This window comes from Euprymna scolopes, chromosome 6 (genome assembly GCF_053919585.1).
Source record: "Euprymna scolopes isolate OS-2025 chromosome 6, ASM5391958v1, whole genome shotgun sequence".
Classification (NCBI taxonomy): domain Eukaryota; kingdom Metazoa; phylum Mollusca; class Cephalopoda; order Sepiida; family Sepiolidae; genus Euprymna; species Euprymna scolopes.
In genome coordinates, this window is record NC_136487.1 from 84,793,297 (window position 1) to 84,937,475 (window position 144,179).

The 144,179-nt window shown below is 32.7% G+C and overlaps 2 protein-coding genes and 1 long non-coding RNA gene across 8 annotated transcripts in view; 1 reads left to right on the forward strand and 2 right to left on the reverse strand.

The window, feature by feature from the left end:
- Positions 1 to 7,676: 7,676 nt before the first annotated feature.
- On the reverse strand, positions 7,677 to 76,871 carry LOC145277756 (signal recognition particle receptor subunit alpha-like). Of its 2 annotated transcripts, none has more exons than XM_080129473.1 (14): positions 76,650 to 76,871; positions 61,661 to 61,744; positions 57,034 to 57,227; positions 54,764 to 54,870; positions 51,847 to 52,021; positions 50,159 to 50,324; positions 47,360 to 47,469; positions 46,799 to 46,953; positions 44,212 to 44,298; positions 41,374 to 41,546; positions 38,639 to 38,852; positions 36,001 to 36,086; positions 35,303 to 35,479; positions 7,677 to 7,831 (listed from the first exon to the last, which is right to left on the reverse strand). In XM_080129473.1, the coding sequence occupies exons 1-14, from the start codon at positions 76,764 to 76,766 to the stop codon at positions 7,799 to 7,801; spliced, it is 1,878 nt and encodes a 625-aa protein (XP_079985599.1). In that variant the 5' UTR covers positions 76,767 to 76,871; the 3' UTR covers positions 7,677 to 7,798. The 2 variants fall into 2 exon arrangements, with proteins under 2 accessions (XP_079985599.1, XP_079985598.1); XM_080129472.1 differs by lacking the exon at positions 7,677 to 7,831 and adding an exon at positions 33,262 to 33,873.
- An 8,683-nt stretch (positions 76,872 to 85,554) lies between these two features.
- On the reverse strand, positions 85,555 to 138,042 carry LOC145277759 (uncharacterized). Its single transcript, XR_013868203.1, has 4 exons — positions 137,907 to 138,042; positions 95,889 to 95,979; positions 93,477 to 93,558; positions 85,555 to 88,148 (listed from the first exon to the last, which is right to left on the reverse strand). It is a non-coding gene; the product is annotated as an uncharacterized LOC145277759 (long non-coding RNA).
- Positions 138,043 to 138,176: 134 nt separating this feature from the next.
- Positions 138,177 to 144,179, forward strand: part of LOC145277757 (upstream stimulatory factor 2-like) — an 82,071-nt gene continuing 76,068 nt past the window's right edge. For 4 of the 5 annotated variants that reach the window (XM_080129479.1, XM_080129475.1, XM_080129476.1 and 1 more), the window contains exon 1: positions 138,177 to 138,315. Coding sequence is in view for 3 of the 5 variants with exons in the window: in XM_080129475.1 (XP_079985601.1) it covers positions 138,284 to 138,315 (32 nt within the window). In the remaining 2 variants the exon portion in view is untranslated. The remainder of the gene's footprint in view (positions 138,316 to 144,179) is intronic. The other variant, XM_080129478.1, reaches the window with a different exon arrangement.

A 144,179-nucleotide genomic window follows, 5' to 3' on the forward strand; every position in this document is an offset into this window, starting at 1 on the left:
GTGATGTTCTGAGTGTGTTGACTTTGGTGAACATCAGATTGTCCCTGTTATTTCAATTATCGATACTTATCAAAGATATTCCAATACAAAACCTATCTTAAGAAAACTGCCAGGTACATAAAGTACATTTGTGTGAAATTTCAAAATATTCACCCCAACCGTTTCGGAATCAATAGAGAACAGACTAACACACAAAGTGGCTTTATATATATATATATATATATATATATATATATATAAAATATAAAATATATTTTAGTCATCGACATACAGACCTGTTTCATTGTTTCACAACTCATCAGTGCCGCTAGACTAACACCTCTCCCAAGCCGAGGATCGAACCTAGAACCGTCGTGATGACAGTCGGCAGTTCTACCCCCTGACTACGGAATCGGTGGCCGAAATAAAACTGTCCAAATGTCTATTTAAATAAACATCCGTCCGCCACTCGTAGAGGGCTCAAGCGTTTGTTTGTAAACAAACCGCGAGCTTCGCATTTTTTCAGCTAAATTAAGTAGCGAGTAAGATAATTTACGATAGTGCTCTACCCAAGAGGGGGGCTTTATAAAATATATTTTAGTCATCGACATACAGACCTGTTTCGTTGTTTCACAACTCATCAGTGCCGCTAGACTAACACCTCTCCCAAGCCGAGGATCGAACCTAGAACCGTCGTGATGACAGTCGGCAGTTCTACCCCCTGACTACGGAATCGGTGGCCGAAATTAAACTGTCCAAATGTCTATTTAAATAAACATCCGTCCGCCACTCGTAGAGGGCTCAAACGTTTGTTTGTAAACAAACCGCGAGCTTCGCATTTTTTTTTTCAGCTAAATTAAGTAGCGAGTAAGATAATTTACGATAGTGCTCTACCCAAGAGGGGGGCTTTATAAAATATATTTTAGTCATCTATGCTTAAAATGTATATATATATATATATATATATATATATACATTTTAAGCATAAATAAAGACTGTAAATCAGAAATTTACATGTAAAAAATTTATTTTTCAACAGAATACCTCCAATAAAGAAAGACAATAAAATATCTTTCTTTATTGGAAGTATTTTGTCGAAAAATAAATTTTTTTTACATGTAAATTTCCGATTTACAGATTTTATTTAAGCTCTACTGTGTACTGTCATATCAAGCTTTTTTATTTGGTTGGGATAAATATAAATATTAATGCTTATATTAGACTTACTTTTACATTTGTCTATTTAGTTTCTTCTATTAATTACTTGATTTTAGTTTCTTCTATTAATTACTTGATTGTTATATATATCTATATATATATATATTCTGGGACCACACTAGAAAATACCACTTGAGATAACCAGCTGCTAATCTTTGAATATAAAACCCACTGTCTAAGGGGTCCTGTATCTAGCTGACTATTATTTTGTGAAAAACTTAAGTTTATTCATTTTTATTTATTGCGGACTATTATTCTCATCTTTATTAGTTGCTGTTTCACGGTGTTTAGGCCAACTATTCCTCTGGCCTTCATCAAGTGGTAACCGTGACGGATAGGAACTTCAAATCTCCTAACTGCATTCTCAGCAATCACTGCCATCTCAATAGTGAATTCCAATGAAAATAATATATATACAATTCGGTATGGATCCGATCATGGAAGATCAGATAATAAATAAACGTGGATTTATAAGATCAAAAAAAAAAAAAAAAATCTAACCAGAGGCTTACTTGGCGAAAACGTGGTGAGACGACAACAACTATGGATGGCAGTGATTGCTGAGAATGCAGTTAGGAGATTCGAAGTTCCTATCCGTCGCGGTTACCACCTGATGAAGGCCAGAGGAATAGTTGGCCGAAACGTTGTGAAACAACAACTAATAAAGATGAGAATAATAGTCCGCAATAAATAAAAATTAATATAAATAATACTCATCTCAATAATGAATTCCAATTAAAAAATATATATGCAATTCGGTACAGACCCGACCATGGAAGATCAGATAATAAATAAACGTGGATTTATAAGATCAAAAAAAAAAAAAAAATCCAACCTTGATCGCCTTTCCGGGGCCCATGGCGCAGTTGATAGAGACATTGAATCTCTACGGTTCCAGATGAGCATTGTCTAAAGATAGCAGTTTCAATCCTACCCAAAGCCGGCCACCTATTATTTATAATTGTTAATTGACATAGAATAGTTTTCATCCAATTTATTTGTTTATATTTGTGCCTTTTTAGTTACACAACCCACTTCACAACAGTGCAACTGAACATCTAAATTTATTGCGTTGCATATAGTTATGATCTAAGAGGGTCAATATCTTATACATCACAATCAACTTTTTATTACCAAATACAAACCAACAAACACAGCAACACAATTAAATCATACCTTGTGTATGCCATCTTCTTCCCCAACCGAATCACTTCACCCACAATTGTCTCCATTGGGGGAACGAGTACTCTCATCTGAAATTAGTCCCACAAGAACCAAAGGAAAAAAGAATATTCCGAACTTGGAAAAGAATCATTTATTAAACTATTGATATTGTCTTCTTTTCTGTTAACAGCGGAAGGAGGTGGGTCCAGGGCCTTAGCACCTTAATTTATAATTCTTAAGTCATTTCTCGACGTGTACTGTGCACCTTAAAGTTTCACAATGAACTTTATTTCTCTCACACAATCTATTTTTGAGTCATGTGACATTATGTGAATTTAAATCACATTGTTTCATTTTACTTCAGTTGGAGTTCTCAGGGGATTCTTTCCATGAGCTAATGATTGATCTCTATATAAGCTAAATAGATATTTTGATATTCCACTAAAGTTCTTTTTTACTTTTCAAACACTGAGTTAGTAAAGAAGTTAATATTAATTTTCCTCTCCCCAATTGACTAGTTAAATATATTATAGTAAATCTTCCTTGTAGTCTTTTGGACTTACTGGATTCCAGGATAAGAATTCATCTAGTTGTCTGGTGGAGTATTCAGCTTAGTGCTGATGTTGTATATTGAAGGGACAGCTCCCGGTATTTAGAGAAATGAAGTAATTAGGATTGAAAATAATATTTATTTATATTTATTAAAGGAGAATGCTGGAATCAAATGTAGTGATCAAAAGTTGAAATGAATACATATTGCTAGTTAGATGTGATTTCAAGAATGTAATGAATTGTCCATTGTAGTTAGAAATATCTATACAACAAAGTTAGGTCAGAGCAGGTAGAATTGGACAATGTTCTTTGTGTGCCAGAACATGCGTTGGAAGCATATGCAATAATCCACGTGCAAAACAGGCACATGTTGGCCACATTCTGACGTCACAAAGAAATATAGAGCAATATATACAGTTAAGTTACAGTTCAAAGTTAGTTGGAGTTGAGAGAGTTAGGGTTGGCAAGTTGGCAGTTGAGGGAGGAGAGAGAGTTAGCCTGAGCTCCTTCAGCAAGTAAAGTGGGGGGAAAAGACAAAATGTAGAAATCTAACCAGCAGGAAATAAATGTCTTCATATTGTTGTAAGCCTTTGTGTTCGTCATCATTTCCGCAAGGCAATGTGGTTTTGGCTTCATTGTCTTGTATAATGAACATTATATGAAACCTCTTCCAAAGTGTTGATTGTATCCCCATACCAATAATATATCTCCCTTACATATTTCAAGGACTGTCTATTACACATCTCTCTTAGCCTTCTATTATAAATGTAAACTCCCCAGGTAATTGTCTCATCGTCGTCGCAGTGTACTCCATTATATTATATGTCTCGTCCCCGTTATGGACACACACCCCTATACAATACTATTACTATAGAAAACATCACTTGGAGAAGGTGCACTATTCCTTGTATAAGTCAGTGTGTTAGCCATACTGAGGTCTTATTTGCACTGCAAATACTATGTGATTTTTCATATTTAGTCAGGATTTACTTATAGGTAAAAGTATCCTCATGCCAGGTTGTCCTGACAAACGTCTGTACAGAGAGACCTTTATGTACCACCAGAGTTCAATACCTGAACAGCAAACAGACTAGCTAAAAGGTAAGTACTTAAAGACCACAATCTGGGATATTGTTTTATGGGATTTTCATTTTCGATGATATTGAAGAAAAAATACAAACATACTGCCCTATACAGTGATTGAACGCACAATCTTCAAATTATCACCCGTTACATCATTTTCAATCGTAATTGGATTGATTGAAACATGTACACACCATTTCATCATTATGGTTATTGATTGATGCATTTAGTCGGCAAAATAACTCTGTTCTGTTTTGATCACAGCTATTGATTTCAGTGATAGCACTTTTAAATAGTTGAGATAAAATGCTACCATGGTTCTGCAGAAGAATTCAGAATATGACTGTTTGGAAAGAATGCCTAATACTATTGTAGCATATAGGTATACATGATTATGGTTGCAGTGTCAAACCTCGTATAAAACAACTATGTCTACAAACACCAGATCGAGTAACCATATATAATAGATCTAGTACATGTGATGACCCAACAGATACACATAAAGAAAACATTTATTTTTAATAATGTCACTAATTATATATTTTTAAAATTTGCACATTAAATAGTTCTAGAAGAAAAAGGTAGAAGAAAGAGGATAAGTAAGAAAAAGAAAAGAAAGAGGGGAAGAAGTGAGAGAAGGAGAAGAAGAAAGATGGAGAAGGAGGAGAAAGAGATGAGGAAGAAGGAGGAGAAAGAGATGAGGAAGAAGGAGGAGAAAGAGATGAGGAAGAAGGAGGAGAAAGAGATGAGGAAGAAGGAGGAGAAAGAGATGAGGAAGAAGGAGAAAGAGATGAGGAAGAAGGAGAAAGAGATGAGGAAGAAGGAGAAAGAGATGAGGAAGAAGGAGGAGAAAGAGATGAGGAAGAAGGAGAAGAAAGAGATGAGGAAGAAGGAGAAGAAAGAGATAAGGAAGAAGGAGAAGAAAGAGATAAGGAAGAAGGAGAAGAAAGAGATAAGGAAGAAGGAGAAGAAAGAGGGAGAAGAAAGAGGGAGAAGAGGAGCAGAAAAAGAGAGGGGGGGGAAGAAAAGGAAGAAAAAGCAACAACAATTCAAGCAAAGGAGAAATTATAAAACTTATTTTTATTTTATGAATTTAAGTACAATATTTTTTATCAGCCAAGAACACTTTTTTGTCACGTAAGAGACTGAACAACTTGCGGAAGAGTCACAGATTGGGATGTTGGAGAGACTGGTTCAGGGGAAGCACTTGCAGTGGACAGAGTCCCAGACATTTGAGGGGGTAGGTGAAGAGCCACCTCATTAGATAAAGTGACAGGTTGATCAAGGTGTACAGTCTGATGCATAGAAGGGACAGGTAACGTGAATGTAACAGGTCCGATAGCTGAGGTGATCACAGATGGCTGCGGATCAGCTGCGACAACAGTTGCTGCAACCATAGCGTCATTAGTCAAGGGAATGGACGGTTGGGCAAGAGTTACATCATGCGTGAGCTGGACTTCATGACCTAACGGGATCTCATGAGCAACATCAGTAATATCCTGGGTAAGAGGCACCTCATGGGAAATGGTCACTTCTCTAGAGATAGACACATCCTGAGGTAAAGTGATCTCTTGGGGCAGAGAAATCTCTGTATTTGTTTGTACATGGTGAGTGGCATAGATTTCTTCAAATGCAGCTGAAGTAACATTGGGTGAGATTGAAACGGGTACCATGACTGACATTGGCGGTTCAGTCTGGATATTTGTGTCAGGTTTCGAAACATTTACTTCATTTTCAGCGATGCTCGCAGCCAATGATGATAGAACCATGAGACCCTTGTGAGTCTTCTTGTGACGGGATAGGTCTGTCGGAGTGCAAAACGATTTTTTGCAACAGTTGCATGCATAAGGGCGGTCAGCCAAGTGCTGGCGTCTTATGTGGATCTTTAAAGCCGACGACTCTCGGAAGGATTTTTCGCACTGGTCACACGCATAGGGCCTCTCATCTGTGTGAATACGCCGGTGGCGGACCAAGCTACTAGCAATGTGAAACCTCTTCTGGCAGAATTCACATTGGTACTGCTTCTCTTTATCCCCGCTGTGGGATGTCCGCATGTGGACACCGAGGCTGCTTGACTGCTTGTAGGATAAGCCGCAAAGTTCGCATATGTAAGGACTGTTTTCTGGGGCATGGGTCCTTTTATGGAGGGTCAGTGAACATTGCGTCACGTAGTGTTTTCCACACACGTCACAAGTGAAAGGTCGATCACCAGTGTGTGAACGCATATGGACACGCAGTTCTCCAGGGCTGCGGTACGCCTTCACACACAGTTCGCATTTGTGTGGCCGGAGGTTTACGTGCTTCAGTTTATGGTGAACGTTTAGGTGACTGGACACGGTGAATGACTTTTCGCAATGCAGACACTTGTATGGTCGATCGCCCGTGTGCAATCGTTCATGTGCAACCATTGCATAGTAACGGCTAAAGTCTTTGGTGCAATAGCTGCATTTGAATGGTCGGTCACCGGTGTGGATTCTTCGATGAGTAGTCAGCAGATGTTTTCGTTTAAATATCACATTGCAGTACTCGCATTGATGGGTTTTGCGAGGTTTACTGTCTGTAGGGATTGCAGGAGCAATGTCGTCCTTGCTACCATTGCTGACAGGGTCAGAGGTCAGCATTCTGTCCACAGTTAAAGCATCCGGCTTTAGAAACAAGTTAGCTTCAGCTGCTTTCTTTGTACGTGGGCTACTACCACCTTTAACCTTGAAGTGGCTGTGCAAATGCGTGGAGAGATCATCGAACAATTTAAAGCCCGCCGAGCACAGCCCACACCTGTACGTATTCTGCAGGTGTTCCTCGATGTGCACCAGCAATGCTGTAGACTCAGTGAACAGAGATTCGCAGAATCCGCACTTGAAGCAAGGAGAAATATCATGGATTTTTGTGTGTGCAGCAAACTGTACCTGTTTCGTGAAACTGCGTGAGCAGATCTGGCAGTTAAATGGTTTCTTGGAATGAGTTTTTAGATGTGTCGATAGAAGAGACTTGAACATGAATTCAGTAGAGCAGATTTCACAGGAAAACGTATGCAACTGTTTATGCAAGCTCAGCTCAGCGGCATTGTCAAACATTTTGTTGCAGTAGTTACAGAGAAGACTTTCATCCATTGGGCCTGAAATTTTTTTGTGAAGATTACGACTTGATTCTCCAAAAGAGCTTCTTGGTCTTAGTTTGGTATTAAAGAATAAACGTTTAAAAAAAAAAGAAAAAAAAAGAAAAAAGTTTTCTAAAACTTCATGCACTTTTTAAGTGCAATTTCCAAATATTTCAATGACAAAGAATTCTTTTCCCTTCATTTTTGATAGAGGGTATACATGATATAAGGCTAGAAAATATGATGCTAATGATGATAAAAAGCTCTCTAAAACATCAGTATAACTTGAAGGATATTTTCTGCACCATGTAAATTAGATCTCTCAATAGACAATCTAACAAACATCTACAAACTCTTCTTCCTTATTTCAAAAGAAAAGAGAATCCAGACAAAAGGCACCAGATTTTAGGTATCTATCTACCAAGTCACTTTTGATAGAGTGCCTTACGGACACAATCAGGAGTTTTAAAGAAAAAGAGAATTAGAATTAATCTTATTCCGCTTTCATTGTAAGGTTTCAAACCTTCTTCAGAGTATGAAGCATTTTCGTAGAATATTATATTGTAAATGTATCAGTGAAGAAAACTGCCGAGAAAAATATTCTTCACGGATATTGTATTTTGAATGAAATCCATCCCCTTCATGGTGGTTGCTGATTTATCGTCACAAGAAAACGTTAGGCAAAGACATCTTCGAAGATCTTGCTTATTGCTTTTTAAGGTTGGAATGTATTAGATTCTGAAAAAGAAAAGAAATGGAATAAATAAAATGGCAGAGAAAATTGATAAGGAAAACTTATAGAGTTTTTCTTTTTTAAAATATCGGATTAAAAACGTCTGAATGATTTTACTTTAATGCAGTTATATTAGTGATGGGACGATTCCAATACAATTGCTGATTCTGTATTAAATTATTAATTCCGGTTCTTTATAAATCTGTAAACATTTAACTATAAAATTGCTATTTTTTCTCCCAATTACCATAATCACATGTTAAATGTGCAGATATTTTCTCAAACTTAAAAACACACTTAATCTATAGCTTTTAGCTTTATTGGTAGTTTAAAAATAAATATTTATTATTACTACCAGAAGTAGAAGATTTTGTTTTAAACAAAAATAAAAAAAAACAAACAAAAAAAAAAAACAAGTGAAGCATGCATGGGCCCATGAATGCACAGTGGACGAAGCATAAAAAAAAAAAAAAAATGACTGTTCATCATTTGCCCCACCCCCACATTTAGCCCTCAGGGGATGTCAAGTTCTGGTGAAAATGAACAAATGGTGCGGTTTTAGGCCTTAACATGTGTAAATTTGAGTTCTGCACCATGCAAAAAAAGACATGACAGTCCATTATTTGCCTCCCCCTCCCATTTAGCCCCAAAAGTCCCCAAGGCCTTAACATATGTAAATTTGAGTTCAGCACCATGCAAAACTGATAAATAGACATACACAGAAAATTTGGGACAAATATGGTAAAATAGTTATAAAAATGGAGTGTTTTATTAGCCCCTAAAAAAGCTCCTGGAGCACACCCAAGAGTTATCACGGAGACAAAGAAAATTATATAGAAATCAGTTAGTTACAACTTTTCAGAAAGTTTTATAAAAATCCAAGGCATCAATTTTTTTAATGAGCACAAAAGTGTCAATTTTAGCCATTTTAACCTGAAAGGCACCCCTAAGGTGCAATCAGAGTTTTCCTGGAAAATCCATTGTTACTTTCTCACTTATATCATGTTTAATGTTTGTGCAAAATTTCAAAAAATTCCAAGGCGTAGTTATTGAGAAAAGTGCGGACAGATGAACGGATGAGGGTGAATTTACAGGTCCACCTTCCTTTTGTCAGGGGACCAAAAAAATGGATAATTAAAAGAATCGTTTTTGGCATCGGAAAATAGGCACAAATTTTTCCACTTCTGATACTCCAAAATGTTCTAATATTTTCAATTCTTGATTCCAATTAATTGTCCTAAAACTAGGAGTTATGTACTTAAAATATGGAGCTATTAAACTCATGAGTAGAAGGAGAAAGAAGCAACCTTAGCAGAAGTTAGTATCCCTAATGATGTTGAGTGAAACAGAGCTGAGAAGGAAAAGATAATGAAATACCAAGGTCTTACTATGACATTGGGAAGATATTCATCATTCCAGTAATTATAAGAGTAACCATACTCATAAAAAAAATTTCAAAAACGACCTGCACATATACCCAGTGAACCAAGTGCAAAAGAGATACTAACAATTGCGCTTAAAGGGATGCTTATAAGCTTTAAAAGAGCTTTTGGTTGGAATGTATAAGAGAGTGAATGAATGTTTGGTACCCGGTAGGATGCTCAATCCTCAATAAGAACAAAATGATAAAAAAAAGTATTTAAACATGCATGAAGTTGTCTAAAATAAAATTTAAGATAAAAAAAAAAAAAAAAAAAAAAATAGAAAAGACTCTGGAGTTGGTTAGCATGGACAAACTCCTAGAATATTTTGTAACATGGACGTCAAATGAACAGAAAACAAAGCCCTTTTATAAACAACAAAATGTATTTATTTGAGTGACCTACATTGTTGGATTTTTAGTCAAGATCAAAGTGTAGTATCTGTTCTTCAGATGCTGCACTTCCATTTCTTGTTCTCTTTCGGTGGAGGATCAGTCCTTCACGACTGAGACAATTTTTTATTTTTGTATCTTTTCTCCACGTTAAAAAACGACCCTGGTATCTAACTCTGTCCCGTCGGGAGGCATAGTAAATAGGTACATTGTTGGATATAGGTAGCCAAAAGGCAAGACAGTGTCAGAGTAAAGAAAGGAAGTAAGTTAGTGGGCTGTCATTTCTTTTCAAGCTAAGTTGGTATAGCCATGTTGAAAGAATGAATGAGCGTTATTAGCTTAGTAGATGTAGAACAGTTAAAATAGCAGGTTCGGTTCACAGGGGAAGGCCAAAGAAAGCATGTGAAAAAGTGATGAAAATGGACTTTAGATGAAGAGATAAATAAAGACCCGGACAGAGATAGGTTAGTGTGAAAGTCAATTTTTTAAAACCGTCCAATGCATCCCAGCATATAACAGATGTTAAGCCAAATATGATGATTTAACTTTTGCTGAAAGTCCCATCTATTTTTTTCTGCTAAAATTCTCTTTCCTACAATCTTTTCTTCACAGAAGAGACATTGCTAGTATTTCATTACTCTATCATTATTTTCATAGTAGGTGCTCAAATGAACTCCAATCTCTAGTATCCCCCCCCTAAAACATTCTCAGCAAGAACTCGTCTAGTTATAACCACTGTAAATAATTTTTCTTTTTTCTACTAATGTATCTGTAGTAGTAACGCTCACTTCAAAAAAGCAAAAGTTATGCTTTCTCTGCTGCCAACGCGATAAAACCAGAAGTTGCAAGAGATGTGGCGTGTTTTGTAGAGAAGGGCAAGATAAGTGATGTGAAGTGGTGAGAATTGCTGAACATAAATAGTCAAACTAGAGTGGAACCCTTTATTTACTTTATGGGGATAGCGTGCCCTTGTTCTGTCAGCCATGATTGAATAGAGGTCCTAAGTAATTCGCAAATATATATTTCGGACCCGTGGCACAATGGTTAGAGGACTGGGAAAAATCAATTGTAAAAGTGGTATTCTCCTGAAGGTTGAAGGTTCAATCCTCAGTGTAGGCGACCGAAATATACATTTGCGAATTACTTAGGACCTCTATCCAGTCATGGCTGACGGAACAAGAGCATGCTACCCCCGTGAAGTAGATAAAGGGTTCCGCTCGAAATTTCGTCCAAATTCCTGAGTTTGACAGAAACATTCCCAAGTTCGACAAGATACACCTGAAGAAGGTCAGAGGTTATATCGACCGAAACGTGAAAATCGCACTTAAGATGAGAACAGTAGTCCGATGAATAATGATAATACATATAACCAATCCTCATCTTAAAAATTCGCAAACGTAAATTTAATATTGTTTTTTGGGTTTGTATTACTGTACACATAGATTCGAAAAAGTTGTCAAAAAACAAATATATAACAAATAAATGTTATCAAAGGCAAGATAAGTTACTTTTCTACCAAACTGGATATATTTTTCGTGTTTTTATTCAATGTAACATGTTTATTTAGCTCGAAAACCATACAGTGTTTACCGATGTATTGGAACATTCAAGATGGTGTCTGATTCTCTCTTTAACACGGTAAGTTTGGGAAAAGATGTTATAAATAAAAAACCGGATAAAATACTGTTAAAAACTCGCTCAATATATGTTACCGTGACATAGGTTGACATATATTCGGCGGGTTTTTAATAGTATTTTGTATAGTTTTTTATTTATAACACCTTTTTTCCAAACTTACGGTGTTAACGAGGGTGTGAGACGCCATCTTGAATTTTCGAATACGTCGGTAAACACTGTATGTTTTTCGAGCTGAATAAATATGTTACATTGAATAAAAACACAAAAAATATATCCAGTTTGGCAGAAAAGTAACTTATCTTGCCTTTGATAACATTTATTTGTTATATATTTGTTTTTTGACAACTTTTTCGAATCTATGTGTACAGTAATACAAACCCCAGAAGTTTGCTTACGTAAAATTTAATTTAAATTAACCACGTTGTTTAACAAATAAAAAAAGAAGAAATACTGCAAGATGAAGTTTCAAAACGATTAAATGTGTTTTATTTTATAATTTAAAAGTAAAAATATTCAACAATAAAAATAAAATTTTGGTTTAATTTTGCGTCTACACAATAATTCAATCATATGCATCCTAAAATTACCTTTCGATCCCACCTTCCTCAGTTTATCCATAAACCTTCTACGGTTTGTGCCTGTGTCGTTGGATCTTGTGAATCCACAAAGTTTTTTCTTCGTGGATCACATACGCCATGATCGAAATGATCAAGGCCTTGATATGCTGCCCAGCCGTCTGAAATTATTCGCGCACTGGGACGAATGCACGTTTTAATTATTAGGAATAACGTATCCCGATCCCTACTGTAAACAAACTTCTGTTTATATTTAGCAAGTTTGGTTCTAAATGCACTTACTGATCCGCGCTATGTTTTACATCGTATTTTCAAGTTTAATTTAAGTTTTATGATATGCTTTTTTTATTATTATTCAATTGTAAGGTTAAAGTACGGAATAGGTACAAAACACCCTCCTCCCCATGTTAAGAATTTTTTTTTTTTTTTTTTTTTTAAATAATAACGTTATTGCAGCACGGATCAATAAGTGCATGACGAGTACTGCAAGTTTTACTTTTAAATTATAAAATAAAACACAGTTAATCGTTTTAAAACTTCATCTTGCATTATTTCTTTTTTTATTATTTGTTAAACAGCATTAAATTTTACGTAAACAAATATTACCGGTGTCGACCGAACAAGTCCCTTTTAGTGATTACATAGTTCGAGGCTATTTGTACAACTAAACGGCACATCTGTCGAACGTTGACATTTTGTTTTCGAACCTTAAAAAACTAAACACACAAACATCGAATATACAGTTCATTCAATTTTGTTCCTAGATCCAAAGAAAACCATTTTTGCACGCTCCTTTATATATATAATATATATATATATATATATATATATATATATATATATATATATATATAAACAAACCTATAAAGATATTTTAAAACCATAAAAATTAATGAAAAGGTTTTTAAATCGCGTAAAAGAAGTGCTGGAAGAACATGCGTTTAAACATAAACACGGCTTATAGCGTGTTTTGAAAACGCCGTTTTCAATATGTACGTCTTAAATTTGTTCAATTGAAGAATTAAAGTGTTGATAAAATAAACAAATACAAACCCGAATAGAAAAAAAATACAAATGTTACTTCTGTGTTCAAAGTCCAATCATTTGATGCTACCCCTTCACTTGATGTATTAAGTTTTTCTTCTAAAGTACTAAAATTCGGAAAATAATATAATGGCGGTTTTTATAAGGGGAAATAATTCTTGCGTAACCAAACATTAAAGAGCGTTACGGTTGTTCCACTCCCATCTAATGCCACCCGTGTGAAAAAAAAATAAAATAAAAAAATAAATAAATGAATAAATATTTGTTTATTGTCGCGATCAACATCCTCAAACAAATCATAGCCCCCATCTCCTCATATAATATTTTTTCAGGCGATTACGTGTGAATACTCTGAAAAAAAAAAAAAAAATCGTGTTGGAAATAATAAAAAAAATAAAAATAAAATAAAACAATTTTTTTTTTAAAATTTAGATTAGGGGATCAATTTCGTTTGTAAATTTAACATAAAACGATCCCCAATTTTCTAGCTCTTCTAGCGTTATAGGACAGTTAACCAATTCTTTTTTCTGTTTTGCTCTGGGAGATAAATTATGTACGCTTTGAAGGGTGGTAGAACGCCAGAACGGTCTCTTATGTTAGGCGATTCACGTGTGCCTCGCCCGTCGGACTTAGGATTAGGGATAAAATATATATACTCCAAAAGTTTGAATAGCCGGAAAATGGGAAGATCATTTTTACATAAAAATCATATACGAAACTAATCCATGACTGTAAATTATTAAATATTTGTGGTTATTCTGCGTATTTATTGAGGCAAACGAGTTCAGGTTTTGAAAGTGATCGAAAGTAACCGGTGTTACTTACCCTACAGAAAAATGTCCTTTATTTAATCTATTATGATCCGTATATATTATTTTATTACTATGAAAAGAGAATATTCTTTTCATTGTTTTGACTCGAGTATATATCCGACACAGTTAACCACAGTTAATAAATCAAGAACCACATTACTAAGTGTGTCAGAAATTTCGTAAAAATAGTGAATAATTCCACCCCATCTTTCCAAGCTTATAACTCCTCGAAAAATGTAATTCAAGCCCTAATTTTTTTTTCAATTAAAGGAGCAAGGACCAAGGTTTCATTAAAAAAAACAAAACAAAAAAAAAAAAAAAAAAACAACGTGTTTTTTTTGTTTAAAAAAGGTTTTAAACTTCGGACTTTATAGGTAAATTTCTAAAAAACAGTTTTTTTTTGTTTTTTTTTAATTTGAATATATTATTTATTGACCTTTTCTCTTCAATTTGTGATATATAAGACTTTGGTACATAAATTAATCATTTACTTTTTAATAGACATTTCAAAATGGGAGGCGTGAATTATTCGACCCCCTGTATTTCCAAGCTTATAACTCCTCGAAAAATGTAATCCAATCCCTAATTTTTTTTCAATTAAAGGAGCAAGGACCAAGGTTCCATTAATAATAAAAAAAGAAAAAACAAATAACGTGGTTTTAAAAAAAGGTTTTAAACTTCAAACTTTACAGGTAAAATTCTAAAAAACACTACGTTTTTTTTTTGTTTTAAATTTGAATATATTATTTATTGACCTTTTCTCTTCAATTTGTGGGTAAATTAATTATTTACTTTTTGGTGAGTAAATTAATTATTTACTTTTTAATAGAAACTTGAAAATGGGGGGGGGGGCGTGAATTAAAAAAAAACGTTTGTCTAAAATATTATATTCGGTTTATTGGAAAGAACATAAAATTTCACATTGACCCTGAAAATATCGTAAAAATAGAATCAATAGAAAAATTTTGATAGATTTTTAAAGTTTAAAAATTGAAAAATATTGAGTTCGGAAAATTCATTACTGTTTTAAAAAAAAAAATATTTCTATTACTTTTAAAACAACTTTAATAGTTTATTTTGGAAGTATAATCCATAAAGAAAATAAATAACCCACTTTAAACAGAGAAATTACGAGATTTTTATATTTTATTCGCAGTTTCGTGTTTGGGGTGTCAAAAATTCCTACAAAAATTCTGATACAACTACGACCATTACTCTATCTAAAAATATACAAGATATTAACTTATATATACTCGAGAGTCAAAATAATGAAAAGAATATTCTCTTGTCATAGCCCTAGTTATTACTACTGATTATGTAGTTTCTTCTTCTTGAGTTCGCCATGTAATTGCCTAAAAAGTAGAATCGCATTTTGTGAGTGGGTGGAGGGTAGCTGAAGGTGTTAATCTTTAAGTTTACCAAAGATATATACAGCATTTCAATATATATATCTATATATATATATATATATATATATATATGATGATGATGATTGCAACGTCTTGTCAGACGAGTGCCACTCCCTCAGACACTTAAAGTCCATGAGCCCGAAAATGACTTCTATCGCCACAGGACCATTTTTATAGACAAATGCCTGAGGGAGTATCTATACACAGATGATGTTACAGAGTCTTAGCTTTGTACGACAGCTAAGTCGCCCTCTCAGTTCAAAATGTTGAGATCCAGCAACAAGCGAGAGCAAGATAGCCAGCAACAATTAAACTGCAGACCAGCTTAATGCGGGTACTGGTCTCCCGCTTTATGGTTTTTTTAATCAGAGATTTGCTTCTCCTAGAAAGGTTGCCTTCACCACGGCTTACGGGAGCCCTCTCCACCCCAGCACACACATACATACACACAAACACACACGGTGCTAGTTGGCCATTGACCCCAAAAAAGGGTTCATTCGCCCTTTGGAAGGTCTTGTTTTTAATCCTTCAGGGAGACTAGCCACCCTCCTCACCAAACAAGTCTGGTGGGGAATCAGTTTAGTCGCCGGTGACCTGACCATGAGGCAGGTAGTACTGGGTTACATGGTACCAATAGCATATGACATGACCTGACTCTCTCTATATATATATATATAATTATTTTTTTACTATAATAATTAAATACCTACAGACACTAGTGTTTCATCCTTTCGGGATTCTTCAGTGCAGGGTGTCACGATTACTACCAGTCGAACGATTCGAACCCCGCGACACGAGACATCTCTGGCTCGATTAGCGGAGACCGTATCAATTCGGCTACTATTAACCATGTGAAATAGAGTTGAATTTTAAACATTTTAATTTAAATGTTCATTACGTCAGACAGACAGTGATCAAATCGTTATACGATGATCTATGCATAAGAGCTAAATTGACCGACTTTTAATTCAACGGAAAGTGCTCAACGATAAGAAACGAATTTCTTAAAGGGACTGTCATAATTATTTTTTTACTATAATAATTAAATACCTACAGACACTAGTGTTTCATCCTTTCGGGATTCTTCAGTGCAGCGTGTCACGATTACTACCAGTCGAACGATTCGAACCCCGCGACATGAGACATCTCTGGCTCGATTAGCGGAGACCGTATCAATTCGGCTACTATTAACCGTGTGAAATAGCGTTGAATTTTAAACATTTTAATTTAAATGTTCATCACGTCAGACAGACAGTGATCAAATCGTTATACGATGATCTATGCATATATATATATATATAGGTATCCACATACAGTACTGTTTCGTTGGTATCACAGCCCATCAGTGCGATTAGACTAGCACCTTTGCCTAGCCGAGGATTGAATTTACAACCATCACATTGATAGTCGGCAGTTTTACCCATTGGCCCATGGGATCGGTGCTCGCAAATGACCTCAACAAATGTCCATTTAAATAAACACTGGCCCACTGCTTTTACAGTGCTCGAGCTGCAAACAAACAGTGAGCCTCGCTTTATAGCCAAATAAATAACGGGTGAGATACATTTACGAGCATGCTCTACCCAAAGAGGGGGGCTTAAAATATAGTCATCCACATAGAGTACTGTTTCGTTGTATAGTCCAAGATATATATAACATTCCAATTTCAGGATCTGTCCCGGCTTCACTCTTATAATGAAGAATAAAAAATAATTTACAGTGATCCTCATTCGCGGTGGCTAAGGTTGTTTACAACATGGACTGCAAACCTGGTTGTTCCAAGTTCAGTTTGTTCCAGATAAACACTTTCACCAAACTACACATCTGACCTCATGTCTAACCTCCTAGCGAGGAAGAAAATAAAATAATTAAAGCTATATAGAACTATATATATAACAACATTTGCAGACATCATTAAATCCAAGTTTTGGGGGGTCTCCTCATGCAATAATGGATCTTCCTGCTATTTCATTTTGATTTCAATTTGAATTGGCAAAAAACAAATTTTGATAGTAAAACATTTATATCAAAACTTTTAACCTCCCCTCTTGCACTCACAAATATTATAAAAGCTTATTTTAAAACTTTTGAATCTCTGTTACATATTCACACCAAGAACTTGTCTAGTTAAAACCGCAGCAAGGAACTTTTCTCTCTTCCATTGCATACCTGAAATGAAACAGAACTTCCATGAACAGAGTTTCTTTTAAGAATTTTCCATCTACAGAATACATTAACATGAGACTGCTTCCCTGCTGACTACAACATAATCCTCTTCAAGTCTAGTGTTAACTTGTGTGTCTACTTTCTTAAAGCCAAGATTCAATTTTAAATAAAAAAAAAAAATGACATGGAAAACACCATTAAGAATTGGATTCTAAATCTACTTTCTACTGATGATAATGAAGCAGAACCAGGATACACTTCTTCAAACTCTGCTGAGGGTCAAGAAGCTCAAAGTGAAAGTAAAACTGTATTTTGTTCAAGCTTGTTTGATGAATTAGCTACAGGATAGAATGAGACTACAACAGAAATACAAGAAACACAATCTAAACTCAAAAGGAGTAAATACCATATTCATAAGTGCATAAAAGAACTTGATCGTTGTGTAGCTTTACCACTACTCTCAAGAGATGATGATCCATTTCAGTGGTGGAGAAATACCCAGGAGATCTTACCACTGCTGAGTAAACTGGCTTCAAAATATTTAATCGCATCACCTTCATTTGTGGAGTGATAATGTGTATATGCCTACAAGAAACAGACTGTGTCTTGAGAATAGAGAAACTCTAATGTTTCAGCATTACAACTTAAGAGTATTCAACTTTAAATACTGATGAGACTATGAGAGTAGAGGTGGCAGGCAACAAGTATAGAAGAAGAAGTAGAGCAGCATCTAGTAAATAGCAGAAGTAAAAATCACAGCATGCTCCAGTGGGAGCAAAACTTCAGCTTATAGTGACTCATGTGCTATGGATTACAAATTATAGGTACTCTGGCGTCACTAATTTGTAAGGGTGTGAATTGGCGTTCACAAATTCATAATTGAGATTTTTTTTTTTTTTTTTGTTACACAGTGATCACCACTTATCAAGGCCCGGAAGCCACTCAGGGATAAGGGTTATTGCAAGTACATTACGTTAGTGTGGAGATTTGATGAAGTGTTTACTTAAGGGGGCGGTTCATTAGGAATTTGTTAACATTGGACTTGAAGACATCCAAGTTGTAGTCCGGTGGGAAGCAGGCAGATGGAACAGAGTTCCACAGGCGTGCAGTTCCAAGAAAGAAGCTTTTTTCATGGAATCCGTGTTTTGATTTAGGCACAGATATAGAGTGGGGGAAATTTTTCAGTGGATGCAGCTAGACGGGTGTTTTTCGTGAAAGATTGGTGAGGGGGGACCAGAGATTGGAGTTCAGACGAGCACCTGCCATGAAAATAACGATAAAACAAGGATAGGCTCGCAACGTCTCTTCTGTGGGAGAGAGGTTGCAGGGTAGAGAAAAGGGCATCCCCCACTAAGCCATGAAGTCTATTTTGTACTCTGTCAAGGCAGGATAGGCTGTTTTTAGCAGCTCCTGCCCAGATATGGCAACAGTATTCCATCCTTGGACATACTTGGCTTTTATATAGATAGAAAATTGCATCAGTAGTGAGATATCTTCTGGAGCGGTAGAAGGATCCCATCATCTTTCCAGCGACCTTGGCAACAGACTTGATGTACATGTTCCATTTCAGATCAGGAGTAAAGGTCAAACCCAGAAGCTTGTCAAAACACGGGGCCTCACCCAGACGAGAGCCATCTATTTCAATTGATGCCAGATGGGGATCAGAGCGTTGATGATGTAAAGATAGAAGCTTGGTTTTGGATGCATTAAAAGTGACCAGCCACATCTTCCCCCATTGTACCACGTGCTCAAGATCAGAGGAGAGAGAATTAAAGAGAACTTTGTCATTTACGGCCTTTGATGTGTTGCCATAGATGGTCGTGTCATCAGCATAGATGTCAACGAATGATTTAAGTATGTGTTTAGGGAGGTCATTGATGTAGATCAGGAAGAGAGTTGGGCCCAGGATTGACCCCTGAGGGACTCCAGCATTTATATTGCAGGCCTCCGATTTTTGTCCATCTACCACTACTCTTATGAGCCTATCGGAGAGAAATGATTTAATGATTGAGAAAACATTTCCAGTTATACCGTAGCTGGAAATCTTGTGAAGTAGACCCTTATGCCATACCTTATCGAAGGCCTTTGATATGTCAAGAGCAATTGCCCTAGAAAGGAAGCCTTTGTCAAGAGATTCACTAATCCTGTGGGATATAACCGTCAGCACATCTGCGGTAGATCTTCCAGAGCGGAAACCATATTGTGTGTCACTAATGTTTAGGACCGAGGTCGCATGTGCAGAAATCTCTTGAAGTCGAAAGTAGTAGAGTATCCCCAGGACCATTAAAGGTAAATCTAATGAGATCGCTGATTGATAGAAAGATGTCACCAGATCATATCCTCACATACATAAAATAAAATATAGGAATATCTTTGGAAAATAGCGACACTTCGCAAAGAATTCGAAATCACTGTATTAATATGAAATAAACAATATTTATTTACATGTTAGGAATATTAATTCATATTGTTCCAACGTAAGTGTTTTCTTGTAATGAGTATTCATTATGCAGGACTAGCTAAATGAGGATTTCGTGAGAATAGCATGGAGTTTAAACATATTTACATATTTTTATGACCAGAGTGTCACATGTGGCTTGAAATTAATGTGATTATTTTCTGAGAGAAAAACAGTCATTAAAGCATGTAAGAGAAATGCGTGTGTGTGTGTGTGTGTGTGTGTTCATCACATAAAAAAACAGTAGTTCGAAATAACATTGTTTAAAAGAAGAATTAATTTATCATTTGATGTAGTAATTTTCCATGATGAGAATTAAGGGTTGTGTGTGTGGCATGCAAATTCATGACAGGGGATTTTAATGCCACCCAGTGACGGAGTTTCATTAACATCCAGTCTTGGGGAAGACAAGAGAAAAACTGGAAAAACTCATTTGATTTTCGCAGCAAATAAAATATATAACAATGTTCTTGAAAATCCCAGCCTGTTTACTGTATCACTACACATAGAAACGTAACATAGTTCCTTTGTTAATATGTGTGCGGGTGGTCAAATCGTAACCTTGTGGGCTTACGCGTTCTGATACTTGTGGGCGTTGAAACGATGATTCCTATGAAAATGTTCCTGTCAAAGATTTGTTCTGGCCATATGTAACGATCACTACAAGCTTATAGTTATTCACTTAAGAATTGGAATTAACTCAAAAACTAAAACGTTGAAATGTTACAAAGACAGGAATGGTACGATTAAAACGAACAACCTTTTGTGCTCCCAAATTTATTTTTCTACATAGTCATTACTAGAGCTATGACAACAGCATATTCTTTTCATTATTTTGACTCTCAAGTATATATCCGACACAGTTAGACACAGTTAATCAACTGAGAACCACATCACTCTATATAAAAGCAACTAAGAACGGCCAGCTGAAGATAAAGGTTGTGTGCCCAGAGTATCAGAGCAGTAGTTTCCAATAACCAGGAAGCGTCTGGTTACATTTTGAGGGGTCCACCACTAGACAGTTAAGAGTGTAGCCACTGGGACTTAGGGTTAGTGTGCATTTTCTTGCCCGTGTGTACGCCTTGCATTGCATCTATGGTACTGTGAGCCGGGATTCAACGATGCGACCAGAGGAGGAGTTTACAGGAGCACTCAATAAATAATGCCCCTGACCCATTTTCAGTTGTCTGATTTAGTTAAAATTTTACATGTGCAATGATTTTATATCTCCATGGGTTATGCGGCAAAGTACAGTTCTGAACTAATTGTGGTTTCTGATTTAAAAATGTTCGAACTAAATCATGCATGAAATGGAGCCTGCACAGTGATCCTGTTTTTGTAGTTGAAAAGACGCACATAGGAGATTTTTGATGAAATGAGAAAACGTGCAATAATAATGCCCCATCATACAGGGTGGAACGATAAAATTGTCGCCATAGAAAAGACGACCTGATTTCATTTCCATTTGCTGAAAACCATGGCAGAATATCTACTAGTTGGCCGGTTGTGTACAAATGTTAAGAGTGATAGGAGCCTTCTATCATGTCTGAAAGTGACACAATGTTCAAAGAGTGAGATCAGAGATACACCGCTGTACAATTCATGTTCTCTACCGATCCAAGTTATGACAACAGGACCATTGCCAACACCCTCAAAATGCATCGCTAGATTTGTGCCGAATAACAGGAACGTGCCTAGGCTGATGAAAACAAAGTTTTCGGCTATGGTTATGGTGTGGTTTCAAGTGAGGGCCAAATCATGCCACCTCACACCAAAGTGTACCTGGATATGCTGAAGAGTGTAGTGATCCTCTGGTGCAATCAGGTGGCTGCTGGAAAATCCTGGGTATAGCTGCAAGACTCAGCGCTGGCCCACAAGTCCAAAGAGACCCAGGCCTGGCTTTAGAAAGAGTGCTACGACTTTGTACCCTTCTCTCACTGCCCCCCCCCCACCTCCTTTTCCGACCTAAACCCGCTGGACTACTTCGTTTCGTCATATGTCGAAAACATCACCAGCATGACTTCCCACAACACCAAAGCTAGCCTGATCATCGCCATTAGCCGAATATTAGCCAAGCTCCTGTCGGTGCTTGTCGAAAAAGTATGCTCCCAGTTCCGGACCTGTATCGAGGCAGTGATTAAGGCTGAAGGTGGCTACATTGAATAGATGTCAGCTCTACTACATAATCAAGTTACCTGAATTGATTTTTTCAATAAAAGTTTTAAAATAAAACTGTAGTGTTGTTTTCTTTAGGGCGACAACTTTATCGTTCCACCCTGTATGACCTTGTAAAACACTGGCATCATAAATTCACACATGGCCGAAAATCTGTGAAAACAGCTCCCAGACCTGGTTAAGAGGTCAAGATTAATACAGGGTCTGTGGAAACTATAATTCATTACTATTTGCATATGTATAAGGTGTCTGCCAGATGAATTCTCAGGTTGCTAAAACCTTTCCAGAAGTGAGAGCACAGTGAATGCATAAGATAAATTTAGAGATGAAAAGAAGATGAGTCAAAGATTTTTCAAAAAGATGATTATGCAGGATGAAATCTGACTATCACCATGATCCAATCAATGCAGTGGAAAAATTTGGACTCACCACCTCCAAAGAAGGCAAGGGTGCAACCCTTTTTGGAAAAAGTCATGCTCACAGACTTCTGAGACCAGGATGAAGTAGTGATAGCAGATTTCCTGGCAAAGGGTACTACAATTACAGCTTCACTTTAGAGGAAATTAAGAGAAGCTATCCAAATCAAGAGGTGGAGCAAGATCAGTAAAGGTATCCTCTTCCTGCAAGACAACAAAAGCATGAGCATGTAGCTATGAAATCTTCCCCATCCTCACTACTCTCCTGACCTTGTACCTTCTGACTCTCACCGCTTCCCAGTCATTAGGTTGTTTTTGGAAGGAAAGAATTTTTCATATGATGCCACCTTGATTTCCAAAGTTACGTGGTTGGAGGATCAACTTGGGCTGTTCTACAAAAACAGTATACAGAGTTGCATGAAATGATCGGAGAAATGCATAATTCCGAGTAGTTACAATATAGAGAAAGACTAACAACTGTGCCAAGTTTGATTGCTCTTCTATATGAGAAGTGGGCATTACTTATTGAACAACCCTTGTATCTAACAGAAATGTGTGCAAGCCTGTTCTATTCTCACACAAAACACGCGTTCACATCTCAAGCCACTTTTCTTGTCATACACATACGCGCGCAAATACACACACGTAGATATATTCACGTTCACATACATACACGCGCAACGTCACTTCCCTTTAAAGGAAATCCACACATGTGCAAGAGACCACCAGATACAACTACAAAAGCAAGAGACCTGAGCTGTTTCCTTCTTTTCAATTCGGCTCCCGATCTGAGCGGTTGACGGACCAACTGTTTTCTTTCGCTTCACGTCCCCTGCTACTGTGTGGGGCAAGAGCCAACAGACAGTACGTACACCTTCCACACTTTCTCTCTCCATGGCCTTGATTGACTTTCTCTCTCTCTACAACAATAGACTTTCCCTCTCACCAGCTAACAGTGAGACACGCGCCAAACTGAATTGACTTTCTCACTCTCTCTCTACAACAAGACTTTCCTTCTCACCAGTTAACAGTGAGAGACACATGCCAAACTAAACACGTTCTGTACACTTTTCTTTCATTTGTTTCTTCATGAAATAAATTCTAGTTGAACTCCTAACACTTATGCCTCCCCTCCTCGATGTACATATTTCCAACTTACCTGACAAGCAGAAAGAAAAAAAAAAAAAAAAAAAAAAAAAAAAAATCGCACTGTTGAAATCCCTCTCAAATTTTTTTACTGCTTTGTACTGTTCAGAATGCTGGCCAACAACGAAGAGACAAAAACTTCAAACATGTATGAATTATTTTTATGAGGTGTTAACTTCTTTCATGCCTTTCATTATATATAATTTTAAGAAAAAAAATAAGATTGAACGAAAAAAAAAAAAGATTGAACGAAAAAAAAAAAGATTGAACGAAAAAAAAATTAAAAAAAAAAAAATGAAATAACACGTAGATTTTGTATAAATATCATTTATTTCTTACATAGAAATAATAACTTTTAAAGTTTTTTTTTTCTTTGTCCAACAACCAGTCAATATAAGGGTTTTAATTTTTTTTTTTTTTTTTATTTAAAAAAATTTTTTTTTAGTCAATAGACACAGTAGCAAAATTGGGGTGGGGTAGGGTGGGGTGGGGTGGGGGAATAGGTCTATTTTGTTGGATTTATCATGTTCACCCCAGGTATTGCTACTGAGCCTAATAATGTAAGATCCAATGATCCATTCCAAAACTGGAGAGGATAGCAAGTAGTTCTTGAGTTAGAAGGAAGCAGTCAAAAACAAAACACCCAGAGAAAAAAAAAAAAAAAAAACTTTCCATCAAACCCAAAGGTTGGTAAATCACTCGGTCAATGGGTGAAAGTGGAGCAAGTAGCAAGAATGGGGAGGGGCATCAGCCCATTCTCCAAATTTTGAAAAATATTTTTTTTTTTTTAAATCTTGGAAATGTCTTCCATATTCTTCTCTCTTTCACAAGATTCAAAATGTTATTGCATTAAAGGCAAAAAATTTTCATGTGATAAATAATGGTAATAACTGATAGATTTTAAAGGGGGTGAGTGGATTTTATTTTGTTTTTTTTCTTAAAAAAAAAACTTGTTTAAAATTGTTTTTTTTTTTGGTTGTTTTTTTTTTAAATAAAGAGGTAATATACATTTTGCATGCTTAGAGAATATAAAAACTATTGGTGTACATAAAACAAGCAGGATAACAAATTAGCCTGTGATAGAATTGAAACTACACCAAACTCAATTTAAACTTTGACTTTAAAATCCTAAACCATCAGATACATTTTTTTTTTAATGAGTGGTGGGGGTGAGAAACGTAGTTCAATAGTCAAACAAACTATCAAAGTAAAAACTATGTTGTGGTGAACAAGTTTGTTCTTGTGGTCTTTAAAAATGTAAGAGAGAAGAATAAAAGACGGGATTTTTTTTTTATAATTTTATTTTATTTATTTTTTTTTATAATTCTTAAACTCATTTTATATCTTTTTTTTTGTCAAAAATTATATACAGTATTTGTTTTTTTTATTAAAAAAAAAAAAAAAAAAAAAAGAAACATGGTGGGAAGGGAACTTTATATTAATGAACATAATGAGTTATAATAATCATAAAACCAACTACTGTGACAACTTTAATAAAATAAAAACAAATAAGTAAACGAATATACATGTGGTAAAGTCACTCATTCTTTCAAACACTCATTCTTTTCTTTTTCTCATCCATTTTAAACCACAATAACACTATTTTTGTACAATATGATAAAAAGGATATTTGAGCATGAATAAAAAAAAATCCAAATTGAAGGAAAACAACTCAAAATATCAATAATATAATAGATAAATAAGAATTAAAGTGCTTTTATATTATATATATATATATAAAAAAAAAAATTGGAGTAAAAACAATATTCTTTCTCGACCTTTGGTTAGATTTCCGAAAGAAAATTAAGGGATTGTAATGGGAAGGGGTGAATAAAATTAGAGACAAAACAGACAAATAAGAAAATTTGCAATTTCAGATGGTAAAAAAAAAAAAAAAAAAAAATCTTTACAAATTATCCACCTTTGCTAATAAAAATATTTTTTTAAATAATCTTTTCAATCTTCACTTTTTCAGCTATTATAAAGTTTTAAGATAGAATTTGAATGCCTACTAGACTGTCCTCGAGTGTCTAAGGTATCGAGGAACAGGAGTTTGTCAGAACAACCGAACATTAAGATACTTCCAACAAATAAACACTGACTAAATACTCAAAATACCAGTATTCAAAGCCCAAATAAGATCACTGTGGTAGGGTTACACCATGCTGGCTTATATGAGGAATGGTGCTGCTTCTCCCAAGTGATGTTACTTCTAGTAACATAATTAAGCTGGATACTCCACCAGACTAGATGAATTCTTGTTCTGGAATCCAGTAAGACCAAGAGACCATAAGAAAGATGATATATAGTTAACTGATCAATTGGAGAGAGGAAAATTAATGTTATTCAAGTTTTTACTAACTCACTGTTTGAGAAGTAAACAATTGAATTTAATAAAACACTCTGATATGTATGTATCTCATGTTGAGACAAGTGTAAGCCACAAACAGAGCATTTCTTTATTTGAGAACATTGAAGTAAAATAAAAAAGTTTACTAAAATATTATTTCACTCAAATTTAGTAGTATTTTATAAACTTTTGAAACTTAAAAAAAAAAAAAAAAAAAAAAAAAATTAGCAGTAGTTTCACACTGGGATTCATTTAGAAAAAATAAAAATGTTGAAAAGTCACAATATACAAAAATTCAGATTGTGTGTTAGTGTAACTAAAACCTATTTTTCCCCCTTGTATTTTACTTAGAATTCATCTAATAATAATTTAAAATTACCTAAAAAAAAAAAAGAAAAAAAAAAGATCATATTGCAACAGTTTGATTACAAGATAAGAAATGTTTGTATGTCTGCCAGAAAAAAAACATTTGACTCAAATAGCCATTGCAAGTTTTGAAGAGAACCATAAGTTCAATCATGTTTTAGAATTTTAGAGTTTTAGAACACAGGAGTTAAATATAATCCCCAAAACCATTACACTAATTTTGAAATTTTTGCGAGTAGATTTTATGCATAACAGCAGATAGTGTACACATATACTGATGGTTAGGGTTATATAAAAAATATATATTTGAAAATTAAAATATATGCAATCATTTATATTAATGAAGCACATGTAAAGATTTTTGTATTTTAAAACTATGAAGTTATTCTATTTACAGAAAAAAAAAAAAAAAAAAAAAAAAAAATTAATAGATCAGAATTATCTGAAGAAAATGGATTTGTCTTGGTTGGTTTGAAATTGTTTTATAATCCATTTCTTCAACTTTCTTTTAAAGTTTTCAACAACATTCTGCTTAAGTGTTATTCAAATGCAAAATGCATGCACAGTGTAAGTAATATTTATAAATTCTGGGCTAATATTGGAATTTCAACCAGTCAGCAATTTGGTTGTCGTCTGATAAAAATCTACACAAAAACAAACATGTGAGGTATGAAGAAAAGTTTTTTTAAAAAAGTTAGAATTATTTTTTTTTTTAATTTGTAGAAACGAGTTTATATAGATTAAATCACGGTGAAACCCAAATATCTCATGAAGAAAAAAGACTAAGATGTAGATTGATTGTATTATTATATTAGATAACTATAAGTTATAGAAGTTGAAATTAATTTAATAAATAATAAAGAAAAATCTATTAAAAAAAGCAAAAGAACATTTAAGCTAAGCTGCCATTTTGATAAAATTGGAATTTTGTATTAAATGAATGGTGACTTGAGCTCATCAGGTTGAAAAAAAAAAAAAAAAGAACTAAGTTTAAATTTGACATCTCAGACAATCGAAAATAAGAATTGGTTTCGTTTAAGAAAAGTGTTGCAGATTCAAGTGACGTCACATATAGTGTCATGTTAAACACATGCCTTACAGAAACCAGCACAACTACAATACTCAATTTACACTTGCTCAAAATTAAGTGTAAAATATGTACAATTTAAGGTGCTATTTTATAAAATAATTGTTTGTTATATCAGACTAAATTATAGATGTACAGCATGTTCACATTGACACACTGGCCCTCATTAATTTGCTGAAGTTAAACGATAAAATATGTCAGTACTAAACGGGTGATCATTTGGGAATACCAGGTGCTGTATATGTATACAGGTGGTGATAGGTCTCTGCAAAAACTAGCATAGTTAAAACTATCTCTCTTTATTGGAATATATATGCTACTGGAGATTGCTTGAGAATTTAATATTCACTAAAAACTTTCCCCTTGCATCAGGAAGCTTGAGCTAGTTAGTCTTACTTCATATATTATCTTGATCACTAGCAAGCTATTCAGTTGACACAAAGTCATCACTATTTTAATGAAAATCATAAAATTCAAAGGAGTTTAAATCACATGTTAGAGAAAGAGTGTTCTGAAGCATTTTTTGATCGTTTTCAAGATAGACTTGACAGGAAACTCTTACTCAACCCAGGTAGTCGGACAACTGAAGTAGTCAATAGACTAAATCTAACCTTATATACTTGTTACAATAAATTACACATTTCAATTAGCAACTTTCAGTTGTGTAAATAAAATTCAGATATATAATAAATGCAGTTGGGCTTGATTTTTATTTTATTTCGCTTACAACAGTGAGTTCTTGAGATTAACAGATATGAAGAAAAAACAATCTTGATTTTGTTTTTTCAAAGAATAATGAAAATTTATTGAAAAGTTGCAGTCAGGAGAAATTAATAATAAAAAGACTTCTATTTGGATACCCGCCGCCTCTCCAGCAGAGTTAGATAGGTTTAATTACCTCAAAAAGGAGTATTTTAGATTGATACAAAAATAAACATTACAGTCTAAAATTTCTTCATTTCCTGACTGGTAAGAGAACAAATACACCTTGATCTTAGGCAGACTTAAAGACATAAGGTCCGTTTTAATGCGGAGAAAACCCAGTTCCACAACAGGAACTCTGGATTGGGGTAAAAATAAAAATAGCCTCAGTCTAGAACTTCACTGACTGAAAACATAAGATGAAGTATATAACATCAGAACAAATACTACATTTTTCTCTAAGCCAATTGAGTTTTTCATTTTAAAAAAAAATTGCAAATTGCCAATTGAAAACTAAAACAATTAGTTTTATTTTTTGTTTTTAAAGAATACTTGAAAAGAAGGAATTTTTAATCTTAAAACAGAAAAAAAATTTTTTTTAGTGTTTCTTTTAGATAAAACTATAAAAGATAAATCTGTAAGAATGTGGAAATTGCATAAAAAAACCCCCCAAAAAACACACGCACAACACACATTTGTATTATTTAGTCTTCAGACTATAGTTCGCATCTTGAGTGTCATTTTCAAACAATGTAACCGCCGACCATCTCCACATGTATCTGGTCAAACTCTAGAATCGGCATGAAATTTTGAATGGAACTCTTTAATACACATAGGTAGTATGTTCTGGTTTTATCAGCCATGATTGGATAGAAGTTCCAAGTAATTCGCAAATGTATTTTCTAACTTAGGACTTCTATCCAGTCATGGTTGATAGAACGAGAGAATGCAACTCCTGTGAATTAAATAAAGTATTCCATTCAAAATTCTGTGCAAATTCCGGAGTTTAAGATACACCTAAAAAAGGTTGCAGATTATATGAACTAAAACATTATGAAAATGATGCAAAGTGAGAACAGTAGTCCAAATAACCTAATAAGATGAATAACCAATCCTCATCTCAAAAATTTAGAAACAAAACAAATATTTCAATAGATTTTTTTTAGAATGAATGTAAATATGAAACTTTCATATTTTTAGTTTGTCAAATTGGGTGTAAACAATAGATTTTATAATTTTTAAATTAAAAAAAACTAAAAAGAAATGAGAGAGAGAGAGAGGAAAAGAGAGCAAAGCCTCTTCCCAGTTAGCACCAATGCAGCAGAATAAATTTTTAAAAATGGGGGGGAAAAAAAAAAGATGAAATTATGATAAAGCTATGTGAATAATTAAAAATCAAAATAAAATAATTAATAAAGTTATAATTTTCGAAAACTGATGAATTATTAGGCACTCCAGTTGGGCTAAACTATATAAGCAGGAAATAAATATAAAAATCTACATGATTTTGATATTTAACTAAATACAGAAGTTTTTTTTTTTTTTTTTTAATTTTTAGAGAGATGTCCAAGCATTGTTTTAAATGGCTTGTCTGTTGGTCCATGACATTTGATACATAAATTGAATAAATACATCTAAAGATGGCTTGATTTTGTTTATGGCATGTCAACCATCTTTGGTTTATTTAATGCTAAATAAAGCTGTTAAATATAATTCTAGATTATTTATAATTAATTATTCTGCATAAGTAGAATAATTATTCATATTCCTAGAATACACTGCTCTCAAAAGACACTGAATTACTTTTAAAAGCAAATCTGACAGAGGCATCTAAAGAATATTTCTCCTTTTAAAATATTGAAATATAGATAAGCTTTTTATACTTTTTAAGATGTATTCCTTTAATAGCAGAAGGAGTTTTCAAAAGGAACCAACCCCAAAACAAATAAAAAGCAATATAAAGCAATGAAAAGCAAATGAAAGCATACTGCTCTGGTGAGAACAATGTTAAAATAGAACTTACATGAACAAAGTTATGGAATGAGAAAGACTTTAATTTAAGATGATGTTTAGACTATTAGAGGCTGAATGAAACAATCAAAGTTCGAAATCTAAGGAATCTAATATCTAATTGTGCATGTGACTAAATCTCATTAAAATCAGAAGTAAAAAATCTGTTGTGAGAAGATGCATATTCAGGGGGGAAAAAAGTATGACTTCCTTAAATTAATCTGTACAGAGGATCCTTCCTATCAAATTTAATATTTGTAGATCTAATAACCTAGAAGTAGTTAGACAATTTTTGTATTTGTATCTAACATGTAAAGTTATCTTGTAAAATTTTAAAAGTTGAACCTAAATAGCATTTAAGCCGAAATAACCACTTTTGCTCTTGATGAGCCAATTTTCATTTGTTATTGTTGCACCATGTTATTGACACTAATAACATATTTAGGAACTAATAACAATTCTTACTAGACAATTTCTTGGAAAATCTGTGGAAAGCCAAAACAGAATTATCCACAAACTAAGAGTTATAAGATACAAAAGGATTTAAAAAAAAAAAATATTGTGACCTGAATCAAGTGTATGTATGTGCATTATAAATATCTAACATTTTATTTCATGAAACATTTTCAAAGTAGCAACATTGAATTCAACAGAAAACCCATTTGTTAATGTGTAATATCTAACATTACAAATTATTTTGTTGGATTTTCGAAGTCAGACTCAAATAGCATTTAAGATGACAAACTTTCATTTTATCATTTTAAATAGCCAATTTTCATTTGTTATTGCTGTACAATGTTATTGGCAATATGATATTGTACTTAGGTAGAATAAATTTAAAAATTACCTAGTTTGGCCCAGATGACAACTAATATGAAACTCTTTCTAAATAATTACCAATAAGGATAACCATTACAAATATTATAAGAGTTGTATACCTTAAGTTTAAAAATGTGTAAATAAATAAAAATTAAAAACTAAAAGGTCTTCCTCACATCTTGGGTAAGGCAGGTAAATATAACTAGTATCATATAACTCAAAAACTAGACACAAGTAAATTAAACATTCAAAAATATGTCACAATTTAGCTATTAGTACAATCTGAATTTTTAAGCAGAACAGGGTTTCAAAATTTCCTTAATTTTAGTCCGATTTGTTTTCAAATATCCCTTTTTAATGAACAGGTTAGAATTGTAAGATCTAATCTATTTTGTTTGTCATCTATGTATAAATCAAAAATATTTGTATAGAAAGATTTTATCAACAGAGTTACATTTGTACAGGTGAATATCTTTGCAAATTAAGAAAAAAAAAATGATAACATTAAGAATAAATAAAATTTTATGGAAGCAGCACTCCAAAAGTTGCAGTAGACAAAAAAAATCTTAAATTTGTATATTGCTAATGTTATTTTGTGTATAATGAACTTTTTTTTTTTTTAATCTAAATAGTTAAATAAAGAATTTAAGTTGCAAAATAATTTACCCTGAATTATCCCATTTCTGGAGGAATAGAAATTGTTTATATTTTTTTCTGCTAATCTTTCTAATGTTAAGCATTTTTGAAACATTATTCATCACAGGTATTATTTAATATAGATAATACAATACATACACAACATGGTGTAACCATGTCAATATTCAATATGTATCCTTAGAGGTTTTAGAACAGCATTCACAGCACACTTTCACTGCAATTAGGATATTTGAAGATTATTATTATTTTTTTTTAAATCAAATAATTTTTTTTATGAAACTATCAAGATTTGTACATTTGCACTATAAAGAACTTCAACAGACACAAACAACGAATATTAGAGAATATCTTTGTTAGCTTTGATAGAATTATCTCCCTTCACTTACGTAAGGCAACACACATTCTGTTATAGACATGTATATTGATGTCAACACTTGCATCAGTATAATATGTCTATAGGACTTTGTTAGATGAAATCTAGTCACCGCAATGCATATAATAGAAAATGTCCTATAAAGTCTCTAGGAAAGAAGTTAACCGTGATGGCTTAATGAAAATATTAATGAAAAGATATCAAATTGTTCTCAAGTTAAACGTGCTTACTGATGTTTGGTATAATCCCTATGTTGAATCAAAAGTATATTTTTTTGTTTTGTTAGATAATTTTCATGAAAAAAAAACAAAAAACAAAAACAAACCTATTACAAACAATTCATCAACAGATTGCTATTTTATCTATACCTGGAGAGGGGGAGTTCATGTGGAAGTAATTGTAATAGACCTGAACTCTGCTTGAACGATTCAATAACTTGGTATATGTTACATCATACATTTTTGATTTATCAGCCATCTAAAACGTTAATAAATACATGCACCCTTTTCTTTTTTTAAATGTGATTTTCTTTAAAACATTAATCTATGTCAAAAATTATTCATGGTATAAGCAAATATTTAAAAAAAATATATATAAAAAAAATTGAATAAAAAGAAAAATCACCCATATTTGCATAGTGTATTTAAGCAGTTGTTGAATTGACATATCTCTTTTTCTACAATGATTCGAATAAATGTTGACAATACAAAATGTTTAAAGTAAAAAGGCAACAAAATATTCAGGTGCATTAAAGAGATCAATATATTCAATGTAATAGATCTACTAAAAATGAGTCTGCTTTTATTAACCATTTTAATATTTAAAACTCTTCAATATTTATTCAAAGATTTATGGCAGATTTAGACTAAAGATATATCATCCCAACAATTAGTTACGTAATAGTCATTTTTTCAGTGCTTGCATACTCTCTAAATCAAACACATTTTTGTCATCTGACTCCACCCCTACTCCAAAGAAAAATACTTCAGTTTATTCAATCCTTTTGATACAGGAATACCGAACAAACTATTAACAGGTTTGGCATTACTCAAAATCTCTGAAAGAGATTAAATATTGCCCAGCTCAATTTTTTTTTGCAAGAAAAATGGGTGAAAAATAAAATAAATAAAATAAAAATTGTCTTTATATTTTATGAAAAAACGGTTTTCCTTTTTGAAAAAAAATTTAAAACAAAACATAACTAGAATATTTTTTGCCCATCCACCAAAATAATATTTTTTTCTTTTTAAAAAATATTGACATTTGACTTTCATTTAATCACACACAGACACTTGCATAGAGTATTTTGAAAAAGGGGGAGTAGGTAGAGTTTTTTCCTTTAAAGAAAGGAAAGTAAGAGGGCTTAGAGAATGTAAGAGGGTTAAGAGAATGTAAGAGGGTTAAGAGAATGTAAGAGGGTTAAGAGAATGTAAGAGGGTTAAGAGAATGTAAGAGGGTTAAGAGAATGTAAGAGGGTTAAGAGAAAGAGGGTTAAGAGAAAGTAAGAGGGTTAAGAGAAAGTAAGAGGGTTAAGAGAAAGTAAGAGGGTAAAAATATTAGAGAAAGCAACAAAGAAAACAAGTTGAAAATGTGTCGGCTTGTAGAAGCATCTTGGAATGAACTGAAAATATAAAATAAACAGAAAAACTGTTTTGAAACATGCTAGGATGCAGAAAGAAGAATTTTTTTTTTCTTTTTTTTTTTTTAAAGTTGAAATACTTATAAATTTCAACTTAAAAGAAAATTCTTTTTTTTTTTTTGCATCTTAGCATGTTCTAAAAGTTTGTTTATAATACATTTTCAATACCGAAAATATTTAAAAGATTATCTTTGACTTTTCATTGGTTGAAAATTCAAAAGTCATTTTTGACAAGAGGAGGAGGATTATAAACCAAAAGCATCTCAGGCTTTCAAGAGGGCATGGACAACAGCTTTGGCATTCAAATTTTTTAGGTCAGTGTAAGTTTGGCCAGTACCAACGAAGACAATAGGTTGACCAGTTGTGTAAGTCATGGAAATAGCTGCACCAACCTGTTTAAGAAGAGAGAGAGAGAGAAAAGTAAAATTATATGAAAATAAAAATTAGCTGTTGACACTACAATGTCTGATTTAAAAAAAAAAAAAAAAAAAACTATAAGTGCATATTTATACAATACTTAGGCATCAGTTGTAACGTTGATAGAGATAAAGAGTTTACAGAAGGATAGTATCGTTTTGAGTTGGCCTCCAGAGATGTTATCGACTGTTTTCTATGTATTCCAGCACTACGTGATATGCAAAATATAGCCTTTCCATCGTGAATGACCATTTGTGCATGGCAAGGAGCCACATCTTTATCTGTGTTACCCTGTTAATGACACGACTGATCTAGAGGAGTAAACCGTGACCACAAATCTTTCTATTCCATGGATAGCAGTAGTTCCAGTTACACTCATTAACAGCCTGATCTGGTTCTGATAATAGCACGGCTTGGCAAATGATCATATATATTTGACAATAGAAAGGCATAACTATCTCAGTTAATGGAGTACCAGACTGTATACAAGCTTGGCATGCAACATATGCAATAAGCTTTAAGAAAAATACCTTTCACCATCAGTTGATCGAGGACACAAACCATGACAGATATTGTATATTTTGTCCATGTATTTTTGTTTTGTAATCAATTTCATTTTTTGGGAATAAAAATAGGTTTAATTCTGCAGATTAAACAAAATACAAATATTGCTCACATATCAAATGTCAACATGTTTGTCTATTTCGTGTCTTGTTATTTAGAATGATGCATGTATTTGAAATGTTTCAAATGATACATTTTTTTTCATGACAAGAAAATATGAATTGAATGAAACACTTGGTTATTAAGCCTTACAAGGTTGAAAAGGCATTTATTTTTATTTATTTATCCTCCATTTTATAATAAAAAAGACCAACGTATTTATTTGTATATTTTTTTATATAAATATAGCATATCCATCCCATCACAAAATAGATAGTAAAAAAAAAAAAAAAAAAAAAAAAAAAGATCTCATTTTCTAGCTTCTCAAATGGTGAAGGGAAGTTAGAAAGCAAATAGCAAGAAAGACAACCCCTGCTGCTATTTAAAATGACTTCAGAAAAGAATCCCCCACTAAATTAAAAAAGGAAAAAAAGTTAAAAGTAGGTGTTTTTTTTTTTTAAGTCATCAAAAATAATAAGCAATTTTTTCATATATGAATTAAGAATTACACTTAAAAAAAAAAAAAAAAAAAAAAAAAAAGAAATCTTCATGATGTATGTACTCACGGAATGAAGATGTCATATTTAAAAAATTGTGTAAATTGATGGAGTAGTCTTTATTTCTTTTTTAAGAAACTCAAATTTTAATACGGAATTTCACTAAAAAGATAACCTTCTTCCCTTGTACAACAATTAGTAACCTAGAAAAAAAAAAGAAAACACCATACAATATTTTGTTTACCTTGTCATCAATTGTATCGAATTTTGTGAGGATAATTCCATCAATAAGTCTTGGGTTCGTCATATTGGAGTTATCAGCTAAAGCTTGGTTGAATTTGGTAAGTTGGTCAACAGCCTCATTGCCTACAAGAGCTTCACCGACAAATAAAACCAGATCCGGTTGGTTGACTTTGATAAGCTGCAAATAAACGTGTTTTCCATAAATGTATATTTGATTAAAAGGAGCTTGGTCATATCTTTACATTACATTGAAACATTAATTTGAAAATTTTACAAAACCAAATGATGTTATAAAATATTTTATTACATGATTAAAATTATTTTTTTAATTTGCGCCAACCAGACAAGCACGTCAATTTCAGGCTTACATTAGGCATACACTTTTCCCTCTCCATGAGAGGCCAACTCAGAGGTTAATACCACCAGCAAAAAAAAAAAAAAAATTTTTTTTTAAATGTCTTTTCTGAAAAAGGTGTCTTACACAAAAAGTCTTGGGTAAAAAAAAAAAAAAAAAAAAAAGTTTTAATCATTTAATAAAATATTTTATAACATTTGGTTTTCTAAAATTTTCAAATTCATGTTTGTATTATTTTGTTTTTGACCAATCATCAACGACACTTGAAATAAATAGCCATTTAATACAGAAAATTCTAACCAGTTTTAAAATAGAAAAATACTTGGAAAAGAGAAAAAACTTACTTTAGCCAAAGCTTTCATTAAGGGTGCATTGTCCTGCATTCGGCCGGCAGTGTCAACAAGAACCACATCTATACGGCTGTCACGTGCTGTAAAATTTGAACAAAAATATTTTAATATTATTAATTATTGAATACTGAATCTCCAAGTACAGTGAATGAATCCTTCAAACTTTCTATGTGGAAAATAAATTGATTTCTTTTATTATTGTATCCTTAAAAGTTGATGTTTGTTGGACTGAGAGAGTGCAGATATTTGCCATCCAATCTGCTCTGTAGTTGATAAATTTTTTTTTTCTTTAGATGTCCATTCAACTTTCGTTTTCTTTTTTTAAGTCAGCTTAAAAAAAAAAAAAAAGTTCCCACTTCATTAAAAAAATTGGTAGCAGGCAGGCTCGAACCACAAAGGAGTAAAAGAACTAAGAAAAAAAAAAAAAGTTCCCACTTCATTAAAAAAAATTGGTAGCAGGCAGGCTCGAACCACAAAGGAGTAAAAGAACTAAGAAAAAAAAAAAAAAGTTCCCACTTCATTAAAAAAATTGGTAGCAGGCAGGCTCGAACCACAAAGGAGTAAAAGAACTAAGAAAAAAAAAAAAAAGTTCCCACTTCATTAAAAAAATTGGTAGCAGGCAGGCTCGAACCACAAAGGAGTAAAAGAACTAAGAAAAAAAAAAAAAAGTTCCTACTTCATTAAAAAAATTGGTAGCAGGCAGGCTCGAACCACAAAGGAGTAAAAGAACTAAGAAAAAAAAAAAAAGTTCCCACTTCATTAAAAAAAATTGGTAGCAGGCAGGCTCGAACCACAAAGGAGTAAAAGAACTAAGAAAAAAAAAAAAAGTTCCCACTTCATTAAAAAAATTGGTAGCAGGCAGGCTCGAACCACAAAGGAGTAAAAGAACTAAGAAAAAAAAAAAAAAAAAAAAAAAAAGTTCCCACTTCATTAAAAAAATTGGTAGCAGGCAGGCTCGAACCACAAAGGAGTAAAAAAAAAAAAAAAAAAAAAAAAGCAACGCCTTTGCTGTTATGCTCATCGCCAAACGGGAAGTGGCAAATGTTTAAATTAAGGCTAGTCAATCGAAAAGAGGAGATGACTTTCGAAAATATCGGCAAAAAGAGCAACCTCTCCCAGTAGAAAAGTGCCCAGTTGAGGGTGAAGGAATTAATGTTTGTAGCCAATTTTTCGATATTTATCGTCTGAAGGGTTGAGCTTCAAAATGATAACAATATCGTCAAAATCAGTCGCCTCTATCGAAAGTTTAAGGCAAACATACAAACATACATACATTTAAACAGATAGGTGAGATTTATATTATAATCAATGATTTTGGCAACATCTTTCAAGAGGAAGATTATTTCAAATTCAAACTTTTTTTGAGATTTTAAAAAGCCATTCTCAATATGGTAAGAGGGGGAGGCATGGAAAAAACTCAAATCGTTTAAAAATGATTTTCTTTATAAAAATAAAATTACTTTATCAATTCATATGATTTTGATGTACAGTATTTTCTTTCAGTCATGGGTACCTATGCCATAAAGATTTTTCTTTTTGTTTTTTCTCGGTGTGGTAGGGATTATAAACTAGCATTAACCTTTATTACATTTTATTTTAATTCTATGGAATCTTGGAAGCTAAAGATGCAGAAACGGTTACATAATAAATTAACTTTTGAAAGGAATTAAATAATTTAACTAATGATAACTAATATTATATGAAAAAAAAATTCTAGTTCTAGTTGAATAAGTTTTATGGAATGTCAACCCTTACTGGGTAATTTTATGTCCAAACTGCATTTTGTATAAGAATGGTTTGTAGAGGAATTTTGGAAATAAATAGTCCACAAATGTAATGGATTCTATTTATTCTGACAGGTACTACCACTTTGAATTAGAGTCGACCTGGGAATAGTGGCAAATATGAGGTGACTTGGTACTTATCAAAGCTCCTAAATTTATGACTTATTACTGGATACAGTTTCATATCATACCGAAGACAGATTTCATTTTACACAAATATGAGATCCTCACAGATCCTTCCACTCCAAATTCGAGTGGACTTTGGGGTTACTGAAGGAGGAGTTCACATTCAAAGCTTTTAAATTGTGGCCTTGTTGCTGGATACAGTTTCATGTCATAACTACGACAAATAATCTGGAAGCGATTGTAGAAAGATTATTGCAAAGCTAGAATCGTTACATCTCATTATGGAAATGTTTAATGAAACTGGATTGTTTTTTTTACAAAGAACATATATATATATATGTTGTAATATTTTTGCTATTTTTTTAGCAATAAATTTTAATGGTAAGAGTTAGCTTCCATGGAATGTTTTTGAGAGTTTTCCCCCTTTATACATTATCAGCTTACATTTAGAGATGCGTACAAATATATGTATACATACACACAAATCTATACCTTCGTTGTTTATAGATAAAATAGTTGCACATGAACACATGTTTAGTTACACTACAGCTCATCAGCATGGTGGCTAACTATATCAGGATTCAAACCCATAACCATAGAAGTTGGTTCTATGGTTGTGGCTTTGAATCTTGGCATAGTTAGCCACACTGATGAGCTGTAGTGCAACAAAACATATGCCCATGGATAACTATTTGATAAATAAATATAAAATATATCCTTACCATAATTTATGGCTTCTTGAGCAATTCCGGCAGCATCTTTTCCATAGCCTTTCTCGTAGAGTTGGACCATCTGCACACCGTTATGCATTTCAGGTGTGTGGAGGGCATTCAGTTTGCGGGTGTGAGTTCGCAGTTGCTCAACAGCACCTGCACGGAATGTGTCACATGCAGCAATCAGAACACGCAGACCATTTTCAACAAGCCAGAAACATACCTAGACAATATTAAGATAATACAGTGTTACAAGGGTGTCAAGGAGAAAAGTCAAATCACCATTTTATCAATGAGAAAAGGCAAAAAAAAAGAGGAAAGGAAACAAAGCAAGCAGTTTTCGGATAGTTAGCAAAAAAAGAAAAAAAACCACATCATTGATGAAGAAACAATGAAAGGACATAAGACAAAAAAATGAATTCTTTTTTCATCATGGAAGCAAAGTTTGCTGAAAAAAAAAAAAAAAAAAAAAAAAAAAAAAAAAAAATTACTAGAATAATAGACGAATGTTCTAGCATTAGTTCCAATAATGAAATCAGATATTCCAAATGGAATTTTACTATGTCTCTTGCAAGTAAAACTAGGAATAAGCATTTTGTGCTTGAAGATTGATTGATTGTTTTACGGCATATCAACCCTTTCTAGGTCATTTAATGCTGATCCAGTGATTTTGAAGGAAAAGTTTTTAATAGAATATTTGATTTTTTTTTCAAAAAAGTTTCTATTTAACCATAGTTGGGACCCTAACAGGTACTACCACTCTGGGTCAGAATGGACCTGGGAACAATGGCAATTAAGGGGTGGTTCCACACTCCCCAAAGCCCACAAGCTGGGGCCTCACCATCGGATATAGTTTAAGGTCATATCCAGGACCATGTGCTTGAAGAAGAAAGAAACATTTGGTAGTAATGGATGAAGAGTCAATAAAATTAAACATTGTAAGAATAAATAATGTGAATATGTGCGCACTTGTTGCCTACATATGAATTCGGTTCTCGATTCTGACACCAGTTACTGTCAATCATGTGGTCTCTGTCATTGTTGCAACAACTTGACAGAGTACAAAATAGACTTTGTGGCTTAGTGGGGAGATGCCCTTTTCTCTTCCCTGCAACCTCTCTCCCACAGAAGAGACGTAGCGAGCCTATCTTTGTTTTATCGTTACTTTCATGGCAAGTGCTCGTCTGAGCTCTAATCCCCCCCCCCGCCGATCTTTCAAGATAAACACCCATCTAGCTGAAACCACTGTCAAAAATTTTCCCCACTCTTTAACTGTGCCAAAACTAAAATGTAGATTCCATGAACAAAGCTTCTTTCTCAGAAGTGCATGCCAGTGGAACTCTTCCGTCTGCCTGTTTCCCACCTGACTACAACTTAGATGCCTTTAAGTCAAACATAAACAAATCCTGATGGACCTCCCCCCCCTTAAGTAAGACACTTTATCAAATCTCCAATACTAATGATTACTACGATACTATCCCATTGATTACTGTACGCGTAATAACCCTTATACCTGAGTGGCTTTGATAAGTGGTGACGTCCATAAAAAAAAAAAAAAAAAAAAAATGATTCTTCCTACAAACAAAACTCCAGTTTCAATCAAATGTTTTATTTTAACAGATTTTACAATGATACTCAATTTCCTCTAACTGAACTAGTACAAATCAAGATATATCTTCCAATTGAACACAAATAATCCATCCGCTTACGGTCTATCTGTTGCTGAGAAGCACACAAGCCTAACTAACCTTTCTCTGCTCTTTTGCTGAAATATACACAGACAACATCCAGACCATACTAGAAAGAGACTACCTGAAACTATCAGCTATCAATCTATGAACATAAAGTGACTGACCATGGTTCACCATCTGGTATGAATATCAATTGAAAAAATAAAATAATCTAAAGTGGGTCATAATCATAGCATGGAACCTCATAACTAAAAGGACTTTAGTCCTTCAAGAACTCGAATTTGATTCCTCAATATGAAACCTCATTTGAAGAGGCAACAACTTCAAGTGCAGTGATCAAACCATTTCTTACATAAATATTTATCCCATTTCAGACCTGCTATCTGTAACGTGCATCTATATGTATAACTAATTCTTATTTTAGATCTTGGATGTCATTCTCACATTTCGGCTGATATAACCTCCAACCTTTTTTCAGGTGGTGCATCTTTTTATTAAACTTTAGGATCTGTACAGAATTTTGAACAGGACCCTTTATTTAATCCACGTTATATCAGCCATGATTTGGTAGAAGTGTTAAGTAATTCTTAGTTGTGTTTTTTAGTATCACCCACACTGATGATTGAATCTACAATCTCCAGAACAGTGTCACTTAGAAATGATCATTACTCAACACTTATGTTATACTATATATATATATATATATTAGACATTACTCAACACTTATGTTATACTATATATATATATTAGACATTACTCACTTATGTTATACTATATATATATATATATATATATATATATATATATATATATTAGACATATGGTGTAACAGATAAGTGTTGAGTAATAAGTCTCCACTCTACAAAAAACCTGGTTAAGAGAAACTGCTTTACAGCTCTACTAGTAGATGGCAGACATTAAAAGCATAAACTTCTAATTGGTGAATGGAAAATTGTGATTTTAATCCTTGTGATGGTCATTTTATTTGCTCTTCAGCTACAATTGCAAAAGTCAACTCAATGAAAGGCAGAAAAATGCTTCAAATAGTCTCACCTTAGCCAAGTTAGTAGATTTACCTACTCCGTTCACACCGCAAAAAGTGATGCAATAAGGACGACGTTGTTGTTTGGCATCTAATGCATCACGCAATATATCGACACGACGCTGTGGAGACAGAATCTGGACACAGGATTTATTTAATGTATTCTTTACAGTTGTGGTAATACCTTGAAGAATAAGAAAAAAAGACAAAAATATATACAAAATTAAAACAGAAAAAACATTTGAGAAATACTTGGGTTTCTGGTGGAAAACGTCTGATTTAAAACCCGAAACGTGCATTGAAACCTTTACATCACTTACCTTTAAGCATCTACATTATAATCACAATACTATCAAATATTTGCCATACACATGTGTTGTAATTAATCCATCGCATCTTTACTTTTTTCCTTTAAATATTGAGAAAATGCTGAATTCAATATTTTTTTTCGTTATGATAAAACTATAGTAAAAAAAAAAAAAAAAAAAAAAAAAGTAAAGTGAGCGATTCAAAGATTCCGTTTTCATTAGCTAAGACACTAAAATGTAACAAGGTTCATAGAGATTTTTACTGTTCATTTTCAAGAACTTTTTAAGGCTTATTAAAGTTTTTCAAGGCCTTCTCCAGACAAAATTCAAGTTTTTTTTTAAATAAAATTTGTGATATGTTTTACAATCCAGAGATTTGAATGAAATATACAACAAATGTTACCATAGTCAATAAAAGTCACTTTGCAACTTACCTGCATCCATTTATTTTATTGTTTTAAATGCTTTTTCTTTTATCTCAAATATTAACTCTCTTTACAGTTTTTAAATTTCTAACCAAGATAGCTGCCATCTTGTTTATTTTTTCATTGGTCTGCCCAGCCTCATTTTAGGTTATCACTATGGGAGGAGGGGGAAGGGTATTCAACCTTGGAGAGTTCCGTCTGGGCAAGGAGAGTATTTTTTTTTAGAGAGGGGGGGGGGGGTCATTTATAGCAGCCACCACTGTCCCCCAAATTAAATTATTAAAGAGAACATTTAAAAGAGATTTTAATTCTGTCCCCCTAAAAAAGAGGGAGAAATAAAAATGACCATCCACTCTAAAAACAAACTTTTCTTGCATGGACAGGACTAATGGCGAGTACGATTTTCAAGGTCTTTTCAAGACATTTTTCTATACTTTCAAAGATAATAAAAATAAGACGTTTTCAAGGTAAAAGACAAAATTCAAAGACTTTTCAAGTCTGTACGAACCCTGTGTAAAGGAGGGCACAACTTCTTTCCATGGATTGCTCTGATTACTCTTTATTATCACCTAATACTTTTGTGTGTTTAGCAAAGAGGTATCAAATATTACTTTTAAAGAAATAAAATCATTTTAGCAAAACATACTAAATAAGTTCAGGTAAGTAGGGAGCTTCTCCAGATTAACCTCAATATCAAAATTGCACAAAAACTTTATGTAATTACTTACCCATTAGATAAACAAAAAACAAAGACTACACTAAAATTCATCTAGTATTTTTGTTAAAAAAATATAAATAAAATCACACCTGTGGAAATTTAAAAAGCCATTCTTAACATAATAGCTTTGTTAATTTTTCCCTTGCTTGAGTAATTATATTCCTTGACCTTAGTAAGACTGCACAAAAAAAAACAAACAAGTATATTGAATAAATTTGTGTAATTTTTAATGTACAATTTATTTATTTTTTTTTTAATTTTAAAAGGGTAACAACAATGTTTATGTGCTATTTTCTTTTTATGAGCAGTATTACATATAGGGCTTAATCTGGAGAATCAACCTTTATTCAAAAATAAAAGAAAAGACTAAGTCTACAAAGCATAAAGTGGAAAGTGTAGAAGTAATTGAATTGGATTATTAATAGTAAGAGTTGTAGGCAAAAGAGAGTGGGGACGGGAGGTATCTACTCTTAATACACTATTGTAAACAAATTTCTTTTTTAAATAGCAAAATGAACAGAGTTTATTCTTATTTTCCTGAAAAAGCTTTAATTTTTCTGATCTTGATCAGAGGAATAATGGCTGAAAAAAATTAAAATCTGTGTGGTCGGCTGGGTTAAGATCCAGAAGCACTTGCCTACGTGAGAAGCGATTAAAGCTAACTAGATTGGTTTAGTTATGTGTGGTATGGGTAACTGGATCGAAACCTGCTGGCTTAGTAATGAACAGTTTGTCTGTAGGTGAAGAGATAGAGTTTAACTAGAGTTGATCATTTCAAAAATAATTTTCTTAATGATCGGTATACTTTTATTCTTGCACTGATATTAAGTATTTAGAATATCAGTTTGAGATTTATTTATGAAGACAGAGTCACATGTCCCAGCATTCCTGGAAGAGCTGATCAAAAAAAAAAAAGAAAAAAAAAAAAAAAAAAAGAAAAAAAAAAGAAAAGGAGTATCCATTTGTTGTCTTCATACTGTCCTTGTTGATCCTTTTTTGGCTTTATCTCTGGTTGAGTGTACACCCAACCATGGAGGTTTCAACCAACTGATAAGCATGCTTGAGAAAAAAAAAAGTAGAATTGATAGCTCGTCCAGCAGGATGCGAGGGGTTAAAGAACACATTTGAAATCTTCAAATTAAAATTTGTTTCTATATGTGCAAGTTTAAAAAAAAATAAATTTAGTTTTATTTCTCAGGAAAATAAAATAAAAATGAACACTCCATTCTTACCTAAAAATTATTTGTAAAAAAGATTATACTAACCTTACCATACAAAAAAAATGCCAATCTAAGACTTATTTTGGTACTTGACTTTAAATTTTTCTTCTAATTTTGTGATAAGTATATTTTTTTTTTTTACAGCAAGGAAACAGGAATTACAAATAGTAATACTTACTACCGAACGTTCCCAGTACTTTGCCTTCTAACTTAGTGGCAACAGAATCGCACAGTTTTTGAGCAATGTCAGAAGCGACATTTTTGGCTACAAAAGAAAGTAATTAAGTATTTTTAGTCACAATAAAAATGCTTACTTTGTGTATCAACATATCACAATATCTTGTAAACCATTGACTGAATAAAGATCACTATTTAACATAGCAGGGGGGGGGGAGTAATTCATATTTTCCAAAATATTAGTGTATAAACGACAATAGATCCAAATGTTTTGATCTAGATGATTCCATCATTCAATCTAGAACTGATATTAATTAGGAAAAAAAAAGAGATTATTTATATCAAAATAAAATAGATAATATGTTCTGTCATTGCACTGAGATTTTGAATCTAAACACTAGATCATGACTTTAGGATTAATTAACAGCAAGGAAAATAATTCTTTAAACTATATAAAAGAAAATTTTTAAAAATATTTAACAAATAGTTGCTTTTTCAGATTAAATATAGCTCAATTCAATTACAAATAAGAATATATATATATATGTATATATATATATATTTTCAATGCATAAAAGTAATGCTTAACAACTGGAGGAATATCATAATCTGACTAAAACTTCTGAAAAAGTATGAAATACAGAATGATTTAGCCAATCTCCTATATCTGTACGAATGGCATCAGTTTAAATGATAAGAATAATCCATTATTGGAATTATTTGGACTACTGTTCTCATTGTAGATCTTATGTTCACAATATTTCAGATTTTGTAATTAATCCTTTGGTCTTCAGGCGCATCGTCTCGAATGGGAATCTATACAGCATTTCAAATCAAATCATTTATTTAATCATCCATTGACCTGGGTTGGCAGTGAAGAGGTGGTTGAATCCTCAGTATGATGATATTAAGAATATTGAAGATTAATCTACCTCTATGGTAGAAATAAATGGTTTGGTTCAAATTCCGTATATATTCCAGAGTTTGACAAAATACACCTGAAGGTTAGAAGTTACATCGGCTGAAATGTTCTTAGAACCAAATCCAAGATGATAACAGTAATCCAAATAATTTGGACTCCTCTGAAAAATTACAAAAAAACAAATTATTGCATTATAAATTAAATTAATTTGAAAATTAAAGGGTTTGATAAAAAATAAAAACAAACTTTAAACCTTTTCGCAAGTTCATAAATGAAATCTAGTGATACTAACACTTCCAATACAATAAAGACAAAATTATTTTTTTTTTAAATTTTAGTTACAGTTTTCAATTAAAAATAGTAGTTATCTACCTTTGATGATTTTCTTATTTTTAAGTAATTTAAAAAGGTTTCACATTAATAGTCATTTGGGTTGGATTAAATTTCCCTAAAAAACAATTCAAAATTATTATTTATAAATTTAACTTCCAGATTATGTCCCATCAGAGTCAGAAAAGTTAAACTCTCAGAATTTAATCAAGGTTTAGAAGATTTCCTCATTTGAGACATTACCACCCCTCACCCAGCTTGATTAAAAAAAAAAAAAAACAATACTTATATGCATAAGTAGATAGCTTAAATATGAACCAAAATTGAAGAGGTATCAAATATTTCAATTTTACACTAAAAATCTTTTTTATCCATAATGAATAGAATATTGTTGCAATATTTTGGATAGAAAAATAGGGTATGATCACCGAAAGTGAGAAGGATCTACTTATAGATACTGGCGATAGGAACTGACTGATCAAATGGAGCCACGTTCTGCTAGCAACCAATCAGAATCCAAAATTGCTCCATAAAAATACTGAACCATAACATTCCTTTTATAACAATGTCTCAACTTTGCCTCTAAAATTTATTATTTAAAATATGAACATTAAATATATATATTTTGGTGAAATTTAATAAAATCTATACATTTGACCATCTCATTTTTTTTATTGGGTAATTTAATGGAGTTCACTCCTGACAAGACATGAAGTCATTTGATGTAAGGAGCTATTATGAAGATGTCAAAAGTAAGCTCAAAGTCAACTTTATATATATGTGTAAGTAAACAATTGTATGTTAAATTCAAATGACCAAGTCTTTATGCATTTTTGCCGAATTTCAAAATAATTCAATTGAATTTAACGATTGTTTTGTAACAAACAATTAAGAATAAACATATTTACCAGGATTTTTCGTTTAGCTCGTTAGAAGAACAAATTAATTTTGGAAGAGAATCCACAAGCAAAAATATCAAAAAACCTTTTACATGCATTTGCCACAAAACCAAGGATTGCATTCATATGTATAATCCCATTTCCTCACTAAATTTTCACATTTAAAAATTTGTTTTTAAATTATGTTTGCTATAGTCTCCTTACTCACTCAATAATCATGTAAAAAAAATTGTTGAACCCCACCACCACCAATAGCAATTAAAATATTGTTATTACACTTCTGATGCAATATTTTTTAATGTTACTTTTCTACCAGCGCTCTGACATGTTGAGACATATTTTCAAGTACATTGGAGTTAACATGGAGAGATAGATTTAGAGGAATAAAATTTTTAAAAATTAAAATTTTAAAAAGGAATTAAATTATTTTTACTTACAAATCAAATGGTCTTTCATCTTTTCCACCACAGGTTGAATATCTTCCATAGTCAAGGATTTGGAACCAACTAAATTCTTAAACATACTGAAAACACCAAAACTGCTCTTCGAGGAAGAAGCTTTTGCACTGCTTTTGAAAGTAACATTATTGTTGCTGGAAATTGAAAAAGTATAAACAATAATCCATACTATAACAATAGCAATTTTATTTTTGCATGAATATATAAATTAAAATTTATAATCCAAATATTTTAACATAAGCAGAGTATACATGTATAATAGAATAATTTACCTATATTAAATATTGATAAGTTGAAATACAGACATAAATACTCCAAACACTGCAGCTGAATGGTTGATTATTAAGATCAGAGTTTTTATAACGTAGGTTGAGATAAATAAAATTAGCTAATTATTTAAATCAAAATTTATTAAAAATAAAAAATAAATAAATAAAACCATTTAAATTGAATTGGATATTTTTGTTGTTTTTCAAAAAGATTGGCATATGATAAGTCTAGTTGCTATCTTTTCTTGATAAATGCATTTTGAATACTTGCCTCTTTTTGTCATTTTTATTAACAACCGGTTGCTCTATTTCTTCCTCTTCCTCGCTGCTACTGTCTGGTTCCATATCTTTTAAACCACCTTTCATTTGACCCGTCATACTCTACAAAAAAATACAAAAATGATAAGAGGTAAAAATATATATCAGATTTATTCACATTTGTAATGGATTTATAGAAAATAAGACGATATTCCATTATTTTTATCACTAATCTTTAAAGGTGGCAGATGATATCTCATTCAAACAAGTTTGATTAAACAAAATCAACTTTTTTTTCTTATTGATTCTTTTATTCAATTTTTGAATTTTAACTCATTTTAACATAGGTTCCCTCAGAACATATACTTTTTATAGCTCTTAAGATGCATATTATGTACACTTTAAGCAGAGATAATGTGAACTGATTTTTATAGTGAGCCGTTTACATATGCCAAATTTGCTTTGTCTAGATCAAACACAGACACAGAACAAGCTGTGTGCAGTAGAACACGCACGCAAACATCACATAACTTTGATACACGTGCGTTTCCTGTGACCTCTTCTTTTCTCTCCTTTTCGCTTGGCACCAAGCAGTGCACACGTAAAAATGTGCACTCACCATAAACCTGCATCATCGTATGATGTAAGGCTTGCATATTTTTTTGCATAAACTTTGTTACCTTTAAAACGCTTACACAGAGCTAATACAGTATGAACAATCCAAGACTGCTATAATTAAGCTATATATTGCTCATGTAAAATATGAACAATAACTTTTATTTGTGCACAGAAGTCAACATGTACAAGACACGATCGCACGTCCTTACGTGACTACCAAATTATTGCACCAATGTATGAACTTTGCTTTGTTTTAAATAAATAATTTAGTTTTATATATATATATATATATATATATATATATATATACTGGCATAATGGTTTTCCTTATTACTAAGTCGTGAACATGCAGTATATGGCCTCGCAACACAGGTTTTTCTAAAACAAAACCATGAGATTCTTTCTGATAAATAAAAATTTTCAATTGAAAGTTATTTTATCAGAATTCTTGTTTTAGAAAATAACAAAAAAATGTCCATAAAATAATTTCCAGTTGAAAATTTTTATTTATGAGAGAATTAAGATTTTGCTTTTGAAAAACCTGTAATTTAAAAATCATTTCACATTATTATTTTCTCAGCTTAAAATGTATTTAATATGCATCTTAACAGTTAGAAAAAGAAAAGTGTTTTGGTATTAAATGAAATTAGAAGGCAGTACGCAGCTCCATTCGAAAATGGAGAGGAGTTCTTCTCTACAAACAACATTTTAATTGAGCATTAAATATAGTATTATAGTATAAAATAGTATAGTTTGAAGCTATAAAATAATTATCCATGGACACATCACGACAGCTCATTCAGCATAGCAGACTATGACAGTATTCTAACGCATGACTAAAGAGTATGCAGTCCATTATGCCATGAGGAGCCTCCTGAAATTATGTCCTAATTTATCGTTTTCAGATTTTAATTCTCTTAATTTTTAGCAATAACTGTACAAGTTAGAAAAGCATTTCATCCAAGGCACGAAAATTGTTCCTTGTTATTTATAAAAATAAAGGTACAAGATTTAATTTGAAATTTATTTATCTTCAAAGTCCACTTTTATAAATTTTACAAAGTAAGGTATAAAAATTTAATTTAAATTGAATCAAAAAATTACCTTCGATTTATTTTATGTAATGTACATTCTGTTGCACTTTTTAAAAAAAAATCATTGAAAATTTTATATCTATATCATTAATTGCTAGATGAAAGATAAGGTTTTTAAATTACAACAAAATGTACATTACATAAAATAAATCCAAGGTAATTTTTTTGATTCAATTTAAATTAAATTTTTATACCTTTGTAAAATTTATAAAAGTGCACTTTGAAGATAAATAAATTTAAAATTGAATCTTGTACCTTTATTATTGCCTACAGTAAAAACATTTTTGTTTAACAATTTTCATGCCTTGGATGAAATGCTTTTCTAACTTGTATCTTATCTTTTTTTAAGATTATATTTTAAAACTCTTCTTCTCTCTATTTCAGTTTGTATTTCTCCTCACACCACAACTCATTTTTTGCAAAACCCTCTTTGTAATACAGGTCTGAATAATAAGAAAATCTGAATTTTTTTTTAACAAAAACTTTAAAATAACTTTTTTAGATTAAATTTTTTTTAAACTTCTTTCATAATAGAAAATCTTTAAAATTTAATAAGGAACATATTTCATATAGGTTTCATTAACAAATATTCAGTACATAACGAGAAAAATAGAGATGAAAATTTCGAAAGGACTGTATACATGGTTACGATCAATAGTAGTCCTCGCCAGCGAAAGTCTTTGTTATTGTTATTCTATTATTATTTAAAACATTTTGTGTCCTGCTCTTTCGCGCGAGGACTAATTACGAGTATGAATTAGCCCCCCAGAGCGTTGAAAAGTTACTTCCCATTCCATGCATAGGAGTTTCATACATATGTATTATCACTATTTTTAGTAGTTTGGGTCGATAGTGCCCATGTAAGGGATGGAAACTTATGTATATGTAATGGGAAGCAACTCTCCAAGGCTCAGGGAAGCTAATTCGTACAGAATAACAAACATTACGACATGCATAATTTCACACATCAATTATTTGTGAAGAACATCACCAGCTAGTGATAAATATCCAAATGATGACAAATCCTTTTATTTGAACGACAAACTAATTTATTAAGTACTTGGAAGACAGGATTTATAAAAGTTTTTGAAAATGCTTACCAAATCATCTGCAGTAAGACTTTTTAGGATGTCGGCATCAGAGATTTCACCATTGGATACGCCATTGATACTGCTAAAATCCAAATTTTCCATGTCTTTTGCACTTCCAGAATTTTCCCACTTGCGGGCTTCTTTTCCTTTTTTCTTTTTATCCTGAGGACTTTTGCTGTAAAAAATTTAATCTTTTAGGTTCATAAAGTAACTAAAAAGTATTAGCACATAAAAAAAAGAACAAAAATGAAATCAATATTTTTCAAAATGGATTTTCATTGTTTTATAAAACAATACATATCTTGGTGAAAGATTTATTTAAAAAAAAAAAAAAAAAACAAAAAGAAAAAAAAAGAAAAGGGGTTTAAATATTTAGATATTTTATTAATAGTTCATAATTTTTTATTGTTTTATAAAAACAGTGTCGAAATTTTTTTTTTACTTGAAATTTTGATTATAGTCAGCTAACATACTTCCTAATTTCCGTCATAGGAATTAGAAAGTACATTAGCAAAATTATTTTATTTAAAAAAAAAAACAACACTACGCTAACAGTTTTGTTTTTTGTATTACTTGGTCTCATATTGTAAATGTTATTTTTAAATTTTCTTTTAAGGCAAAAATTGTAAACATAGCTAAATATGTTCAAAATTATTTTTAATCAGCAATATATCTCCACACGGGTAACCCTGGGTGAAATGCCATTTATTATACAGGGCGGCCCATTTAAAAATAGCCCAATCTCTCTGATTTTTCTCTTAATGACGAACTAACACCACAAGACAAAATGTAATTCTTTTTCCAACAAGATGGTGCCACATGCCACACGTCTCACAGATCACTGACATGAGTTCATGACATGTTTACTGAAGAGAGAACAATAAGCAAAGGGCTATGGCCACCATGTTCCCTAGACTTGTCATGTGATTTTTATGTTTGAGGGACTTTAAAACGAAAAGTTTATGCAATTAATCCTCACAATCTAGACCAACTAAAGAAGAACATTACCAACGCTATCAGGAAAATCAGAGATCTACAGGCAGTATCTGAAAACATTAATGCATAGATGTCAACAGGGAGAACTTCCAGCATCTTTTATAACACTACATTTAATTTAAACAATGCTACAGGTAATTTCAACAATAAAAGAATGTTTCTCCTTTCAACTACATTTTTCTGAGCCATTTTTAAATGGGACACCCTGTATATAATATATAGTATAGCTTACAAAAAATTCATATGAAAATGACATAGGTTTCCAAAAGACAGTGATTGATTATTCATATTATTTGGATTCTTCAAATAACTGTTCTCATCTTGAGTGTTATTTTCACAACATTTTGGTCAATGTAATTTCTGACCTTCTTCAAGTGCATCTTGTCAAACGCTGGAATTTTCATCCATACTAAGGATTGGAACTTCAACCTCCAGAAGAGGCCAACTTACAACTGAATTTTACCAAGTACTTTACCCACTATGCCATGGATTTTCAATCCAGTTGTTAGTTACCCTTTTTGATGTTTAAAGTTCACTCCTCAGTGTGGATAACACTCAAAATACAATTATGAATTACTTAGGACTTCAATCCAGTCATGGCTGACAGATCAAGAGCATGTTACCCTCATGTATTAAATAAACAGTTCTGTTTGAAAATTTGGGCAGATTCCTAAATACGAAAAAGAAATAATTTTACAAACCTGCTATCTGCTTTTGGGGTTGATTTCTTTTTCTTTGTTAATTTTAATAATTCAATATTCCTACGTATTGTCTCCTCATCCAACTCTCCATTTGTATTAGTAATGGGCGACATTTTTGGTTTAGGTGGTGTTGTTGCAGCTGGAGCCTTGACAGGAATTTCAACAGGACGGACTGCTGCAAAGAAAATATTAATGTTGATATTAATCATATTGATTTCACTTTTTAATTTGTATTTTTTATTTCAATGTGTTTTACTTAATGTAAAATAGTGTCTGGTCAAAGAATGAATTTAACTTGTCTGGCATGTTGATTTAAACTAGAGCATAAACAAATAATCCTACAATTCTATTCTCCACCCACCTATTTGCATCTCATATCCCTAAAAATGACACACCAGAGTCCGTAGCTGACCAAACAATAGCACGTTAGGGTTTTTTTTATTTAAATTTTTGTTGAATACAGTTGAATCAAGCCAAGACAATCCGTAATAGTTATGTATTGAAGATGGAAGCTTTTAGAAGATAAGTTGTGAAATTGCGATATATATTTTCTTTTTTTTATTAGATGCAAATGTTAATATTTGCCGCAGACGAGATGATGTAAGCTTATCTCTGCTCTATCATTATTTTCATGGCAAATGCTCAAATGAACTCCAATTTATGTCCCCCACCTTACCAAACTTTCACAAAAAACATTCGACTAGCTACAGCCACAATATACGATTTCCTCTACTCTATCTGTGCCTAAATCTAAACAGATTCCATAAACAAAGCTTCTTTCCCAGAACTGCCCACCTGTGGAACACCGTTCCGCTGGCCTGCTTCCTGGTTGAATACAATATAGTAGCCTTCAAATCCAATGTAAACAAGTTCTTGTTGAGCTGTTCCCATAAATAATCAAATTAAACCCAATTTACACCATTGACAATTACTATACTAACACCTTCCATCCATTAACCCTTATTCTCGAGTGACTCTCAAGTAAAAAAACAAAAAAATAAAAATAAAAAGCAGGTTCATTTCTTGTTTTGTAGAATTTGTTTTAGAGGAATGGACCGTAACAATGAATATAATGTTATTTTAATAAGTTTTAAATTGTTTTATATATAAAAGATAAAAACTGCGATAGTCAAAACTGTCTATTCTTTTTGACTTCTGCTTGGCTAGATAATTAGACATAGTCAAGGGATAAGAAAGCCATACATAACATGGGGAAGAAGGGAGGGCGGGGGGTCAGATTATCCAAGAGGAAGATGATCACTAATTAGAAAGGACCATATCTTACTGGACACCGTCGTCCTATTTGCAGAGCAGAAACTGTTAGTAAAAAAAAAAAAAAAAAAAAAAAAAAAAAGCAGACCATACTGACTTTAACCATAAAATCTGATCAATTTTAAATGTTATGCAATAAATAAAACCTCTTGGCAAGTTTTAGATCTTGAGATATAGAAAACTTATAAATAAATGTATTACAAAGAATAACAGTGAGGTGCTGTTTATTATTGCTGAGAACTACCACAAGTAATAAACTTAATATTAACTGACTTTTTTTTTTTTTAGCTAACTTAAAAGATTGGAGATTCTAATTTTTTAATGGAAATCACTCCAGACATGGCATAAGATCACTTGATGTAAGGAGCTAAAACAAAAATTACTACTTCAAGATTAAAAACTACCTAACGATAAGTGTTGGATCGCTAGATTTCAACCCAGAAAAACAGCAATACTTTCCCCACTGTAAGAAACATCTGACATGGAATGCAAGGACTAAATGACAAAATAAGGAAAGTGAGAGTTACAAGGCTGCAGATAGTTGAAGATAAAAGAAAATAAAGTTAAAAATTTTGGTCAATGTTGCCTGGTTGTCCCAGTGAAGACGTACATGTTGCTTTCAGGGTATTACCCCCAACCACCCCATGTTAAGAACAGCTTTTGGAATACCCCCACCCCCAACATGTTAAGAATGATTTTTGGAATAAACACCCTTTGCAGGTAAGTTTTCAGTGGGACAACCAGGCCACATTGACCGAAATTTTAAAAAGCAATTTAAGAAAATGAGCTAAACATTAGAATAATTAACAGTCAAGAACCTGCATATAAAAAAAAAAAAAAAATTATCAAAAGTATTAAAATTCTCTACCAAACTTGTATAATTTTAACAAGTGAAAATTAGGAACGCTTTTATCTTGATGAAAGCTGTCGTACCAACACCCAAAACCAATAATGGCAGTGAAGAGGATTACTTTAAATTTATAAAATGTAGAAAAAAAAAAATTGTAACTATATTAGTTCAGTAGAGAATTTTATTCTAATGTGTTTGCTATAAATTATTTGTGTGAATTATTTGGATTTTTCGAACTACTATTCTCATTTTGAATGAGATTTTCACATTTCAGCCAATGTAATCTCCAACCTTCTTTAGATGTATCTTGTCAAACTCTAGAATCATTCTGTCAAACTTTGGAAGTCACAAAATTTCGACAAAAAGATACACCTGAAGAAAGTTAGAGGTTACATCGACTGAAGTGCTGTAAAAATAACACTCAAGATGAGAGCAGTAGTCTGAAGAATCCAAATATGAATAACCTATCCTAATCTCAAAAGTTCAGAATAAAATGTTTTTTTATTAATTTTACTTATTGCGGACTCTTATCCTCATCTTTTCTTTATTGTTTCATGATGTTTCGACCAACTATTCCTCTGGCCTTTGTCAGGTGGTAACCGTGATGGGATAGGAACTCTGAATCTCCTAACTGCATCCACTGCACTGATGGAGGCCAGAGGAATAGTTGGTCAAAACGTTGTAAAACAACCAAGAAAAGATGAGGATAATAGTCCTTCCGCAATAAATAAAATTAATGAATAATACTCATCTCAATAATGAATTCCAATTAAATAATAAAAATGTTTTTGTTACCTTTACTCTGCTTTTCTTCTTTTTTCTTTTTCTCTTCTTTTTTGTTTTCTATCATAGAGGCTACAGTCTTTTTTGATTTTTGAGACTCTTCGTAAGTCTTCATTTTTCTAAAATTTTCAAACATTGAGAGAAAGAAGTCATTAATACGTAAAGAACAGACACAAAACTTAATTAAAATACTAAGATTTCAAACATTCTCTTAGCACACGATACACACACACACAAAATAAGAACAAACAAAATAGAAGTAAATCCACTAAGTTGGAAGTTAGAGATTTAGGAAGAATTCAAAGTTGACTTTTTCTCATTGACATGCTAATAAAAAATTCAATAATTACAGTCAACTAAACACTCCTTTAGCTTTCCCTAATGACTAGAAAAAAAAGTTTAAGGATTATTAAGAATTAAGTAAATTTTCAGATCATCAAAATTGATTACCTTATTTAATATCTATGTGGGAATGAAAAGAACATTTTGTTATGCAAGTTTGTTGTAAAATGATCATCCATTTCAGAAGTATTAACTTTTGGAAATTCCCTCCTTCCAATTGAGGAAGAAAAAAATATACATATTTGCATATTTTATGTCAAAAGCAACTAAAATAAAGAAAATCTCAACAATTTTTATATACATAATCATGTAAAATCCATAATAAAGATTTATTTGGGAGGAAGATGGGGAGTATATTAAGAAAAATAAAATATATAGAATATGCCGTAAGTAACTATAATTTCATTTTAATATAAATGTAACGTGGAAGAAATATGTAACTGCAATACAGAAACTAACAAAGGATACATTTGATTTTTTTTTTTTTTTTTGCAACAAAACATTGTTTATTAAATCTGTGCTCTCCATAATGCTCAATTAACTTTTCTAATCTTTCACAGCTCCAATAGCACTTGAGCAATCGTAGCTTGAATTTATTGCTTATATATAATGATGTATTATGTATAATGATGCCAAAAAAGATTTCCACTTTTGAATGATATATGAAAGAGAAATGCTTATGTATCGACAAAATTACAAAAACAAAATAAATTATACAAATATAGTTACTTATGGGGGACACTATATGTATACACCTTAATCGCAATATATAATAATCAGACTATCACCCATATCTTGACTACTGTCATTTTTACATTTCAGCCATACTTTTCAGTTTTCTTCAAATGTCGTCTATGAACCTCTGGGAATTTTTAGAATACTTTATTGAATTTAACAGATTTTCAGTTTTCCATGCTATTGGAGACATGGCAAAGTGGATATAGGTATTTGTTAAGAGATATTCTAGACTGAATTCTGCCTAAAGGTTAAGAGTTCTACCCTCAGCAAAATATTCTAGGAGAAAAAAAAAACCCAAAAAAACAAATAAAAGCTATTTTTTAAACTGTTTTGAAAGTGAAATGAGAGCCCTTACATAATAGATTCAATAAAAAAAACAAAAAAAAAAACTCCTAGGATATAGACTATGATAAACAGTACATAAAGAAAGCCTAAATTTTGTGCAGATGGCAACAACTAAGGCAATGAAAACAGCTGAAAACATGTAAATATCAAGTAACACTAAAATCAGATCCGCAAAGTCAAATATCACAAAAGGAATATGAACATGCATTGTGATACATGTTATGTTCTGCAATGGTAAAACGCATGCATGTTACATACAGCAGATCTGTGCTGGGAAAAATATATGGCTTGGGGTTTGATCAGCCTTAATTTGGTTTCTCCATTTGGAAAAGGAATTGTCTCTTTAAAACTAAGTTTCATGCTAAAACTGCAAGCCACTTGAGATTCTACAGATTTTATGTCCACTCTAGGTAATAGACACCCTGGTCAGCTAGCTTTCATGTCCATAGATTAACAGTTGATAAATCTTAGGTGGTCTTGCAGTGTGATCCAATTGACATAGTGTGTGTATAATTTTTAGAAAGATAGTGAAATAGGGTTTGGTTTACGTCGTTCTCAGAAGCAGATGAGTCTTTAGACCTTAAGCTGATGGACAGGTCTGTGTTGAGTTGGAACAGATGTCTGATTGGACTGCAAGCCTGTCATTCAGCAGAGAAACAGTTTCATTTTTAACTTCTCAAAAAAAAAAAAATTATTACTCATTTTAAACTGGAGTTATGACTGTAAGAAAAATTCTTTTGTTACAGTAGTGAATAATACCACAACTACAGGGACAATAAGGAAGATCTAAAATATTACGGTCAGATTTCCCTTCTGTAAAAAATAAAGTATGAAAAAAGGAAAATTAAAAATCTTACCTTGGCTTATGCGCCTGTTGAATGCTTTTATCCTCCGTTTCTTTAAGTAAGTGAGTAAAAGCTTCGTGAAAATCAAAATTTCGATATATATTCCCCCGATGCAAATCATCTTTGTATTTGTTTCGAAACTCCTCTTGTATAACTATGAGAAATTCATCTATATATGATAATTGTAATATTTTTTGATATGCAGCCTGAGAAATAGAGAAAAGAAAAGTGGAAAGGCATTTTTATTAGTAAGACCGACAGAGTTGCAATAAAATCATTTTAGTTTTTAATTTTATTATTTTTTTGGACATTTTTAAATTAAAGGCTTCATGATTTTGTTTTATAGCATATCAACCCCTTTTCAGGTTATTTAATGCTGAATCCAGTAATTGAATGTCTTTATGCTTCAAGTTTTTTTATATCTTCAAATATTTATTCATGACGTTTGATTTTATTGTTTTGTAGGAGGAAATTTGGTTTTAACTTTGCAGAACATGATTTGAGATTTGAGAGTAAATTTAAGGTAGATAACTTTTATATTCTTTAATTTAAAAGGAGATATCTCATTGGCGGACTTACTTTTTAAGTGATTAATTAAAAAGGTTTCTTATTAAAAGTCGGAGCAAGTAATTTTATAAATACATTGTACCAATGTTGTATTGCTAATAACATGGTACAACAGTAACAAATAAAAATTGGCGAGTTAGAAACAAAACTTGATTTATCAGCTTAAATGCTATTTAGGTCTAACTTTGAAAATCAGACAAGATAACTTTATATGATAGATTGAATGAACAAATGCTAGTCAGCAAGCATGATAGTTTTATGGCATATCAACCCTTTTGATATTTAATGCTTAACCACAATATCTTTATAAAATAATCACGGATTATTAACACAAGTTGTGATTTTTTCTTTGGCTGGAAGAAGATGTTTAAGGAGATGTTTGTATCACAATATCATCATCATATTTGGTTTAATGTCCGTTTTACATGCCAACATGTGGCAGATGACTATTAGAAATTGGTCCTGAACTTTATCCATATCATTTCTTCCCATGTTTCCTTAGTGAACTGGACCTGCTACCTCAACTGTTCTACATCTACTAATCTAAGATTTCTAGAACATTATCTTAACATGACTATACCAACAAAGTCATGTTCTGCACACATCTCTATATTGTCCAGATTTAATTTTTCTTCAAGGTCATCAAATATAAGCTTATCATAGACTCACATTACACATTCATCATATCATTTCTTTTCATGCAACATATGTCCTCAACTCTTACTGGCCAGGTTTCACTTCCATACATCATCACATTATGTACACTTCTTCCCTAATGGACTCTTCCGTTGATCAACAGCGATTAGACTACTGGTTAGTAAAGGCAGAAGTTCTCGGAATCAATTCCATCCCCTTTAATTCTTGCAATTGCTCTAGTATCTTTATTGCTGCACGTGAATGCAATAGATTTAACGGGATTATAACTTGGCTTAACAACCTCTATGAAACAATTACGGATTATAGTATTATTTTTGCTTACCTCTCGTGTGGAGATATATGTACACACACGCTTATTGAATCAATAAAGGTGAAACTGCATAGCTTGTTCCACCATGGTGCCTTAAGTTGCTTCAGTTGATATCTATTTGTAACATCTTTGCATCCTATAAACCTTTTCTTTTATATACACATTGTTATGATGTTATGATTTAGATCTCGTTTTGACTTGAGGACGCCGTCATACTGTCTGCCACGTGTCACCGTGACGACCACCACTCAAGTTTCATGATTCCTGACCGCTTTGGGGAGAAATTGACTACATAGGGATTCACGCTACGATCGCTACCATGGCACCAAAGTCGAGGCACATGATCATGGTTACCTCCACAAAATTACGGGCAGAACGCTTAGATGCCTTACACACCGTAGCGAAAATAACAACTCAAAAGAAACACAGTTTTCTCAACATGGGGGCAATTTCTTCATCACTAACCGTTTGTCTACAACTACGTCCGCGTGCTTGCTATATTTAGCGAAGCCAAGGAAAAGACAGCAGAAGGACCACCAGCCTCGCCATCACCACAACGCTACGGCTGTCGCGACCAATGCTACTACTACTACAACGAAGGCTTCGGCGCGCCTTCTAACAACAACAACTATCGCTATTGACACGGGATTATAACCATCACTGCTGCTACTACCATTACCAACGAAGGCTTCGTCGCACCTTCTAACAACAACAACTATCGCTATTGACACACGATTATAACCATCACTGCTGCTACTACCATTACCAACGAAGGCTTCGTCGCGCCTTCTAACAACAACAACTATCGCTATTGACACAGGATTATAACCATCACTGCTGCTACTACCATTACCAACGAAGGCTTCGTCGCGCCTTCTAACAACAACAACTATCGCTATTGACATAGGATTATAACCATCACTGCTGCTACTACCATTACCAACGAAGGCTTCGTCGCACCTTCTATCAACAACAACTATCGCTATTGACACACGATTATAACCATCACTGCTGCTACTACCATTACCAACGAAGGCTTCGTCGCGCCTTCTATCAACAACAACTATCGCTATTGACACACGATTATAACCATCACTGCTGCTACTACCATTACCAACGAAGGCTTCGTCGCGCCTTCTATCAACAACAACTATCGCTATTGACACACGATTATAACCAGCACTGCTGCTACTACTATAACAAACGAAGATTTCGTCGCGCCTTCTAACAACAACTATCGCCATTGACACAGGATTATAACCAGACCAGCACTGCTGCTACTACTATTACAAACGAAGGTTTCGTCGTGCCTTATAACAACAATAACAACAACTAACAACAATCTGCCATCTTCACCCCAAGGACAGCTCGTTATTATTCTGTGTTATTTATTCAAAAATAAATTGTTGAGTTCGTTCAAATCTTAATCCTGTGTTGTCTATTCTTTTTGCTTGTCACCATACGCTTCGTAACATAACAACATCAAACAATGCTTCAAGCAAACATTAACCTCATAGATACACAATAGATTTTGAAGGTGGTGAATCTAGCTCTTCAAAAAGAGACACTTTGGATTGGAGGCAAAAATAGCCATGTGGTCTAATTGATGTACTCCCTCAGTTGATAGTCAATGAATACACCGACCCAAGTCCAAAACGGAAAGACAATGCGTAAGGATGGCCTTGTGAGAATGAGGAAGAGTATCACTTAAATAAGTAATAAATTATCTCTTGTTGTTTGTTTACTTTAACAAATTAATCCCCCGTCAGTTTTGCTTTAGTTTATAGTTTGTGGTCCAATTATAAGGTCATAAAGGAAGTTCTGTTTTTAAAGGTCCAATAAAGACCCCCCCTCACACACAATATCAGATTTAGTTTCCATTAGTAATGGATCGATTCCAATATTTTTCCTCTAATTCTGATACAATTACCAATTCTATTCTAAATTACCCAATTCCTATGCAATTACAAATTTTGCTTCTTTTAAAATCTTTTGTTTTTTTTAATGTTTGGATTACCAGAAAACCTCATATAATATATGCATATATTTTCACAAATGGAAAAATGCACTTGTGAGGGTGATTTATGATTTTAGTTTTACTGGTAGTTTAAAATCAATCAATATTTAGCATTTGAACCAACAATGGAAAATTAACGATTCAAAGAATCATTTTTGAAATTAGAAATTAGGTACAAGTATTTCAATTCTGGTAGCGATTCTGATATACCAAAAACTCCCAATTTTAATGATTAAATTGCCCCAACACTAGTTTTTATGCAATCATTCTTCTCTATGACCACTTTAATTTCATATTCATTTTTTCACTTTTGAATTACAAAGGGGAGCTAACTCATCTTCAGCCTTTCATCAAGTCTTAATTGCCTCAAATGATATTCAAGATAGTTTTTGTTGAAATGTTTTGCAGTGTGAGGGAGGTTTAAAATTATGAAGGATGAGGATAGAATTTTCAGCTAAATATGCAAACATTCAACTTTTTATAGCCTTATGTGGGACAGTTTTTTTTTTACATGTTTTCAAGAAAAGGAGTACACATTTAGCAAATTTCAATTTAAAAAAGACAAAAAGACAAGTTAGTCACATCTATTAATAGCATTATTTCATAAGGTTAAAATTAGAAAACTTTAGAAAACCAAGTAATACTGTATAATTTTTTATTTTTTTTTACGTCAATCATGCAAAATACATCAGATCTTGCTACAACCGTCAACAAGATCGAATGTAGAGTTTTTCTCTTCTAATGACCACTAACACTGGATCTATCAACACTTACAAAATGAAGGAAAAACGGATAAAGAAGCAAGAAACAAAATAGCAACATCTTTGATAAGTATGGATGCCACAAAATGTCTCAGTAAAAAATAATTTTAAAAAGATTTTTCTAAAATCTTTGAAGACAAAACAATGACATAATACACACTGACTTAATTGCGAAAAAAAAAATCAAATTCTTTCAAGGATAACATCCACAATTGCAAAAAAGAACATTTTAAATTTTAAACATGATCATAAGTTTTAATTGCAGTAAAGTTCAATTAAGTGCCAATATAAAGTTATATCAATTATAATTAAAGCAAGAATAATTACCACAAACACCAATTCATGTTTATTGTCTAAACGGTACTGGAGTGTTAATGCTTCATGTGTATAAGAATTATTGCCAGTTCTTTCCTAGAAGACAAAAAGAGAAATAGTTAATCATACAATTTTAGTAGCCTAAAATATAACAAATACAATGTAAAAAAAAAACTACACATACAACAGGAGTAAATAGACATCTTGCAAAAAAATAATTCATACACATTTCAAGTTTGAAACCCTTATTTTACTGTTGGGTATCTAACCACTTGTTTTGGTCATTGTTCTAACATCTATATATATAAAAGCGAAAATGCATGTATGTATGTATGTATGTATGTGTGTTCGCTTTTTCTGTATGTCTACAAAAGGCTTTTTTTGCCGTGATTCTCGGTTGGCTCACTCCTTAAAACTTTTTATATGCTATCTAAATAATAATATCTATGACTAAGGAACTCTGGTCGCAGCTATCTTCAATTTACCCGACTTTTACAAGCTATTTTTAAGATATTTTTTGATCACCCATAGCGAGGACAACAGAAACTGGCTTCCAGCACAAAACTAGGTCAAACATCACGCGACTTAACGTTCTTGCACCTGTTAAGTTTGCTTTATAAACGTCAACTTAACACTTATCAATTCATCTATTCCCGTGGTTGAGATGGTTAGGTCGCAGGTTTGTTTTTTTTCCATTTTCTTTCCACCTCTGCGTCAAAGGTTCGGGGTTCAAGCCTACCTTTCTACTAAAACTGTTTTTTTTCTTTTACATCTCCAAACATCCGGCCAACGTGTTTTTTTTTAAAACACACACACCTCCAAACACCCGGGCAACGTTCAATCTCCACTGAGCAAAACATGGTGCGACCTTTACTTTTTTTTTTTTTTTACCCTGTGGTTTCTAAAGGATTCCCGCAAACTTGTCACCAACAAAATGTTTTTTCTGATGTATTGTAGTTGCTTATTTCATGTGCACATCATGATGTTTTCCATCTCTTTAAGTAGTCGGCCATTTTCAGCATCGTTGGTAGAAATATTGCCTTCCTTCTCTCTAAGAATAGGATTAAACAGTGATTATATTATTTTAACGTTTTGTTTACCTTTTCTCCCCACGTGTAAGAATTCATTTAGTCTCACGTAAATTGACTCATTTAGCATAATTTATATTTTTCACTTTCTATTGCTATTTCTTTATGTTCGAAATATCTCTAATTCTGCTATATTATTAAGCTTACAGCTCTCTTTAGGTTTCATGAACACCTCATCTCTGCAGCATTTTTTTTTTATGTGCTTGTGAAATTGTTTTTCTTTCTTTTTCAGTTTACCCTTTTTGACAATCAACAGACCTATGTCTAAAATAAACCATGCCTCAGAGTTTTGATTGTCAATAAGAGTTTATGTGACTATCAAGGTTTGTATATATTTCTATGAAACGTATGGATCCCAGAGACAGTACAGTCATCTTCTTGACCTCCATCTTGAATCTCATTTTTGCTATGGTGTTGTTTGTGTGCATAACATGTTTGTATCAGTGAAGATAATTTTCCCTCATTTTATCAGGGATCGTGACTTAAGACATGGTTAAACTGGAAGTCTAAAAAACATTTCCACAACTGAGTTTTTCTGCTTTGTCCGTTGATGACCAACACTCAGAGCGATACAAAACAGTGACACAAGTTTGAAACAATGATATTTTATACTAATTGACATTTTGTTTTTCAGATATCAATATACCATATTACCATTCGAGTATAACAACAAAGTACAGAAGCATTAAAATTGTCAGTTCCAGAAGCACCATATTAATGTTTCAGATACCAATATATCCATCATATATCGCCATTTAAAAAATTAGACTTTCAAAAGAACCATATTATAGATTAACCTGAAGATGGACTCAAATCAAAAATCGTTGCGAATCAAATTAACTAATGCTGATATTTTCATTAGTTGTTTCTAAAATTCTTTAGATGAGAATTGATCATTTTGATTACTATCCTGATTTAGAGTGTTATTTTCATGCTTCGTACAATGTAACTCTTTACCTTCTTTAGGTGTTTCTTGTCAGATCCAGGAATCTGCACAGAATTTCAAATGGAATCCTTTTATTTAATCCATGGGGGTAGCATGTTCTTGTCCTGTCAATCATGACCAGGTAGAAATCTTAATTCGCAATTGTATTCTTACTATTACTCACACTGAGGATTGAACCATCAACCTCCAGAAGAGTTGAATTTTACATCATACTTTATCCTTGTGGACAATTCTAGTTTGAATTTTTGGAGACTTAAACCTCATCTTGTATTTTAGATGCACAATCTTACTTTATATATTTTATACATTTATGAATGGACTGTTGTGATGGGTGAAAAACCAATTATTAATTTATATGTGCATTTTAAGGTGTTGTTCTGTTTGGTTAATCTAGTATAAACATTATGAAAGAAAAGTGAAATGAAAAAAAAATACTTTAAACTCTTAAATACTTTTAAACGGATTTGAAGAATGATTCCCTTTGGTTTTGAGTAAAAGAAAATGAATATAGATGCATTTTAAACCATTTCAGTCTGATATTGGGTATATATATATATAAAGTAAATGGTAGTTTGCTTGAAGCATTGCTGGTAAAGGAATATATGGAAGTTTTAAAAGACAAAAGCAATGCGGAAAGGACTGGAATCACGTAAAGTAAAGAAAAACAAACAAACAGACAGGTATGTTCGAGTAGAGAAATGTCTAACTGTTTATTCATCTATTCGCCTATTTGTTTGTTTTTTCTTTCTTGTGATTCCAGTTCTTTCCGCATTGCTTTTGGCTTTTAAAACATATATATATACACACCGTTAATTTATTATCCACTCACCATCAGCCATATAGCGTAATGGTGAGAAGCCTTGACTGTCATTTGGGCGGTCGGGTTTCGATCTTGGCTTGAGGCAGTTGCCTATCTAGCCACACTGATGAGCTGTAAAACAGCTAAATAGTACTGTATGTGGATGACTATATATATATATATATATATATATATATATATATATGCACTGATGAAGTCTTTTGTGAGTGATTATGATTTTATTTTGCATATCATAGAAAATTTTCAGATGAGCAGAAACAATAATATGCAACTAAAGTGATTTTAAAGGAAATTTGGAACATTTTCAGTTAACATACATAATCTATAGCATTAATGTTTAAACAACATTTTTGCTTGCAAAATTTATCAAAGGAAATAATTATTCTACAAGATTGGGAATATGAACAATTCACAAAAAGACACCATAGAAGATTGAAACCTTTGTGTATGAAATTACGTCCTTTCGCTGGAGTCAGTTTTCCTTGGTTTACTTCATTACAACTTCATTTTATAATAATTACTGGCACACATTGACCATATAGGATTAAATAATGTGAATAAACGCATTGTGCACATAGCAAAAAATTTGAATTATCTTTAAAAATTCAACTTTTAATTCATCATGGTCCCATTGGGCAAGTGGTAAAATAAACAACTAGAGGAGATCTCTTGACAGCGATTTTTCTCTAAATTTTCTAAATTCCAAATCTCATAGTATAATCAACTATTCTCTTTAATAATAGTATTATCTATGCAAACAGTTGTATAAACCAAAAACAGTGCTCTGCGCAACATTGGAAATATTTATTTACTAACAACTATTGATTTCATTTGAAAATGCACAAATTGTTGATTATTTTATGGCATATCAACCTTTTTTTTTTTTTTTTTTTTTACATTACTTAATGCCAAATCCAGTAATTTTGGAAAAAAAGTTTTTATGATTGAAGTTTTTTATATCTTCAATTATTTATTCAAGGAGTTTGGTTTGGTTGTTCTGTAGAAGAAATCTGGTTTTGGCTTTGCAGAAGATTATCAAGTTTTGCAAAATAAAAGGGAAAAAAACCCCCAATAATATCAATGTAAAAATATATATTTTTACTTTAATCATTATTCTTTATTATTTTTATATAGAAGTAAGGAGACATGATCAGTACATGCTAAAAACAAATTCCCTTTTCTCTAAATTCTCACATTAAAAAATATTAAAGAATGGTTGAATAAACAGTGAGAATAGGCATGAAAATACATAGCAAGGAGAAATGTGTGGCTTGTTCAGTTAATTATAAATTACGGACAATTAAAACAATTTATTTTCAGACATAATTCAATCCCAAAACTAGCATGTATTTCATATTGACTATTACATAAAAGGGAAAATGTCTGTTTATATATCCAGCTAAAACTAAAAAAAAGATTTATCTGGAGATCTAATGAGCATTTATATCATTTAATGCTATCAAGATGTTTAGACATCTTTTAATATTATAATGTAGTCTGTTTTCCAGCCACTAACTGAAAGGAAGTAACTGACTTTTTTTCAGTTATTTCCCTTATGTTGACTTAAGTTGTGTGTGTGTTTACACCCAGAGAGGATTGGGCTGGGCGAAAAAAATAAACAAATAAAAAATAAAGAAGGAAAGAAAGCGGGATAGAAATGTTACACTATTGCTCCAGGAAATGCTGGGTAATCCTGCTAGTGTAAACATGACAAAAACAGAAATAAACATTGAGGAACTTATCGTGTGTGTGTGTGTGTATATATATATGAGATGATGATTGCAATGCCTTGTCAGACGAGTGCCACTCCCTCAGGTACTGTAAGTCCATGAGCCGAAAATGACTAGTCCAGCCAGCAAAATTCACACGCTCAAATAGACATGACACTGAAGACAGTCACTAGTATACATAAATATATATACATGCACGCATACATACATACACACAATACACATACATAAACATACACAAGACAAGTCAATGGCATATATATATATATATATATATAAATGCAAATATTCATATATACACATACACACATACATATCTGTAAACATACACACATATACATACACATACGTACATATAAATACACACATATACATACATAAATATGCACTCATACACAAACATGCACACATGCAGATACACACACATGCATATATACACATACAAATATATATATATATATATATATATACGTATATACATATGTACATACATATACACATATACATACACCTATATATACATATAATGATGGCAGATCAATTATTACATGCTTCCAGCATTTCAGGCCTACACACGTTACAACTTTTCCATGGCTGAGGGAGTATCTATACACAGATGAGGTCACAGAGTTTTAGCTTTGTACGACAGCTAAATCTCTCTCTTGGTTCAAAATGTTGACATCCAGCAACAAGCAAGAGCAAGATAGCCAGCAAGAAGTCAAACTGCAGACCAGCTTAATGCGGGTACTGGTCTCCTGCTTTATTTTATTTATTTTTTTTTTTAAATCTAAGATTTGCTTCTCCTAGAAGGGTTGCCTTCACCACGGCTTACGGGAGCCCTCTCCACCCCAAATACACATGACAATAAACACATGCGTACATACAGATGTACCAAAACATATGTATGCATATGCACACACATGCAACCATAATCATGTAGAAGCACACACACACACACACACACACATACATGTAAAATATAAATGAAGGAACATTCCAAAAGTCATACATAGTAAGTGATCAGCGGCTGGATCGTTTTTGTCCGCTTCCTTTCCTGATCTTTTTCTTCCTTTTTTTTTTTTTTTTTTTTAAATAAAAAGTTTGTTTTAGACTCATAGATATACAGTACATGATAATGATTATGATCATGTTGACAAATTCACACATAATTTTCCAAATAACTCAACGTACGAAATCAACGAAAAAAAAAAACACACACACACACACACACACACACACACACACACACACACACCTTCAGTCCCATGAAAGGATGCCTACGCATGAAATTTTTATGGCAGGAGATGCAGTCTCCAACCACATCTCTCCTGAGTTGACATTGTTAAATACCAGTGACAAGTGAAGTGTATGTATAGGACGACTGGAAACAAATGCCGAGATAAGCAAAGAGCACATACAGTGCCTATAATTCCCAAATGGTCACCCATCTGGTACTAACCAGGCTAAACATTGCTTATCTTTGGTGAGCCGATGAGAACCAGTGTGTCAACACGATTATGCCATATATATATATAATATAAAGCTGAACGTGTGTGTGTGTGTTTTTGGTCACGAATAGGCTCCTATATGGTTGACTATTTTAAAAAAACTGATTACATATAATGATAGAAGATGTATCGAGCGAGACACAGGAATGGGTATGTTTGATCTGGCAGAACGGTGGTTCATTAAAATTGTGGGGTCTGCGTTCACGCCTGGTCCACAAAGTATGGAAATAAAAAATTAAAAAAAAAAAAACAAAAAAAAAACGTTTACAAGTGTTTTTGATATAGATGTACATAATACTTTGATAAGTATGTTTTAACTTAAATAGGGATGGTATAATAAAATTGTGGGTCTGCGTTCGCGCCTCGCCTCCATAGAATGGAAATAGGCACACACTTTAATAAAGACTTTTCATATCTATCTGCATAAGTATACTTTGATAATTATGTTTCTGTTTGAAGAAATATAGTATAATAAAATTGCACATGACCTCCATAGAATGAAAATATGTCACAAAGTTTAACAAGGTTTTTTAATATAGATCCACAGAATATTGTGATAAGTGTTTCAGTGTGAACATGTATGGTATAATAAATTATGGGGTTTATCTATTTTATTTTCATCATATTTTGCTTTGGTTTTGATACCTCCCAAATTCAACCATATATATATATATATATATATTATATATATGCACAATGTATTTAAATCTGTAGAAGAAAAATATCTAATAAAAACTGAAAATTTATAAGAAAAAATAAAAGGGAGAAATAATTCAAATGTGAAATGTGTTATCTTAGTTTTACTTGACATTCATTTAAAAATATATAAGGTCTCTCAGTTGGAATGTATGAGATGGTGGCTGAATATCTGTCATCCAGTAGGATGCCCCATCTCCAGTTTAAACAACATAAGAAAATTAAAAAACAAAAACAGAGACAAATTAGACATATCGATTTGTTGCTTCTTTATCACTTAGTAAATGCAGTGACAGCATTTATAGACAACCTTGATCACATACTTTCCCTGTGAATGACAATATAACCACATATTTCATTGGTATGTTAATTATTTTCCATTTTTAAAAAGGCACCCATACATTCCTGTGCGTGTCATTTATAGCTTCACTCAAAAGTGGATATAGTGTATGGCCTTTGCACAATGGAAAAGGCTCTTTCAAATATTTAACATGGATAAAAAATAAAGTAATGATCGCACACTATATAGAAAAAAACACTTTATCTGTAGATAAAAAGAAAATGTTTGTTTCTTAAAGAAAGCAATATAGTAGAAGTTACAAAATCCCCATCAGAATGAATGGATGAGATTTTATAAGGTATCCAATGCCATCATTAAAATTAACTTTATAAAAAAAAAAAAAAAATGAAAGTGCACATTCTGAAACACTAGTTCTTTAGGAATAAAATAAAATTCATATTTTAGTCCAATATGTCCATGTGAGGTTCAACCTTATTGCAAATAAATTTTTTTTTTTTTTTTTTTTTTACATAGGCGTCACCACTTATCAAGGCCGATTGGCCACTCAAGGATAAGGGTTAAAGAGTGTAGAGTAGTCAAAAAGACAATATAGTAATCAATAGTAATGGAAGTTCGGTAAATTTGTTAACTTAAGTGGAACGGCTCATCAGAAACTTGTTCACGTTGGACTTAAAGACAACCATATTATAGACAGCTGGAAAGCAGGAAAACGGAAGACAATTCCACAGGTATGCTGTTCTAAGAAAGAAGCTTTGATCATGGAATCTATGTTTAGGTTTAGGCACAGATAAAGAGTGGGGAAAATTATTGATAATGTTTTCAGCTAGTCTAGTGTTTCTTGTGAAAGTTTGGCGAGGGGGGGACCATAGACTGAAGCTCAGTTGAACACTTTCCATGAAAATAACGATAAAGCAGAGACAAACTCGCAACATCTCTTCTGTGAGATAGAGGTTGCAGCGAAGAGAAAAGGACATCTCCCACCAGGCCACGAAGTCTATTTTGAATCCTATCAAGGCAGGACAAGTCTTTTCTAGCAGCTCCTGCCCATATGTGACAACAGTATTCCATCCTTGGATGTATCTGGCTCTTATATAGATAGAGAATTGCATCAGCAGTGAGATATCTACTGGATCGATAGAAGGATCCGACCATTTTTCCAGCGGCCTTGGCAACAGATTTGATGTACATATTCCATTTAAGATCAGGAGTATAGGTCAAGCCCAGAAGCCTGTCAAAACTTGAGGCCTCCCCAAGACGAGAGCCATTCATTTTAATTGATGCCAGATGGGGATCAGAACGTTGATGATGTAAAGATAGAAGCTTGGTTTTAGATGCATTAAAAGTAACCAGCCACTCCTTTCCCCATTGTACAACGTGATCAAGATCAGAGGAGAGAGAATCGGAGAGAACTTGGTCATTTACTGTCTTAGATGTGCTACCATAGATGGTAGGTTCGTCAGCAAAAATGTCTACGAATGATGTAAGGATGTGATTTGGAAGATAATTAATGTAGATCAGGAAAAGAGTTGGGCTCAGGATGGACCCCTGAGGGACTCCAGCATTTATACTGTGAGCTTCTGATTTTTGCCCATCAACTACTACTCTTATGAACCTATTAGAGAGAAATGATTTAATAATTGAGAAGACATTTCCAGCTATACCATAGCTGGAGATCTTGTGAAGTAAACCTTTATGCCATACCCTATCAAAGGCCTTTGATATGTCAAGAGCAATTGCCCTAGAAAGGTTGCCTCTGTCGAGAGATTCGCTAATCCTATGAGATATAACTGTAAGCACATCTGCTGTAGATCTAGCAGAACGGAAACCATATTGTGTGTCACTAAGAAGGTTATTTTTGCTGAGATGGTTGATTACTTCTCTATTTAACACAGATTCCAGCAACTTACTCATGACGCACAGGAGACTTATTGGCCTGTACTGAGAGCGGGATGAACGATCACCTGAATTCTTAAATACAAGGCATACTGATGAGATTTTCCAGGGTGATGGGAAGAATATTAAGAAATATATGATATCAGAGTAACGCCAATTACATTAGCAATACACACACACTGATGTATAAAACCAATAAAAGCAATTTAGCATTAACATCAAGAGCAGCCGATTCAAAGTATTATACAGAAAGTGAGAATCATTCTTAGTCGCTTGATGTAAAGTAGAAATAAACAATTATTAATTAAAATTGCGTAACCGTTTTTTATTCCACAAATAACATGTCTTTTTTTTTCTTTTCTTTTTTTAATGGAAATTGCTCCAGACAAGGTGTGAAGCTACTTTATGTAAAATGCTACTCCAATAGTTTCTTCTCCAGAACTGCTAAACTTTGGAACTTCCTTCTGGATTCTGCTTTCCCAACTGTACTGACATGCAGAGGTGTAATGTAAACAGACATCTTGCTGCTTATCTCCCTTCATAATATCCCTGCAACTTATGCCCCCAATAGTAGCCCCCTACTTCAAAATGGCACTGTACCTTGTTCAGGGTGAAAATTGAATGAAAAAAAAAATGTTGAAGACCACTATACCAACAACTCTAATGAGCTGGAACAAAGGAAGCAAACAATAGTTCAGACAATTCTGAAAAACACATGCCATAATAGTATTTATAGAAAAAACTGAGACTTGCAAAATCATGTTTGTGAGAGGGCCCCCAATCAAATTATAAATACGTTTCTGCTCCTTATCAAGGATCCTCAAGTGATTCACTAGCTCAAATATAACAGCAGTAGTTTATACCTGCCAGATTTTTTTTTTACATAGGCATCACCACTTATCAAGGCCCATAGACCACTCGAGGATAAGGGGTTAAGAGTGTACAGTAGTCAATTGGACAATATAGTAATCGTTAGTAATGGATATTCGATAAATTTGTTAACTTAAGTGGAACGGCTTATCGAGAACTTGTTTACGTTGGACTGAACACAATCAGATTGCAGTCAGCAGGAAAGCAGGAAAACGGAAGACAGTTCCTTCTTGGTAATAAGGTGAAGCTACTAAACGCGGTAATCATCTCAATCAGGCTTTACATATGCGAGACATGAACACTTAATGTAGACCTACAGAGAAGGATCTAAGCGGTAGAAAGAAGATGCTTCAGAAGATTCTTTGGCATTTCATACAAGGATCATGTCACCAACAGTGAAGTCTGCAGAAAGGTCACTCAACAAGTGTATAACTATGAAGATCTATTGACAATGAAAAAGAGGAAACTTAGATGATATGGGCATGTAACAATCGCAAAAGGACCTGCAAAGACCACCCAGTAAGGAACAGTTCAGGTGAAAAGAAAATGGAAGGGGCTGCATGGATCTATAGAGAACCCTTGAACAATGTTGGTGCTACCAACAGTGCACACTCATTTACTTTTTGGATTTTGCTGCAGCATTTGACTGTGAACAGAGGTGTATTATGGGAGACAAGGTATGTAGATGGATTTCCATCCAACCAAGCTGCTTAACCTCATCAAAGCATACAACTGCTCCATGCATAAAAAAATTTGCTTCTATAGCCAGAAATTGTTTTTTTGACATCCACTCTGGAGTTAGACATGCTTGTATTTTTTTGCCCACACTGTTTAACTATGCTATCGACTTCATCTGCAATGCATTTGCAGAGTTTGCTGGGGTCTCTGTTGACCGCAACTTCATCCTAACTGACCTTAACTATGCTAACAATATAGCCATTCTCTGAGAAAACTTTGCTGAAATCCAATTAGCTATAGACAAAATGCACTACTTCTCATCTAAGATTGGTATGAAGGTAAATTCTATGAAAAAGATTCTCTCCACAAGATTCCTACCCTTTGACAAACACGATTTTTCTCAATGGGGAAACCTTATTCAAATACCTGGGCTTAATGGGTTAAGGGTATCGACGTCTAAATCAACAATGTCTGGTATACTTCCAGTTACCTACAATCTCATCTGTGGCGTTGTCTTGAGATTATAATAGGTACGAAAGTCGAAATTTTTTATCAGGTACTTGTTCGGCCGATCCTTTTTTATGGTTGCAAGACCTCGTTGTTGAGAACAGGGGGTCTCAAGTTTGGTAGTGTTTAAACTATACTGCCTCTGCCGAATTCTGCACATTCACTTGAACCATTTTATTTCCAAGACAAATCTGCACGTGATGCAGGATCATACCCCTTAACCAAGCACTTTTAAAATAGGAAATATTGTTGGTTTGGCCACGTTGCAACACAGAATTCAGCCACGAAGCAATAGCTTCAGAACTGCTCTAAGATTGGCAAAAATGCATAGAAAGCCAACATCAAAGCTGACGTCAAACCTACTTCCACTCCACAGCTCTAGGATGTTCGCCATTGATCCCATAACCATCTTGGCTGCTGTGGACTGCCGTGCATGGTCTGCATTCATTTGGGATGCTGTGTGTTCTATGGGAGGAGCCGGCTCAACCCATCCTGAGTGAAAGCAACTTCATGAAAGCCTCACGCTGAACATCAATGGCAATGTTCACGTTCGAAATGGGCAGTGAAGCTTAGAATAGATCAGGTGGATCACATGTGTGGCAGCTAGAAACAGAACTTTCTTGACTATACTTTACCTGACCTCTCAGTTTGCCTGATTGCAACCTTTTAACTCCTCTGTGTGAGGCACAGTGAAACAGGATATCAAGATTCAACTGTAACACAATAAATGAGCTAAAGGTCAGGGTTACCAGAGCCTTTAAGTTGATTCTTTGGCTGCCTCAAAACTGTCATCAAAGCCAAATGCAAGTTCATTGATAGAACAAGTCGCCAAAGTTTGATGAATGAATTTCAATGTTAATTTTGGGTTATTGTTCAGAATTTAACCTAATTTCAAAGAAAAAATAAATAAATAAATAATAATACAGAAAAATCTTTATAAATGTACGTACCCATCATGAAACGAAAATGTCATTAAAAAAAAAAAAAGCCCACGTAAATTGATCAAGTATTTTTTTGTTTTTAGAAAATACTTTTATTTTTACGATTTTTAGGGATTTTAATAAATTAGTCATTACAAAGCTGATTTTGATCTTAGTAACTTGAATGGAATTGTCTATTTATTAAAGATGGCGGAGTGAGACACACTATCCTTGCTTCTTCATAAAATTTCATTTTCTCCGTAAAAATTGTTATATTATAGAAATTATAGAAATATGACAAGCAAAAACCCGAAAAGTATTTCGGGTAAATGCTAAATATATTCTATATTTATTACCTGCCAACAACCACGTACACCGAATTTTTTTTTTTTTTTTAATATTAATATTTCACATGGATGATATTTTAATAAATACGCCACTCCGGACACCTGTTTAAAAACAACTTGCTTTACACGCACGCACGCACACACACGTGTGTGTGTGTGTGTGTGTGTGTGTTAAAGACGAATAATTTTATTTTCCTAACCTACTTAAATGTAAACAAAACTAAAGTTAAAATGTAATCAACTTAAAGTACGCAGATAACATGATTACTTTAAAATGAGCTTTGTAGAAAAATAAAAATAAATAAATTTAATATAAAATCTTATATAAGTCATGGGATCTTAAAAAAAAAAAATAAATAAATAAAGTAAATAGTTTAGTCATCTTTGCAGTTAGTTGACTATTTATTTGGGTGAGAAAAAAAAAAACGGTGCTGTCCGCGTTATTTTTAAAAATCGTATTTCCAAGTTTAATTAAAGTTTTATGTTATTTTTTTTTATTCAATTGTAAGGTTAAAGTACAGAATAGGTACAAAACACCCTCCCCTCCCCATGTTAAGAATGGCCTTTTAAATAATAACGTTATTATTTCAACACGGATCAATAAGTGCATGAGTACAAAAAATACAAACAAAACAGTATTACCCTTCCTTCACTCAATCCCTAAATATTTAACGTCACGCAAAAACCAAGACAGTCGAAATGAATAAACCTAAATTTAAATATTTGGTACTTCTGTAGTTTAAGCTAAATGCTGAAATAATAACGCTATTATTCAGAAACCCATTTTTAATATGGAGGAGGGAGCCTTTGTTAACTTCTGTACTTCTACCTAATGATTTAATAAACAAATGATGCCGTAGTAAATTCAATTGAAGCTGGAAAATCCGGTACTTATGCAGAATACGAACCGTGTATTTTTTTAAATATAGGATTTAAGTTAAATTCAATTTTTACGGTATTTGTTTTTAGTTAACAAAGCGGCAGATTTGCCGTTTAGTTGTACAAATATTCTCGAACCAGGTAATTACTAAAAGGGACTCTTAAGGTCGACACCGGTATCTTAGCAGAAGAAAATATATAAAAATGTATATTGGGTTTGTTTTACTGTACACATAGATTCGAAAAAGTTGTCACAAAACAAAACAAATAAATTTTATCAAAGGCAAGATAAGTTACTTTTCTACCTAACTGGATATGTTTTTAGTGTTTATATTTAATGTAACATGTTTATTCAGCTCGAAAAACATACAGTGTTTACCGATGTATTGGAAAATTTAAAATGGCAGTCGACTATCTTTGAGGCGGTAAGTTTGGGAAGATGAATTATAAATAAACCAGACAAAATACTGTTAGAAACTCGCTCAATATATGTTAACGTGACATAGGCTGACATATATTCGGCGGGTTTTTAACAGTATTTTGATAGGTTTTTTATTTATAACTCCTTTTCCCAAACTTACCGACTCCGAGAAAGAAGTCGGCCGCCATTTTGAATTTTCCAATACATCGGTAAATACTGTATGTTTTTCGAACTGAATAAACATGTTACATTAAATATAAACACTAAAAACATATTCAGTTGGGTAGAAAAGTAACTTACCTTGCCTTTGATAACATTTATTTGTTCTATATTTGTTTTGTGACAACTTTTTCGAATCTATGTGTACAGTAAAACAAACCCCACATTTTTTTTTTAAACATTAATAATTTTTATTTTTATTTTAAAACTAATAATTCGTAATATTCGTGATTTGACGGTGTACTAAAATACTGATGTGATCCTTCTAGAGTTGTCGAACTTTGCCGGGACTTAACTGCAAGGCAAGACTGCCATTATTTTAGTATGCCCCTTATTCTGTAGATAAAACCTTAAAAATAGCACGATTCGTAAACTGCAGAAGTACCAAATATTTTATTTGGAGATATATATAGAAATCGGTAGTTATGCAGAGATTAGAAATCAGACAATATGGTTAGCTTTCCTTCCGATAAAAGTGTAACATCTGTTTTGTCCTAGCTCGGAAAAAACTTTTATTTATTATTTGGGTTCCCAATGAAGAGTGGACCCATTTTGGAACCGACCTTGTGTTGAACTCGTGGGAAGATAAGAGAAAGGACAATATGTTTTGAAAAAAAAAAAAAAAAAAATTACATACGTCAGTTTGTTTTTATTATTATTTTATTTTTCAGTCAAAAGTCATACACATGGTTGAAGAATTTAAAAGAAATATTGGATATCGAACAAAGAATTAAAATGGATGAATGAATAATGTGTAACTATTCATATTCATTAAAAGGTATTTATTTTTTTATTTTTCTCATTTATCTGGTTTTATTTTTAAGCAATAGTACTTTCGAGTTACCTTATGGTAAAAATTTTTTTTCTACCAATACCTCATATAATAATAAAACTAATAATCAGCATCTATATTTTAAAGTATAGCGCAATACTTACACGCTAATAGGATGTAAATATACATTTTATCCCCCCCTCTCCTCCATTTCATCTCAAATCCCCCAAAAGGAACATCTGATGAGCTTGAGGGTTCTTAGATGTGCCACATCACAACGCATGTGTTTAGTGTCGTCTTTTCTTTTTGTCGCAATAAACTAGGCCACTGACTTTGTGACCACATGTTTCTTCGAAGCCCACTAAAAGAAGGTATTAAAATGCGAATTAACCTATATTTTACTTACTTGTAGGAGAACACTCTTAATCAGAGCATTAACGGAAGGTGTAAACAACTGGGTTGTTCCCTGAAAACACCAGAGGACGATGCCTCCCTTACTAAAAATACTGAAGAAGTCCAACATATTGCTCTGGCGATATTGGCGAATATGTGCGTGTTCTTCTAGGAAGTGATGACGACGTCTCTGGCGAGAGAGCGAAATAAACTCTGCCGCCGGAAGTGACGTTTCATTCTATTCTGTCGCGTTCGTTTTTGTTTTCTTCGCTTCCTTTTCCTACTTTTTCATTATTATTTCATAAATAAATAAAAAATAAACAAACAATGGAATTAAAGAATAAGACAATTCTCTGATTAGGAAATTTTGACAGTAGCTTTTTTATTTATTTTCAACGCAACACAACTTGATTTCTCTGAAGTTCCTCGTTCCGGAAAAATATCTCGTTTATCAAAACAATGTTTAATCTTTCTTTTTCGACCTGTTGCCAGGTGTGAACTCAATTCTGGTGATTTAGACGACTTTCTTTTCAAATTTAAAATTGTGAAAATTGATTCTGACGAGGGAAAGAAAAAGAAAACAAAAACGTACATTAATTTTTAAGAATTTTTATTGAAATTCCTTTCAGAATTGAAATTTATTATGATATTATTGTGGATGATCACGCACAACGTAAATGAGATTCTATGTATGTGATCAACATCCTACAGAACTCGAAAGAATATATATATATATATATATATATATATATATATATATATATATATATATATATATATATATATATATATATATATATATATTAGAATTTAGAATAGAATGAGGAATCACTTTCGCACATTAAATTAATGACAAATCATCATTTATTTCCGGGCCATTCTAGAACAGAATAGAGTTTTAGGGCAGTTAACCAGATTTTTAAGAGGAAACTTGCCACTTGAACCTAAGGTTAAGCGAGGTTTTTAGATAGGGACTCGCCACTCGGACTTAGGATTAGTAACAGAGTTAAGAGGAGAGCTTCGGGGTAAGGGATGTTTTATGACTTGCTACTAAGACTTAAGGTTAGTGATAGAGAGTTAAAGGAGTTTTCTTTTAGTTTCAAACTTTATTTTCAAATTGATCATATATCGTTTCAAATTAAAACGCTCAATGTAAACAAAAAGTGTGTAAAATTCATTTTTTAACGGATTCATATTTTATTGAATTTCGTTTGAAATATTTTGGACAGACGATTTTTTTATAAATTGAACAACTTTTCTTCGGATGAGAACATTCATCATTTTACTTTTTTCTTCTATTATGAGAATTATATTTACATTAAATTATTTTTCTCATTTTCAAGTAAACTCTATGCAATGATGTCGAGAAGAAATTTTAATATTCTTTTATTCCAATATAACTTTAAAAAATATTGAGAAATAAATATAAGAAGTTGATCTCTATGTAAATTTATTGGGTATTTTTACAATAGACAAATAGAACGAAAAAGTGGTCAAAAAGCAAATATATAACACATAAATGTTACCAAAGGCAAAATTATCTTCTGAATAAGTTTTTTGGTGTTTTAACTTATTTTAAAGCGTTTATTAAGTTTGAAATGTAACTAATGCTGAGTTGCTGCTAGAACAGAAACAAAGCTGGCAACATGAGCCTATCACCGTTGAAGCCCCAAGAATTGCTTAAAACTTGAAAATAAAGCAAATTACTGATAACAAAAATATCCCAATAGATCTCACAGTGATATTTATTTGATGGATTACTGTAATAGAGCGTGGACATGCAAATGCATATTAAATGCGAAATGATGTCACTGTAAGGAAAAAGACTATAAAAAGTAGAGAGAAAGCATGTCAGAGGGATGATTATATTAGAGACGTGGATGATGTTCGAGATTACGTTAGAGACGTCACAGTCATAATGAGAAGTCACACATGGTGGGAGAATGAAGAAATAAATGTAATTGTCATAGCACAAAAAAGTGAGTTCGGGTTATTCTTTGCCTTGGTCTCCTTTGCGACATAGACTGCATACAACGTGTGGGTCCCCGTATGTAAACACGTGTACTACATTACATTATTACTAGTATTTTTATTTAGTTTTGAATTTTGAGCAATTGTTCCAGTTCTCATACTGGGTTGGAAAAAGTGATACGGTAAAAAACCTAGCTAATGATGTTTGAAACTGATCTAGAACCCAACATGAGTCTTGAGATCACCCAATTGTTGACTTTAATTGTCACGCTTGATTGGCTTTCATGAGGGAAGCTGCATTGAGGATGAATGGAGTCGGCTCAACCTACACAGGGTGAATGATGTTTCGAGAACAAGTAGGAGTAATAATGTGATGTAGCTGGGTTGAACAAATAACAGTTTCTTATCAGGCAAGAAAAGAACTCACAACAAAAAAACGTTTGTTACAAAAATATAAAAACTAATGTATTTCTCATTCTGTGTTGAGCACTTCAGTCAGTAAACAGAAGAGGGGGCAGGAGGTGGGCAGATTTCAGTGACACAGCACAGTGATGAGACTTGTAGCTCACTGTCACTCTTTGATTCTCTTCTCTCTGCTGTTTCACTTGTTTATATCGACCTGTACTCTTGTAGGTTTTTAACCCCAGTAACTATGAGGTCAACTACTTGACCTTTTCACCTCCGGTGATGTTAGTTTTGACAGATTTGCACCCATCGGCCGGTTACTTTACTCTGCTGTATGTGCCTGTGTGCACAGTCTCAACAGGCAACAGAAGATTGTTCTTTTCATTTGTTTATTGGTGTTGATCGTTCATCCCGCAATGTTTATAGCTGAACAACCTAACAAGATTGCATGTTTAGATCACATTGGGGTTACCCGTTATTAAAATGAGATATAGTTCTATATATTAACACTATTCCCCCTCCCCCAATTTTCCAATTTTCTTATCAGTTTGTTCAAGTTGGGGATGGGATATTCTACCGGCTGCCAGACATTTACCCACTGTCTCATATAATCGTAATAAGAGAACCTTATAAGATTTTTACAGACCCTTTGAGTGCAATTGTTTCAATCTCTCTTGCATTTGGTTCACTGGATATATTTTCCAGGTAGTTTTTGAAATTCTTTTTCATGAGTCAAGTTGCTCCTATAATTACTGAAATGACAGAGATCTTCCTAAGATTTCAGTTTCTTTTCATGTTGTACATAAAACCTTGTTATTTCATTATCTTTTCCCTCTCAGCTCTGTTTATACCAGTGTTATTGGGCATGCTAACTTCTACTAAGGTTGCTTCTTTTTCCTTCTTGTCCTATATGTCAGGTTCAATAGCTTCGTTTTCAAGGTTCGTTGCTGTTGGAATTGCATAGTCATAGTGGATGGTGTATCATATATTTCCAACTGTTCTTTCTGGTATATGTTCCCAGGGCTTGCTTCTGTATTTGATATTCAACTTTTCACACAGTTCAGTGGAGATATTTACACACTCTGTTGTATCACGTTGTATAGTAGCCGTCCCCAGCAGAACCTTACAGCTGGATGTCAGGTGGCTCACACTCTTACGTATAGTAACTTTTTTGAGCTGTCGAAGGTCTGTTAGCAGTTATCTTAGGATGGAGATAGCCAATGCTTGGGTATCCAATGGACAGAGACAGGAGAGAGAGAGAGAGATGAGGAGAGAGCGCCTTTCGTTGTTGCTTTCACGGTTCTCTCTCTGCTAACCGACCATGCTCTCCAAAGAGGCTGAAGTACTTCTTTAGGGAAGAGATGAAATCAATGTGCTCTGCAAGTTGATTGGTAGTGTGTAACTAAATCGCCTAGCAGGGATATTTCTCCATGAAAGAAAATAAGTCAGTATATATGACTGTTATATATAACTGTTATAACAGGACAGGTGTCACAAATAATTTATTTCAATTCCAGGTGACACACTATGTAGTTCCCTCCTTTAAAATAATCCCCTTCAGGTCTAAGGCAATTTCCAATGCTTTTATTGTTTCTATGCACTACTGAAAGGATTCCTCTAGACTGTCCTTTGGCTCTGCCATTGCAGCCTCTTTGATGATCTCCAAACTTTCAAAACACACCTCTTTCATGATTCTTTTTGTCACATAATGAGTGTGCAAAAAAAAAAAAAATATTAAAGATGATATTTTGCCCATGAAGTTAGAGTAGTAGAAAATTCCAATTAGAAATCAACTTCAATTTTAGGCTGTATGTCAGAATATTGCATCACAGATGAGAAGTCAGCAGTGACATGAAGCAGATAAGCTGATGAAATCTTCCTTTTTTTTTTTTTTTTTTTTCTGAACCATAGAAAAGAGAGTGGTTGGTTTGAGGACAGTTTCTCTCATCCTCCACGTGAAGGATAATCTATGTATACTGTATGCTGGAGAAGGAAAATAAAAGCCACAAAAGCATTGTTAAACCACAAACGATTTTATGCTGTTAATATTTACAACTATTGCTATAAATTAACACACATCGCAACAAGAAAAGAAGAGGAGATAGGATGAACAACTGCTATGTGTTATCTATACAATGAGACTTTAGCTGCTTATGTGATGAGCTACTGCCTAGATAATTCACTGGGACCAAAGAATTACTCCCCATCCCCTTGTGCTTCACTCAAGGTACATGCAAGCAGGGAAGTGTAATGCCTGAAGGAGATTAATGTGCCTGCCTTTCACAGTTCCAGATGTTGCACCTGTTAGCCTCCTTCTGATATTCTGGAGGGGTCTATTATTTATGTATGACTAAATTAAACATGGAAAATGTACAACTAATTGCTGCTGCTGCTGCTGCTGATGATGATGATCTGGGCCCATCAATGCAAAATAGTGTAACCATTTCTTGCAGTATTATTGAAATAAAAACTAAAACGAATTTAGTCACAACTTTCAGACAAGAGTTTATTTTAGCAAATATCTTTTCAGATCTATACTTAAAAAAATATTTACAAAAAATAAACTCGATTTTATTTTAAATATTTCTTCTTAAGCAAGAAAAAAAATAAAAAATGTTCAGACTAAATCTTACAAGTGACTTTTCTTTTCAAATTTGAAAGTTTTTAACAAAATTACAAATCTACATAACAAAAAAGTAGAAATACTTCGTAAAAAAATAAAGTAAATTGAACTGTCACGATTTCTCCATTGTTTATGACCTAACTCAGATTGTTCATGAACCCACCTGTGTACCAGACACTCATGGTTAGTATGTAAGTCTCCTAGACCTTTATTTCACAACTTGCCCTGATCTATGTTCATCCGCCCTTCTGTCTCCACTGGGATCTTCCAACCACTCAGTTGTCTCAGTTAAGATAAAAACGAAATGTAATGTTCTCAGATGTAACTCTCCATTGTACAGTTTATTGATACCCTATGGCTAACTGGGATAGCTTCCATACATTTATATCAGATATACCTTTTCATTCCATGTTTAAAAGAATGTGTCCTCCATAGTATCAGATCCGATGAAATGGTTAATTGTAGGTATAGATCGCTTCATACCCTCCAAAATATTCCAGTAAAAACCTAACAGTCAGCTGTAGTTCTCTTTAGAATGTGCTGCTGCCATTGTGCACAGAAATCACTATTTCCATTGTTTCCAATGTAATAGATGTACTGAGACTAAAGCCGCCTCCAGGACTGTCAGAAACTACTGCAAAAGAGTAATAAATAATGGGAGAGAGTTGTATGCTCATTCCATCAAGTCCAAAGTAGTTGAACAGCAGCTTGGTTCCCACCAGTTTTAGCAAATAACAAGCAGGGTCCTGAACTATCCCAACTATTATAAATGGACCTGGGGTAATCTCGTCAGCATTGGACAAAACCAAACTCATTGCCAAGAACTTTGCAGCTAATTCTACTTCATGTGATCAGGGCTGCTAAGCCCCCATATTTTCTCCTGTGTCTGAAAACATGCTATGTGACATACAAATATCTGTGCATGATGTTGCCAAGCTAATCAAAAATCTCAATTGTAGTAAAGCAACTGGCCCTAACGGCATACCTATTATAGTGCTGAAAAAACTTCAACCAGAATTAACTTCCATACTTACAAGCTGTTTAAGTGCTGTCTTAAGGAGAATTGCTTTCCAGCACCCTGGAAAACCTCATCAATATGTCCCGTTTTAAAAATTCAGGTGATCGGTCATCTCCCTCTCAATACAGACCGATCAGTCTCCTGTGCACCATGAGTAAGTTTCTGGAATCTATGTTAAATAGAGAAGTAGTCAACTACTTCAGCAAAAATAACCTCCTCAATGACATGCAATATGGTTTCTGTTCTGCTAGATCTACAGCATATGTGCTAACAGTTATATTTCATAGGATTAGCGAATCTCTCGACGGAGGCTTCCTTTCTAGGGTAATTGCTCTTGACATATCAAAGGCCTTTGATAGAGTATGGCATAAAGGTCTACTCCACAAAATCTCCAGCTATGGTATAGCTGGAAATGTCTTTCCAATTATTTCTCTCTAATAGGTTAATAAGTGTAGTGGTTGATGGGCAGAAATCAGAAGCTCACAGTATTAATGCTGGAGTCCATCAGGAGTCTATCCTGGGCCCAACTCTTTTCCTAATCTACATCAATGATCTCCCAAGTCACATCCTAAGGTTATTCGTAGACATTTATGCTGATGACACTACAATCTATGGCAATACTTCAAAGTTCTCACTGATCTTGAACATGTGGTGCAACAGAGAAAGAAGTGGCTGGTTAATTTTAATGCATTTAAAACCAAGCTTTTATCTTTATATCATCAACATAATGGTTCCCGTCTGGCATCAATGGAAATGAATGGTTCTCATCTTGGGGAGGCTCCATGTTTTGACAAGCTTCTTGGTCTGACCTTTATTTCTGATCTGAGATGGAACACATGCATCAAATCCTTTGCCAAGGCTGCTGGAAAAATTATGGGATCATTCTACCGCTCAAGTAGATATCTCACTGGTGATGCAATTCTTTACCTATATAAGAGCCAGGTACGTCCAAGGATGGAGTATTGTTGCCACATCTGGGCAGGAGCTGCTAGAAGCAGCTTATCCTGCCTTAACAGAATTTAAAATAGACTTCGTAGCTTAGTGAGTGATGCCCTTTTTCTCTTCTCTACTTGAGATATCTACTGGAGCGGTAGAATGATCCCACCATTTTTCCAACAAAGAGTTTGGCTTTGTCTGATGCTGACAAGATTACCTCAGGTCTATTGATGATGGTTGAGATAGAGCACATTCTTCTGTTTAGTGTCCTGTTTGTTATTTGCCAAAACTGATGGGAACCAAGCTGCTGCTTAGCTACTTTGGACAATGGACTGAGCATACAATTTTCTCATGTTATTTATTTCTCTTGTACAGTGGTTGCTGGCAGTCCTGGGAGCGTCTTTAGTCTTTAATCTATTATGTTGGAAGCAATGGAAATAGTGATTTCTGTGCGCAATGGCAGCAGCACATTCTAGAGAGAACCATGGCTGGCTATTAGGTTTTCACTGGAATTTTTTGAAGAGTATGAAGCGATCTATACCTATAATTAACCATTCTATCAGGTCTGATACTATAGAGGACACATTCTTTTTAAACATGGAACACAGAGATAGATTTGATATAAATTTATGAAAGCTATCCCAGTCAGCCATAGATAGAGTACCAATATACTGTATGATGGAGAGGCATGTCTGAGGATTTATTACATTTTGTTTTTATCTTAACTGATACAACTGAGTGGTTAGAAGATCCCAGTGAAAACAGAATGAAAGATAAACATAGCTCGGGGCAAATTGTGAGAAAAAAATCTAGGAGACTTGCATACTGACCGCCAACGTCAGGTACACGGTAGGGTTCGTGAACAATCTGAGTTAGGTCATAAGCAATGGAGAAATTGTGACAGAGCCTCCCCTCATCATATCTTGTTTGAGTGGACTAACCATTCCACATTGTGAACATTGAAGTCTTCACAGATGTGAATGTTAGCCGAAGGATGAGCAGACAGGATGTGGTCAATTTTCACAGATATGCTCTTAAAGATAGTAACTGCTGTTGTGGGGGCGATAGAGAGCAAATATAAACACAGTAGTGTGAGCAAGTGCGATCTGGAAGCACATATAGAGTAATTTAGGGTCTTCTCTGTAAATGTTTCTACCACATGGAAAGCCATCTCTAATGTAGGCACATATTCCATGCTCATGGCAATCTTGGGGGTCAGATTTTGATATTAAATTAGAGTATCCTTTAATTATGAATTCATCTAGGGAAATAATCAGTCCAATGCCAGTTTTACTTAGGAATAATAGGTCTGGCTTAGTCTCCTGTGATTGGGTCTCAACTTCTGGAAGGTTGGAACATAGACCCCTGACGTTGTACATAATGAATCAGCAGCAGTAGCCACTTATCATGCATAATTCAGTTGTCTCTCAGCAAATAACAAGCAAAAAAATTATCTTAGATTATTTATTTTAATTTTCAAATGACACAAGAATTTATCACAAATGTCAGTAAACAAAGCATACTAGAAAGCTCAATACTTTGCACTGGTGCAAAGTATTGATCGCCTGTATGATAATGGGCAGAAATTAGTCATGCCTAATTTAGTTGTACATAACGAATTAGCAGCAGTAGCCATTTGTCGTGCATAATTGGACTTGAAGACGATCATATTGTAGTCAGCTGGAAATCAGGAAAACAGAAGAGATTCCACATGTGTGCAGTTCTAAGAAAGAAGCTTTGTTCATGGAATCTATGTTTAGGTTTAGGCACATGAATCATCAACTGCTGCTGCTCATTTATTATGTCTGACTAAATTAGGCATGACAAATGGCTGCTGCTGATGATTCATTATGTACGACTTAATCAGGGACAACAAACTGCTGCTGCTGATTCGTAATGTATGACGAAATTAGGCACGAGTCCTGCTAGTTAAAAAAAAAAAAATAAATGACAAAATAGCTTATACATCAAAGAAATATAAATTTATTGAAAATAAACAAAAAAAAAAGAGTAGATAATGTATATTTATCCACCATATAACTTTTTGAAGAGGAAATTGTTTTGTGTGCATGTATTTTTTATGAAGTTCATTCAAAAGTTCTTATTGCTAGATGAAAAGATTTTTTTGTTGGAAATCTTTCACGATTAAAGACAAAAATTCAATGAAACAGTTTATCTTTTTTATGGAAACCTTACACGACACATTTAAAGAAAACAATTTTTGATTGAAAAGGTTACTTGGAATCTTGGACAAATATCGAGTTTGTAGGGAACTAAAAATTAGAGGACACCGGGGAGGAGTAATCTGCCCCTGCTCTAAGGCTGGTTGGTTTTTCCCTTTGGTCACGGGCAGACATGTTGCCTTTTCCCTCTCAAGAAGAGGAGAACCTTCGTTCCACCACGAGGTGAGCTCTGAGAACTTTTTCCACCAGTCGGTGAGTCTTATCGAACTGTCGCTATTGTATTGTGTTTTATTGTTGTTTAAATGTTTGTCAGTGTATAATAAATGTGTAAACGTAATTGGGCAATTTTTTTTTTTCATTTACCGTTTGGATAAACAAATAATTTCAAGGACACTTTTTAAAATAATTAGTCACTCTGACTAAAATACAAAACAATTGGATTATTCTCTGATATTTTCAATAATATAAGATACATTTCGACTCCATTTTCTCCAAATATAACCTTATTTGAATAATGATATTTGTCATAATCGTTTTCTTTTGAATAAAAGTTATTATTTGAGGTTTTTCCACATAAAAAGTTAAATAATGATCTTTAGTAATAAATGTCTTTGTAATTCTGGGATCTTTTCCGAGAAAATAATTTTGAAGTATCTTCAACTTCAAAAATTAAACCATGACTCTGTCAACATATCTTTTTTTATGTATAATTCTCCTATTTTTTGCAAAAAAATAAAAAATAAATTCAAGTGTCGTCAACTTCACAAAAATGCCTACATCCCCAAAAATAACTTAAAAAGTTAGAATTATATAACTAAGAGATCAATTGTCTCAACTTTTGTATATTTTAAAAGGCATGATAAAATAAAATGCATTCAAATATCTTATATCAAGTCATCATAAAATTTTTATATTGATTTATCCTATTATCTTATACGGAGTTATCATAAAAGGAGAATAATTACTTAATTTACACAAACACAATTTTCATAACAAAAAAACTATTTTTAAAATTAAAATCTATTTCTCATCTATCTATCTATCTATCTATCTGGTTAGGCTCCTTGCCCCTATCAATGTGATTCTCTCTCTCGAGATTTCCCTGTCTCCCATCAGCTGCCTCAGATCTTTAGGATCACAGTTGGCATCATGTGCAATTTGCTGGATGTATGTGGATCTAGGAAATTTCTTATCTAACAAAAAAAAAACTTAAATTGTCGTCCACCAGTGTTTGCAATTTAAAACTGTCATGTCACTCAAATTAACCAATGAAATGATGACATGAAAGCAAGAACAAGCGAGAACAAAAAAACTTGTTTGCTCATTATTTTCAAATGAAATTCAATAAAATTTTGAATCCGTTAAAAAACAATAAATTTTACAAACTTGACTGAGCCTTTGACAAGATTTGATTTTTTTTTATCAAAATCCGTTTTCAGAAAACAATAAAAGAAAGAGAAAAAAAAGGAGGAAAAAAAAAAGAACAATAAAGGTAGAACAAATAAAAATTAAACTCGGAAAATAAATTAAAAACTGAAATCGAAAAATCAAACTAGACAGAGGAAAGCCATTGGCCCTATAAGGCACTCTTATAATCAGGGTGTCACAAACAAAATACACACTTCCAATTTACTAGGAGCCAACAAGGAAGTATTAAGGCCCAGAAAATTGTCATGAGACTGTTCAAGTCTGTGTGCAATTAGACACTGTCATTGTGTGTCTAAGGTCTCTTTGTATAGTGGTTTGTCCGGACAACCTGGCATTAGGATACTTTTCCCTACGAGTAAACCCTGATTAAATATTAAAAATCACATAGTATTTGCAGCCCAAATAAGATCTCCTTAGTATGGCTAATCAACACTGGCTTATATAAGAAATTGTGCATTTTCAAGTTATGTTGCCTATAGTAACAACATTAAGCTGGATACTCCACCAGACTAGATGTATTATTGTCCTGAGATCTAAGAGGCCGTAAGAAAGATATATTAGGGAGAGGAAAATGAATATTCTTAACTTTTTTACTAACTCAACATTTGAAACATAAAGGAGATTTCAGGGGAATATTTGAATATTTATATTTAGAAATCTTGAAATATTGAATATCATATATTTGAATATCTATAGAAATCTTGAAATATTGAATATCATATAGAAATCAAGTGTTAGTCCCAGAAAGATTTAATTTCTGAGAACATCAACTGAAGTAAAATGAAACAAAAAATGATCTAACAGAAGATAGCGAAATATAAAGTGCTACTCTTTTTGAGAGAAGGAAAAGTCACATGGAACGAGATCAGATGAATAGGGAGGTTACTTCTTTTATTTGTCATCAGTGTTTATTGTTCATTCATTCTGTGGTGCTGATAAGTGAAAAACCTGAAAAACAAAACAACAGAGTGTGTAAATAAAAGCATATACAAAATATGATAGTTGTGAAAAGTTAAGATTAGTTGTATATTCTTCCTAAGATATCTTCATAGATGATGACACAATTAGCTTATCCCTCTTTCACCCATAACTAACACAGCAAACCAATATGGATTTAGGCAAGCTCATTCAACAGCAGACATCCTAACTGTAATCTCAGAATGTATATACCAGTCACTGGACAAAGCAGGGAAGGGTAGAGCGGTAACTCTAGATATATCTAAGGCTTTTGACATGAAGATCTCCTCAGGAAAATCAGATCATATGGTATCACTGGAAGAATACATAACATAATTAAATCCTTCTTAGATAAGAGAAAAATCCAGGTTGTCCTCGACGGTCGTACATCCAAACAATATGATATAAATGCAGGAGTGCCTCAGGGGTCTATCCTTGGACCTCTGTTATTCCTAATATTCATAAATGACCTCCCTGACAAAATTGTTTGTGAGATGGGTATATATGCTGACGACACCACACTCTATAACAGACATGACAGAAAAACAAATGAACACATATCTAAAGAAATGGAAGAAACAATAGAGGATGACCTCCGATCTGTAGTGGAATGGGGACATAAATGGATGGTCACATTCAATGCTGCCAAGACTAAACTCGTTTCCTTCAATAATTACAAGAAACCTTCTCTACCACCAATAGCAATGGCCAATGACTCTTTATCTGAAAGTACATCTTTTAAACTCTTCAGCGTAACGCTCACAGGAAACATGAGTTTGAACAATTACATTGAGAGTATCGCCAGGACCGCTGTGAAGAAGGTGGGTTCTCTCTACCGTGCTAGAAAGATACTAACGCCTGAAAGTATCCTATACCTCTATAAGGCCACTATTCGCCCATGTATGGAGTATTGTTGTCATATTTGGGCTGGTGCATCTGCCACTAGTCTCTCGCTCCTAGATAAGGTTCAAAAGAGAGTCGCCTGTTAAAGTGTCTCTAATTCTCTCTTTTGTTGCGGATGCTTTGTGTGTGGAAGCACAGGTGAGCCTCTTCCAAGACAGCACTTAATCACAAGAGGTTAACAGAAGAAGTCTCCGAGCAACAGAGACTATTCCAGCTGCCTACTCAGTGAAGGAACTAAGGTGTCTAACAGTGGTAGCAGAACAGCCCAAGCACATATATTCACTGATAAGGCGCCTCCACCTTTTGATAAAGAGAAGGATGATTACCAAAAATGGTTGAAGAAATTTAATATTTGGAAATCAATTACAGATGTCGACAAAAAGAAACATGGTGGATTGTTGATTTTACGCCTAGATGAGGCGACTCAAGATAAAGTCTTAGAAGCACTAGGAAATACTGATATTACTGCAGATACAGGTTCAGATAAAGTTATTTTAGAATTGTCTAAACTCTTTGAAAAAAACAAAACTATCAACGCTTTTGAAGTGTATGAAAATTTTGAACTCTACAAAAGACCACAGTCTCTTACTATTCCAAATTATATAACAGAATTTGAAATTAAATGGAATAAGGCAAAAACACATGGCATGACTATGTCAACAGATATACTTGCTTATCGTTTGCTGAAATCGGCAAACTTACCTCAACATCAAGAACAACTAGTAAGAGCCACAGTCACTGAATTAAATTATGAAAAGATGTGTGAACAAATGAAAAAAATATTTGGAACTGCCCCTCAAGACTCAAAGTTCAATATCAAAGTAGAAACAGATTTCACAGAAGAACCCACTGTACATGGTACATTTTTCGGTAGAAACTTTCAAAGCAGAAGTAGAGGCCAACGTGGAAGAGGCAGATGGCCTCCACGGAATTTTAAAAGTGACTCTTCTTTCTCCGTTGATCGTCATCATAAAGTAACAGAAAGAAGACATTTAAAAAATCCCCTAGATCAATATGGTCAGGTCACTAGATGTCTCAATTGTGACTCAAAGAATCACTGGGTACAAAACTGTACAGATAAAATCTCAAGTGTCAGAAATACGTCATACACAACAGAAACATCAGTTGTTGATGATTGTGATTATCAAGATCATCCTAGTGATGACACTTATCATGAAATAACCTTGTTTCAGGATGTATTTTCCAGCTCTGAAGATATGAAAGGTCTGGTTGGTGAAGCTATGAATAGTGCTGCTCTTGACTGTGGTGCCACAAAAACAGTTTGTGGACAAGTGTGGTTCTCATGTTATTTAGATTCCTTATCAGAAAATGATAGAAAAAGTGTATGAAGATAGCCTTAACAAATTCAAGTTTGGTGATGGCAACTGGATTCCTGCTTCGAAGACTGCCTGTATACCGGTCACTATTGGCAAGATTGAAACCTCTATCATCACTGATATTATAGATGCAGACATTCCCCTTTTGCTGGCTCAAGATGAGTTGAAATCTACAAAAGCAAAAATTGATTGTGAAGATGATACCGCTATAATTATGGGACAAAAACTTTTGCTATCTTTAGCTAGTAGTGGTCACTACTGTCTTCCTTTGTCTAAACAAAAGCAAATTCTTGTTCAAGCAAGTAGGAATCCAAAGGTCCAGGTTACACTTTGTAATAAGCATATGTCTCCAAAGGATGCTGCCCTGAAACTGCATCGTCAGTTTTCTCAGTCCTCCAAGGAAAATCATTGAACTGCTACATAGTGAGGGAAATGATAATCAAGAAATTATTAATGAAATCTATAAGATATCAAAGAATTGTAAGATCTGCAAAGAATATCAAAGAGCTCCTCCAAGGCCAATTGTTGGCTTACCCATGGCAACTAGGTTCAATGAGTGTGTAGCTGTGGACCTCAAACAATTTGGGAAGGTTTATCTGTTGCATCTGGTTGACCATGCTATCAGACTTTCTGGAGGAACAGTAATAAGAAATAAATCTCCATCTACAGTTGTCAGAGAGCTCTTCAAAGTTTGGATTTCAATTTATGGTACTCCCTGTAGTTTACTTACTGACAATGGAGGGGAATTTGCAAATGCAGAAGTTTTAGAGTTCTGCGAACAACTGAATATTAACGTAAAAACAACAGCGGCTGAATCTGCCTGGTCAAATGGCTTAGTAGAAAGACACAATCGTATCATGGGGAAAATGATTCGGAAAACAGTTGCTGATTCTTTTTTTTTTTTTTTTTTTTTTTTTTTTATTACATTTTCACCCCAAACAAGGCAAATTGCCACTTTGGTGTAGGGGGCTACTATCAGGGGCAACAACTACTGGGGTACTATGTAGGGATTTGGGCAGCAAGGTGTCGGTTCACGTTACACTTGAACTTCTGCACGTCAGTACTGTTGGGGAAGCAGGGACCTGGAATGGAATTCCAGAGTCTTGCGGTTCTGGGGAAGAAACTATTGGAGTAAAAAGATCTTTTACATCTAGGGACCTCTACAGTGTGGGGGTGGGATCTAGTAGCCTGTCGGGTTTGTCGAGGGTGCTCGCGTCGTTGGGGCACAAGTGATTGCAGTTCATCAGAGCATTCACCACTAAAATACTTGTAGAACAGGCAGAGGGATGCAACATTTCGTCGATGGGACAGAGGCTGAAGCTTAGATGCCAGTTCAGGGCCTATCAGATTTGCGACTCTCTTTTGAACCTTGTCAAGGAGCGAGAGACTAGTAGCAGATGCACCAGCCCAGATGTGGCAGCAATACACCATACATGGGCGAATGGTGGCCTTATAGAGGTACAGAATACTTTCGGGTGTTAGTAGTTTTCTAGCACGGTAGAGAGAGCCTACCTTTCTTGCAGCGGCCCTGGCAATGCCTTCAATGTAATTGTTCCAACTCATGTTTCCTGTGAACGTTAGGCCAAGGAGTTTGAAAGATGGACTCTCAGATAAAGAGTCGTTGGCCATTGCTATTGGTGGTAGAGAGGGTTTCTTGGCTGTTCACTTGAATTTGCTGTTATGTGGTGTCTCTGTGTAAAGAACAGTCTGATAAATGTTCATGGTTTCAGCCCATTCCAGCTTGTTTTTTCTCGGAATACTACACTACCATCTCTATTAACAAATAAACCCCCTGCACTGAACCCAGAGGTTTCCAGTGATATCATTAGAGAGAATTTAAATGCATTGCATTCAGCTCGGAAAGCATTTATTGCTACGGAAAATTCAGAAAAACTGAAGAGAGTGCTTAGACACAATGTTTGAACTTCAGGAGACATCAAGTACTTCACTGGTAACATTGTATATTATAAATGTTTGGACAGAAGGAGGTGGAGGGGGCCGGCTACTGTTTTGGGTCAGAATAGTCAGCAAATTTTGGTGAAACATGGTAGCACATATGTCCGAGTACATCCTTCTCGCCTTTGACTAGAAAAGCCCACAAAATTGGTGATAAGCAGAGTGAACTCGGCAACTTTGAAACATGAATCTACTACAGATGAACAATCTAAGGACTCTCATTTTCAGGTAACAGAAAATAAAACATCATTTGAAGATATATCAGATGATGATTCACTGACTGACAGCAATAGTGAAGAAAGTAAACAGTGTGTCAATAATAATACTGCCCCAGCAGCAAGCATCAACAAAAATGAAAGCTCTGGCAATAATCTACAACTCCAAGATAGATCATTAAAAGGTGCTGTGAACAAAACAGTGACTACCACCTCTCCACCACTTAAGAATATGAAATTAAAAATCAAAAAGAATAATTCTGAGTCATGGGAAGCTATAAAATTTGTATCACGATCTGGAAAAGTAAGTGGAAAATATGGAAATGAGTGGAATGCTATAAACAAGGATGGTCAGACTACGGTTATTGATTTTGATAGGAACATTCAAGATTGGAAAATGGATGTCACAGAAGAACTTAAGTCAAAAGAGGAGGTTGGTAATGAAATTGGTGATGAAATCTTAATGTGCTATACTTATATTACTGAAGCTAAAGAAGAAATTCTATCAGCAAAACAGAAAGAACTAGACAGTTGGAAATCAAATAATGTTTACGACGAAGTTGATAATACAGGTCAAACCCTTATATCAGTAAAATGGATTTTAAAAACAAAAATTATAGATGGCAAACACCTTGTTAAAGCACGGTTACTCACTAGGGGCTTTAAAGAAAATGCCATCTTTAGAACAGACAGCCCTACCTGCCTAAAGGGGAGTGTAAGAGTTGCGTTATGTATCATTTCTTCTAAGGGTTGGAAATTGCATTCCCTTAATTACAAAACCTTCAGAATCAAAAGCTTGAAAGAAAGATCTTTGTTCAACCACCTAAAGAAGCAAAAACATCAAAAGTTTGGCACTTAAGCAAGTCCGTGTATGGTCTTCAAGATGCACCTCGCGAGTGGTACCTTACCTTAAGAAGAGCTGTTCTTGATGTTGGATGTAGGAAGAGTTCAGTTGATCCTGGTGTGTTCTTCTGGCATAATAATGACAATCTGGAAGGAATATTAGTCACTTATGTAGATGATCAGCTATGAGGTGGTACACAACAATTTGAAAAGGAAGTTATTGAAAAGCTGAGGTTGTTGTTTGTGGTGGGTGTTGAAAACACTAGTGCCTTTATGTATGTTGGAATAGAGTTAACTCAATATGCTGATAAGTCAATCTGTATCAATCAGAATAAGCATGGCCAAAGTTTGTCTGAAATTGCTATAGTAAAAGACAGATCTGCAGATAAATCTTCTCCATTAATTACTGAAGAGATGCAAAAGTTCAAGTGTAACATGAACCAACAGCTTGCTGCCCAACTCCCTACACAGTACCCCTGATGCCTATGTCCCTGATAGTAGCCCCCTACAACAAAGTGGCAATGTGCCTTGTTTGGGGTGAAAATGTAATAAAAAAATAAAAAAAAGTCTTATTAATTTTCACAATGACCTCATATTCATGAAGAACAAGACAACAATTTGAACTTAGACATACTGTTAACTGTTTTAATGAATGATGTTATTAGTATTTATGATGTCATAAAGGATCTCTGTCTGTTTTTATTGGATGATGTCATATCTTTGTGATGTCTTCCTTTTATCATGTCATAAAATATTTCTCCAAGTCTTAAGTTATTCTGATCAGCATTAAGGAGATACATTGTGGAAGCTAGAAAAAGCCCTTTTCTCTTTTCTGGCCGTGCTTTCCAAGTCCTTGTATATGGCTGAACTGGCTGTCTATCTCCACATCACATGGTTTATACAAGTTCTGTCAAGCACCTTTCCTGGTAGCAGTCATATAGACGCTCGGGACAACAGTATGTGTACTATCAATAAAACTGCCCATATGAAAAAAGTCTGAAAACTTATTGAAGGTGTTTATAGACAGTGGAATGATAAAATTGTCGCCATAGAAAAGACGGCATTCCATTTCTATTTGATGAAAAACGTTTTTTTTTGTTTGTTGCAGACTAGTTGGCCAGTTGTGTACAAATTGCAAGAGTGATAGGAGCCTTCTATCATGTCTGGAAGTGACACAATGTTCAACGAACATGATCGGAGATATGCAACTGTACAACTCATACTCTCTACCAATCCAAGCCAGCACACTCAAAATGCAAATCCAAACTGTTCAATACTTGGGGTACAGCTCAACAAAGTTTCCGGCCACAGTTATGGCCTTTGGTGTGGAATTAAGTGAGGGCCATATCATGCCACCTCACATCTTTGAAGTTGACTTCAAAGTCTACATTAAAGTGTACTTGAATTTTCTAAAGAGTGTGCTAGCAGCCACTTGATTGCACCAAGAAATCTTGGTGCAATCAGGTGGCTGCTAGCATACCCTAGAAACTTATTGAAGGCACCTTGTATAGGTAAAAGAGAAAGTACCTACTTCCTCATGGCTGCTATATCTCAAATTGGAAATTGTGAACAGTTGTTAATCCAGAAAAATTACCTAATCATATTTTAGGTAAGATTTTTTTTTTTTTACAAATAATGTTTTCAGCAATTTGCTTAATTATTGACAAAAAATAAAATCAAACTTTTTATAATTGGTTTTATTTTTAATTTTGAAAACATTTTTAAATAGTTCAATTATTAACTATTGACCAAATATAATTATATTAAAAAGTAACAAATAAATATGAAAAAATAATTAAGATTATTTTAACTGTTTATCTATGCACATAAAAACTATCTGACCAAAATGTCTTATCTGGAGTGGACATAACTTCTGTAGAATCTCATGTGACTTGCAGTCTTAGGTTAAAACAAGTAGCAATGCTTTATTTTGAAAAGTTGAAATGATATTTGGATTCTCTGCTGAACGGCAGACTTACAATCAGAACAAACCTCTCTTCCAACTGAACACAGTCTGTCACCTTATAGTACAAAAGCTCATCTGCCCCGAAGACTAATAGAAACCAGAAATCTCCATCCTGCCTTTCTTTCTCAGAATATGGATAGATTTCAATTAGAGCATACTGCAAAACCATCCAATATTTATCAGCTGTTAATCTATGGACATAAAACTTGACTGACGAGGATGTCTATTATCCGGACTGGGCATGATTTTTGTTGGATCTCGAGTTGTCTGCTTTCTCAGTATGAATCCTTGTTTTCAAGAAGCTATGACCTTTTCAAAGAGACTATCCAATTTTTGAGGGTTCTTCTCTCTTAGCTAAATATTTTTTCTTATTACAAGCCTGCATTGTGCATGCTTACATTATCACTTGATGCTTGGTTTAGTATCTGTGACACTGTAGCAGTCATAAATAAAGACTTATTTTCTCATGGCGAATCAATATTCCTTCTAGGCAATTTCGTCACACACTTACCAACTGGCTTCTAGGGTGCACTGATTCCATATGTCTGCTGAAGAACTACTTAAACCTCTTTGGGAATCACGGTCAATCAGCAGAGAAAACCCTGAAAAAAAAAAAAAACCCAAACAAATAAACAAACAAAAAAGATGCCCCCCCCTCTTTCTCTGTCCTGTCTTTATCCACTAGTCGCTTTAACATCAACTATCTTCACTTGAGGATGAATGCTTTGACCTTCGACAATCTAAAAAAAAAAAAAAAAAAAAAAAAAAAAAACTTTTTACAATTTCATTCCTCACTTGAACACTGTTCAACTTTCTTCCACCTATACCAAACGGTGTAAGTAATTGAATAAAACTTCCATTGTGTTAGAGAATAGCGTCCAGAAGTAGTGAATTATCTGTTCATCTAATTATCTGTGTATCTATCTATTTATCTGCTTACCTATCTATCGATCTATATATCTATCTAGCTATCTGTCTATACAAATATTTATCCATCTAGTGATGAGTGGACAACAGAGTTTGAAATCATGTTTAGACAAGTTGTCAAACTTTGTGACCTGGTCAGTGTACACCGGAAAGTATTCGAACAGGTGACCGGACGTGACGTGTCGCATGTCATGTGTTCCGGTGTGCACAAGTATCGTTGAATTGGATTGAAGACGTCAAATGAACAAGATGGACTAAAATGGGTCTCCCCATGAGGAGCAGAGAAGTCTCAGAATGGAGACGTAGAAGAACCACTCCAAGCCAAGATGGTCGATCACTCCTCTGCAATGACAAATACCTGGGAGTGGAATAAATACATAAAATCTCATATCATCTTGCGTCCTGTTTTGAGTGTTCCTTCTAACAGATTCCAGCTCCTGTAAGGACAGTTGATGAAACTCCCAGAATAAACAATAGCAGAACGTTTTTATTTCGATGTTGTCAATGTGTATATGTTATATGTTCTGACACACATGCACCAAGACCTAGATGAATCATGGGCCGCTAAAGATCTAAGGACAACAGTTCATTACACAATGTACATAGTTACATACATATGGTCCGTGCATAATAAGAACACAGACATTTAGTAGTGCAACATATACACATTCAACACACCACGATTCAACTATATATATACATACACACATACGTCAAGGTAGTATGGTATATAGACGGTTATATAACCCCCCCACCTATGTAACGGTTGTTATGAAAAAAATCTTGTTTTTTTTCTTTTGTGCAACAGTTTTCATTACATATTACTAATACATATGAGTTTGTCTTATTTTTATGACACTTAACAAAAAACAAACTTATCCATGTAGGTAGAAAAGTAACTAATTGACTTTGGTAATATTTATTTGTTGCATATTTGTTTTGTACTCCCCCACTTTTTTTGTTAACTACCGGTCTTTTTTTTTTTTAAAGTAATTTGCTACTTTGATTTAAAGATGTCTAAATTTTAAATTACAATTTCCCCTTTTTTTTTTCCATTTTTCTTAAACTTTTTCTTCTAGGGGATGGGACATCCAACCAGATGTCTGACATTTACCCCTATTTTAGTGAGTCCAACCAAGAGATCTTTTCAGGATTCTAGCTGTCCCTTTCAGTGCAATCGTTTGTATTTCACTTGCACTTGGTTCACCGGGGTATGTCATATAGTATGGCCTACCAAGCATAAGTTGACCACCTGCTCTAATCATTAGTGCAATGATGATGATGATGATGCTGATCTGTTAGCAATCACATTTTGTCAGCCTGCTATCTTTTAAATTAAATTGCATGCTTGTCGATCTGACAATAAACAATCTTCAAAGTAGCAACAACATCTTATGATTCACATGGTTTATTATCATTTTCCAAAAACAAAAACAGTGAAATGTTCCCAGGAAGTAAAATACCATTAGTTGTCACAAAATGTGTCTGTCTACCTGAGAGCAAAGAGCAAGATGAAAGCAGGAGTCATCTCACTCTCTTTTGGATCTGACATCACCTTTACCAACTTGGTCAGAGAAAAAAACAAACAAACAAAAAACCAGATAACTCATCTCCTTTTAACTATATCTAACAAATATATCAAAATCAATGATCTATACGATAGTGTGTGTGTTCGTGTCACGCTTACATCTTTTTTCTTCCAAATGATTGTGGTCCTGGATATGACCTTAAACTATATCTGATGGTGAGGCCCCAGCTTGCAGGCTTTGGGGAGTGTGGAGCCACCCTTTAATTGCCATTGCTCCCAGATCCACTCTGACCCGGAGTGGTAGAACCTGTTGGGGTCCCAACTATGGGTTAAATAGAAACCGACTTGAAAAAAATATATATTCTATTAAAAAAATTTTTTTCAAAACAACTGGCATTAAATAACCTGAAAAGGATTGATATACCGTAAAACAACCAACAACCAACCAAATGATTGTTGTTTGTTATGACCTTCTATTTCTTGTAATAAATAATTTTATCAAGAATTCTTCATAAATTTTGGTTTTATTTCGATTATAGCTGTAGTAATTTATTTTTTAGTAAATAATTTTACCAAGAATTTGTTTCGGTTTCGATTCAAGCTGATTCACCCAAGTCATATGGATACATTTTTTTATTTTTGAAATCACAACTTTATACAATTCTGTAATGCAGAGCCAACCCTCTTTTCCTTAGAAAAAGAAGCAGGTTTTCAAAACCTGAAGGAGGTCACAGGTTGCAGCGACCGAAACATTGTGCTAATAACACCCCAGATGAGAATAATAGTTCAATTAATCAAAATAATACAAGCACAACTTTATAATATATAAGAATTGATCTAAAATTGATTCTATAATAATATATACAAAATCTGCATGAATTAAAATGTCATATTTGAGCGTATTTTACTACAGGGCTACGCCGGGCGCTCTGCTAGCTTAGATAGATATTTTTGCAGTTTTAACAAAAGAGCTACAATAATAGCAGGGTGTCTGTACTTACACTGAACATCTACAGAATGTCAGCATTAATTTATTACATATAGAGTTTTGAAAATGGAATAATGCAAATACAACAGGGACCCCCCCCCCAAAAAAAAAAAATTTAGATGTAATTATAAAAGTTATGTCAATACAAGAAATTTATACAGGTGTGAAATTGTCTCATAATTTTATTAATATAGAGATTAAATTTGCAAATAGAAAATGGCTTAATACATGAAATAATCATTGTGTTCACAATGAGTAAGCAAAAGGAGCAGTTTTTATTATCTCAGCTGTGAAAACGATAGATGCCCACCAGAAAAATCCAAACATTATTTAGCAAAAATGTGAGGTTTGGTTGTTATGTTTTACAGCGTATTATCCATTTTTATGTTATTTAATGCTGAATCCAATAAGTTTGGAAAAAAAGTTTTTATGCTTTAAGTTCTTTATATCTTCAAATATTTATCCATGGTGTTTGGTTTGGTTGTTTTGCTTTACAGCATATAAGCATATTTGATTATTTAATGCCGAATCCAGTAATTTTAGAAAAAAGTTTTTATTGAATGAATGACCGCCCCAAAATGTATAAACATTTTAGCCTCTCCCTTTAATAAAAAAATTCACGAAATCAACCAATTTTAATGAAATTTTCAGTATTTATTAACGATCACAGAATATAATGAACTCATTATTTTTTTTTTACCTAGTTTTTTTGTTTTTTTTGTTTAATGTTTGGTTTGGTTGTTTTTGTAAAGGAAAATTGTTTTTTTTATTTTTATTTTGCAGCCCGTAACTGAGTTTTGTGAAGGGAATGGAACCCCCCCCCCCCAATAACATCAATGTTTGGTGCATTTTAGGTCAGGAAGCCAGTATCTTTAGACAGCCTGATCTCGTAGTACCAGGGGAAATTTGTGGAGCAACTGGAGCCTCGTAATAATGTCCACATAGTACTTTTTATTTATTATTAAGATATAAAATAAGTAAAGTTGTCTTGAATAAGTTTCCAGATTTTTCCACATGAATACTTTTATTGAAAGTACACACATAAAACTCTAGTCACCTTCAGAGTAATCTCCTCTGGTTGCAATGCACTTGTTGTACAGTTCCAACAACTTCTGGAAAGTCCCATGAAAGTCCTCTTGTGTGAGCATGTCAATGACCTTTGTCACAGCTTCCTTCATCTCAATTGTCTCATAACAACAGCCTCTAAGGTTTTCCGTGAGCTTGGGGAATAACCAAAAGTCACAGTGAGCAAGGTCTGGGCTATAGGGAGGTGAGGAATTTGACCATCTGGGTTAATTAGTCTGCGACAAGGATGAAGCATCCTTGGGACAAACTTTGCACAGATCTTCCACATCTTCAGTTCCTCGCAAATAATTGTGTGCACAGTTCCCACACTGACATCAACCTGTGCACTTATTGTCTCTCTCGACACAAAACTGTCCTTACCCATGAAACTCTTTATTTGGCCAATCAACTCTAGTTTTCTGGCTTCCTTACTCCTCCCACATCTCATCATCCCTCACAGACTCCTGCTATCCTTGAATCTCTAATGCCACTCAAAAACTGATGCTCGATTCATGCAAGATGGTCTAAAAGTAGTTTGATGAAGCATTCCATATGTTTCTGTAGCATTTTTTCCAAGTTTAAAACAGAATTTTACTGCATATTGTTATTCTAAAGTGTCCTTACGTCTAGATTGCATTTTTGAAATTCACCGGCTTTAACAATCAGGTTTTAGGATGTATTCCAATTCCTGCTGTAGCTGTTCATTTGAACCTGAAATCATAAAAATTGGTTAGTTATCTCATAAGATGTATAGCAATAGCATACTGAATTTTTAAGAATCTACAACAATTTAAAATGTCTGTACAAAAAAAATCTGGAAACTTATTGAAGGCACTTCATAAATCCTAAAAATGTCGAGTTATTGCTACTCACACCTGTCATTATCCTATATCTCTATAAATCATCATTTGTCCATGCATTTACATCTGGACTGCTGCACTAACCATTAGCTACTCCCTCTTGGACGGGGGTGCAAAAAAGAATTTCTAGCTTAATAGATCCCACATTATCTACCTAAATCCAGCCTCTGTTGCATCACCTCTGTGCTTGCTTTTTCAGAAAGTGTTCCGATGAACTTGCTGCTAAATAAAAATACAACCAGACCCACCTAACTAGCTGCTAAATTTTACGTCTTTGCTGTAGAGGTCCCTAAATGTCGTAAGATTTACCACCTTGATAGCTCATTTCAGACCACTTGTCGCTGGAATTCTTTTCCTGCTTCTCGTTTCTCCGATATTATCAACAAATGCTAAAATTTAAATGTAATCTCAACAAATGTCTAACTTCATTCAGGTTGTCCACTACTATAAATCAGGTCCCTACCACAGTAACATGTAAAGCTTCAGCAGTAATATACCTTGTTGGAAAGGAATAAAAGTAAAAGAAAAAAAAAAAGATTTGTAATCTGAATTCAATGTAAATAGAAAATGATTTAATACGAGATGCAATGATTTTGTATTATTTCAGCTGTGAAATGACAGGTGCTCATCGAAATATCAATAAACTTGGTTTTAAATGGTCTAATCTGTATAAATAAAACAGTTGATGTATGTATGTATGTGAAAATGTTTAACTAATATGCTCTTAAACTGCTGGTAACATGACACTAAAATTAACAGTAAATAGTAACTATACACCAAGAATGGTTCATAATGAGTAAAATTTTTGTTTGAATGGATGAATAACGCGTACAGAAATATGTTGGCAAGTTTAAATGCAAAATGTTCATTTCAACTTGCTGACATTTCTAATACTTTTGCACATGAGTAAGTTTATTCATAGCTTGAAGTGGTTTAATTTTAAATCTTTCTTATTTGGTGATAGCTCAAACAGTAGAGAATGTAGTTGGAGTGCTAAATGTTTTGGTTTCGATTCTACCTGATGGCATCGAAGTCATTTTTGTTTTAAACTTGAACTCCGTACTATATATATATATATATATATATATACACACACACATACATACACACACATTAGTGGCCTGGCAAAGAAACAGGGAAGACGACCAAGCAAACAAAAACCCTAAGCAAAATTCATCCCAAAGTAGCAAAACTATAGCTGGCTTACCATAACACACACATAAATGGAGGCAAATTTGGGTATATTTTATTGGTTTGAAAATAGAGTTTTTTTTTACTAATTGTCATAAAATTTTAGCCATAGAATAGTATAATCTTCAAAACGCTTACAAATTTTCATGTAGTTTCATTCCAGCGAACCAAAGATATGAGCATTTCAATATTCAATTTAGCTATGTGTGTGTATATATATATATATATATATATATATATATATATATATAGAGAGAGAGAGAGAGATACCACCTTTTTTTGGCAATTTTATGTTCAAAATCTTTATGACTATTGATCAGAATTTAACAAATGAAAGCTCGTCGGAAAACTAATGACCTGAATTGTGTAGTGGGCTGTTTGGTTTTTATACATAAAGTAAATTTCACAGTGTATAAAGATTATTTTATATTGGAGATATTCATAATCATACTCTTTTTTCAAAAGAGGGGAGATATAACATATGAGAAATATTTGGAATCAAGTATCCCCTCGCTTTTATTTCAGATCATTTGAAACCATAGCAGCAAGTTTTAGTCTCCGCTCCATCAAGGGCAGAGGTTTTGGGGAATATATATATATATATATATATATATATTCAATAGAGAATTAGATCTGTCATAATAAATATGAAATCTGCATGAATTAAAATATATTTAAGTGCATTTTATGACCAGGCGCCCTTCAATAGTATAAAAAAAAATGTTTAATCAAATAAAATTGCTTAGCTATGTAGCAGTCATCATGGCCTACAAATATATATATTAGAAAAAATTATTTTAAAGAATGGGTGACTGCATGGTCTACTTATATAAGCCTTTGAGACTTTACATGACTGGTCGCTACAGTCAACTGAAAATTTCTTGGGGGCGACTAAAAGTCGTAAATCACTCGCCTGCTAGTCAATAAAATTTCTTTAAATAAGGAAACGGGGCGGGGGGAACTAATATATTGTACGACCCTCAAATATGCGGTGACTTAGAATGACCTATGTCTCATCATTTCTCAATTATATAAATTCAGATATTTGCATGCTCATTTTGCGCAACTTTCAAAAAATCATTGATACCCAATTTTAAAAATAATATTCTAAATTTTAGAATGTTGTTCCAAGATGAATTCTTTGTTTTAATAGAAACAAGAGACCAATTTCTGTTCTATATCAAAGTTTTTTTTTCCATAAATTACAAAGAAAAATTGACCTTTTAAATTTTAAAAAGATATTAAACCATGTAAACCATGCTGATTTTCTAAGAAATCTTGTTCATTTCAGCTAAATGGTATTTTTTTTTTTTTTGAATATCGGAGATTTTGGGCCATGGAGATCTCGTACTAGGAGATTTCAGTCCACAATCGTGAATACTCGGAGATTTCCTAACACTTTTTTTTCAACACCCACGGTTTAGGCTAGATATTTTAATTTTTGTATGAAATTTTACGACATAATTTGGGTATCGGAAGAATAGTTTGTTGATATTTTTATTAAGAATAAGGAAGAAAAATATAATTGAATTGTTGTAAAATTATTTACTATTATTGACTGAAACAAAGATATAAAGTCGGATGAGGAAAAATATTTTGGGGCGAGTTAATTTCCCCTCACACTCGACCGGCAGTAGAGTGATTTTTTTTTCAAATCTCAAAGGCTGTATATATACATATATATATATATATATATATATATATATATATATATATTTTGTGTGTGTTATATCCTTTTACTGTAAAAAAACAAAACAAAAAAAAAAAAACAGTTGTACAGCTAAGTGATTGACCCATCAACCAATCAGGTCTTTATGTAGGAGCAGAGAAATTTGTTGGACTACTTCTTACAGCATCCACACAATCCGACTTTTCCACCTCAGCAGTTAAAGTTATGACATCGTTTGAGCAAGATGTATTTTCATTGGCTTCCCCTAATTTGCCAACGATATAGTTGTAGGGAAAATTGGGCTTACCATTAAAGCGTCCACGAGTTTGTGCGTCATGTGAAGTCGAGCTATCAGGGGTGGGATGGAGGAAAGAATCAAGATGGCAGTGCCCACAGGCTTTATAACTGGGTGGTTTTGCAAAGTGACGGAAAATCTTGTGGCTTGTATGTAAAATCTTGCTGCTCGGCTGCAGGGAGAACACGGATGAACGGTGATGAGAATCTTTAGAGACGGTTGTATGAAAATCCTTGGAAACTTGTTGCGTGTTATTGACTGTTTTGGGGTTTTTTTTTATTACTTGTTTTTTCTTCCTTCCTTTTTTGTGTTACAATAGTAAATTTACCAAGTCATGTGACACTCTTTGTTAAGATTGACTCTTAGCTGTTTTAAATTCCTTTTCAGCACAACCCCAATTTCTACTTAAACTGTGACTTTCTATCTACTCAGCTACAGAGTCAAATAGATTTTCTGGCATAGGTTATTATAATTATAATAGTGACTGGATACCATTCACCCAATTATAGTTATGTTCTTATCTCCTGTGATTGTAAGAAATGTGATGTTGATCCTGATCAATACTAAAATGGTTGACCACTTTCGGAATTCCAGGTGTTGTATGTGCTCAACGCTTATCTCAGCATTGTTTCCACTCATTCTAGACTTCTCTTTGCCAATGGAATCAGGCAGTGCCACCTCAGGAGAGGTGTGGTTGGAGATTGCACAAACCTTGCTTCGTAATTACACACACAGCAATCCTAACAGATGGTATTCATTGTCTCTCAAGACTGAATGAAGGCCATGATGTAAGAAATGAGAAACCTTTCAGACAACTCATGGCACCATTTCTGGAATGTGTAATTTTACCGGCGTTAGGACTTCCCATGTTGTAACTTGCCGACATTAGCTGAGAATGCAGAAACCTTGATGTCCCCTTCCATGAGTGACCAATTTGGAGGCAATTTTACCCATATCATGAGGAAACATTGGGGTCATGCAGGTTTCAAATATTTTATCCTTTCTGTATTAGAATTTGTGAACAAGAAAGCCAATAATATTTAGTCAGATATGAGGGATGTTCCAAAAGTAATGTCTCCTATTTTTTATTCTGGCTGAACGGATCAGGGGAAATTGCAAACTGCATTGGTCTGATGACTGAGCTTTTGCATTCACGACCTGAAAGTTTCATCTCTTTGTTGCAGATATTGACGGCGTAAGACTAAGAAAGCAACTCCTGTTATGGATGTGCGTCAGAAGCAGATATGTGTCATTAAATTCCTCAACGCAGAAAAAGTTGAATCGATCAACATTCATGGGCGCCTGTTGAATGCTTATGAAGCTGATGCAGTTAATGTTAGCACTATTGGAGATGGATTCGTTAATTTCAGAATGGTGACAGATGTGAGTGATAAAGCGTGCTCCAGACTTTTACAACTGAGGCATCAAAACAGACTGGCAAAAGTACATTGAGAATGGTGGTGTAGAAAAATAAATTCTAGAGCACAAAAGGCTGCTCGTTTTAATGGTACCACTCCTGTTTTCGTAGCACTGCAACATGTCCGTTTTTAATTAAAAAAATAGGAGTCTTTACTTTTGGAATGACCCTCATAATATCAGACATGACTTAAGAGTTAAACTCCTCATTGTTCAAATACTATACTTTCAGTAGGTATCCATAGTTTCTCAAATCCTTTCCAATTGTTATGTTTTCATCCATGAGCGATCAATAAACCAAATAAAGTCTGAAAGCTTCATGAGTGCCTGTAATTGTTTCATCTATTGATCAGGGATTGTCTGTTTAACTAAGACAAATAAACTTCTCATGCAGGAAAGACAAGGAAAACGTTTATGGATTTCTTCAAGGTTTTATTGGAGAGAATGAAGTTAGGAGAAAGACTAATATCTTACTGTAACAGAGCGCGGATGCACGTATGCAAATACATGTGGAAATGACATCACTGGTAAAGAAAAAGGCTTTAAAAGGAAAAAGAGCACGTTAAGAGAAAACAATCCTGTTAGAGTTTGAGATCCTGTCAGAAACGTGGGTGACGTCACAACCATAATGAGAAGTCACGCGTGGCAAGAGAATGAGGAAATAAGTGTTATTGTTACAATGGGAAAAAGATTTGAAGTTCTTTCCTATTCTTTGTCTACTTTGCGACCGAGGCTACAATGTGCTGAGTAATGTTACATTATTTACTTATTAAACTTTGTATTTAACAAAATGAGTGACATACAGTCATTAGTAAGATTCAGCTTAGATTATTTCTACATTAGCATGTTCCATTCGCATGCTTCCAAAGGAGAAACTGAACTGAAAATCTATGTTTCTCTCCCACTCAAAAATGTGGCTCATTTGTCATATTGTTCGACTACTTCGTCTACAGTTTGACTTCTCGCCCCTGGCTTATCATCCACCTTTCGTTCAACCCTGAAAATTGTTGTTTTACAGATCTGGATTATCTTGACATGTACTAGTGTGCCCCGTGTCAAAATTCATACTAGCTAACTTGATAGCTACTTACAGGTTTAGGGTTCCTACTATGTAACATGATTACTATCTGATTTTGCACTTTAAGCATTAGCTCAAAGTAAAAATCAGATATGACGGGAAGAGATTGCACTATGCACTATTAAAAAAAAAAGATGGATACACACCGCTAACTTATGTATGTTTGTTTCCTGTCTGGGATAACAACCGACCCTTTTTATGCCACCCAATGTTGGTCATGTGCCACATCTTATTTTATAAAGAAAATTTACTTTTGTATAATTTTAAAAAAAATTATGGTTTCTCAAAACAAGAGGGGGCTAATGTAAATACTGAACATTTTTTAAAATTGTTTTGGTATTTTATTTTCATAATTCTATTTAATTTCAGATTTTTTTCTTCATCCAAAACAAACTAAATCTAATATATATAATTACTAGGGCTATGAGAACAGCATATTCTTTTCATTGTTTTGACTCTCAAGGATATATCCAACAGTTAATCAACCAGGAACCACATCACTCTATGTAAAAGCATATAAGATATCAATGGATACACCCTCGAGAGTCAAAACAATGAAAAGAATATGCTGTTGTCCTAGCCCTAATAATTATTTTTGACTAGGAACAAATCTGTTCTGATGCCGTACTTAATTTATTCTGTTCTTGCTTAGTCAAGAAGAAGTCCTAAACTGAAACAATTTTAATTTTTGTTCCCAATCCAGAACACCTACTTTTGGGCCATTGCATTTCCCCTCAGATTAAAAACCGACCTTGTGTTTAACTCTGTCCTCATAAGGAAGTAAATAGAAATAAATCTAATATATAAAGTAAAGTCAGTCTATCGTTTCTTTGTCATCAATATCTTTCTTCCTACAAAATCAGTATTTAATTCTGCTTTGTCAGTTTATTTTTTGTGAATCATTGCAGAATGTTAAGCAGAATAAAATATAATTCGATTTAATTCCTTTCTCCAGAAAATACTGTATCCAGGTAGAAACTATTTTCAAATGGCTGCTACTTGAAAAAAAAAAAAAAAAGGGGGGGGGGATGTAATTCTTGTATTTGTTTAAATGGAGTTACTTCCATTTAAGTAGCAAAAAATTAGATTCTTGCTTACTTTGATCTTTTTAACCAATGCATTTCGTACTTATGTGTCATGGCAAAATTAGTATAAATTTATAAAAATGGTCTAATAGATGATGTGGTAGAAATATTTTGAATTGGAAAAAAAAAAAAAAAAAAAAAATCAGCCATTATTACATTCTGAGACAGCGTGTTTAAAGATGGCAGACTTAATTTAAGTAAAGGGTTATCTGCCTTGTTTATCACATGAAGTAGTCGTACAACTCTTCCATGTTAAAACATATGATAAAACTCAATAAGTTGTATTTTTACTTGTAATTATTTTTATACTGGAACATCTTTCGTAATTTATACTAATTTTACCATGACAAAATTACATAATAATGTTTTCATCTGAAATGCTTTGGCTTAAAACATCACCAATGCAAACAGCACCAAAAATTAATCATTAAAAAAGAAGCAAAACAAATTACAAGTAAATACGTTACTGGGCAGTGATGTTTAGGGACAGTTAGTATATGATGAAAAGAGCAATCTTTTGTTTTAAGAACATAATTAATCACCCCTTTTAATTGTTTACTTTTTTAAAAAAAAGTATTTCCTTGCTATCCAATAACAAGAATTATATTTCTTCAGATTCCCTAGAGAGTCACTAGAGAAACTATCTGGAGCAGCCATTTTACTTCCTATTTCCACTATTCAAAATGGCAGCCCTTCAACCAAGGTCACCTATCAATTTTTCTTCAACGTTACCAATCACACCATATGTGTATACTTTAATGATTTCAGAACACAAAAAGAATTAAAAACAATAAACTAACAGAATTATTTAAACAAAGGTTTTTAATGGTTTCTAATATTTTAGAAAATAATTTTCAAAGAAATAAATTATAAACTTGAACTACCGTCCATTTTACATGTATGATTAAATTTGCTATGATTTAATGTTTTTGTGGAGAGGCAAATAAACATGAACTTAGTGTTTTTAATGTTTATTTGTATAAATTGTATATGAAACAGTTTAAGTAAAAATTGTTTAGAATTTAAAAACAATAAACCAAAGGAATTATTAAAATAAAAAAATAACCAAAAGAATTATTTAAGAAAAAATTTGTTTTTAATTTTTTAGAAAATAAAAATTGAACAAAGTAAAACAAAAAAAAAAAAAAACAAGCAAGTTTCATAAAGAAAAAACAAATTTTATTTAAAACTGAAAAATAGCAATAACCTTATTTTTAAATACAACCTTTACATTTTTTTTTTTTTTTTTTTTTTACACATTGTAAACCATATTTTATAACATACTCACTGTTTTTCCTGGCTTATTATTACTTTGCTACTTGAAATATTTTAAACAGTAAAACCGAAACATTTTGGTACTTATCCAGTATACAACCCAATCTCTGGCAACTTTGTGTTTGCATCTTCTGGTGAGTTATGTAAGCAACTAGAAGATGCCGAAGCGATTATCCAATCAGCTGTAAAAAGAAAAGTTTCAATGAAAGTGTAAAATTCATTAAATCAAGAAATTTCTTTTCAAACTGAAAAATTACTTAACATGATGCCAATGTGAAATCCCCTTTCCCACGTCAATGGCTTTCTAAATAGAAATCCATTCTTAACATGGGAAAAAGGGTAAAACACCACATTTTGAATTAATTATCTGACACAATCTTCACTTCGGCATCTTTCAGCTATTCATGTAACCTGTCGGAAGATGCCAGTGCAAAGTTGTTGGAGATTGGGTCACAAACTGGATATGTACCAACATTTCATTCACAACTTTGTTTTGAACACAAAACAAAATCATTCTTATTCATTCATAGCGATAAACATTAATATTTGGTGATTTTGTTATAAATTTATTTATCTTTTATAAGTGAATGTAAAGAAAGTGGAGGAAAAAAAAATCAATCTGTCTGTTTACTAGCAATTTAGAAATAGATCTCAACTTGTTGAAAATTAAGTCAGTCCCTCTAAACAAAGGAATATTTGAACACATATGCTAAGTATTTGCCCAGGAAATAAAACACTATTGCGAGACAAAACGCTTTGTTATATTAAAAAAAAAAAAAAAATCATTAAATTAAAAACAATAACAAGCAATAATTACTTAAACATTTCCTTTTCAAAACCAACATTTAAATTACTTAATTATGCAACTGATATCATATGGTGAGTCTATTGCATGCTCGAAATAAAGAAACTGCTGCAAAGAAGGTAGGCTTTCTCTATCATGTTAGAAAATCACTCACACCTGAGAGTATCCTGTATCTTTACAAAGCCACCATTTGCCCATGCATGGAGTATTGTTGCCACATCTGGGCTGGTGCATCGATCACAAGTCTCTCTCTCTTGGACAGGATCCAAAGAAGAGTCACCAATTTAATAGGTCCTGCATTGTCAACTAAGCTCCAATCCCTGTCCCAGCACCACAATGTTACATCCTTTTGCCTGTTTTACAAGTATTTTAATGGAATATGCTATAATGAACTTGTTGCACTTGTGCCCTCTCGACATACATACCCCAGACAACCCTGCTTAGCAACAAAATCAAACCCCTTCACTGTTTAGCTGCCTAAATGCCAGAAAGCCTTCTACTCTAATAGTTTCTTCCCTTGAACAGCTAGACGTTAGAATTCCCTTTTTGCTACCTGCCTCCCTAACTGTATCGACATGCAGAAGTTTAAATGTAATGTAAACCAACATCTTGCCTAAACATGGTCCCAAATATTAACCCCTTACGTCCAAGTGACGATGTGCTTTGTTTGGGATGAGCAAGAGTTAAAAAAAAAAAAAAAAAAAGAAAAAAAAAGAAGGGCATTTTAACTTTAATTCTTAATGTGAGAAATGAGCCCAAGCGTTTACATTTATTTACTTAGAAGTATCTGCTCATAGACTTATCAAATATTTATGTAAATGGTTGGTACACCCATACTCGATTTATGACAATCATGAAAAAAAAAAAAAAAATACTGTTCATCCAAGGGACGTAACTCTACTTTTACTAAGCAAGTATTCAAGTAAATGTAAAAAAAAAAAGAAACAAAAATAAAGTTGTCATATTTTACTTTTTAAATTTTTTGTTACATTGAAAATAAAACATTTTTATTTGAAATAGATAATTTTATTGTTTTTTATTTTTACAATTTTTTCTTATATTTACTCGAATGTTCTCAGTAAAAATAGAGTTATGTCCCTTAGACGAATAGATCTTTTTTCATGATTACCGGATTTGATTCAACTTCTATAAAACACAGACAAAAGCAAATAATCCAAAACAAAGTTGGCATGTTAAAAAATAAAATCGTATAATACATACATTATGAAAATCTATGATTATTGATTACTATCAGGGTGATCCGACGTTGCTTAGGATTGAATGAAGATCAACAAATATTTCACACTTCCAATATTTTAATTATTAAAATCGGTGAAATCGTCCACTTTCAATCAAATCGATTGTCTACTCTAGTTGGGGGACCCATCGTGATGTACCGTGAGGAAGCTTCATATGCCTCCCTGCAGTGACTTAGTATAAAATACATTATAGTTTACACTGCACTGTTGATTTGATAAAATTAGTTTTATATAATGGCTTAAATTAAAGCCTAAAATGCAAAAGTATCATGGTTCAGTTGTGTTCGAAACAGAAACATTAATTTTGAACACGCCCCTATGTCTTATTAAAGAACTTATTGTTGATTTTATATTCTGGGCCCTTCTACTTGTGCGATGATAAAACTTCTCAAAATACACTTGTGATGTTAGACTGTATCAGAGTTTTAACTTTGGTCCAAATCAAACTGTTCCTTCTTTAAATCAGATTGATTCAATTATCGACTTATTGGAGGTACTCAGATACAAAACTTACCTAAGAACACTCCCAGACACAAAGTACATTGTGTGAAATTTAGAAAAAAATCAGCCGAATTGTTTTGGAGTCCATAAAGAACAAACTCTCACACACACAAAGTGCCTTTTAGATATAAGTAGAGATTATTGTATGAGAAAAAAAAAGCAGCAGCAGCAGCAGAAATTATGAGATAACCAAATAATCCAAATTAAAATTCAGCAATTAACTAAGTTAGACTAAACAATAATCCATCTTCATAAATTTTTATTATTATTGAACATTTTCCATGTGTGAGGTGTTGGTCACTTGTTGACTCTAAACCTACTTTAGATTGCATAACATAAAAACCCTTGTAATATCAAGTTGTAAGGAGATGGAACAGGTATTAATGATACTACTATAACAAAACAAATTTTGTTCCATCAGTCCATTAATCAAGAGAAGAAAATAAAATCCTAAATTTTCAGTTTATAAGTTTTTTTTTTTTTTTTTCTGGTTACTTAATGCAATAATAACATTTCAGTGAAGGTTCAGAATAGAAGTTGCTTCGTTTGTACACCACTAACCAGGAAAATCTTAACATTGTAATACACAGGGCTTTGTGAAGCCCTCCAAAAAGGAAGGCTTGCTGGAGCAAGGAGAATAGGGCTAAAACCAATGTAAATAGAAATCCGTTTGCTAAAAGTCATGTGACCTGCTGACATCACAGAATAAAGTACAATGGCCACGGTACTGAGTATTTACAAAGTATGGTCATTTTCTATTTAACTTCCGAAGGATTTATAAAACTGATTGAAAAGTGTCTGTATTTTATTTTCTGAAAGATAAAATATGATTTTACATTTGGAGATGTGCCCTTATAAGGGAATATTTTTGCCGGGAAAATACTGTAAAAATTTTGTATTTGTTAAAGGAGTATTTAATTCACAAATCACTAGAAGTTCAAAATACACCTGTTTTAAAATAATTTTTAAATGGTATTTTTTTACAACCCTTTTTCTTAAGTACAGCAAACATTATGTCAAATCATTTTAGAAAAATTTTAACCTCAATCGTGACTTTATGATAAGAGTTTTAGCTTCTTCATTTGTTTTTTAAATTCATTAAATACTTTGCGTGTGTGTGTAAAAAAATATGTAAAGTTTATTATTTCTGTCAGGAAGTTTTTTTTGTATAAATCAATCATCATTTTTAAAAAAATATTTATTATTCGATTTTAATGTTTTTTTATTACCTACATTCATTTAAATAATAAAGTATTTCATTGTTTCTTGCAGTATTTTTTATTTATTTAATTTTCTCCTGCTTCAAGCATACATAATTTTATATACATAATGCTTGTTTTTTTTATATTGAATAAAATTCAGTTTCAGTATAAATCAAATAGTTTCCTTTTATCAAATGCAATTTTTAAGTAAATAATAAACAAAGTTTAGTCTTTAAAAATCCATGATACAATGAAGCAATTTCCTTTTGAATTCTTGTTATTCTTTTATTGAATAAATTCAGTTTCAGTTTAGATTGTATCATTATTTTCCTCTTTTTCCATACATTTTAAAAAAGTTTTCTAATTCTTTTTGTACATTATCAACAATCTGACTGTTGAACAGATCTTGCTTGCTTATACCGCAGGCATGATGTCATTTTTCAGTAACCAGGCCTGCTTTACAATGGCTGTGTTAGGGCTCCTTTTTATATTCAGTTGAATTGATAAACTTAATTTTTTTTTTAAATAATTGTAATAAATGTACGAGAGAAAGAGTTACACATGAGAAAAATTTCAGCTTCCCAGATTTTTGTATAAAAGCAATCATGCCTTGTTCCATAGGTGTTACATTTCTAAATGGGTCATTTTGATGACAGTCTGGAAAAAGTTCTTTCAATGGCAGCAGTTACTCTGGAGAAAACTTTTGAAGCAATTTTCTTAAATATTTAAACTTTTGTTTTGTAGTTTTGACAAGTATTTTATTGCTAAAGATATCTATTTTTTTTTTAATTGAAAATTCATTTTTGTACACAATTTTGCCATTATTCTTATTTAAAGTTAATAAAAAATAAATATTTAATGTTAATGAATAATTTTTTTTGTTTTGTTTTTACTTTTACTCACCCCAAACAAGGCAATTGCCACTGAGGCATAAAGAGCCACTATGAATTAGGGGACCATACCTACATAGGTATCCTTAGTGAAGAGTTTTGCATCAAGATGTTTGTTCACATTACATTTAAACTTCTGCATGCTGGTATAGTCAGAAAAACAGTGGGCAGGAAGGGAATTCCAAAGGCTAGCAGTTCAAGGAAAGATGCTATTAAAGTCATAAGCATCAGGGTATTTTTTTTTTTACTTGAAAGTCACTACTTAACAAGGCTAGGCCACTCACGGAACAGAGTTAATAAGTGTTAGGTTGTTGGTGAGATAACACAATGATGATCAGTAATGGTGGAACTTGAGTAGGGCTTAGTTATTTAAATGGATGAGTCAACAAAACTTATATGCATCGGACTTGTAGGAGGGAGATTTTGCTGAATGACAGGTCAGTTGGGGGTATTTATGTTTGGGGGAGGGGCACTAGTGAAACAAGATCATTAGTGCACATTCCATCAAAGTACTTGTAAAGTAAGGACAGGGTTGCAATATTGCAGCAATGGGACAGGGAGGTTGGTAGATAGTGTGAAACCTATTAGATGAGACTTTTTTTTTTTTTTTTTTTTTACAAAAAAATTAATTATAATTATCATGCCAAATATCATTTAATTTTTATACTATTTTGAAGATACCTTTTAAAGATTAATATTCATAAAAAAGTTTCATTACACTAACATCTTTTCTAATACAGTAACATGTTGCAAATAATTTAAATGGTCAAACAAACAAAAAAAAAAACAAATAGGCATTGAAATATTTTTTTTTTCACTTGGGAGTCACCACTTATCAAGGCCCGAAGGCCACTCGAGAATAAGGGTTAATGAATGTAAGGTGGTAATGTAGTAATCGTTAATGGTGTAAATTGGGTAGAATTTGATTATTTACGGAGACGGCTAAACAAGAACTTGTTTACATTAGTATTCAACCAGAAACGAGGCCAGTGGAAGAGTGTTCCACAGGCAGGCAGTTTTGGAAAAGAACATTTATTCATGGAATTCACATTTAGATTTGGGCACAGCTAGAGAGTGAAATCGTATATAGTGGTTGTAGATAGTCGAGGGTTTTCTTTTTTTGTAAAAGTTAGACAAGGAGGAACCACAGATTGGAGTTCAGTCAAGAACTTGCTATAAAAATAATGATAAATCAGAGACCAGCTCGCAACATCACTTTTTTGCAGGGAAGAGAAAACCGGTTTTGAACTATCAAGGCAGGATAGGGCATGCCGAGCAGCTCCTGTCCAGATGTGACAAAAGTACTCCATTTTAGGATGTATTTGGCTTTATACAGATAGAGGATTGCTTTACTGGAATCAACGTTTTGATAAGCTTAGCAACATCACGTACAGATATTTGTATGTCGCATAATGTTTTCAGTCACTGGAGGAAATATAGAGGGGGTAGGTTGCCCTGATTGCAAAGAGTAGACTTTGCTGCAAAGTTCTTGACAAATATAAGAGTAACATAAATTTAAATCCTATAAAAATATTAGCGAGATTTTGTCAAATATCTTACAGCTTTGATCTCAAGTAAAATCCCCACGATATGGATGAGATCTTGATGGCAACACCTATATTTTGATCACTTGTTGGTGAAATAGAATGTTAATGAAAGGTACATTTTCACTAGGAGATGCTGAAAAAGAGCCTCTATTTTTTTAAGGAAGTAGAGCTGAAGTGACTCCTTTTTGAAAATGAAACTTGTTGGTAGATTCTATGAAACAAGATACAAAATCAGTTTTATAATGTAGATAATGAAAAGTTTTAAATCATTCAACAGATGAATTACCAGGGCTTTACACTGCTTTTAGAGCTGCTTCAACTGTCACATGAAAGTCAACTCCAATTTTGTGAATGAGAGTTGAAGCAGCTCCGAAAGTAGTACAATGTGTAACGCCCTGATGTTGAATGATATATGACCTTTCCTTATCTACATTATTAAACGGATTTTATAGCTTGTTTTATAGAATCCACCAGCAAACACGTTTCATTTTCAAAAATTGTAGCTGATAAAATAATTTCTATTTTTGTTAAAAGAACTGAATTGTAACTAATGAAATAATTATATTATACTACCTGGCTTTATCTATTATGATAGTAAAGCTGAATTAATCAACCTTTGTTTTCACAACCCTTTATTTCCTATATATTTTAATCAGACAAAATGCTTTTTAGGCGATTATGAGTGGTTTTACAAGTTTTTTTGTTTTTTTTTTTATAGAAGAGGAGTCACTAGGTCTCAAAGTTATTTGTAACAATTGATTAACTGCTCTAAAAACAAGAATAGTTTGGAAATGGGGGATCATTTTACGTTTTACATTTACAACACTACTGATGGATGATCCTCACTCTAAATTATAACGTAATTGTTTTCTTTTACTTGTTTTCAAAATCGTTTAAAAAAAATTAGAATTACTTTTCGAGGGTGTTAACCTACAAATTTAGACCCATAAAAGTTAAAAGTAATGAACTAAGCAGAAAATTAAATCTTCAAAATAACATTTAAAAACAACAGTTTGATTAATCAGCAGAGAAAGATTAACAAATTTTAATTTGAAAAAAAAAAAAAAAAATGGTGGTTGTTAAGATATAGTCGACAACAAATACATTTTATTTTAAATATATTGTTTTAAGCAAAAACAATATTACAGTCGGAAAAAAGTAAGATAATCAAAAAATTACGAAAATTCATTGAGTATATAACAACTGTTATTGCGTTTTTAGTAAAAAAAAAAAAAAAAAAAAGAATCGCTATAAACAACAAATATTGCAGCCATGAACAACAAGTAATCCAAAATATTCGCTTGTCTACTTTATAACGTCTAAATGCGATTTTACCCAATTTTCCATAAAAAATTACTTTCAACTAACTTTCTACTCGATTTTTCGGACATATTACTATTTTCGGCAGGAAAGTATGTAATATTGTTTTCGCTTAAAATGCCACATTTAAAGAAATCATATCCTAAGAAGCACACACACACAATAAATTATCTCCCTTATTTACAATTACAGATTGAAATTACCTCCCTTTTTATCATATTTTCTTTCTTTTATTTCCTCGCTGATTTACAATTTGTCACTGTAGAGGGAGACAACTCTCGTTTACTAAGAGATTTATTCAGTCTTTCATCTCAATTTTTTTTTTCTTACAGAGGCATCACCACTTATCAAGGCAAAGAGGCCATTCGAGGATAAGGATTAAAAAGTATACAGTAGAAATTGAACAATATAGTAATCGTTAGTAATGAAAATTCGGTAAATTGGTTAACAAGTGGAACGGCTCATCAAGAACTTGTTTACGTTAGACTTGAAGACAACCATATTGTAGTCAGCTGGAAAGCAGGAAAACAGAAGACAATTCCACAGGCGTGCAGTTCTAAGAAAGAAGCTTTGTTCATGGAATCTACATTTAGGTTTAGGCACAGATAAAGAGTGGGGGGAATTATTGATAATGTTTTCAGCTAGACGAGTGTTTCTTGTGAAAGTTTGGCGAGGGGTGACCATAGACTGAAGCTCAGTCAAACACTTTCCATGAAAATAACGATACATCAGAGTGTGAGATAGAGGTTGCAGGGAAGAGAAAAGGACATCTCCTATGAGGCTACGAAGTCTATTTTGAACTCTATCAAAGCAGGACAAGTCCTTTAAAGCAGCTCCTGCCCAGATGTGGCAACAGTATTCCATCCCTGGACATACCTGGCTCTCATATAGATAGAGAATTGCATCAGCAGTGAGATATCTATTGGATCGATAGAAGGATCCCACCATTTTTCCAGCGGCCTTGGCAACAGATTTGATGTATGTGTTCCATTTAAGATCAGGAGTAAAGGTCAATCCCAGAAGCTTGTCAAAACACGAGGCCTTCTCAAGACGAGAGGTATTCATTTCAATTGATGCCAGATATGGATCAGAATTTAGGACGCAATATATTTTTTTTTAGATCAAAACATTTAAAAAAAAAAAAAGAAAAAAAAGAAAGCTACGACAATTTTTTTTCAATGTAACAAAAGTGATAACATTAATAATACAAAATGTAGTCTTTACGCGACCATTAAGAGAAAACCAACAAACCCACAATATTTTTCATTAGATGAAAACATTTAAAAAAAGTTCTGCAACTTTTTTTTTTCTTAATTAAAAAGTAAATGTTATGGTAAGGTTATTAAGAAATTAGTCTTTAACCTTTAAAAACTACCAAGAATGAAACTCTTTAATAAAACAAGGATGAAACTTTTAAAGCTGTGGCGTGTTTTTTTTTTTTTTTTTTTTTTTTTTTTTTTTTTTTTTTTACTGTAACAAAGCTTATAATATTAACACCAACATCTAGTTTTTAACATTACAAAAAAAAAAAAAAATAAATAAAATAAAATAATTTGGCGCAGTTTTCTTTTTTAATTGCTTTGATTTAAAAAGAGAAAATAAATAAATAAAATATCGCGTCCTCCATTGTGAGATGAAAACATGAACGAATCTTAGTAAACGAGAGTTTTCTCTCGCTGCACAGTGACAAATTGTTAAACAGCACCTTGAAATGTTACTTCTATCTATAAATATAAAAGCGAAAATATATGTATGTATGTATATGTGTTCGCTTTTTCTGTGTGTCTACAGAAGGCTTCTTTCAGAGAAGCGGTCGCTCACTTCACAACTTTTAAAAACTTTTTATGTCACATATAAATCGTAATATCTCACAGTTAACAACAAAGCTCGCCTGTCTATTTAATTTGCTCAATTTCGGGAAGATAAATATTCAACATTTGTCGCTCGCTGCATGTGGGTTAGTTTTTTTCCTATAATATCTTGCGGGGGAAAAAAAAAAGCGATCAGCAGTAAATGAAATCCTGCAGTCAAACTTGACCTCATTAACTCATTAAAACGAGCACCTGCTAAATTCAAGTAATTAAATAAATTCAAACGTGTTTCCGTTAGCATCTCGCGGTGGGGCAATGGTTAACGTCGCACGTTTTTTTTTTCACACTTTAATTTACAACTTTGCCTCAACGGTTCGGGTTCGATCCTCATACTTACTTTTTTTTTTTAACACCCCCCCACATACCTCCAAACACCCGGGCAATGCCGGGTACGCCTCGCTAGTTAATATTCTAAATCTGTAAAATTACAAACATTTAGCTGAATTTTTACTTGCTGTGGTAATACTGCTAATTAGTATTGTAGGCACTTATTTAGATTGGTACTTATGGCAGCAATCAAAAGTAAAGAAAATACTGAAAAGTCTGATGTACGGTAGGTATGGGCAAAATGAATGCCGATGCTCGAAATGTATAAACATTTTGACCCCTCCCTTTACTTAAAATCCGGAAATCAACCAATTTTAATGAAAATTTCAGTATTTATCAAATAATGATCGCGGAATATAATGAACCAATTATTTTTATTTAAATCTTAGTGGAAATGTATTATTTTGTTTAAACAAAAAATACCTTTACTAAAATTATGATTTTCAGTAGTAAATAAAAAATGCAAGAATTTATTTTTGTTTTTTTTTATGTAAATAAAGCATCGTAATTTGTAACAATAAAATAAAATAATTTTTACAGGAACATTACGAAAAAAGACCCTGAAATCCGTATTAATAAAATTGATATAACTCGAAGAAAAATTAATTTCCCGAACTACCAATATTATCATTGAATTAAGCATTGTTTTTCACACATAAAAAATTGTTTTTCACACATAAAAAGTTATAATTGCAAAAAATATTTCTACTTTTTTTTTATGCTTACATTTTTAACATAATCTTTACATGTAAGATTCTAATATTTCCATTGCACTCAAGAATGTATAATTATCAACGTAAAATAATGTTCATATAATCTTGGAAAATAAAGTAAAAAAAATTAAATCGAAAAACAGGAACATAGAAAAATAATTTAATTAAAAAATGGCAAAAATTATAAGAACGTTCCATGTCAGTAAGTACGGATGCGCAGAGTTGAAAAGAAAACCAGTCTGTTTTGCCAACCCTCCTCCTATTTTCAACTACCCGCCTGTTTGTGTTTATGAACTTTAAATTTCACGTAAACATTATGATAAATTTTAACGTCAGTCTGTATTTTTTTTTAGTGTGTAATTTTTTCAATAATTATAAATTATTTTCTTAACCAATTGTAATTCTGTATTAATATTAATAAATAATGGTGCTAACTTTTTTTTTTTTTCAAAGAATAAATTGTCAGTAGTATAATTAATGAATTTAATTAACTTTTCTGCATTTTTAAATGAAGCAAGGAGGGTCTGCGACTAAAAAAAAAGTCGCTCGGTATGCCAGAATAATGTTAAATAAAGACATAAATAAATGTCTAATTTGTCCTTCCATACATATTTGAATATTGCCGCCAGAGTTTTTCAGATACGATAAACAAGTCTCGGTTCAACCAGTGATACATTTTTGGATAATTATTACTTTTTTAGCAAAAGTTAAGTATATTTATTGTATTAATTCATTATCTTAAGACTTTAACTCAATACTTAACTTGGAAATAATTCCAGAAAACTTATATTTTCCTTGCCAGAAAAATGTAAACGTGATTTTTGTCATAATGAATTTTTATGTGAAATCTAGGGTTTTTCAAATTTGAGATAAAATTATTCCATGTATTTTTTTTATTTTACACACTTTTTTTCTTTGAGAAATTAACTTTAAACTATAACCTTTCAAATACAATAAAAAAGTACTCGAAAATTTTAAAAAACTTTATGATTAACCGGCATTAAAAACCATGCCCCCCTATGGAAGTAGCCATTAAATTGCCTGTACCTAATGTACGGACTCGTGACAGAACACAAAAATTATGTAAATCGATGAAGTATTTTATTTAAAACTAAGAAAATCAATCTTTACGATTTTTAGCGATTTAAACTGGTTTGAATGTAAGGCTTCTTTTTGACCTCTCAACTTCGATTTAAGTTGTCTCCTCTTTTTATTTAAGACGAAAGATAATGAAATAAAATTAATTTTAACATCTTCTGTTGACACTTATGTATCTAAAGATAATGTTGCTTACAGGCCTCTGTAACTTTTTGGAAAAAGGCGCAAAAAAAAAAAAAAAAAAAAAAAAAAAAGATTACCCTCTATCAATTTAAATAATAAAATCAAAACTACTTTTAGGACGATTTTGGATTTGCAATTTTTATTATCTCAAGAATCATATATTCTATTATATGAATATATCTTCTTTTTTTTATTTGAAACCCGTTATAAAAAAAAATCATTGTTTAAACTTCATATTGTGTAATATTTGAATTTAATATCATTTAAAGCTTTTTAAAAAAATAATTACTTTTTAGAATTGTTTTCTTGCTGTAATTCAAATAATTATATTACTGTGAAAAAAAAAAAAATTATAAAGAAAAAGTGTTTTTAGTCGTGTGCAAGCGACTCTATAAGTCACTCCGTCGGTCGGTTTGTCTGTAACAATTTTGTGCTTGGCCTTTTTGGTTAAGATTAAAGGTCTGTTGTTAATAGATGCTGTTCTTAGCTTTTTAAGCTTTTCTTGACCTTTTGGCCAAGATTCTTGATTCTTAAACGCTGGGGATTTATTAGTTAGTTTAAGATCCATAGAGTGAATGAGGTATTTTGGTAAATGTTGCCAGTCAAGAGTAAGACTCCAAAGTCTACATTTATTACTTTTTAATCACTTTAGTCACAAAGACCCTGAACCATTCCCCTCCCCAATTTCTTGTAGGGCCTTGTGCCTAATTTTGTTGTTCAAAAATCTTTTGTTTTTTACTTAATTGTATTTTCAAAATTTTTTAAAAAAGCAATAAAATATATAAACAAGATCAAAGGGTAGTATCTGTTCTTACTACATGCTGCACTTATTGTGATATAAAGTGGGGGATCACTTTTCTGTATTAATTTAATGTAAAATGATCACCCACTTTACAACCAGTCAGTTTCAAAGCCATTCAATTCATTCTCCAGATCATTCAAGTTGTTTTTGAAGGATTCAAGTCATTCTTAAGGTCATTCAATTCATCCTTAAGTTCATTAAAGTCATTCTAAGTCATGAACTTTTTATTTATTTAAGTCATTTCAGCCCATTTTTCGGTCATTTTAGTTTATCTTTAAGAATTTCATGTCAATCCTACATTCACACATTCATTCATTACACGAGAGCACGCGACTAATGGCTATCGGCCTTGTTTTTAACATAATATTGATTTTATGTCCAATTTTATTTACAACTTTAAGGTAAGTGAAATAAATAACAGTGTGCGTTGGAGGTACCTATAGATTACAGACTTAAGTATCATTTTAGCAGAAAAAAATTTGAAAAAAAAAAAAATTTATATGACTTAAGGGGTTCACTTTCTCGTTATAACGTTCTACTTTGTGAAAAAATATAAATGTGATATCCGCTTTCAGCATACCCGAAAACCCCAAAAACAGTCATCATTTTAAAGGAAAATGTTAAGGTGGAAACCAAGAAAAAAATTAACAAATATGGCTGCCGCGTTATATTACTACATGAAACATGCGAAAAGTATCTTTTCATTATCGTGAAAACTAGTTACCAGCCTCAATTTTAAACGCGATATTTGTTTTCAGCACACCCAAAAGTAAGTTTCTTAAAGTAGGTTTTGTGTTGGTCTACAAGGCTACAATTACCACCGTGGTCTAAGGGAATTTAAGGAAATCTCACCGGTCACATGACATGTCGGTAAAGAAATGGGCAGTAAGTCAGGTAGCAATAAAATAGAATGTTCTAACTAGAATGTGAACCCCTTTTTAAAAGTTATTAATTTTTTTTTTTTTCAATTTTTTTTTCTGCTAATATCATACTTAAGTCTGTAATCTATGATATTTGTAGGAAAAAATGTTAAACAAAAGGTGAAAAATATGCATTTTTACGGGTGGGTACTCTCATACAGATCTGCCCAGCACCCCCAAAAACTTTTAAAAGTGGACATTGTAAAGGTTTTTTTGGAGTTGGAAAGAATCTTAACATTGACAAAACTTAGGCATGGCCAAAACGGAAGGAGGGAGTAAATATTTTTTGATGGAGTCTCTCTTTAAAAATCTACCAAAAATCAATACAAAATTTTCACTGATTATTAAGTGAAGAATGCACTTTATAACAGTGTATTTTTGGTTTTCATAATCGATATTTACATATGTACGTTTTACCTACAATTGATATTAACTCACCTATGGTAGACAATAAGACCTACACACAGTTGTTCATATTTACAAACAGTTGTTATCACCCCCTTTTCCTTTTTGCTGTGACTTGCGCTGGACTTAGTTTAAAATGTGGGGGACTTGCATCTACCACATTCCTGCCCCAAAACAGTTGGTCCTGATGACAAAACAGGATCAAGACAACCAACCTTGACACTAGATGCAGGAGTTGTCTCCAACACATACGGTGCCTGGCATTCCTAAAATGGTCACTCATCTGGTACTGGCCAGGCTCATCGTTGCTTAACTTCAGAGGTTATGTAGGCAACAGATCACTTATAAAAAAAATAATTACCCTTATAAAGTAGATTTAAAGTAGATAGTAGTTAAAAATACATAGAAATTTATAGGACCAAATGACTATTCATGTAAAGGCTACTGTAGTTTTTCTAAGCTACCATTAAGATTTGGACTTTTTAATTTTACTATGTGAAATCTATAGAATGAGATAAAAGATGGAATTATCTGAAATTCAGGTACTTATGTTATAATGTTTTTGAATATTCTGATAGCAAATCATCCTATATTTTATTTAGACAAAAAAAAAAGAAGAAAATTGATTCAAAAACCTTTTTTAAAAAATATATAAATCAAGACAAAAATGGAGGAACAGTGTCTTTTTTTTTTGGAAAATTTAAAATTCTATTAAAAATAGTAGAAAAGGTTTTATATTGTTCTGCTTTTAATATGATAAAATTCAGGCTTTTATCTTTCTGGGGGAAAAAAAAGTATGAATTTTAATAGATTTTAATTAATTTTAAAAACTTGTTTTTTCTAATATTTTTTTTTGGCTATGCCTACCAAAACTACTTGATCCAATTACTTGACTTTTGGAATGTTTCATTTTTGTACTATGACTGGTGCATACATCATGCAGGTTTTTCTGTATTTCCTTTACTTTTTAATTACCGTTATAAGTGCCAATCTAAATAAACACAGTAGTTATTACTGATGAATGTATCTCTAAAAACTAAACATTAAGGACTTAAAAATAAATATCAACAGCCTAACATCATAAGTGCATTTGAGAAGTTTTATCACCGCATAAGCAGAAGGGCCTCACGTATAAAATCAACAGGATCTTTGATTTTGATAAGGCAGGGGCACGTTCAAAATGAATTCTTCTCTTTAGAGCACAATGGAACTATGATAATTGACTTTTGCATTTTAAACTTTAATTCAAGCCATTATATAAAAATAAGGTTCTTATTTACAATAGCGCACCGTCCTCATGGTTGCCAGACCATAAAATATTTGAAGCCAAATCTTTCCAAAACAAAGCCAAATTGATAATTGTAGGCAAATTTTCACAAACAAAAAAGCCAAATTTAATATTTTAAATTGTTAAAAAAAAATAAAGTGTGTGTGTGTGTGTGTGTGTAAGTAAATATATAAATATTTATATATTTTTTATTGTGCTTTTGTGGATTGGTGATGTTTTAAACGGACGCATTTCAGGTGAAAACATTAGATACTTATGTGTCTTGTTTAAATTAGTATAAATTAACAAAATTTGTTTTTCACACTATTGTAAAGAAGCACAAAGACTTTTTTTAAAACCAAAGACATGTTCTGCTCCTTTTAATTTGATTTTAAAAGAATCAAAAATCCTTTTAATTTTATTTAAATAATAATAATAATAATAATAATAATAATAATAATAATAAAGCAAACAATCATTGTTATTCAAATAAATTAACATTCTTTTTAAATTTTATTCTAGTAAATTAATTCTACAAAAAAATTATGTTATTTAAATAAATTTATTATTTTCTTATGTCTGTTGTAAATTCTGTGTATTATTATTTTTCTATTGGACCATTTTTGTAATTTATACTAATTTATGCATGACACGTAAGTATGTAAAAATGTTTTTCTATTGTCGCCATAAGCAAAACAACGCATGCAGCGCTTTGTTTGGCTTACCATCTGAAAGCATAATGTTATTACATATAAACTATTTGTAGGCTACAAATTTACATGCGATATTCGTTTTCAGAATACTCGAAAATCTTTAAATGTTTATTTGTGTGTTTAAAAATTTGGCTTTGTGAAAATTTGGCTACAATTATCAATTGGACCTTTTTTCCGGAAAGGTTTGGCTTCAAATATTTGTTAATGGTGTAACAATCCTGAGGACGACACGCTATTGTAAAGAAACACAAAAAATAATTTTATAAAATTAACAGTAGAGTCTCTAGCAATATGTAGACTACAATGTATTGCAAACTAAGTCAGTGAGGTGAAGCACATGAAGTTTCTTTCCGGTTTACCGCGGTTTGTCCCCAAACTAGAACAAACAATTAAGCCGACTATACATGTATTGAAAATGTGGAGCATTTGTTGATCGTCATTCATTGGCAATGTTGGGTCCCCCTGCTAGTATATATATATATATATATATATTAGCAAAAGTACCCGTCGTTGACTGGGTTCAAAAACAGCCTACAGAAAATGGACTCTGATTTATGAAAGTATGATAGGTTATCAAAAGGAAGGATTGTAAAGAGATAGCTTCGAATTTGGGAGTATCAAAACCAAAGCAAAATATGATGAAAGTAAAAATAAAATAGATAATCCCCATAATTTATTATACCATACCTGTTCACACTGAAACACTTATCACAATATTCTGTGGATCTATATTAAAAAACCTTGTTAAACTTTGTGACATATTTTCATTCTATGGAGGTCAGGCGCGAACGAACACCCCATAATTTTATTATACCATATTTCTTCAAACTGAAACATAATTATCAAAGTATACTTATGCAGATAAATATAAAAAGTCTTTATTAAAGTGTGTGCCTATTTCCATTCTATGGAGGCCAAACGCGAACGCAGACCCACAATTTTATTATACCATCCCTATTTAAGTTAAAACATACTTATCAATTATTATTATGTACATCTATATCAAAAACACTTGAAAACGTTTTTTTAATTTTTTAAATTTTTATTTCCATACTTTGTGGACCAGGCGCGTATGCAGACCCCACAATTTTAATGAATCATCATTATGCCAGATCAAACATACCCATTCCTGTGTATCGATACATCTTTTATCATTATACGTAATCAGTTTTCTATAATAGTCAACCATATAGGAGCCTATTCGTGACCAGACACACTCACAGACGTCCAGCTTTATATTATAGATATAAAGGAATAGTGGGAGAGAACTCTAGCAGAGTGCTCAATTATTAAGACAATTGGCACTTATGTAGGTACCATGCTTCTTGGGGAAGGGATACTGCTTTGTAACTATTCTATATTCTCGCATGACAATATAATAAGCAAAAGATACTGTAAAACTTGAAAATACTATCAAAAATCGCATACAGTACAGGCCAATAAGTCTCCTGTGCGTCATGAGTAAGTTGCTGGAATCTGTGTTAAATACAGAAGTAATCAACCATCTCAGCAAAAATAACCTTCTTAGTGACACACAATATGGTTTCCGTTCTGCTAGATCTACAGCAGATGTGCTTACAGTTATATCACATAGGATTAGCGAATCTCTCGACAGAGGCAACATTTCTAGGGCAATTGCTCTTGACATATCAAAGGCCTTTGATAGGGTATGGCATAAAGGTTTACTTCACAAGATCTCCAGCTATGGTATAGCTGGAAATGTCTTCTCAATTATTAAATCATTTCTCTCTGATAGATTCATAAGAGTAGTAGCTGATGGGTAAAAATCAGAAGCTCACAGTATAAATGCTGGAGTCCCTCAGGGGTCCAACTCTTTTCCTGATCTACATTAATGATCTTCCAAATCACATCCTTACATCATTCGTAGACATTTTTGCTGACGACACTACCATCTATGGAAGCACATCTAAGACAGTAAACGACCAAGTTCTCTCTAATTCTCTCTCCTCTGATCTTGATCACGTTGTACAATGGGGAAAGGAGTGGCTGGTTACTTTTAATGTATCTAAAACCAAGCTTCTATCTTTACATCATCAACGTTCTGATCCCCATCTGACATCAATTAAAATGAATGGCTCTCGTCTTGGGGAGGCCTCAAGTTTTGACAGGCTTCTGGGCTTGACCTTTACTCCTGATCTCAAATGGAATACGTACATCAAATCTGTTGCAAAGGCCGCTGGAAAAATGGTCGGATCTTTCTATCGATCCAGTAGATATCTCACTGCTGATGCAATTCTCTATTTATATAAGAGCCAGATACGTCCAAGGATGGAATACTATTGCCACATATGGGCAGGAGCTGCTAGAAAAGACGTCCTGCCTTGATAGGGTTCAAAATAGACTTCGTGGCCTGGTGGGAGATGTCCTTTTCTCTTCACTGCAACCTCTATCTCACAGAAGAGATGTTGCGAGTTTGTCTCTGCTTTATCGTTATTTTCATGGAAAGTGTTCAACTGAGCTTCAATCTATGGTCCCCCCTCGCCAAACTTTCACAAGAAACACTAGACTAGCTGAAAACATTATCAATAATTTTCCCCACTCTTTATCTGTACCTAAACCTAAACATAGATTCCATGATCAAAGCTTCTTTCTTAGAACTGCATGCCTGTGGAATTGTCTTCTGTTTTCCTGCTTTCCAGCTGTCTATAATATGGTTGTCTTCAAGTGTAACGTGAACAAGTTTCTGATGAGCCGTTCCACTTAAGTTAACAAATTTACCGAACTTCCATTACTATCGATTACTATATTGTCGTTTTGACTACTCTACACTCTTTAACCCTTATCCTTGAATGGCCCACCGGCCTTGATAAGTGGTGACGCCTATGTAAAAAAAAAAAAAAAATACCAGAAAAAAAAGAGCTTAATTAACAGGAGATCAGGATGGTACTAATGTTGTCATCTTCTGTAACACACACACACCAGTCCCATCACATACAGGTTAGCAAGTTAGAAAAAAAAAAAAAATGCTGGATGTATTAATTTCAAGACAAAAAGAATTGATAAAGCAAATAGGGTAATGTCCAAGGTCAGTGCTCAAAAAAAAAAAAAAAAAAAAAAAAAAAAGAAAAAAAAAAGAAAAATCAAACTACTGGAAGTGGATATGGTTGATTATCGAACGCCACAGGGTCTAGATATGAAAAATGAGACCATATATTTATTAAAAAAATTTACTTTAGTTTTAACACTTCTTGTGTTATCACGAAATAAAACTGATTTTAAACAAAACAAAAAAAACACTTCTTGTATCTATATATATAAAAGCGAAAATGTGTTTATGTATATTCGCTTTTTGTGTATGTCCAAGAAAGGCTTTTTTCAGAGAAGCGCTTGGTCAGCTCACAACTTCTTAAAACTTTTTATATCACATATAAATCATGATATCTTCGAGTTAACAACGGAGCTCGCCTGTCTATTTAATTTGCTCGACTTCGGGAAGATAAATATTCAACATTTGTCGCTCGCCGCATGTGGATTAGGCTTTGTCGTATAATAAAAGCGACACTTATTCTGGCGGTATTTTCCGGCTATCACCGGGAATGTCTGAAAGCAATCAGCTTTGATTAATGTGGAAATATTTTCCTTACATCAGACAATTGCTATTCAATTTTGACAAGGGGAGCTGCCCCCCCCCATTTTTTTTTTGGAAAAAAAAAAAAAGCGTTCTTGCAGTAAATGAAATACCTCATTAAGTCATTAAAACGTGCCCCTGCCAAATCCAAGTAATTAAATAAATTCAAACATGTTTCTGTTAGTATCTCACGGTGGCCCAATGGTTAACGTCACACCTTTTTTTTTTACACTTTAATTTCCAACTTCGCCTCAAGGGTTCGAGTTCGATCCTCATACTCACCTACCAAAATTTTTTAATTTTACCCCCCCCCCAGATTTTTGATTTACCTCCAAACACCCGGGCAATGCAGGGTACCCCCCGTTAGTTATCAAATAAAACAAATATTTTATTAAAAAAAAACATTTAATTATATAAATTATCTCCTCTCCTATATAATATTTTGATTGCAGAAATTCCCCTCTGGACCAAAATACCGTAGGTTTGCAATATATGCCACATACAAATTTATTATATCTAGACTATTAGTTCTTATCTTGTGTAACTTTAGAGTGCCGTTTTTAGCTACTTTTAGTCATTATGATAAAATCCTATATTTCATCCTAGGAGCAACAACATCACAATTGTAACTATCTTTTGAGAAAGTTGTTCCTATTTTTCACTCTAAATAATAAGTCCTCCTACTACCACCACCTCATCACCAGGAGGATTTCTGCACTTTTGACAGATATGGGATTACATCCTTATTAACTGGATCATATACTCATAGACATAGCATGATCTTTCCATTTCCCAATTTAAAAATACATTCTCCCTTCTCACATTCTGCCAAATCTCATTGGCCGAGAGCTGACAATTTGCTCATTCCAGAATTGAAATCTTATAAAAACGAACGCTCCAGAAATTTTCAAATATGGCATCACTCTCTACTAGAGGCAATTGTTTAAAATAAAATAAACCAAATATAAACATAATAACCAATTGTGACACATTGAGACATGTTCATAAGCCAAGAATTCTGATATTTTTTACATTAAATATACTGTAAACGTTAATTGTTCTTATACAGTTATGCTACCATGCTAACTCTTTTGTGTTTACATAGATCGTACATGTTATTAAATATTGTTTTTTGATACGTCGGCACATTATTTCATCATTTTTTTAAAGCTAGATAAAACTATTTTTTTAATGTACGATTGACTAAAATTCTTTCTTTACATGCTAAATAAAAAATGAAAATAAAACAGATTAAGCAAATAATATAGCTGAGACCCGGATTTTGCCAAAACCTTACACAGTAAACTATATTGTCTGACTAACATTTAATCATAACCAGAAACTGACAGGTTATATACTTGAAAATCTCCTTATGTATGTGAGCTTGTGCGTCCGTGTGTGTTTGTGTGCATCACAAATCAATCTAATACTTGTGTCAACCAGAGCAACACGTGGTCAGGCAGGCACAGCTAGTATATCATAAAGTTTTAATTAATTATATAAATTATCTTTCATCTATCTATCTATCTATATAAATAAAATGAATTAATTTTTCCCCATGTGTGTTTGACCTTAATAGGATTAAAAATTAGGAGATTTCATGCAGATGTGATATGCACAAACTGCGGCACATTATCTGAGGTGTGCTATAGGCCTATTACCTCTACACTTGCTCGATAATCGTCCATTCCTATATTTGTTCTGGTGAGAGTCCACTGCCAAAATCGGTTAGATTTAATAGAAGTTGTAAAATCTTTTCTCTCTATTAAATTCCTCCTTTTCCCGCTCCCCATTTACACCGCTGCTTGATCGTTCATGAGGAACTTTTACGGACGGCCACCGTTTACGGGTTTATTAGTTGCTTACAAAAACTGAACTGCTTCCTATTGGGGAGTACACACAGTTAAACATTTATTTTCTGGTCAAAATAATTATACCATCGCGATTATCGCATTTAAGAAATGTCAAATATCAAATTTTCCCGAACATCGATTTGGAACAAATCAAACTACGACTGATTTCATATATTTACCAACAAAGATCATAATTACTCGATTTCAAAATGTAAAGAATGCATACAGTGTGAATGGAATTGCTGACTTTCTTCTGTTAATATAAGGAGGCTGTGCTGAAATAAAAACATTTGAAAACATTGTTACTATGCTACTCTTAATATTTCCAGGGGATCTTTTTTAAATCAAAGGTCATTATCAGATGGTAACTACTTAATGCTCAAAATAGCAACTACTTAATGCACGAAATACCATATTTGGTATTTCGTGCATTAAGTGGTTGCTATTTTGAGCATTAAGTAGTTACCATCTGATCATGACCTTTGATTTAAAAAATATCCCCTGGAAATATTATCGAACGCCACATAGCCATTAAAAATTCCTCTCTACTAATATTAACAAATATATTCAAAATCCAATTAGATTTTTTTTATTGTTTATACGATCCCGAGCAACGCTGGGGAGCCCCGCTAGTATATATATATATAAAGTCTTTTTAATATACTTTTTATTCTTAAAATGTATTTCACAAGTTTTATCACCTAATGTTTTCATAAATAATGTATCAAAAGACGGTTATCTCCAAACTTTATATATATACAACTTTAAAATATATAATTTATATAATTAAATTTTTTTTTTCGTCATAAAACAAATGTTAAAACTAAATTAAGGTTCTCCTGATCCTTTTGTCTCACAATTTTTCGTCTGCTAAAATTTTAACCCCATGATTACAGTGTAGCAAGAATAAAATAAACCATTCATTCAAGTGCCGCCTGTTATAGAATTAGCTGAATATGATATTAAAAATTACTTTATTTTCACTTATGTTACTGGGCTGACAGGTGTTTTGTAACTATTCTGTACTTTCACCTAACAATTTAATAAACAAAAAAGATATCGTAAAACTTGAAAATGCTATTTAAAATAGCACTTCTTAATACTTTTTAAACACCACTTTATTTTATTCATATACAAATTTCTTTTTTTTTGGGGGGGGGTACCACTTGTTATGGAGTAAGTCCCAGAAACTGCTAAAGCAGTTTACGATATTAAAATCAATTTATTATATATATATTTTTTGTAGGGAAATGGAAAATTGACTTAGCGAGATAAAGGACCATTCAAAAATGTAATTTAACTCACTTCTTGTTCCTTTTGGATTGTCTTATTATTTGAATCGAATTGTTTCTGTTGTTAAAACCGTACAAAACTCCTTGGGATATGGTGCAGAGAAGCCGAAAAAGTGTCAAAATAAAAAAATTAAAAAAAAAAAAAAAAATGAACAAATAAAATAAATATTTAAAAAATAAATAAATAAATAAAATAAATAAATAAAAATGAATAGATAAAAATACAATAAAATGTTGCCATTACTAATAAAACTTCTACCTACATGGCTCATTATTTTTTTAGAACTTTTAAGTAGTTTTAAATGCTCTTGATTTCATCTATCTAAAATACTAAATACAATAATAAAATAAAGCGCAACTGGAAAAAATAGTACTTTTTAAAAGTACATGCAAATCCATTCAAAATTGTGAAATTATTCAAAATTGAATAAAGCACAAGCGCATTTGAAAATAAAATGATTTTTTAAAAATAATTACACAACACTAAATCATTGAATTTATTAAAACGGTCCTTTAAAAAATATATATAAAATTATTTTACATATTTACTAAAATAAAGTAGTGCTTATGCACTTATGTTACAGTGCCATTTTTAAATAGTATTTTCAAGTTAAATTCAAGTTCTCAATATCTTTTTGGCACTTCTGCATGACAACAGCATAAGCCGGCCGAGACGAGTTACCGACCTCTGTTCTTTGAATGAGAAACGCCCTCTATCGGCCCTTCTGTGAATCTCAAATTTAAACAAGTGTCTCCAAGAACGTAAACATATATAATAACGAAATAAATAACACAAAAACATAATGAAAAGCAAAATATTTATTGTATAAAAAATATTATTTTAACGTTTTAATATTTCTTTTTAATGTGTGATTCACAAGGTGTGTCAGAATTTTGGGGGAAATTTTGATACCCCTAACACAAATCTGCGAATAAAATATTAAAAAACTCATAATTTCTCTTTTTAAAGTGGGTTGTTTATTTTCTTTATGGAATATACTTCCAAAATAAACTATGAAAACTTTTTCAAAAATAATAGAAATATAATTTTTTATTTTAAAAAAAAAGAAGTGTTTACAAAGTGCATGCGTGCACTCATGCAGCCATTTTTTCTACGTAATGAAATGAATTGAATTTTACGAGTTAAATTTTTTTCAATTTTTTCACTGTAAAAATCTATCAAAGTTTTTCTATTAGTTCAATTTTTACGATATTTGCAGGTTTAATGTAAACTTTTATGCTCTTTCCAATAAACAAACGGTTTTTTTTAAATTCACTCACCCCATTGTGAAATGTCTATTAAAATGAAAATAATTAATTTTCTCACCTAAGGTTTATATAATCACAAATTGAAGATAAAAGATCAATAAATAAAATAATCTAATTTAAAACAAAAAAAGAAAGAATAGTTATGTGCAAATTTACCTGTAAAGTCAAAAGTTTAAAACCTTTAAAAAAAAAATCATATTGATTTTTTTTTAAGTGGAACCTCATATTTTGATAATATTGTTCAGTAATTATTGGACTCTTACATCAATTTTTTCTATTTCATTCAATGTTGTTTTATTTTAGATATTTAAAAAAAAAAAAATTCATTCCATAAAGAAGAAATAAAATATTTAAAATAAAAAACTCATGTATTTCTTTAAGAAAACAAAAAACAAAAAAAAAAACGAAAATTTGTCGAGGGGTTTGTTTATAAAAATAAACTTACTTATGAGTGAATGTGATTATTTTTCATATGCGGTGACCGGTATGACTAACTTTTGTTGACAGCAAACATGCCAGAAATAGAAAGGGGAGATTAATTATGGCGTTTTAGGCCACCGTATTTGTCAACTTGAAGAAAGGGAGACAAACCCGCTCTGTGACCATCTGATATGAGAATTTAAAATGGCAGTATTTTTTAATTCTTGCTTAAACAATTCTTTTATTTAAAAAGTACATGGATGGAATATAAAATACAAATATAGACAAATTCTTATAAATGAAGAATGGAAGTACCCATTGATTAGTATTCTTTATAGGTAAGTGATTTTTTTCGATTTTATATATATTTATTATATTCAAAGTTAAAATTCGTTGAATTTCTTCAAATCTTTTTTAAAGAAAACCGATTAAAAAAAAATATTGCATATTTTTCTATCCAACCTTTTCTTATTTTAAAATTTGGTCTTTGCTCCTTTTATTGAAAAAGAATTATGGTTTAAATTACATTTTTCAAGTAGTTATAAGCTTCGAAAGATATTTAATCTAATAATTCACATTTTTATCACTCATTTATAATAGCGACATCAGACACTGCTAGTGATTCACTGATTTATAACTGAAAATAAAATAATGCTAAAAATATGAAACATAGATTGCTTTTAAAATTGTGGGTTTTTTTCTTAGTAAGATTGTATAAAATGTAGCAAAACAATTTTTAATCGCCGATGGTGTGGTCGGAGTGAAAAAATATGCTAAAATACGGAACATTTTATTTTTTGAATTATTTGTTTTATTTTTCACAATAAGACTCTATAAAAATATGGTATTTTTTACGACCTGACTCAGCATAGTATAACCTCCCTATGTTAAGAACGGCTTTCGGAATAACCCTCCCAACCTCCCCATGTTAAGAACGCCTTTCGAGGTTGGGTGTTAATTCCGAAAGCCGTTCTTAACATGGGGAGGTTGGGGCGTTTATGCCACGTTGCGGCAGGTCGTTAAAAAAAAAAAAAGAAATGAAAAAAGACCGGTTTAAGAATAATTCGTCTTTTTTTTTTTGTACACAAATATAGCTAAATATAATTTTAAAGTATAAAAGTGTATCGAAATTAAATTTTTATTTTTTTTTCAATGAGTACTTTTCATTTTTTCAGAGAAAGATTTACACGAACTTTTAGAAGAGTACGAGTTATCGACCCTTTCCTTTGCCTTGACAAACGCCCTCTATCGGCCCGCGGCCAGGGTTGCCAATTTAGCGAGTTTCTCGCTAGATCTGGAGAGTTTGTTTGGAATCTAGCGGGTAAATTTTGGATCTAGCGGCTAGCGTTTTTTTTCTAAAATCTGGAGATTTCTTTTTGAAGAAAAAAAAAATCGCAAGCAAACATTAATTAGTTATACACAGCTAACAGCGACCAGGTCGAGACAAGGCTAAAAAAAGTTCAGTGTTTTAATATTCAACTGTAAATTTTGCCAAGTAGGTGTCAAGTGAACACTTCAAAATAGATAAGGGTTCAGGACGAACCGATGAGGGAAAATACAAATTAAACCGGGAGAGTCAATGATAAAAATCTGGAAATAGGATCCCTAACTTGTGGTCTGGTGGCCCTGTTTGTTTTATTTTTTTATCGCTAAGAAGAAAAAAAAATGTTAATTAAGGTTTATATCGTTTAAATTATATATATGATATAAACCTTAATTAACATTTTTTTTTTTTTTTCTGGCAGCCGACTCTCTCTCGGAGAGGGTACGTTTGGGAAAAGGTATTATAAATAATAAACTAGACAAAATACTGTTAGAAATTCGCTCAATATATGTTAACGTGACATAAGTTGACATGTATTCGGTTGTTTTCTAACAGTATTTTGTCTAGTTTATTATTTATAATACCTTTTCCCAAACGTACCCTCTCTGAGAGGAGAGGCGGCTGCTATTTTGAATTTTCCAATACATCGGTAAACTCTGCATGTTTTTCAAGCTGAATAAACATGTTACAGTACTGAATAAAAACACAAAAAATTACTCTTTTACCTATATGGACAAGTTTTAGTCCCGTTGAAACTGAAAATAATTCTGACGACTTGCAATATCTTAAATTTTAATGGTAAAAAGTAATTTATTAATACTGTAATTAACTTGGGAAAAAAAGAAAACATGATTAAAATAAATCGTTCATGAATTACATTGTTTGCTTGTTTTTTAACATTTGAATTATTAAATATAAATAACATTAATGTAACAAATAATTTAAATACCATTAATTAAACGTAGGTATATTGAAGCGGTTGGTTGACTCCCCAATATTACAAACTATTTTGTCTCTTTTTTTCAGTCATGATACAGCGAATTAATCGACTTATTATTTTGTCTGATTTTTGCAATTTCTTAAAAATGTTTATTTTCAAATGCTAATTTGCTTTCCATTACTGACAATTACTATATTGTCCCATTGACTACTACTGTACACTCTTTAACCCTAATCCTCAAGTGGCCCCTGGGGCCTGGGCCTTGATAAATGGTGATGCCATGCCTATGTAAAAAAAAATGTATGGTACTTATGCAGAATACTGATTGCACTGAAATAATCACGTTATTATTTATTATTTAGAAACCTATTCTTAACGTGGGAGGATGAGCTTTTTTGTTAACTATTCTGAACTTTTACCTAACAATTTAATAAGCCGTAAAAGATACCATAAAAATTTAATTTAACTCAACAACAAATTCATGTCTAAAAAAAAAAAAAAAACACGCTCCGTACTCTGCATAACGACTAAATTTATTTATAAGGTACAAAGTTAAAATCTAGTGTTTCTTTTTTTATTTATTTTTTAGATTGTTTTTGTTAATCTAGTGGTTTTCAAAATCTCGGTTACGAAAAATAACAAATCTAGCGATTTTCTGGAGATTTTATGTCCCCCCCCCACCCCAATCTAGCGGGTTTTGAAAATCTCAGTTGGCAACATTGCCCGCGGCCGTTCTTGAAACTAAAACACCACACATTAGAACAGTTACCAAACCTCTGCCAGCCCGGTAACATAAGTACCAGTAAAGTGACTTTTAATATCATAAGCGGCATTGAATGAATGGTTTATTTTATTCTTGTTACACCGTAATCACGTGATTAACATTTTAGCAGACGAAAAATTGGGAAACAAAAGGACCAGGAGAACCCTTTTTTTTCGAATCTATGAGTACAGTACAGTACCCCCCCTTTTTTTTACTTAAAAATTCGTTCTACTCGATGATTTTTCGTAATTTTTGGATAAATTACTATTTTCGACATGAATATTAAGTACGTAATATCGTTTTATGAAAATTAAGTACTTTACGAGCAAAATAGTCGCATTTGCGAGTGATTTTTCAAACTGGCGACTAGAATGAAACACTTATCTTTTGGCGATTGTATTTCTCTCACCGACAATCTTTCAAAGCGTCAATGAATGAAAAATATATTTACAACTTTTTTTAAAAATAAAACGAACAAAGTTAAATTATTTAAACAATAAAAGTTTAATAGAACAATATACTCTTTTTTTTTCTTAACGAAGAAAAAACATCTGAAGAAATTCGAATGTTTTATACCTTCAAGTATGAACATAAAATTTAGTGTATATTTAGAATTACACTTATTAAAACAAACACAGAACTCGTCACAGAATTAATGTCATATTCTAAAAATCATATGGGTTTCGCTAGTAACTTTTCTATTTGGCTAGTAAACGAAAATATTTAGTTGGCAAAGGTCAACTAAAGATAAATTTGTTCGTATAGTCCTGTTAATATTTAAAAAATCGGTCAATTTGTACGACTTGCCTCAGCGTAGTATAAACACCATGTTAAGAACGGTTTTCGGAATAAATACCTCCCCATGTTAAGAACGGCTTTCGAGGTTGGGGGGGGGTCTTTATTCCGAAAGCTGTTCTCAACATGGGGAGGTTGGGGTGTTTATAATACGCTTGGAGGGGGCACGTCGTAAAAATTGACTAAAAATCGATTTATCGATTATCTTAACAAGCACCATCACCATCAGTTGTTACAATCAATACCAACTACGTTGACCTTCGGGACAAGATCAAAGTGTAGTATCTGTTCTTCAGATGCTTGCTGCAATGCTGCTGCTGCACTTCTATTTCTTGTTCTCTTTCGGTGGAGGAGAAATCCTTCACGACTGAGACAATTTTTATTTTTGTACCTTTTCTCCACGTTAAAAAAACGACCCTGGTGTCTAACTCTGTCCCGTGGGGAGGCATAGTAAATAGGTACAATCAATACCAACTATTTGACGGTGTGTTCCGAACCAGTCTCGTATATGGTTGTAACAGTTAACGATTTTTAAGCTTTCTTTGATGAAGTTATTTCACCTCCCCTTCCCTTTTTTTAAATGACTAACTTTTCCAAAACCCTAATCTAAGCCTTCACATGCTTTTTGTAGCCTTTAAATTTTTCCGCGGGTGTTGTGTCGTAAATTGCTCCGGCTGTTTCCGGAACTGACTCTAGATTCTCTTTCGATACTGGAAACTGAATTTATCTGGATACTCATTCATTACAAGTACCATAAAACTAATCGTTGCTATAATTCCCAACTAAATGCTACTTCTTACTGACTATTTCAAAATAAAAACTTATCTTCTATAAAATAATCCAGTTCAACATTAGGAGAAATTCAATAGAAAAATATTCGGTCGCATCTCCTCCTACCTCTTTAATATATTATCTTATACTATTACCAAACTTTACTCATCCCACTCCTCTATAATCTCCGTCAACCCCCTCTTATATTTGTGTTGTTGCCTCCTCCAACTTCCTATGTGTCTCTAGCTAATTTCCTCCTGTTCTCCTCACCATGAATTTAGGGGTTGCCTCCTCCTCCCTCTTACTTTCTTACCTCATACTCATACTCACACGAATACACATAGCTACGGCGACATCTTGGTTGGTGAAGAAACGGCTTGTCCGGACATTTTTAGAACTGAAAATCCAGTAGGGTGTCCTTTGCAGCGTTTTAAACGCAAAGCTTTAGGTTCAGGAGGCGAGGTGGATCCGTAAACCGACAAAAAAGCTGTCGGGATCGTGTCAGAAAGCAAGGAAAACGGGCAGAAAGCGAGCAGTAGCGAAAGCCATCGACCATTGCCATCCGCCATTTTGCCATCCGCTCGTCACATGTTCATTTCTACATCTCACATGACCTGTTGTTTGGCCCCGTGATCAAGCTCTTATTATTTGCTGGCAAATTCAAAAAAACCCGCAAAGAAATATTCCCACATGGATAGTTTGGATCAGGCCCTTGAATCCAGGTAAGCGAACGGGAAAAGCGAACCCTCCAAAAATTCCGGAAACACCGACAGATTTTCTTCTCTCTTAAAATAATGTCGACATTTTTAAAAATTTTTTGATGTCGTCGACATTTTATAGGTCGATCAAGACTAACTCTTTATTTAGGTGTAGTAATAAATAAATAAATAAGCACGTCAACACGGCATAACTAACATTCTTTCCTTTCTTTTAAATTTTTATTTATTTATACGTACGTATTTTACAAAGACAATAATGTTTTAGAGCTATATCGTGAAATGCATGTGTGTAACTAAGGATTATTCGGCGTTTACGTTTAATACATTTCCCTGTTTTATAATAGATTGGTTTTTAAATGTATCCAGTTTCACGCTTATTTCAAATACGGCGATAATATTATAATAATAATAATAAACATTTTTTTTATTAAAACATTTTCTAAATTCCAGTTGGAAAAAGATTTAAAAAAAAAAAAAAAAGTCGTTTTTAACACTTGTTTAAATTAGCAACACAAATATCGGAAAAATCAGGATCCTGGGAACCAAACACGGTAAAAGTAGCAAACGCTTTACCTATAAAAGTTATATAGCAATCCAGGTATGGTTTGTATACACAGGATAAAAACCCTGAGGATCTTTACTGTGTTTATAGATCAAGAGCGATACTTGTGCAGAATATTGACCGTGCTCAAATAATAAGGTTTTTGTTTATTAAATTGTTAGATGAAAGTACAGAATAATTACAAAACGCCTTCATGTTAAGAATGCGTGGCTAAATAATGCTATTATTTCATCATGGTACTTTCTCTCCATAAGTCCCCTAACATCTGCCTTCTTTCTTTGAGAAGGGAGTTAGTCGAGATAATTGGTTGAAGCCATCCTACCGAGAATGCCGATGGGGCTGCCCAGGCATTTGTTGAAGACCATAGTGCTCCTCCTTGGGGCGCTTGCTCTTCAATCGCACTTTCCGACCCTAGTGTCATTTTTTTTCGCCGTAGGAAAAAGATAAATCCATGATGGATACACATTTGAGAAAAGAGCATGTTTCAGTCGTAGCTATAATTAAGTCGACTTCCTCAGGACAATTCGTGACAATTAAGAAAAATGTCAGGGAGACAACTTTTTTGCATTCTTAAATTTTCTTTAAAATCGACGCGATTGTTCCAACTTTTTAAATAAAAAATTGGAATAAGACATGTGTCACGGAACGTTTTTTTGTTTTCATTTTAAAGATCGTAGAACAGAGGGACTTATATCCGAAAATAAATATCAGCAATGCAATAAACACAAAACAAACCGTCAAGTTGTCTGAACATTTATTGAATTAAAATTTTTAAAGGCTCTTATAACACAAAATTATTAAAAAAAAAAAAAAAACACACACACACACACACACACACAAAATTTTAAATTCTGGAATGAATGCTTGTGATATTGTTTTGAGAAAACTTTTTGGTAAAACTTGTCGAAAGCGCTCTGTTTTGAGGTTGTTTTAAAAATGGAATGGAAACTTAAATTTCGTTCCATTTTATTTTTTTTCATAATTATTTATTTATTTCAAATTGTTCTGGTCCCATATTTTACTTAAGAAATGGTTGACAAACAGCATACTTTTCCAGTAAGGAAATTTAGATTCGACCTTTTCTACGTAAAAGAACACGGTGTTTTGGCACTTCAGACGTAAACCTTGCGGAGAATCCGCTGTTTTACGATTCTTGTAAAAATGGAACGGAAATTTAAATTTCGTTCCTTTTTAAATTCTGTAGATTTTTACATTACGCCCAACCCCTCGTTCACCTCCGATATGTCAACTATTTCGGGTATGCTGACAAGGTGGGGGGGGGTTGTATTACTGTACACATAGATTCGAAAAAGTTGTCAAAAAAAACAAATATATAACAAATAAATGTCATCAAAGGCAAGAGAAGTTACTTTTCTACCTAACTGGATATGTTTTTAGTGTTTTTATTTAATGTAACATGTTTATTCAGCTCGAAAAACATAGTGTTTACCGATGTATTGGAAAATTTAAAATGACTCCCGACTCTCTCTTTAACGCGGTAAGTTTGGGAAAAGGAGTTAAAAATAAAAAACTAGACAAAATACGGTTGGAAACTCGTTCAATATATGTTACCATGACATAGGCTGACATATATTCGATGGGTTTTTAACAGTATTTTGCATATTTTCTTTTTTTTTATTTTTAACTCACTTTTCCCAAACTTAGTGTTAAAGAGCGAGTCGGGAGCCATTTTAAATTTTCCAATACATCGGTAAACACTATGTTTTTCGAGCTAAATAAATGTTACATTAAATAAAAACACTAAAAACACATCCAGTTAGGTAGAAGAGTAACTTATCTTGCCTTTGATGACATTTATTTGTTATATTTGTTTTTGACAACGTTTTCGAATCTGTGTACAGTAATACAAACCCAAAATTTTGTTTTTATAAAAAAAAAAATATAAAAAGTACGATTGTTGAATGTTATTCTTTTGATTACTTTCGTTTTTTTTTTTGTTGTTTTTTTGACAAGTTTTACCACTTCATTTTTTTACAAAATCTAAATTTCTGAAAGAATAAAAGTTGTCAAATTGTATGACTCTTAAAATGTATAGGTTTAAACAGTCATTATTGGAATGCTTAAATTTTCGTACTGCGAACTTCAAATTGAAAACAAAAAAGTTGTTCCGTAACAATAATGCACAAGTGCCAGCCAAAAATTTCTATTTTGTGTTATTATAATTTTCTTAATTTTATCTTAATAAATGTTCACTGAATATTTAACACTGTTCAGTAGGCGCTTCCAAATTTTTGTCTAACTTATAATTGTGTATAATTTTTACGAATGCCGAAAGACGCTAGTTGGATAAGGAAAACAACGTTTGTTTGTTCATTTTATTTTGTGATCTCCAAGATCAGTGCTCGGAAAAATCAAGCTATCGGAAGTGGATACGGTTGATTACGGAACGGATGCACGGAGTCAAGACACGGAAAACGAAACCATACATTTATTAAAAAAGTTTTAAAACCTTTTGATACTAACTTAATTTTTTGGAATAAAATATTTGTTTTATTTGATAATACAAGAAGTGTTTTTATTTTATTTTTTAACTTTTTTTTTGTGATAACAAAAGAAATGTTAAAACTAAAGTATTTCTTTTAAGAAATATATGGTTTCGTTTTTCGTGTCTTAATTCCGTGCCGTTTCATAATCAACCGTATCCACTTCCGGTAGCTTGATTTCATTCCGAGCACTGATTTTGGAGATAACGTTTTATTAATTAAAGGCGCCCATACATTTTTTAAATAGGTTCTAAAATCAAATTGACCCCCCCCCCCTCCCCGGAAATAAAGTTTTTGGCAATTAAAATGATTTTAGGTTGTAGTTGAATTTGCTATTTTAAATTGCCAATAATCATTTTTTTATATTATTATATTAAAATATTAAAAAAAAAAAAAAATGGAAAACCTATACTCAAAAAAGGCAGTCTTGCAGTTAAGCCCGGTAAACTCGAAAGTAAGTTCGACAACATTACGAATTATTGTATTTATTTGCTTCCTCACCAAAGCAAATTAGGCACAAGGCCGTTTTTAATGTACTTGAAAAATGATCAGATTCTACTTATCAGTTTTTGCCTTTTTTAAAAAAAACACTTGATGGATTTTCGATTTTTTTTTAATCTTCTCTCAAAGAAATACATGAGTTTTTGATTTAATGTATTTTCTTCTTTATGAAAGGAATTTTTTTTTTTTTTTTAATATCTAAAAAAAAAAAAACATTGTATGAAAGAGAAAAAAATGCTGTAATTGTACGAACTTTTCTGGACAATATAACAAGATTATAAAGTTTCACTTAAAAAAAGCAAAATTCAACGTGGTTTTTAAAAAAGGTTTTAAACTTTGGACTTTACAGGTAAATTTGCAAATAACTATTCATTTTTTTTTTTTAAATTAGCTTATTTTATTTATTGATCTTTTCTCTTCAATTTGTGATTATATAAATTTGAGGTGAGAAAATTATTTTCATTTGAATAGACATTTCAAAATGGGGGAAGGTGAATTTAAAAAAAAAAAACGCTTGTCTAGAATATTATATTCGGTTTATTGGAAAGAGCATAAAATTTCACATTGAACCTGAAAATATTGTAAAAATAGAACCAATAGAAAAAATTTTATGGATTTTTAAAGTGAAAAAAATTGAAAAAAATTTAACTCATAAAATTCAATTCATTTCATTAAGTAAAAAACATGGCTGCATGAACGCGTGCAGACACTTTGTAAACACTGTTTCTTTTTTTTTTTTTTTTTTTTTTTTTTTAAATATATTTCTATTATTTTTTTAAAAAACTTTAATAGTCTATTTTGGAAGTATATTCCATAAAGAAATTAAACAACCCACTTATTTATTATGAGTTTATATTTTATTCGCAGTTTCGTGTTAGGGGTGTCAAAAATTCCCCCCAAATTCTGACATACCTAGTGTTACATATAAGAAGAGGATTCTGTGTCGCGTGTTGGAGGTCCCTAATGGTCAGATAATGTTTTATCTTGTGTTATTGTTGTTGACATTTTCGGATACGGTCTCTCTGTAGTGCGATCTTCAAAATGAAAAAAAAAAACTTGTTTCCTGACAATATAGCACAAGTGCCCCCTGTTTAACGCTTGTACAGTTTTTCTATCGTCTCAACATTTGCACAATTTGATTCAATTAATAATTGAATTAATAATTACCATAATTAGATTATGTAAAATGTTTTTGACTCCTTACATTTAACAGGTTATATTATTATGTATTGTTAAAGTATAAATTTAAAATTGGAATAATTTTATTTTATTTGTTTTTATTTTGTTAGTATAACTTTTTTTTTTTTTTTTTTTTTTTTTGCCTCAATATTTTCGGGTTTTACCAATATCCGGATTCCTTTCTAATTTTTCTTAAACATATCCTGTTTATTTTGCTTTACATGAAGTGTAAATAAAAGAAAATCTTGGCGTTCAAAAGTTGGCATATTACAAAGTCCAAACTTTTATAAAGAAAAACAAACAAAATGAGAAAAATAAATGATTTCAATAATCTTATGTTAAATTATAAGTTTGAATTATCGCTGATCAGATAAACGTTACCATTGACGACAAATTATTTTAAAGGAAATATAGTTATGAAATAGTCAAACTATTTTTTGTTTATTCATTAGTGTTCTTGCGTTAAAAACAATACAGAATAATACCATGCATACGGACCGTTCTGAAATAATTAAGTTATTAGGTACCGCCAACAGGAGACACAGATTTAACTCCACGCCCCATATGTAACACGCTGTAATTTAATTTAATGTTATCATCATAACTTTTATACCATTTAAAAGAAGCTTTAAATAAACTAATATTTTTTTAAATTTTACAGAAAGAAAATAATGAAAAATGCGAGACCAAAATCATGTTTACATTATCAATACCTTAAAGCAACATTCCTATGTAGTAGTTATTTTTAAGTCGTAAACACACCAGTGTTTAAAAAAGCTAGCAAAAATCAACTAATGGTCAGATTTTCATAAAATTTTCGATACGTATTCAATTTTAAATTAACTTATATTTTGAAAGCATTTTTTATTTAATATATGGGAAATATTTCTTTTTAGGTGTTCTACCCCCTCCTATATTTCATGTTACAGAAACTAAACAATAAATTTAGGTCCATAAAAATTGCAACATTTTATAAAGCTGAAGAGTTTAAATAATTAAAAAATAGTTATATATATATATAACCCATTATTTATTTCATTTACCTTGAAGTTGTAAATAAAAAAAAAAATGGACATAAAATCAATATTATGTTTAAAAAAAAAATCAAGGTTTTTTTTTTT

Excerpts from the sequence above, each read along its gene's own strand:
- LOC145277756 (XM_080129472.1), bottom strand. The coding sequence starts at position 76,766 with ATGTTGGACTTCTTCAGTATTTTTAGTAAGGGAGGCATCGTCCTCTGG. Across the intron at positions 44,299-46,798 it reads GATGAAAGACCATTTGATTT|CCAAAAATGTCGCTTCTGAC; the intron begins GTAAGTAAAAAT and ends TTTCTTTTGTAG. Across the intron at positions 35,480-36,000 it reads TAATGAAAGCTTTGGCTAAA|CTTATCAAAGTCAACCAACC; the intron begins GTAAGTTTTTTC and ends GTTTATTTGCAG.